The sequence below is a fragment of the Onychomys torridus genome, chromosome 1 (genome assembly GCF_903995425.1).
Source record: "Onychomys torridus chromosome 1, mOncTor1.1, whole genome shotgun sequence".
In the NCBI taxonomy this organism is placed as follows: domain Eukaryota; kingdom Metazoa; phylum Chordata; class Mammalia; order Rodentia; family Cricetidae; genus Onychomys; species Onychomys torridus.
The window spans coordinates 151,111,951-151,256,129 of record NC_050443.1 but is presented as its reverse complement, the minus strand read 5'-3'; the positions used below and the strand labels follow the sequence as shown (position 1 = coordinate 151,256,129).

At 41.2% G+C, this 144,179-nt stretch overlaps 2 protein-coding genes across 7 annotated transcripts in view; one reads left to right on the top strand and one right to left on the bottom strand.

Moving 5' to 3' along the window:
* Positions 1–44,218, top strand: part of Atad1 (ATPase family AAA domain containing 1) — a 48,425-nt gene extending 4,207 nt beyond the window's left edge. For all 6 annotated transcript variants that reach the window (XM_036166535.1, XM_036166493.1, XM_036166510.1 and 3 more), the window contains 9 exons: positions 1,208–1,382; positions 7,759–7,857; positions 11,786–11,906; positions 15,065–15,265; positions 21,975–22,081; positions 28,114–28,203; positions 31,969–32,019; positions 40,163–40,296; positions 42,593–44,218. In XM_036166535.1, coding sequence (XP_036022428.1) covers positions 1,221–1,382; positions 7,759–7,857; positions 11,786–11,906; positions 15,065–15,265; positions 21,975–22,081; positions 28,114–28,203; positions 31,969–32,019; positions 40,163–40,296; positions 42,593–42,713 — 1,086 coding nt within the window. In that variant the 5' untranslated portion in view covers positions 1,208–1,220 and the 3' untranslated portion in view covers positions 42,714–44,218. The remainder of the gene's footprint in view (positions 1–1,207; positions 1,383–7,758; positions 7,858–11,785; positions 11,907–15,064; positions 15,266–21,974; positions 22,082–28,113; positions 28,204–31,968; positions 32,020–40,162; positions 40,297–42,592) is intronic.
* A 5,859-nt stretch (positions 44,219–50,077) lies between these two features.
* On the bottom strand, positions 50,078–127,423 carry Papss2 (3'-phosphoadenosine 5'-phosphosulfate synthase 2). The gene is made up of 12 exons (XM_036168598.1): positions 127,231–127,423; positions 85,172–85,286; positions 81,616–81,851; positions 80,199–80,337; positions 79,564–79,682; positions 79,296–79,409; positions 77,103–77,214; positions 67,145–67,350; positions 56,260–56,395; positions 54,201–54,469; positions 52,631–52,860; positions 50,078–51,867 (listed from the first exon to the last, which is right to left on the bottom strand). The coding sequence occupies exons 1-12, from the start codon at positions 127,255–127,257 to the stop codon at positions 51,726–51,728; spliced, it is 1,845 nt and encodes a 614-aa protein (XP_036024491.1). The 5' UTR covers positions 127,258–127,423; the 3' UTR covers positions 50,078–51,725.
* Positions 127,424–144,179: the final 16,756 nt, after the last annotated feature.

Genomic DNA, 144,179 nt, shown 5'->3' with positions numbered 1-144,179 from the left:
TTTGTTGGCTTGTCACCTCTCTTTAATTCGGTATGTCCGATTCGCTCTGCGTCTCAATGCTGTCTCTCTCTTCCTCCCCCAGTCTTCTCTTTCCTGGAAGTCCTGCCTAGCTCTCCTGCCTAGCTATTGGGATTTTTATTACACGAATTACGGCAATATCTCTTCACAGTGTACAACTATCCCACAACAGTTTGCATTTTTTCCTCCAGCAAATACTGTAACCCCTCCCCTAAGCTGAAGACCAAACTCAGGATCTGGATTTGCTAGGCTAAATCCCCAGACCTCCAGACTCATTTTCTTGGTTCAGAATTTTTGAAAGTTCTCTTGCTTCATATTTACTTTGTTGTTGGAAGCAAAGGGTGGTTCAAAGAATTTAATGTCACTTATCAATTAAGAAACTGCATATTTATTTCTGTGAGGTTGAGGCCAGCCTGGTCTACACAGCTAGTTTGAGGACACCCAAAGGCTACTCAGAGAAACTGTCTCAAGAAACCAAAACCAAAACCAAAAGAAACTAACAAACAAAAAGGTGCATATTTAAATTTGAGCAGGTTTTAAAAACCTTAAACATAAGTATGTGAAACAAATGAGTCAGTTTGTAGTTAGATTTCACTCTCCAAAAAACTACTTGGTATTTGTTATGCACAATAGAATAAATGTATAGTCTTGGATTAGTAAAATTCTTGTTAGCTTCCTTTTCTGCAGTTGGATTAATATTAAAATTATTATTTTCCAGGTTCTCTGAATCGTATCTAAAAGCTAAGAGTAATATAATATCTTCACTATACTTTTTTTTTTTTTTTTGTCCTTGAGACAGGGTTTCTCTGTGTAGTTGTGACTGTCCTGTGACTATAGACCAGACTGGCCTCATACTCACAGAGATTCACCTGCCTCTGCATCCTGAGTGCTAGCTTAAAGGCGGGCGCCACCACACCAAGCTTCCATTATACTTTTTAATAAGTGTTCTTCCTCTAACTAAATCTGTATCTATTATGTTTCAGTTTCTAAGGGAAGCTTTTAATTTGTTTGTTTACTTAACATTTAAAAAGGTAGCTTTCCTTCAAATGAGACATTTTTTGAATGATAAGCTATGTTTTATTTTGACCAGAAGTTAGTTTCTTTTACTTAGTTCAATCCACTTTCTCTCCCAATTTTAGCAAATACTGTTATTTCCTAGTAACTTTTCTCTCTCTTTTTTTTTTTTTAGGTTGACAGTCACGATGGTACATGCTGAAGCCTTTTCTCGTCCATTGAGTCGGAACGAAGTTGTTGGTTTAATTTTCCGTTTAACAATATTTGGTGCAGTAACATACTTCACTATCAAATGGATGGTGGATGCGATTGACCCAACCAGAAAGCAGAAAGTAGAAGCTCAGAAACAGGTATGATTGCAGGGTGTGAAGGTCATGTCTCCTATGCTAGCAAATACTTTTTACCCAAGCTAAGATTATAAATATAAAACGTGCAGAAATTCATTGGTACATCTTCTCAATATCAATCCTAAAAGTCTTTTTTACTCTGTAAATGAACATCAGAAGAAAAATGATGACTGAAAATACAGGTTTTTTGTTGTTGTTTTATTTTTGTCTGATGGCTTTTTTTTCCTTCTCTCCTTTTATTGAAAATAGATTTTTTTTTTCCTCACATAATGTATCCTGATTCCAGTTTCCCCTCTCTCTACTCCCAATTCTTTCCCACCTCCTTTCCTATATGGACCCACTCCTTTTCTTTCTCATTAGAAAACAAACAGGCTTCTAAGGGATAATAATAAAATATAATAATATAAAACAAAAACTTAACACATCAAAATTGGATAAAACAAACAGAGGGAAAAGAGCCTAGGAGAAGACACAAGAATCAAAGACCTACTTGTTCACCCACTCAGGAATTCCATAACATCACTAAACTGGAAGCCATAATATATGTGCAGGACCTGATGCAGACCTCTCCAGGCTTCAGTCTCTGAGTTCATATGAGCTGTGATTGTGTTGATTTGATTGCATTGTAGAGCATGGTTCTCAATCTATGGGTTGTGCCCCACCAAAGGGGTGGGCTGTTGAATGACCCTTTCATAGGGTTGCATATCAGATATCCTGCATAGTAGATATTTACATTACGATTCCTAACTAGCAAAATTGCAGTTGTGAAGTAGCAATGAAAATAATTTGTGGGAGGTCATTACAACCTGAGGAACTTTAGCAGAGAGTCACAGCATGAGGAAAGTTGAGAACCACTGATGGAGAGGGCTTGTTTTCTTGGTGTCCTCCATTCCCTCTGGCTCTTCAGTGCTTTTTGTCTTCTCTTCCACAGGATTCCCTGAGACCTGAGAGGAGGGATTTGATGGAGACCTCCATTTAGGGCTGAGTGTTGCAAGGTCTCTTGCTCTCTGTATAAAGTCTGCCTGTGGGTCTCTGTATTTGTTCCCATCTACTGCAGGAGCAAGCTTCTGTGATGGTTGAGCAAGGCACTGGTCTATGAGTAAAGCAGAGTGTTGTTAGGAGTCATTTTATTGCAAGGTGTTTTTGTTTGTTTGTTTGCTTGTTTGTTTGTTTGTTTCAGAACAGTTAGTATTTATTTTTACCCTAGGTCCCTGGGCTGTCTAGTCTCAAGTTCTTGGTCACCCAAGTCCCAAGCAGTGTCAGGTATGGGTTCCATCTTGTGGAGTGGGCCTTAAGTCAAATTAGATATAAGTTAGTTACGCCCACAAACTTTGTGCCATTATTGCCCTAGCTTTAGTGCTCAGCATATCTTGCACACAAGGTATCATCTTAGATCAGGGTTTGTGGCTGGGTTGGTATTTTATTGTAGCACGAATCTTAAAAGGTCTTATTAATAAACACAAACCTGGAGCCAGGTACTGGGGTCAACGCTGGAAGATCAGAGAAGCAGAACAAGCCACAGCCACCTCACCTTGCCAATTCCTCAGCTGATCCTGTTTCCTCAGACTGGAAGCCTTTTGAGTCCTCATCCAGAATGAATCTCAATTGAACTGTTGCTCAAAAGCCTAAAAGCTTAACCAGCTCTAGTTCCTGGTTTTGACACCTCATATACCTTTCTACTTTCTGCCATCACTTCCTGGGATTAAAGGCACGAGTCACCATGCCTGGCTGTTTCCAGTGTGGCTTTGAACTCACAGAGATCCAGGTGGATCTTTGCCTCTGGAATGCTAGGATTAAAGGCGTGTGTGCCACCATTTTTTGGCTTCTATATCTAGTGGCTGTTCTGTTCTCTGAACCTAGATAAGTTTATTAGGATGCACAATATATTGGGGGTAACAATATATTACCACATTTTATGTACCCCATTTGGTAGCATGCTTATGTACCTTCTTGTACCAGAGATGCTAGAATGTAGAGGTGAAGGCTCCATGTAGTCACCAGCCTGACCTCTCCCTGTTCAATGTGTTGTGTAGATATTGTCTTCAGCAATGGAGCCTTTCTGTCAGTTCATGGAGAACAACCTATAGTCTTGGCAACAGCCTGAGTTGTTTAGGGATTCCCATGGTACCCCTTTGACTAACTACTCTATTAGATGTAACCCAATCCTGGTATTGAAAGCTTCATTTGTAACAAGAGATGAGTAGTTGGCACTCTGTCTCCCTCATTATTTGGTGATTTCATTTAGATCACTTTCATATATGTATATATTTTAGTAAGTTTCTACTGTAATAAGTTTTAATACTATCCCTCAAATGGCCCTTAATTTTAGCTGTCTCTCCCTGTATTTCCTCCCTTTTCCCCCATCTCCACTTGATCCTCCCAGCCCCCTATCCTCCAAGTCCATCCATCACTGTCTAGTCTAGTTCCCCTTTTTAGGGAGATCTGTCTGTTCCACTAGTCCTTTACTCTATTCCTAACCTCTGTGGTTCTGTAGATTGTAGCTTGTTTATCATTGATTTAACAGCTAATATCCACATATAAGTGATACATCGTATTTATCTTTCTGGGTCTGGGATACTTACTTACTAAGGATGATTTTTTTTTCTTTTTTTTCTTTTTTAAAGCTCCATCCATTTCCCTGCAATTTGCATGGTTTCTTTTCTTTCTTTGTTTTAAAACAGCTGAGTAATGCTCCATTGTGTAAATGTACCACATTTTCTTTATTCATTTTCCTACTGAAGGATATCTCAGTTGTTTCTGTTTAGAGTTGAGTTGTGTGCAGGGTGATAAGTATAGATCTGTTTGCATTCTTCTACCTGCAGACATCCAGTTTGACCAGCACCGTTTGTGAAGGGTGCTGTCTTTTTTTCCCAGTGTGTATTTCTGTTTCTGTGTTTTTTGTTTTTTGTTTTTTTTTAAATCAAAAATCAGGTATCCATTTAGGTGTGTGGATTTATGCCTAGGTCTTCAGTTTGATTCCATTGATCAATGTGTCTTTTTTTGTGTCAGTACCATACTATCTTTATTACTAAAGCTTTGTAGTACAACTTGTAATTGGGGATGGTGATGTCTCTGGCAGTTCTTTTATTATTCAGGATAGTTCTGGCTATTCTGGGTTTTTGTGTTTCCATATGGAGCTGAAAATTGTCCTTTGAATATCTGTGGAAAATTATATTGGAATTTTGTTGAAGAGTGCATTGACCTTGCATATTGTTTTTGGTAGGATGGCCATTTTTATTATATTAAACCTACTGGTCCATGAGCATGGGAGATCTTTCTATCTTGGTATCTTCTTCAGTGTCTTAAAGTTTTTTTTTTTATCATACAACAAGCCTTTCACTTGCTTGGTTAGAATTACCCCAAGGTGAAAATACAGATGTTATTATTATTATTTTTTTTAAAAACAATATTCATTTTTGTTTGTTTGTTTGTTTTTCAAGACAGAGTTTCTCTGTGAAACAGTCCTGGCTATCCTGGAACTCACTCTGTAGACCAGGCTGGCCTTGAATAAAATAATATTCTTATTAGAATATTTTCATCAGGAATATGATAGAAATGAATATCAATGAAAATCTTTAGCAGAGCAAACAGAAATAATTATTTTTGGCAATAGTATACATTTTGCTTTGTATGGCATTTAAATTTGTAAACACTTATAAACTATCAGTCTTAGACTTGGTACCTACACTACCCAAAATTCTTAGGAATTAGCTTAAGAATGTTACTTGTTATAATTTGACTGTTTCAGATGCTGTCTCTTATGACCATTTCTTTACTAGGTTGATACGTGTGTTTGATTTCTGTTCATTCTTTGAAAAAAAAGTTTTAAAGAAGTCTTTCAGCTTTTTCTTGCTATTGAGGACAAAATGTTTATACTCATGGCTTCTTAGGTTTATTTTATGAGTTGTGACTGATTCATTTAATGAACATTTATATAAAAAGATGGCGCCGGGCAGTGGTGGCTCACGCCTATAATCCCAGCACTCAGGAGGCAGAGGCTGGTGGATCTCTGTGAGTTCGAGGCCAGCCTGGTCTACAGAGTGAGTTCCAGGACAGCCAAAGGCTATGTAGAGAAACCCTGTCTTTTTTTGTTTGTTTGTTTTTTCAAAAGAGTTATGGTGACTCTTCACAACAATAGAAACTACAGCTAGGACAGCAGGTACTAACTACTTCTTAGGCTTAAAGAGGTTATCTGTTTGCCCAGCACTGGAGGTGCAGATGGTTATGAGCTATGATGGGGGTGTTGGAAGTCAAACCTGGGTCCTCTGGCAGAGGAGTCACTGCTCTTAATGACTGAGCCATCTCTTTAACCCCTCTTTTTACCTTTTCTGTCATTGTTATCAACACAACCTGAAATCACAAATGGAATTGCTATTGTAGGAGAGAGAAGTTGTATTTTCTATCTTTATAAACTATATTTTAACTTAAAAATTTTTGTTGTTGTGTATGTGAGCACATCACACACACACACACACACACACCTGCAGTAGAGATGTGATGGAGATCACAGAACAACCTGTGGGAGTCAGTTCTCTCCCTCCATCATGTGGGTCCTGGGGTCAAATGTAGGTCTTCAGCCCTCACGGCAAGCTCCATTGCCTGCTGAGCCATCTCACTAGCTCGCAGTGTAATTTTTATTTGGGAAGTTCCATGTGTTAGTAAAGGCTGTTATTTATAGTAGACAGTTGTGACATACAATAACATTTTCAAGGCAGCTAGCTAATAAGGAAAAACTTGAGATTTCTCAGTTTCTATACTTTTGACATTTTGGGCCTGATAATTCTTTGGGATGTGGGCAGGGGCTTCTGTGTCTTGCCTTGACTTGACTATCAGTGGTTCTCAACCTTCCTAATGCTGTGATCCAGTTCCTCATGTTGTGACCTCAACCATAAAATTATTTCATTGCTACTTTATAACTATGATTTTGCTACTTTTAGGAATTGTAAATATCATTACATTACAGGATATCTGAGACCCCACATGAAAGGGTCTTTAGACCTCCAAAGAGATCATAACTCACAAGTTGAGAACCATTGGACTAGATGCTGATAACACCATGTTCTCCTCATCCCCAAGTGTGATAGACAAGTATTTTTGACATTGTTAAATGTCCCTTGGGAAATATAATGTCTCTGGTTGAAATCCACTTTTTTTGAGTCTTGCCTGTACAAGGTGTACAGGGAAGAATACATTATTGTCTTAACCAGTGCTAAAATAGATACCTTTAATAGCTGACACAAAAGCTTTATTTATAGATAGTGGAAGAAGAAGGTATGCATGTTCAAGACATTAAGGAGGGGGCTGGAGAGATGGCTCAGTGGTTAAGAGCACACTGCTCTTCCCGAGGTCCTGAGTTCAAATCCCAGCAACCACATGGTGGCTCACAACCATCAGTAGTGGGATCTGATGCCTTCTTCTAGCATAAAGTCATATATATAGATAGAGCACTCATATACATAAAATAAAATTTAAAACTTTAAAAGTACACATGTGGGTTGAGGATTTAGCTCAGTGGTAGAGTGCTTGCCTAGTAAGCACAAGGCCCTGGGTTTGGTCCTCAGCTCTGGAAAATAAAAATTAAAAAAAAAAAAAAAGAAAGAAAAGTACACATGTACAAACAATTCTTGTGGATATCTTATTAAGTTCAAGGAAATTAGATATCTGTTTCAGATACTTTATTAACATAAGGAAAGGAACTCAGTTGTCTCTTGTTTGATATTAATTCATTGGGCTTTTATATTGACAACTCTACCTGTAACTGTCATCATAATCCTACTAGGAAAGAAAATAAACTATCCTGAGGTCATTTGGGAACCAAGGGAGCTTGAACTGATCTCTTCAATCATATGTTCTATTCCCTCCTTCCCTTCCTTTCCCTCCCTCCCTCCCTCTCTCCCTCTCCCTTCTCCCTCTCTCCCTCTCTCTTTCTCTCTCTCTCTCTCTCTCACACACAGACAGACAGACAGACAGACAGACAGACACAGCCCTTTTGAGACTGGTCTCATGTGCCCAAGATGACCTTGAACTTGCTTGGTAGCAGAGGATGACCTTAAGCCCTCTGCCTCAGCCATGGTATTACAGACATTACTGAGCCCCAGCTTTCACTCAATCCTCAGCCTCCCAAGTTCTGAGTTTTTTCCTACTACTATGTGTGCTGAGCTTTCATTTCTCAAAAGCTGGTTAAATTTTCTTGGTTTCAGTAGAGTAGACCCCCAGTTTTTTTTTTTTTTTTAACCCAAAAGTCACAAGGGGCCTAGAGTATCCCTGGAAAAGTATTATGTCTTCTGTTCATTACTGTTCAGAATTCTATTTTATCTGTTTTGAACTGTCAATGTCTAAATATCAAATCAAAGGATGCTTGTTTTTTTTTCCTTTCTAGGCAGAAAAACTGATGAAGCAAATTGGTGTGAAAAATGTGAAGCTTTCAGAATATGAAATGAGTATTGCTGCTCATCTAGTAGACCCTCTTAATATGCATGTTTGTATCTTTAATCTTGTTTTACTTTTACTTTTTGTGGGGGGGAGGTGGGGGGCTGGCAGTCTGTCAAAGATCTGAAAGACCATGCATGACTAATTTCAGAGGGTCTCTAAGAGGAGTCAAGAGGGACTCAGCATGTTGCCAACACATATGTGATTCATTGCATGAGTTAGATACAAGACAGAGCAGCAATAGAAAAAAAGAGTAGATCAGAGCCTGGAGAAAGCCGGGTACTTTCCTAAGAGTGCTTCCCAAGTGCTGTCACAAGACCCTGTCCATTATTGTATCAAGCCAGGACAACATGTACCGTGTCACCACCAGAAAGGTTACTGGAGATATAATCCAGTGTTTTTACTGGGGCCTGTTCATATAGACTCCTTTTCCATATGTGTTTCAAAATTCTGTACTCCTACAGGAAAAGAGATATTCTCCATAAACCATATTGTTAGGCAGTTTGGGGACAGTGAGCTGTTTTTATCAAGGAATGGTAGGAAATTTCTCCAAATCTAAGTTTCCAGATAGTCGCCAAGGACCAGCTTGTTAAAGATACTGTCTGAAGCCTGCTGTGTTCACTCGGCACACAAAGGCTTAGTGAAATTCATGCAGTGTAGGAAACTTATAATCATATGGTCTTTAATTGGAGAGTTTAGTCTAGATTTCCTAATTTTTTTAAAATGGTCAACAACATAGGATCCTGAATACCAGGTTTTCTAAGTATTGAGGGCTGGGTGGTGGTGGCGCATGCCTTTAATCCCAGCACTTGGGAGGCAGAGGCAGGTGGATCTCTGTGAGTTCGAGGCCAGCCGGGCTACAGAGTGAGTTCCAGGAAAGGCGCAAAGCTACACAGAGAAACCCTGTCTCGAAAAACCAAAGAAAGAACTCAGTGCCTCTGCAGGTGATTTCCTGTTTCAGATCCCTCATGTATTATCCTCAAGGATAATATAATAGTATTTGGGTGTTTTTTTTTTTTTTTGGTTTTTTGAGACAGGGTTTCTCTGTGTAGCTTTGCGCCTTTCCTGGAACTCACTTGGTAGTCCAGGCTGGCCTCAAACTCACAGAAATCCACCTGGCTCTGCCTCCCAGAGTGCTGGGATTAAAGGTGTGCGCCACCATCACCCGGCCTTTGTTTTCTTACTTGGTAAAGTTTTTGAAGATCAGAGTAGTATAATTTATAAATTCCAGGTTATTGTATAAATATAGCAACAGATATATAGACTGTACTCAGCTAACACATTGATGCTATTTGGTATAAATTTGTAGAATGAAATTTGATAGTTTCATGTCTAAGTCTAGAAAATAAAAATCTGTGTCTTTATTATATGTATATGCAGAGATATATACATACTCTAGAATTGAGCCCCTGCTTTATTTTTACTTAGAAATTTCCAGTATCGATATTTTGTGAGGAGGAGAGGCAACTGTATTTGTTTGTGAATAAGGATGGACTAATAGACAATATTTTGTTTCGATTACAACTAGCATTCTTTATATTTGGCCACTGGTTTGTTGCCCTGGGCCAAGCTTAAAGAGAGTAAATACATTGTAAAGTATTGCCTCTGACTTGATCATTTACTGTGCAGCTGGAGTGAGGTCTAGGTTCACTTTTCCTTTTTTGTTTGTTTGTGTGTGTGTGTGTGTGTGTGTGTGTGTGTGTGTGTGTGTGTATGTATGTATGTATGTGTGTGTATGTGGTGCTTGGTGCTGGAGATTGAATTTAGAGCCTCACAAATGTTAGTGAGGAGTTTTAACCAAGACCTCCCTATAATTTATTTTATCTTTACATTTTTATGTACTTATTTTTATGTGCATTGGTGTTTTCTTTGCATGTGTTTCTGTGCATCACATGCTTGCCTAGTGCCTGTAGAGGCCAGAAGGCATCAGATCCCCTGGGTCTGGAATTAATAGATGGCAATGAACTGCCATGTGGGTTCTGGGAATCAAACCTGGCTCTTCTGGAAGACAAGTCAGTGCTCAAAACTACTGAGCCATCTATCCAGCATACCACCCCCACCCCTATTTTATTTTTAAAAGTGGAGTGTAGAAGATTTTAAGATTTTTCATTTTTTTTCCCCCTTCAAGACAGAGTTTTCTTTATGTAGAACCTGGCTGACCTAGAACTTACTCTGTAGACCAGGCTAGCTTCAGATTCAGAGATCCACCTGCCTCAGCTTCCCAAGTGCTGGGATTAATGACTTAGAAGATTTTTTAATTCATTCGTTCTTCCTTCCTTCCTTCCTTCCTTCCTTCCTTCCTTCCTTCCTTCCTTCCTTCCTTCCTTCCTTCCTTTCTCTTTTTCTTTCTTTTTCTTTTCTGTTTTTTCGAGACAGGGTTTCTCTGTTGTAGCCCTGACTGTCCTGGGATTTGCTGTGTAGACCAAGCTGGCCTCAAACCCACAGAGTTCTGCCTGCCTCTGCCTCCTGAGTGCTGGGATTAAAGGCATGCACCACCACTGCCCAGCTTTTTCTATACTATTTAAAAATTATATATATATATATATATACCTATTTATGATTTGCTAAGATTGTTTCTATTTTTATTTATTTATTTTTTATACTTATTTATTTATTTTGGTTTTTCTCTTTTTAAAGATTTATTTATTTATTATGTATGCAGTGTTTTGGCATGTATGCTTGCATGCCAGAAGAGGGCACCAAATTGTGATGGTTGTGAGACACCATGTGGATGCTGGGAATTGAATTCAGGGCCTCTGGAAAAGAAGCTAGTGCTCTTAACCTCTGAGCTATCTCTCCAGCCCCTGATTCTTTCTGTTTTTTGACAGTTTTGTTTACTTATTTGTGTGTGTGTGTGTGTGTGTGTGTGTGTGTGTGTGTGTGTATGTATGTATGTATGTATATGGTGTGAATTCGTGTGCATATAAGTCTTTGCATGTGTGTGTGAACATGAATATGAAGTTGTGTATGTGTACATGGATGTGGAGGTCAGAGGTTGATATCAGGTGGCTTTAATCACTTTCTACTTTATTTATTGAGACAAGGGTCCCTTGCTAGATCCAAAGCATATGAGTCTGGCTGAGTCTAGCTAGCCAGCTTCCCCAGAAGCCTCTGCCTCCTAACTGATAGACTGAGCCCCACCTGCCTTTATGTGGATTCTGGAGATCTGAACCCTTTGTTCTCATGCTTATATGGCAAGCAATTGTTCTTGTCATATTCCTGAGCTCAACAGTTGTACTTTTCATGGATAAAAATTGCAAGTTCAATTTGGTGGGTATACATCTTATTTCTAAAACTAATTTCTGTTGTGTCTCACAACGAATGTAATTACATTCACAGTGAATTCTTCCCTGGTAGCCAGTGCTAAGTTATTGGTGTAAGTTTGCTCTTCGGTCTTTTTTTTTTTTTTTTTTTTCCGAGACAAGTTTTCTCTGTATAACTGTCTTGGCTGTCCTGGAACTCACTTTTGTAGACCAGACTGGCCTCAAACTCACAGAGATCCGCCTGGCTCTGCCTCCTAAGTGCTGGGATTAAAGGCGTGCACCACCATCGCCTGACTGTTCTCAGTCTTTTTTTTTAACATCAGAGTGTTTCTTTCTCATGAGTGGAACGAGTTTACCTTATTCACTCTTTACAGGTTTTGCATTTGTGTGCTTTTTGTTTTCCTGTTACTGGAGTTGAACCCTGCAACGGGGCTTTGTATGCTAGGCAAGGTCTCCTACTCCTGAGCAATGCTCCCAGCATAGTGTTTTTCTCAGTAATAAGACATGGTTAAATTCTTTTTCCCCAGTGTCATAGAATTTATTAATTTAGTTACTCCCATGAAAAGTTTATTTTTATTTTATCTACAGCTTTAACCTTTTATTCACATGTAATTATCAAATTATAAAATAGTTTGCTGTTGGGAGAGGTGCCTGTGTGTGCATGCTCACATGTATGTAAGTTGTGAAATTCATATTGACTTTAACTTTTGCCAGGTTACATGGAGTGATATAGCAGGTTTAGATGATGTCATTACAGATCTGAAGGACACAGTCATCTTACCTATCAAAAAGAAGCATTTGTTTGAGAATTCCAGACTTCTGCAGCCTCCAAAAGGTACGGTTAGTGTATGAATTTGCCTAAGCTTTGAGAGACTAGAAAACATGGAGTTTTTTGCCTTTAGGGACTGTTTTCCATGAAATCAGATTCTTAGCAGAATGCTGAGATCCAGTGAATTGTTTATAAAGAATTTTAAAATATTCACTAATTCTTCCTCTTTTGAAACTTTGGTGAATTCTACTTCTTATAAGACAACTGTACAATAATTCCTTTATTTGAAATGCTTGTCTACTCTATGTAAATAAATTTGTCACTACTGAAGATCATCTCAAATTTGGATTTGTTTGTTTATGCATGTGTTATTACTTAACCTAATCTTTTAGTTACTTATAGCACTTAACCATGCAAAGCTTTTATTTAAAAAAAAAAAATCCATCTTAGCTGATAGCATGTAAGTGTAGCTAGATGTGGTGAAACGTGTCTGTAATCCCAGCATCAGAGAGGGAGACTGTCTAGAGGGAAAAGGCACAAAGATTAACCTTTAAAGAGGGTGTGAATTTTTAAGCTTTTATAGAAGAAAACAATTTTTTATTTGTTGGATTTGTGTGGAATTATCAGATTAGTTCAGAAAATCTGAAAAGTTTGCACAGTGTCTCACTAGTTTACAGAACTGTATATTACTCATCATACACGTTAATGCCATGGAGCCCACTTGAGAAAAAGAGAAGAGGTGCTACTTTGAATATCCTTGCTGGATTCATTGCTAGTGTTAGGAGACTATTTGAGTGTTGGAGAAACAGCATCCATACAGGAATGTAATGGGTAATTCCAATGATAGCACTCAAACGCTACTGTAAGACTTAGGATCCTGGTCATAAAATGAGACATTGACATTTCTTCACATGTACTTTGTCATAACTCCATCTACCAAGGATTATGACACTTAAAAGCTTTTATTGCACATTTAATCCTTAGACATTATTAACTGCATAGTTGAGAATACTAATTGTAATTTGTGATGAGAAATAGTTGTAAAACTTTAATCTGCTAAGAATTAATACAGCTACACCATGGGTAAAATATTCAAAGTGATAAATGTATACTTCGAAGCGAGTCAGATTCTTAAGGTACTGTGTATATTTGTAAAGTGATGGTGTAGCTGAAAGTGTATAAAATACAGGAGCTTTTGTATCAGTACTTTGTTTTAAAAACGCTGAGATTTAATTAATAGATATACAAAAGCTCTAACTAGCTCGCTGCTAGTTAGATTTGCATTCCACTTTAAAATGTGATCCTAAATGTATTTTCAGCATTAAATGAAATGACATTACCTTACTATTCTTTATAGTTTTACATGGCTACCCCACAAAACAGTGTCAGTAGATATTTTAAGCACCTAAATGACTTAGTTAAACATTGCAAAGAAGAGCCAGGCATAGTGGCACATGCCTGAAGTCTCCGTACTCTGGAGGGCAAGTGTGAGGCCAGGTTGAGCTGTGTACATATGGAGCAAAACCTTTCAGAAGAAAAGGTTGCTTGAAAATATTGACAATTACTGATGACCTAGCTTAGAGATCTAAATTTAAAAATAGGCTTTTAAAATGATTAAACTTGGGTTGGTGGATATTACAACTTTAGTCTTAAAAAATGGAAACCAGTGGGAAAAAATATGTGTATTCTTAAGGAAAAGTTTGAGCATTATCTTGAAGTTAAAAAAAAAATGGTTGTTTGTAGAAACAAGTTCAATCTATCTATCTATCTATCTATCTATCTATCTATCTGTCTGTCTAGTGTATGTGTGTGTGTGTGTGTGTGTGTGTGTGTGTGTGTGTGTGTGTGATGTGTGTATGTATGTATGTATGTATGTATGTATGTATGTATGTATGTATGTATGTGTATGTGTGTGTTTCAGATAGGGTTTCTGTATAGCCCTGGCCGCCCTGGAACTTGCTGGCATACAAGGTGTACACAACCACCACCCAACCAAAATTTTCATTTAAAAATATTTAAAGTAATTTTTGAAGGGGAAATTCATCAAGTTTTTCGCTGGCTTTGAAATTTTTTTTTCTTTTTCTCTTGGCTGTCCTGGAACTCGATCTGTAGACCAGACAGACTGTCCTTAAACTCACAGAGATCTTTTTGCCTCTGCCTCCCAAGTGCTGAAATAAAAGGTGTGCACCACCACTTTCCAACTTGCTTTGAGTTTTACTTTTGTTATGTTTTGAGACAATATTGGATACTTAATTCTATCATATACCATCTGTAGATGTTGTCATTTCTAAAGTATTGTATGAGAAAAATTGAGCTTTAAATTAAATATTTAAGGCTGGATTAAGACAAGCCTGTCTGTAGATAATTTATAGCTAGGACCATAATTTTACTGATGATTCAGAAAATGCTACTTTTAATTGAGAAACAGTAATGATTGCCAAAAAAAATTTTAGTTGGTTTTCTAAGACAGAGTTTCTCTGTGTAGTTTTGGTGCCTGTCTTAGATCTCACTCTGTAGATCAAGCTGGCCTTGAACTCACAGAGATCCGCCTGCCTCTGCCTCCCAAGTGCTGGGTTTAAAGGTGTGTGCCATCACCGTCTGGCAATTGCCAAAATATTTAAGACCATAAACTGTTAAGGTATCTTAATATGTTAAAACATTAACCACCTTTATTTTGTATTTTGGGACAGATTGCTGTCAGTAAAGACTATAGGGGATTACACAGTTTTATACTTTGGAAATGGCACTGATAATTCCTTTTTAGAGAAAAGGCATGTCCTTTTTGTAGAGACATAAGTCTGTGAGCAATGGCAGAATGTGTTTGACACAGTCTATTTGGAGGCTGCTGTTACCTAGAGGTTATTACCAGGATGCTGTGGTACTCTCTTAGCTTGTAAAGGTGGAAGGCATCGGATGGTTTTATTGGTCAGCCAATGACAAAGAGGTATGAGTTTGTACTTCAAGATAATAGTTTTTACCATCTTGACCTGGACCTTTGCATGTGAGAAAGGACTGTGATGCTGTAATCTCCAAATACCTATCCTTGTTGACATTGAACCTAAATACAGACCATTTTTTAAAATACCTTTTCTAAAAAAATTAATAGAGGAGTTGAATATTGAGAAAATTTTATTGTGTGTGAAATTAGTACTATGTATTATCATGTAAACTAAAGAAACCTCTTATTTTCTTAAGGGTAATAATGAAATGATGTTGATTTTCAGGTGTTCTTCTGTATGGACCTCCAGGCTGTGGGAAAACGTTAATTGCCAAAGCTACAGCCAAAGAAGCAGGCTGTCGATTTATTAACCTTCAGCCTTCAACACTGACTGATAAGTGGTATGGAGAATCTCAGAAACTGGCTGCTGCTGTTTTCTCCCTTGCCATAAAGCTACAGCCTTCCATCATATTTATAGATGAAATAGGTATGCTGTTTTCTATGTGAGCATCTTATTTTAAAGGTGCTGTGTAGAGAACCAGGTTTAATTTTAGTATTTATCTACATCTTTGGTAAATCAAAAGATTTGTTGTTGTTGTTTTTTTTTTAAGATTTATTTATTCACATATTTTATGTATATGAGTGTTCTGTCTTCATACACACCAGAAAAGGGAATCAGATCCCATTATAGATGGTTGTGAGCCATCATGTGGTTATTGGTAATTGAATTCAGGACCTCTGGAAGAGCAGTTAAGCACTCTTAACTGCTGAGCCATTTTCTCGCCCCAAGATTTGTTCTTTTTAAAGAATTTATGGGTTGGGGATTAAGCTCAGCAGTAGAACGCTTGCCTAGCAAGCGCAAGGCCCTGGGTTTGATTCTCAGCTCCAAAAAAAAAAAAAGAATTTGTACGGTTGAGTGTACCATTGTATACATATGGAAGTCAGAAGGCAGCTTGGTTGAGTGGGTCCTCCACATTTACACAGGACTGGAGAGATCAAACTCCTGCCACCAGGCTTATGCACTTACAGCCTTTACCTCTGAGCATCTTGTTAGCCTTAAAGTATCTATTCTAATATGCCATATATAATTTCCATGATGTAAAATGGACCATAAGCTTGTTTACTCCCTTATCTGATTGCTAGATGTCTTTTCTCAACTTCAAATAGTATGTATGTTGTAGATATACACATGTATACATATGATTATTTGTAGTTGAAAGTTTTTTCTGTGTCTCGCCTGGTCCGCAGCAGTTCAGACCCAAGTAAACACACAGAGGCTTATATTATATTATTTTTAAACTATGGCCATGGCAGGCTTCCATCTAGCTAGCTCTTATATCTTAAATTAACCCATTTCTATTAATCTGTGTTTTGCCATGTTTTCTGTGGCTTTACCTGCATCCTATTACATGTTGCTCCTTGAATTCTCCTTTTTTGCTTATCCCACCTATACTTCCTGTCTGGCTACTGGCCAATCAGCATTTTATTTACCAACCAATCAGAGCAACACATCAACATACAGAGCACCATCACCCATCAATTATCTATGGTAAATACCTAGACGCTGAACATCCTTTAACCTAGGGATTACTTGCTCTTGAAAATGCTACACACAGCCGGGCAGTGGTGGCGAACGCCTTTAATCCCAGCACTCGGGAGGCAGAGCCAGGTGGATCTCTGTGAGTTTGAGGCCAGCCTGGGCTACAGAGTGAGTTCCAGGAAAGGCGCAAAGCTACACAGAGAAACCCTGTCTCGAAAAACCAAAAAAAAGAAAAAAAGAAAAAAAGAGAGAGAAAGAAAGAAAAAAGAAAATGTTACACTAATTTGGGAGAGGTGGGGTATATGCCTGCACTCCCAGCACCGGAGAGGCTAATAAAAGAATCAAGAGTTCCAGGCCAATGGTTGGGAATGAAGTTTACTTGGTAGAATGCTTACCTAGCTTGTAATAAAGCTTGGAGTTCAGTCCCAACATCATAAATATAAGTTGGGCCTGTTGACATACACCTGTGATTCTAGCGTTTTAGAGACTTGAGGATTAAAAGTTCAATGTCTTTTGTAGCCACTACATAGTGAGTTCAAGGCCAGTCTGGTCTAAATGAGACAACAAAACCAAACAAAATGGAGGTGGAAAAAAAAAAGAAATTTTTTTTTTCTTTTTTTCTTTTCAATTACATATATTATGAAGTAGGAATTTAATTTTACTCTTGCATTTGGATAGGTAACAAAAAAATTCTACCTTTTATGTCCTGAATTTTAGTTGACTCTAAATTTTTTAGCTCATCTATATTTTTGTTCTTGGTAGAATATATTATTATAAGGGCTGTAGAGATGGCCCACTGGTTAAGAGCACTTGCTACTCCTTAAGAGGACCTGAGTTTGGTTCCTAGTCCCCACCCATGTTAAGTGGCTTACAGATGTGTGTAACTCTAGATACAGGGAATCCAGCACCCTCTTCTGGCCTTTGTAGGTACCCAAACATGTGGCATATACACATATAGATACACAAATTAAAAAAAAAAATACAAGTAAATCTTAAAATTTTTAATTAAAATCACTCCCACCCCCACCCCAGGATTTCTCTGTGTAATAGCCCTTGATATCCTAGAACTCACTTTGTGGCCAGGCTGGCTTCAAACTCACAGAGATCCACCTGCATCTGCCTTCTGAGTGCTGGGATTAGGCGTGTGACACCACCCCCTAAAATGTATTTTTGTATTGTTTAATTATTAGAGTTTTTTACATGTGACTTATTACTGCTAAATTATGCAATTTTATGTAGTTATGATAGGCTAAATAAAACCAGAGAAGTTCAAGGATTTGGTTTAGTGGTTGAGTGCTTACCTAGCATATGCAAAGCTCTATATTCAGTTTCTAGTACTGAAAAACAAAACAAAATTAAAACAAGTTAAAAATAAAAAAGCTGGACAGTTGGCTTAGCTGTTAAGAGTGGTAGCAGGCCAGGTATAGAAGTGTACACCTTTAATCCCAGTACCCAGAAGGCAGAGGCAGTTGGAATACTATGAATTTGAGGCCAACCTGGTGTGCACAGCAAGTTCCAGGACAGCCAGGGCTGTTAACAGAGAAACCCTGTCTCATTTAAAAAAAAAGAGGGGGGGGCCTGGAGAGATGGCTCAGAGGTTAAAAGCGCTGACTGCTCTTCCACAGGTCCTGAGTTCAATTCCCAGCAACCACATGGTGGCTCACAACCATCTGTAATGAGATCTGGCGCCCTCTTCTGGCCTGCAGTCATACATTCTGTATACATAGTAAATAAATAAATTAAATAAAAAAAAAAAAAAAAAGAGTAGTTGCTGCTCTCACAGAGGACGTAGCAGGCACCTTGGATGTAATTTTAATTCCAGAGGGTCTGGTGAACTCTACTGGCATCTGCAGGTACTCCTAGTCTCTCTCTGTCTCTCATTTCCTCTCTGTCCCACACATACTCTTAAGAATAAATCTTTACAAATAAAAAAATGCATGTATAAAGAGAGAAGGTGCCTAATTTTTTATTACTTACTTGCCCTGTGTATTTGTTCATATCAGTTTACTCTTTCAACTCATTTTGAGTTTTTGGTATATATCTTCATTGAATAAAAAAGCTTATAGCTAGATTTTTTTTTTAACTTTATTTATTATGTATACAATGTTCTGCCTGCATGTATGCCTGCAGGCCAGAAGAGGGAGCCAGATCTCATTACAGATGTTTGTGAGCCACCATGTGGTTGCTGGGAATTGAACTCAGGACCTCTGGAAGAACCGCCAGTGAGTGCTCTTAACCTCTGAGCCATCTTTCCAGTCCTTTTTTAAACTTTAAAACACAACTCCTTTTTAGCTTGAAAGTATCTAATTTATATTTATTATGAAACTAATACAATCACATTTATTTCCAATTTGCAATCATTATGAAAGCTGATGTAGTCAACATTTATTTCTGTTACATAATTTTGTCCTTTTTGTTTACCAGTCTGGTGGATAACCTACCCCTTTAAACTCTTCCTTTCCCTTCTATGCATTTGAAGCTATCTATTCTTTTTCTTCTATTGAAACAATTTATATAGCTACTTATCTTAAAAAAGCCTAAAGCTTCCCAGGCATGGTGGCTGACACCAGTAATCCCAGTACTTAAACTGAGACTTGGTTTGTGTAGATTCAAGGCCATCTTGGGCTACAGAATGCAACTCTGCCTTAAAAAAACAAAACAAAACAAACAAACAAACAAAACCCCAAATCTTATTTATGCACATACACACATTCATGCTTAATTATTATCTACAGAACTTCTTGGGTCAAGTGTTCAGATCTTGCCTCCTTTTAAATTAAGTTTGTTAGCTTAGTTTTGGATTTTAAGTACTGGCTTTATGTTTGAATTGAAGTCTGTCAGGTGTGTTTTGCAGATACTTTTCTCAGTCTATAGCTTTTCTTTCTATTCTCTTAACAGTATCCTATTGTAGAGTAAATTTTCTAATTTAATAAATTAAATCTTTTTTTTTAACAAGAGATTATGCTTTTGGATGTTATGTAAAAGTTATCACCAAAATTAATGTCACATGTCGACTTTTCCTGTATTGCTAGTTTTGGGCTTAGGAGTCAGACATCAGCTCTTGAGTATGCTAGGCAAACGTTCTTTTTCTAGACTATAGCCTAGCCTTTGTGTATATTGACATAAGTTGTCCTGTTGTTGAAACATGATTTGTCAGATACACATTAACTTCCTTAAAAAATACTTCATCCAAAGTGAGTGTGGTGGTACATGGACTTGAGAGGTTCAAGGATGTCTTCAGGTACATGCAAGTTTCATGCCAACCTGGGCTTTTGTAAGAGCATACCTTAGAAGCATATGTGTCTTTCTTTTGCTCTCTTCCCATATTCTTCCCTCCCCTTCTTGCTCTTCTGTGATAGGGTCTCTCTGAAACTCAGTCAAATGATCCTCCCGCCTTAGCCTAATAAGTGCTAGGATTACAGGCATGAGCTACCATACCCTGATCATCCAGTGTTTCTGTTAGCATTTACAGTCTTTTTCTATCTTGTTACTATTCCAAATTATTGTTATTTAATTGTGTCTTTTGTAAGCAGCATATAGTTTCTAGTCTATTTATATTGAATGTTAATTACTGATGTAGTTGTGTTTATGAAACATTGTGGGGTTTTCGTAATATTTTGAATAGTTATCTTGCAAGCACTGCTTCTTGATAGTGGAGATAATTAAGAAGGGTTAAATTAGGTGAATTTATAATGTTTATCTTCAAAAAGTAACTGGCTAAACTTTATCCAGTATAGACGTTAGTCTGATACATAGTCCTATAATAGGGACCTTTATATAAAATTAGAACTGTTTGCCAGGCGGTTGTGGCGCATGCCTTTAATCCCAGCACTCGGAAGGCAGAGGCAGGTGGATCTCTGTGAGTTCGAGGCCAGCCTCGGCTACAGAGTGAATTCCAGGACAGGCTCCAAAGCTACACAGAGAAACCCTGTTTCAAAAAACAAACAAACAAACAAAAAATAGAACTGTTTAAGAACAACGTCCAGAATATATATATCTTGTCATAGTGATATGTAGTTTCTGGAATTACTTTTTTTGTTGTTGATTTGGTTTTGAAATGGTCTCAAAGATATGGGAGCCCTGTATCTTAGGCTATCCTGGAACTCACCATAGAGATTCAAGGCTGACCTTGAAAGTTACATTCTGTTGTCTTAGTCTCTCATATGCTGGGCTTAAAGGCATACACTACCATGCCTTGTTCTCTTGGAATTATTTCTTTTTCTTTTAAGCTTGGACTAATATATTGTAACACGATTTTATGTTATTTTCAAACACAGTTGGTAAACTGTGAGCTGTTGATTCAAGGCAGAGAGACCTGATGGTTATTTAGTAATGCCAGCGACTTATTATATGGCTAAACAAAGCACTTGAAATGGGCATTGTGCTAGAAAATACAAGACTTACTTTTACTATTTTATTTTTTCCCCCTTCTTAGGATGTAATACTTTTTGTGTTCAGAAAGAAACTTTTCCATTTATTTATTTTTTTATTTCCATTTATTTATTTACTTTTTCCCCCTTCTAGCTTTTGGAGGTGATTTTACTCTGTATCCCTTGATGGCCCAGAAATCACAGAGGAGCACAGACTGGCCTCCAGCTGTCAGTCCTCTTGTTTTGCCTCTTGAGTGCTAGGATCACATGAGTGAACCACCGTATCCAGTTGTTCTCCTCCTTTGAAGAAAGCGATTTAGCCAAGCATGGTGGCTCACGTTTTTGATCCTAGCACTCAGGAGGCAGAGTCAGGCAGATAGATCTCTAGGAGTCTGTAGCCAGCCTGGGCTACAGAGTGAATTCCAAGACAGCCAGAGCTACACAGAGAAACTGTCTCAAAAACAACCAAAATAAGAAAAAAGAAAAGGAAAAAAAACGAAAGCATTTTATGAAATGGTCTATATTTGAAGGCAGAAGATAATTTTTTTTCCCCCTTTGGTTTTTCGAGACAGGATTTCTCTGTGTAGTTTTAGTGCCTGTCCCGAATCTCGCTCTGTAGACCAGGCTGGTCTCGAACTCACAGAGATCCACCTGGCTCTGCCTCCTGAGTGCTGGGATTAAAGAGAAAATAATTTTAAAGGGAATGTTAAATTGTCTTTAAAGGCAAGCATCTCTGAGAAGCAAAGGCTCTATATCTTGTTTACTTATTGCTTTTTGTCAAGTACACACATACACACGTGCTAGCACATGTGTTTAAACCATTTTCTGTTTTCACTTTTTCTCCCTTAATAGTATTTTAGGCATTTCTTCTTTTGTGTATTACCAAGAGAGTATGGGGAGGGAGGAGTGTATGATAGCGTAATTAAGAACATAAAGGCTTCAGGTAATTAGAAAGGTAGAGCCATATACCTAGGCTCTCTCCCAAGACTCTCTACTTGGTTCCCTGTCTAGCCTCTCACATTAGAACCTTTAAAAAAATCTCTTCTGTATATTGACATGCATATATTTTTGGGATAGAAAAATTATGAATTGAATGTGTTCTAATTTTCTCAAGAATTTACCAGGATTATTTTTTTTTATCAGATAATATCTGAAACAGTATAAATAATCCCCAGCCCTCTTTCTTGTTTTATGAAGTTGACAGCTTTTTAAAAAATTTAAGCTATACCATGGATAAATAAATAATCCGTCATTAGTTACTAAGCTTAAGGACCTTTTTCTTTCAGACTCCTTTCTGCGAAACCGTTCAAGCTCTGACCATGAGGCTACGGCAATGATGAAGGCTCAGTTCATGAGCCTCTGGGACGGGCTGGACACTGACCACAGCTGCCAGGTATCTGAGCAGATTCCTCCCTAAGCATCAGTGGTTTTGTCTTCAGTGGGGACTTGCTGAGGTGTTCATTGCACTTTCATACAGAAGTCTCTTTCATTATTTTTACACTCAGTGTTAAGTAATACGGGTCCAAAAGAACATGATTTTTATGAACTTCACCCATCTATATGATTGCCAGCAGATTTATATAATTAGAGGAGCTCACATGTCCTGTACTGTTGCTACTGTGTGACTGAACCCTAGAGTACATAGAATCAACAATGATTTGTATTTGCCTCTATCAATGTTCCATTAATGGTCATAACCAAAAATAATGCTCTGTGTGTAGAGTAGATTCCTGGAAGAGGAGAACACAAAATTAAAATGAAGAGAAGTGAGACTTCACAAGTAGTCTTAACCCTTTTATATTGCAAATATAAGCCAGGCTTAACTTGGGTAATTTCTGGTAAAGGTGTATGTGAAACAAAATACTGTAATCTTATCCCCTGGAGCCGCCCATGTGTTCAGTCCCAAATGTAGCTATGGACTAAGAATTCCTCCCCACTAATCAAGACAAAACCAGCAGTTCACATTGGCCTCCACCTGTACTTCTAGCTGCACAGGACGCCGAGAGTGAAAGTTTATGGCCAACCAGAGCAACAACACAGTGAGGTCCCATTCCACATAAAACCTGGAGGTTTTGTAACTATAGCCAATCAGATAATTTGTTTTGCTTCCACATTTCTCCCATAAATACTGACTCTGACAGATTCACCATCATAATACTGCATATTTTTAATTTGGTGTTCCTAGTTAATCTTTTTCTTTTTCCATGAAAAAAATCTTAAAAAAAATTTTTTTTTGAAATGATTTATTTTTATTTTATGTGCATTGGTGTTTTGCCTGCATGGGAGGTGTCAGATCCCCTGGGATTGGAGTTATAGTCCATTGTGAACTGCCTTATGAGTGCTGGGAATTGAACCTGGGTCTTTTAGAAGAGAAGGCAGTGCTTGTAACTGCTGAGCCATCTCTCCAGCCACTAATAAACTATTCTTAAAAAGCAAACTGCAACACTGGGGGAGGAGAGATAATTTAGAAAGTTTAGATACTGGCTCTTCTTGTAGAGGACTCAGGTTCAGTTCTCAGCACCCGTGTTATGCCTTACAAACCACACATAACTCCAGTTCAGAGGATTCAGTAGGCATGCAAAGCAGTGCACATAAATTCATGCATATAAAGTAAGTCTAAAATACATATTTTTTTTAAAATGACAGCAATTGATTTAATGATCATTGTTGTCTACATGTAATTCCAGCATTGGGAAGGCGGGAACAGGAGGATTTCAAAAGTCACTGCTAGCCTGGGTTACATGGTGAGATCTTGCCTTTTTTAAAAAAAAAAATGTTGGCTGGTGTAGTCCTACAAGCTTGTGATTCCAATGTTTATGAAACTGAGGAGATAGATCCTCAATTGCAGACCAGCCTATGGTATACAGTGAGGCCTATCTGGAAAATCAAGGACTAGGGATGTAGTTTAGTGTTTACCTAGCAGGCCCTGAGTTCAATCCCCATCATTGCAATGCAAAAATAAAAAGCATGTGAAATCTCACCTACTTTGAGGGCTTTATATGTAATAAAATACTAATAAATTGCCTACATGCTAGATACAAGTGCAGTGGAAGGGAGAAAACTACTGTCAAGTCAGGATGACAAACCGTTTGTCATCTAGGCTGGCTTCGAACTTTAAATCGTCCTGCCTTTGTTTCCCAAGGGCAGGAGTTACAGGCACATGCCACCACATTTTTCTTTCATTACAGACACATTGAGAGATATCCATGTTACTTGGCTGCAAATTATGAAGTCTCAGGAGTTGTGTATTTCTATGTATATGTGTTTTTGTTTTAATTAAAAGATACTTAGTATGAGAAAGGGAGGGTATTCATGCTGCAGCATGCATGTAGAGGTCAGAGAACAATTTTCAGGAGTCGGTTCTTTCTACTGTGTAGGTACCAGGATTCTAACTCAGGCTTGGTCACAAATGTCCTCACCGCTGAACCTTTTCCCTGGCTCTGCACATGTGTTTGCTACCTATGAATCAAGACCTGTTTCTACTGGATGGGTTTCAGACACCAGCATTTTTCTCATGAGCCCTGGCCTTATATATTTATTTCTCATAAATTTCCCTGACTTGATTTGTCTGATGTGCACTTCAGATACATACATACATATATATATATATATATTTTTTGCCATATCACCTAAGAATCTCTTAATTTCACCCTATTATCATAAATTAGAAGTCAGAACCATATCATTCTCAGGAAAATGAAATCACATGCCCTCCTTTTTCATCGCCTCTTTGAAATACAGTTTTATGGTGAGGGGAACAGCCTTTAGTATAATGGTTAGAGAAGAAATAACACCATAAATGTGGGTAATAGTTATGGAAACATTTTCTATTAATAATTGGCTCTAATGAACATATAAAATTGGCCTAGGCCAGTGGTACATGCCTGTAATCTCAGCATTTAGAAGGGTGAAGTAAGAGAATCACTACAGTTTGATGCCTGCCTGATTTACTTCATGAGTTCAGGTCAGTCATATCTCCATAGTAAGACCCTGTCTTAAAAATAAGCTGGGCATGGTGGCACATGCCTTTAACCCCAGTTTTTGGGAGGCTGAGACAGGTGGATCTTTATGAGTTAGAAGCCAAGCCTGTCTATATAGTGAGCTCCAGGTCAGCAAAGGCTACAGAGAGACCCCATCTCAAAAATTAAGTGGAAGATTTATTAATGGAAATACCTTACAAGCTGCCCAAAATTAGTTTTTCTAAATAGTGATGTTTAATGTGTTTGAATGTTGGGTGGTTAGGTCATGTCAGAGATGTGTGAAGATTATACCTTTTCAGAGTTCGGTGTTCAGGTTTCTAGAGCAGAAGACACAGGCAGTGGAGGAGTCTCCAGGGCTGTTTCATCAGAGTTCCTCAGCTTGGGGTGGTTTCTGTGTGGAATTTTAGTTGGTTAGAAAACCACAATTCTCTTTTTACAAGTAGCAGTTGCTGTTTTCATTAAGATGTGTTTGGTTTGAGGAGAGAAATGAAGATGTTGCTTTTTTTCTTTTTTTATCGTATGTTGAAAGGGTTAAATTTATATTTATAATCTTGAATAAGAGTTTTAGATATAGTCTACTTTTTCATGAACCAGTTAGCTTTTCTTTCAGATTACCTTTTCAGTGACTATTGATAGCGCTCAGGCTTTAGGTAGCTTTCTTACAGACTTGGCCACAAAAGAGACGAAAATACTAAATGACCGTTGAAGCCTGTCATCACACCTGGGCACCTTAGCGATGGATGACAGTTTTCCTCTTGGAGAAGTGAGGCATAAAGAATAATGGTGTTTTTAATATCTCCATCAATTAAGATTTGAAGCATAAATCTAGATATTCTCATTTTCAATGTGAAATAATAAAATTATTTCCATACTTTGAGCTTTGTTTTTAATTTAACAACCATTCTTTAGATTTTGTTCTTAAATACTAAAAATTTTCATGTTTCTGAATTTGAATTTTAACTTAATATTTGACTCATAACTTATTTGATACATGTATAAGTGCTCTTAAAAAGCACTCCTTAATATTTTAAACAAACTACAAATAGTTTTAGTTTTTATCATGAATTCCTTATTATACACATTTATTAGGTTATTATCTAGATTAATTTCAATTCCTTGATTTTGTTTCTAGTACTTCACCTTCCATACTGAAATCTTTACTTTGTTTTAGGCTTCTTTGTTTACCTGGAATTTATCTTAAAATATAGCTTCTTTAGCTCACTTTTCAATATTTTGTTTTTGTTTCTTCTTTTTAGAACATTGCCTTAGATACACAAGGTACCTTTTGTGGTTTTTTTTTTTTTTTTTGCAGTTTTTTTTTTTTTTTAAGATTTATTTATTATATATACAGAAGAGTGTGCCAGATCTCATTACAGATGGTTGTGAGCCACCATGTGGTTGCTGGGAATTGAACACAGGACCTCTGGAAGAGCAGTGGGTGCTCTCTTAACCTCTGAGCCATCTCTCCAGCCCTTTTTTTGCAGTTTTCAACAAGCTTTGTTCAATATTAGTTCACATTTCTCCTAACAGCATATCAAAACATCCTTATATATTTTGTTTTAAATGAGGCAGGGTCTCACTGTATAGCCCTGATTGGTCTGGAGCTCACTAGGTAGACCAGCCTGGCCTTGACGTTGGAGATCTTCTTTCCTTTGTCTCCTAAGTGATGGGATCAAAGCTCTTAGGAGACCATAACCAGCACTTTGTGTTTTTTCCTTATTTTGTTATTAGCTCATTAAGTCACTTTTAACTTTTTCTTTTACATTTGGTAAACATTTAAAATTTTTTTCAATCACTTTACTCAAATAAATTGTAGGAAATCAAAGAAAAACTAATATGGGGATTAAGACCACTTGATCTTTACACAGAATTGCATAATGTTGTGGAACTTAAATATGTATTTGTATTTACATGTTCCTCCCTCTAGGTGGCAGACTTGGTTAATTAATAATGATTTTACTCTCTGATTTTGAATATCATTAAATGTAAAGAGAAAAACAGATAAAATTTGATAGATATTTAAAAAACTTGTTCTAGAGTTATTTGAGAAATCTAAAACTGTCAGACAGAAATAAAGTAAGGCTAAGTAAATATACTCCTATATAATAATAACAAATTAATTTTGTTTAGTAGGTCTGTGCTGTCATTAGGTTATTGATATCTTTAAGAAATTTTCACCAGATGTGATGGTATATGATTTTTATACAAGCCCTGGGGAGCAGAGGCAGGCAGATCTCTGTGAGTTGAGGCTAGTCTACATAGTGAGTTCCAGGACAGCCAGAGCTGTATAATGATATCCTGTTTCAAACAAGCAAACAAAAAAAAACAAAACATAAAAAAGAAAGAAAGAAAAGAAAATTTTCTTGATTTGAATATCTTTAATTCTAATTTTAATTCTATTGGTAATTTAAAAATTGTGTTTTTCTTTCTGCATCTTTTATAAGTATACACAGAAGTTAGTAGGTCCACCAGTGTATTTTTCCTTTTGTCTTTAAAATTCAGTCTCCCTCCTCCTTTTCTTCATTTGTCTCCTTCAGGGTTCTAGGGATTGATCATAGAGCCTCACATATGCTAGGCGAGCATTCTACAACTGAGTTACCCCAGAGGCCCCTGCCCAGCAATTTGGTGTTTTCTTCTACATCCAGCTTTTGTTTGAAACTTCAAACAAAAATTCTATACAGTTTTTAAATTTAGCTTAACACTCGCAGAGCCGATAGTACAGTGAGATGATGCTGTGAAACCTAGAAGAAAAAGCAGCTGATATATATGTTACTGCCATCAGGGTCTTCATACTTATGGGGAAATGGGTTTTCATAACATTATGAAAGACTTACGGGGAGCCTTCCACTCATACTCCCAAGATGTAGTCATTTAATAGGGAACCATATTTTATAAAATACAAATCATTTTAACATTTTTATAATACTTGTATATATATGTATAGGTACTCATTGACCATATTTTTATGAAATACAAGCATTTGTAAAAACTACACTTCTTCAATAATGGTTCTTATAACTATATAGAGTAGATGATTTAGTTGCTAGACATCAAGTATGTATGTTTCACTAGTCTTTCCAGATATGCCATTGTTTGATTTTTCTTTTTAAATATATGATTAACTTCAGTTTTACTTATAAACATTTGACTAATGCTGGGTTACAGTGAGATTTCTCTTAAAAAGACTAGTTTAAAAGCCATTTCTAAGTCTTTTTGGTTTTTCGAGACAGGGTTTCTCTGTGTAGCTTTGCGCCTTTCCTGGAACTCGCTCTGTAGCCCAGGCTGGCCTCAAACTCACAGAGATCCTCCTCGCTCTGCCTCCCAAGTGCTGGGATTACAGGCATGGGCCACCACTGCCCGGCATTTCTAAGTCTTAATGATAAGGACCTCAGAGAATATTTATTGTTGGTAGAATTTAATGCCTTGTTTTTCTTTATATGTTTAGGTTATAGTGATGGGAGCTACCAATCGCCCTCAAGACCTTGACTCGGCTATAATGAGAAGAATGCCTACAAGATTTCACATCAACCAGCCTGTAAGTAGTTTTAATTATATTTTTTAAAGGGAAACAATTGCCTTTTAAATAGGTTTTTAAGAAGAATTATTTGCCGGGTGGTGGTGGTGCACACCTGTAATCCCAGCACTCGGGAGGCTGAGGCAGGTGGATCTCTGTGAGTTCGAGGCCAGCCTGGTCTACAGAGTGAGATCTAGGAAAGGTGCAAAGCTACACAGAGAAACCCTGTCTTGGAAAACAACAACAAAAAATTGTTTTGTTTCTTTGGATTTATTTATGAAAAAGAGAGGAATAAGAAACTCCACTAGGCTGTGCCCTTTCTAACTCCTTTTCTTTAAATAAGATCAGTGCATTTGCTCTTTCCCCAAGAATATAATTAACTCAAAATTGCCTGCATACTTTATTTAGTAGTTTACCTTAGGAAAACACAGAAGAAAATAGAATTGAAGTTTTAGATTAACACAATTGAATTTGGGAACTAGAGGTTAAAGGACTGTTGTTTTCTGAATACCTAGCCTGAAGAAGAACAACTGTGATTTTTATTATTAACAATTAGTTGGAGCTTCTCTGACAGCTAATGATTCCGGAAGCACTGTGCTGTGCTCTAGCTAATGAAGGGAAAGTGTGGGTGGCCTTCCACCTTCACTTCTTTGGTTTGGTTTTTGAGACTGGAGTTTATCTCTGTGACTTGAAACTCATGGAAGTCCTCTTGTTACCTCGCTTTCCAAAGTGCTGATGTACAGCAGTGAACTACTGCACCTTTCTTCATTGCTCTCTTCTCCTAGCGTTCTTTTTTGTTAACATGTACCCTCTAGTAGGTTGTTATAACTTTAGTAACACCCTATAGTTTCTGTAGGAAATCATGTAATTGTGACTTTAATCAGCTTTTTTTTTTTTCTTTTTTTCTTTTTTTTTTGGAGGGGGGAGTTTCTGAGACAGGGTTTCCCTGTGTAGTGTTGGTGCCTTTCCTGGATCTCCCTCTGTAGACCAGGCTGGCCTTGAACTCACAGAGATCCGCCTGACTGCCTCTTAAGTGTTGGCGTGTGCCACCACCATCTGGCTTTAGTCAGCTTTTTTATTGAAAACACTAGGTTCTCATGGTAGAAGATGTGTTCCGCATGAGCAGCTTATTATATTTATAGGCACTTAGGGGAATTTAGGTAGTTATTCCTTTCAGATTTTGTAATGAAAATATTCTAACTCCATTCATAATCTTAGAATTTTTCGCCAAACTCCATTATAATCTTTGGCTAGATCATTTGTCCCACTCATATTCTGTAAGTGATCAGATTCAGGTGATCCAGTGAAAATGGGCTCCTAAAAGTTGAAGGCTGTGGGCTTTGTAAAATCCTCTGATAAGACACATGCTATAGCCAGCACATCTGGTTCTTCCGAGGGTATATACAGTCATTCCATTTGAACATTACCCGATAAATCAATGAGGTCTTTTTTAAAGAGATAGAAAACTAATAATTATATATATTTACTGTAACTAATACTTACTGAGTGTTAATATATGTCAGACACTTACTGGGCTCCAGTGATGGAAGACAACTCTTGTCCTTAGAGAACTCTGTGTTGCAGGGGAGGCAGACTCATAAGTAAATAATGTAAAATGTGCTTTCGAGGTATGGATACAGAGCTGTGTGAGTCTGAAATGATAATGAAAGCTAACTCTTCTATGGAGTTAGTGGGGTTTACACAAACTTGTTGGGCCTTAAGGATATAGGAATGTTATAGGTAAATGAGACAAACAAAGCCTTCCTGTCAGTGAGCAAAGGTAAGAAAGTGTGGAAGTAGGTTAGTGGGTGGGTTTTTAGTTCCCTTAGAGCACTGAAGAAAACTGATGGATATAAGTTGGGAAAGGTAGACTGCAGCTGTTTAGGTGGACTTTGTGTACATTCTCTAGTTTTGCAAGCAAGACATTAGACTAATATAAAGAACATTTGTTTATATGATTCTGAATGCCAAGATTAGTTATCTGTATCGGAAATTCAGTTGTAAGACTGACAGGATGGCTCAGTGGTTAAAGGCACTGGCAACCAAACCTGAAGACAGTTTTGGGGACCCGTGTAGTGGAAGGAGAAAACAATACAAAGCTGTCATCTGACCTCCATGTGTACTTCTCCCCAAAATGAATGTGTTTTTAAAAAAAGAGTTAAAAAAAATAAAAAAAATGAAATGTAATTCTAAATAGAGCTAAGGGTTTTGATGTGCCTGTTGTATAAAAATAGGATACAGCTGGGCGGTGGTGGCGCATGCCTGTAATCCCAGCACTTGGGAGGCAGAACCAGGCGGATCTCTGTGAGTTCGAGGCCAGCCTGGGCTACACAGTGAGTTCCAGGAAAGGTGCAAAGCTACACGGGAAAACCCTGTCTTGAAAAACCAAAAAAAAAAAAAAAAAAAAGAAGGATACAATACAGAAGTAGTGGTTATTAAAACTGTCAATGTAATACTGTGTGCATTATCAGAATGAATTACAGTAACCATCTGTTTTTTAGAGATTTGTATACTGTTAATATACTAAAATTCCTCTCCAAACAAAAAACTTATTAATTAAAAGGTAGTTGTCGATGATTATGTAATACAACAAACTAACCTTTCTGTTTGATACACAAGTTATAGCAACAACAGAATTTTATTTTGCTTACCAAATGATTTTATAATGAGTTCAAAATATTTTCTTAACGCTAATGAGAATGAACTTAGCTATAACAAATTTAAAATCCATCTATTTTTATGTAAGGTTTCCCTTCCTTTGTTTATTATGATTTCTATAAGGTATTCCTTATTTCATTTATTGTTGTTTAGATAGGTTCTTATGTAGCCCAGGCTGATCTTGACTTCACAGTGTAGTTGAGGATGATTGGAAGTCTTCATCCTCCTTTCCCTACCTTCCAAGTGCTTGTATTAGAGGTATGCTCCAGCATAACCAGCTTTATGTCATTTTATAAAATGAGTTAAGTGTAGTTTCTGTTCTCTGATGTGAAAATATAATGTATCACTGAAGGAAATCATTAACATTTAAATCCTAATATTAATGAGCACAGAAGTTTTTATTGAAGTGGAGGAACCAAGACAGTATTATCGTGTCTTCCAATTATTAATGAAAAGCACGCATGTATGAAATGCCATGAGACAGTTACTTTGTATGCTGATTTTTTTTTTTTTCCAAGACAGGGTTTCTCTGTGTAGCTTTGTGCCTTTCCTGGATCTCGCTCTGTAGACCAGGCTGGCCTTGAACTCACAAAGATCCGCCTGGCTCTGCCTCCCGAGTGCTGGGATTAAAGGCGTGCACCACCACCACCCATTCTTGTATGCTGATTTTTAAAACAAAGAAAAGCCTTAATTAAAAATTGACTAAAAGGTGTTTGTGATGATGACCTTTCATAAATTTAATAAAGGAAAAAATGCAGACTATAGGACTGTATAGGAAAAGCTGACATGTCATACATGCCTGTAGTCTCAGCATGTGTGGGATAGAGGCAAAAAAATCACCACAGGCTGAGTCCAGCCTGGTCTATATAGTAAGTTCCAGTAAGGCACACTCTGTGTTAGAAAAATGGGAAAGACATTGTATTTTGATATTTTTTTTCTCAATAACTACTAAGTGTATTTGCCAGACATGAATGAGAAACAGACTAACTCAGATGGTTACTGTAGAACATTGTATGATACATTGCTTTAACCTCTATCAGTTATTATCTAAAAATTTACAAAGGAAAAACAAAAATTAGTTGACCAGTAGGTTTTTTAAATGCTAATTGGAAAATTTCTTGGTTTTAGGCTCTAAAACAAAGAGAAGCTATCTTGAAACTCATCTTGAAAAATGAAAATGTAAGTAGAGAATTATGATTTATTCTCATTTAAAAATATGTTTTTGTTTATAAGGTCATTTTAGAAAGAAATGAAAAAGGTACCTGAGAATAATGTAGCTTTAAACTTCACCAAATATTGATAAACTCTGCACTGTTGATGTAACTCAATAAATATGATACATTTGAAGTAGTTTTTTTTTAAAGAGCAGTGTGTTTACAGATTAAAATACTGTGGTATTTTTCACAACATTTTATGCTTATGTAAGAATATGTTTTAAAGAAGTTTTCCATTTTGTTTCTTGTTTTTACTTTATTGTGTATTTTTATTTCTGCTTCCCATTTTGTTTCTTGTTTTTACTTTATTGCTCTTTCTTTTTTTCTCCCTTTCTTTCATTGATTGATTGATTGATTGATTGATTGATTCATTTTTTGAGACAGGGTTTCTCTGTGCAGCAGTCCTGTCTGTCCTGGAACTTACTCTGTAGATCAGGCTAGCTTCGAACTCACAGAGATCCTCCTGCCTCTGCTTTCCAGCTTTGTCTTAAGTTTTAAATCTTTGATATATTTGGAATTTATGTGGATTTTAAACTATAATATTACGCTACCATTTTTCTGAGTGGATGCTTAGCTATCCCAATGCCAGTGACTGAGCTTTGTGGCTTTCCCTTAGTGGAGTCCGTTAAGAAAACCTAGACTGTTTTTATATTCCTGGACCCTTCATTCCCCCCTCAAGTTATAATCAGAATCAAACCTTTGATTCTTTTAGGTCTAAATATAAGCCAGACTATAATCTTGAATGATTTATATAAAATAATAATTTTAAGCCATATAATAACCTTTTTGGTTCTGTATAAAGGAAGTTAAATGTCTTATCTTACTGTAGAATCATTTTAGTTAATCTATCATTTGATAACTCTGGGCCCATTTTCTTGGTATATCAGTGGGCATTATAGTTAGCCAGTTTGACTCCCTTGTGTCAGGGAGTTCTCCTTTGACTTGGCCTATTTATCCTGTTTTGGGAGCAGGGATGATGTATTCTCTTCTATAGCTGCTTCAAGCTGAATCAGGGTGTAGTTAGTCAGGGCCCAGGAAGGCTAAAAAAGGGCTAGTCAAAGGTAAGGAGGGAATTTAGGCAATGGGGCATTTATCAGAAGCATCTGATTTGACCCAGCTGGAGACAAGGAGCATTCAAATTGGCTGGGCTGGTTCACATCAGCTTTTTAGCAAGTCCAAAGCAGTGGAGTCAGCAACTGAAGCTTGGAGTGTCTGCCAGCCAAGTGGAAGCCTGTTGAGACAATTTTAAACTAGGAACAGAAGTTAAAATTTGTGAATTTATTTGGAATCTGTAGGCTTATGTCCTTAGTAATTGGGAATAGCAGGAGTCCCAAGACCAAGAGAGAGAAAAAAAATACCATCTTTAGGAATAAGCTGTACTTATCTGGGGTCCTTCTATGAAGTGGATCCCGGTTTTACGACTCTTTTAATCCTCTGAGGCCTACACAAACTATCTTACAAAAATGACATAAAAGTTTTAGATACATTAGTATTACCAATCTGTACTGAAATCCATATCATAAAATTATAAAGCTTATGAGATGAAAACTGACAGTCATCAGCTCTAAGGGTTAACTGCTAACAATGGCTGTCTGCTTTACAGCCAGCTCTGCTGTCAACAGCCAGGGGTTAACTTTTAATCCCCTTGTCCCTTATAGCAACAACTGCCTGGACCACAGTTAACTTTTATAGTTGTTTCTACATGACTCCTAGCATGCACCCTGTGCCTGATACTATAAAAGGGGGTTAGTAACTGCCTTCACCGCCATAGCCCAGAATTCCAGCATTGGCTGTGGTCTCAGCTAGCTGATAAGCTTTTGTGCCCTGCAGTGTTTTATTTTAATTTTAATTTATTTTTATTTTTCTGGAATAAAGATTGCTTCTGGTTTAATAGGAAAAAAAGAAAGAAAACCTAGACTGTATCAGCTGATTGGTCTGTGTTCAGCCTTTGTAGGGTTTGTTTTTACTTTTATTGATTCTATGTGGACTTCTTCACATCATGCATTCGATCCCACTTATCTCTCTGTCCTACCGAACTACCTTCTGCCCTTGCAACCTCCCTGCAAAACAAAACCAAATTTAAAAGAAAAACTAAACTAAACAAAGAGACATAACAAAGCAAAAAACAACAACACCAAAAAAATCTTGTTGTGGAAGCTGTAGTGTGGCCTGTTGGGACACACAGCTTACTCCTTAGTCTGCTCGCCTTTACTTACATGTGTTCATTGCCATGATTCATTGGGCTGCCTGGAGGCCTCTGGTTTCTGCCACACCACTGACAATGGGCTCTCCCAGGGGCTCTTCTTGGATATCCTGTTGTTATCCTGTGTCGTGGAGAGCCTGCTGTTTTGGATCTGTAGGTTCGTCCCCTTCACATGCTCAACAGTTCATAGACAATGTGGATGTTGGGGTGGCCTACTCATAGCCCTGCTTCTGGGCCTGGGTGGTAGCTGGGCTGGTCAGGTCGCTAGCTTTCCCTCATTGTCACTACATGGATGAGCTCTCCAGCACAGCCCAGGCTAGCTCACCCACTGCCGCCTACAGCAAGGAGCAGGGCCAGTTCTCCTGCTATTAGGCCCTCAGATCCCTTTCCTCTCACTTACATCCCCAGGGCCAGCTGCTGTTTTGCCCAGGCCAGGGCCAGGGCATCTTTAGCGATTGCTGTGGGGATATGGGAGTATCAGCTCTTCTGCTCTCACACGCTCAGGGCTGGCTCAGCTGCAACCAGACAACAGTGTCAACTCTAGTGTGCTGCCCAGGAAGGGTGCAGACCCCGCTCTCCTGTGCCCTGTAGGTGGTGTAGAGCCAGGCTAGTTCTCTCACGATCATGGCCCTGGGGCTAGCTCTCTTACCTGCCAGAGGTAGAAGGGTGTGGAGTGGGGAGGGCATCTTTCCCTCACCCATACCACCACATGACAGATGAGGGAGGGGCAGAGTCAGCTTTGCTGTTTGTTCTCACGCTCTCAGGGCTGGCCTACCTGTGTCCCCAACAACAGGGTCAGGTCTAGTGTGCTGTCCAGACAGGAAGCAGAGGATGCTTTCTCATGCACTATAGCTGGTGAGGGTCGGGGATAGCTCTCCTACTCTTGTGACTCCAGCGCCAGTGCTCTCACCTGCCACAGGTGGTGATGGGTGAGGGCTGTCTGTCTGTTTATGCTAGCTCCACATTGTCTTCACCTGGAGACAGCTTAACACCTTCTATTGTTAGACCTTTCTATCCTGCAGGAGAACTTTATTTTTTCCTATGGGGATTTTAGAATCAAATTGTTTTGCTAAAGAACAAAAAAATTAGTATTTTTGATGGATCGTCATTTATGACAGTGAAGTTCTTTCTGGTTACACCTTTTTGTCTAATTGTTTTCTTTAGAAGCAGTGCTTTAATTAGTTTCTTTTAAAGAAAAAAGGTTTATTATTTTATGTGTGTGGATAGTTTGCCTGTATGATTTAAGTGCACCATGTGTGAGTGCCTGTGGAGGACAGAGGAGACAGTTTGACAAGTCGAACTGGAGTTAGAGTTGGGGGGCCATCATGTCAGTGCTGGAAATGGAGCCCTGGACCTCCGCAAGAGCACTCTGCTTAACCACTGAGCCATCTCTCCAGCACCCCAATTTGTTTCATGTTGGGCCATATTCTGCTGTTGTATCAGAATATAATAGTTCACAATCAGAATATTTAGTTCATAATTCTATTCTGGATGTCGGAAAGTTCAAGTGCATGATGATAGTACATAGTCACGTTCTGATACTTCATGAAAAGCAAAAATAAAAAGTTTAAAATCCTAAACTTGAAATTTGGTACTAAGTCATTGACAGGTAACATTAGTACATCCATGATGGTTCTCTCATGGACCAAATACCTCCCAACATCACTAAAATTTGTCATGTGTCCACTCTAGCAATTCTGTATACTGTATATAGAAGTTGAAGGAACATATCAGTTTAGATCATCAAGATAAAAGCTAGATAGCCTTTCCTAAGAAATCTACATATGGTCATGAAATGTTTTATATAGTTTCAGGAAATACTTTTTTAAAATCTTTTTTTCTTCCTGAGACAGGGTTTCACTGTGTAGCCCAAACTTGCTCTGTAGACCAAGCTGGCCTTAAACTCACAGTGATCCACCTGCTTCTGCCTACTGAGCACTGGGATTAAAGGCATGTGCCATCCACCACCAGGCCAACATTTTTTTTTTTTACTTGTTTGTTGTGACAGGGTCTCACTGCATTGGTTGTTCTGGAACTTGATTAGGCTGGCCTTGAACTCACAGAGACCTGCCTGCCAAGGATGTGCCACCATGCTTGGTAACTTAATGTTTTTGAACAACATATATAGGCTGGTGTAGATGTTTTACATGTAGATGAGTCACATGTAGATGGTGAATATAAATGATGAAATTTAAGGTATTTGTCTCATTCAAACTTAAGAAATGACTCGTGTAATTTAAACCAATTTTAGTGGACTTAAAAATTTTTTTAGACACAATAAGGTCTTTGGAAATTTTTAGAATTATTTTTGTTGTGGGTACAGAGACTTTAGCACTCTGTTTTGTACTCATGAAAGCATACATATTAGTCTTTAATCAGTTTATAATGCAAAATATGAATGTTCCTTGGTTAATTGCTGACTTACAAATGTCTCATTTCTCTTTTACTTGTTTTTATATGATAAGGTATAATACTGCTTCAGTAAAATCTAAAATTCATTCAGTTTTGTTTTTAAAAGTCTCCCATTGATAGCATACATTTAATAAAAGCAGCATTATCATGCTTGCATGTTACTAAGTAGACTCAGACTTCATTTTGTGACCTGTCAGCATATAAGCAAGACATGTTAGTATTGTGGCTTGTTCATTTGCTTCATAGGTATTTTTGCTGCTTATATTCTGAAATGATAGGTGTATGTGCAGGTACAGAAGGATTTTTTTTTTTCTAGTGAACTTTTTCTTGTCATGCAATGACTTATTTCCCTAAATATGCATTAAGAAAAGATTGTACTCTAGTGTACCTAAATCTGATCTAATGCAACTAAAAGAACATCATGCTCATTTCATTTAATATTTGCCTTGCATATTGACTTTAAGCATTTGTTTTCACCTGTGTAGTTTTTCCTTCAAGTGTAACAACAGAGCCTGCCTTCTTTCAGTATATGTGACTGCCTTAATACTCAGCCACATTTTTATTGTATTATAATCTTGCTTTAGTTTAGTTGTTTGCATTTGTTCTTATTATGAGCTTGAGCTGATTTGTTCTTAATTAGTTCTTTCCATGAAATGTGCCTTGTTTTTGCTTTCTACCCCACTGCAGTCTCAGTGCCGCAGTGTATTTACATTTCCTATTTCCTTTCTTCTCTTCCTGTACTGATTTTGGACTTACATACTCTTGGTAGTAACCTTAACATTTTATGACATGCATATGTAAAATCCAACCTCTGCCCTCTTTCCAGCCTAGTTGTACACATTTCCTACATCTAACAGGTTCTTAGCTAGGATTTTGCTTCTGCTTTCTGTATCCTAAAAGATTGTTTTTAGGATAGCCTATCATTCTTTCCCTTTTTTTTTTTTTTTTTTTTTTTTTGGTTTTTCGAGACAGGGTTTCTCTGTGTAGCTTTGCTTTGCACTTTTCCTGGAACTCACTCTGTAGACCAGGCTGGCCTTGAACTCACAGAGATCCGCCTGGTTCTGCCTCCCAAGTGCTGGAATTACAGGCGTGTGCCACCACTGCTGGGCTTTACTTTTTTTTTTTTTTTTTTTAATGATTTATTTTTATTTTATGTGCATTGGTGTTTTGTCTGAATGTGTGTCTGTATGAAGGTGTCAAATCCCCTGGAATTGGAATTACAGACTTTTATATAGATGCTAGAAATTGAGCCTGGGTCCTTTGGAAGAACAGCCAGCGCTCTTAACCACTGAGCCATCTCTCCAACACTTTTTTTGTTTTGTTTTTTGGAGACAGGGTCTCACTATGTAGCTCAGGCTTGCTCTATAGACCAGGCTGGTTTCAAACTCTTACAGACCTGCCTCCCTCTGTCTCCTGAGTGCTGGAATTAAAGGCATATGCCACCACCACCGCCTGGCTCTTATTCTTTCCTTTTAAAAATTTATTTAGTATTTATTTGTGTGTGTGTGTGTGTGTGTGTGTGTGTGTGTGTGTGTGTGTATGTGTTGCTTCTTGCACAGTTCTCTTAGCCTCTAAGTTCAGTTTCCTTTTTATCAAAGATAAATAACTTCTTATCATTTCCATTTCCATTTAAGGAAGATGACACTGTGATTTGAAGGTCATAGCTACATAGCAGGCAGTAAGAAATATACAATTCTAAGTTTCTACATTAATATTAGGTCTCAGATAACCTGATGATGCCTTTAGGGAATTGGAAAAACGAGAAATAATAAAAAAAAAATCTCGATAGCAGTGGACCAAGAGAAATAGCTAAAATCAGGACAGAGATTAATGAAATAGAAGCAAACAAGCAAAATTTAATAACAAAGATCTTAATTAATAAAATTAGAGATGAGGCAGGAGACATTACAACAGATACTGAGGAAATTGAGAAAATCCTGATGGCATAGTTTTAAAACTATTTGCCAAACTAGAAAACCTAATAGAAATAGGTGAATTTTTATATGATATACTAAATTTAAATCAAGATTCAGTAAATAATTTAAACAGCTCTATAACAAACAGGTCACTTGAGGCAGTAATTAAAAATCTTCCGAATAGGGGCTAGAGAGATGGTTCAGTGGTTTAGAATACTTGTCACTCTTTCAGAAGACCCAGGTTCCAGACCCCACATCCACATGATGTCTCACAACCATCCTAACTCCAGTTCCCAGGGATCCAATGTCCTCTTCTGTCTTCCATGGTGACCAGGTACACACATAGTACACAGGCAGAAATTCATGCATGTAAAGTTAAATATAAAAAAATTAAAATCTGCCAACTGAAAAAGCCCAGGGCCAAATAGAATCACCACAGAATTCTTTCAAACCTTCAAAGAACAACTTAAGCCAGTACTTGTCAAATTATTCTATAAAACTGAAAAAAAAAAAGGAAGATCCCATCCAAGTTCTTTTAATGAAATGAATAATATCCTCATGTTTCCTTTTGAGATTTGTTTGTTTGAGAAGGGTACTCATTTTTTTGAGCTTTGGTAGCTCAGGCTAGCCTTCAATTTCCTGAATCTTGCTTGCTGAGGTAATGGAGTAACAGGCATGTGCCCCTGCACCCAGCTTCCTCTGTCTTTTGTCCTTGTTTAGAAATTACTGTTCTTAAGACAAAACACTTCACAATTAGAAATTGAGTAACTAATAAAGATGGCATTTCACCGGAATGAAGAAAATCACGATGGCAGATGTGTATATGGGGAGAAAATAGGGTTGGACGTCTGTTGCCTGTACAGATCCTACTTCTATAACCTGTCTTCCCTTGCCCAGCCTCCAGACTGTTAACAGAATATGAAAATTGCTCAGCTTACTTGCAGGATTAAATGAAAACGATACCCATAAGGCGCTTATGGAAATGAGAGCTCAGATCATAGATAATAATCACAATAGATTATTTCCTTGTTTATTTTCTCTTCTTTGTCTGCACATTAGTGTGTTTTAAATTCCCTCAAACCTATTAATGGGCTTTACTGTAAGCTTAGATGGAAGTACAAAACAAGTACTTAATTAAATTAGTATTGAGGTAGCAGAATTTTTTTTTTTTTTTCGAGACAGGGTATCTGTAGTTTATGCCTTTCCTGGAACTCGCTTTGGAGACCAGGCTGGCCTCGAACTCACAGAGATCCCCCTGCCTCTGCCTCCCGAGTACTGGGATTAAAGGCGTGTGTCACCACCGCCCAGTATGAGATAGCAGAATATTAAAGCATTACACTTCAAAGGAATTTTAAGTATAAAGACACTTAGGCATGTTTCAGTAGTAGTGACAATGAAAATTAGATTTCTTTTTGAAAATTAAAAATTTTAATTTCTAAGTTTTTATGGAACTAGCAATACTTTTCTGTTTCTGTTGGCTGTTATGACAAATTAAACATTAACTCTCAGATGGATATTTAGAAATATTTTGCTTAATTTTATATATTTATTATAAGTGTGTTTCATGTTTATTTAAGGTGGATAGACATGTAGATCTTCTAGAAGTTGCCCAGGAAACTGATGGGTTTTCAGGAAGTGACCTAAAAGAAATGTGTCGAGATGCTGCCCTTCTGTGTGTCAGGGAGTATGTCAATTCTACATCAGAGGAAAGGTAACTATTTAGACTTGATTTCTGGTATTTGTCAAACCCTTTTGATTAGATGATTGTTGTTATTTTCCTCTATACCAGCCTACTTATAGAAAAAGATAATTGAATTAACAACTCATTCCCTCCTTTATTTATTGCTATTTTTTGGTATGTATTTATGTATGTATATGTACACATGTTCATGTGTGTGTATGCAGGTTGGTATTAGGTGTCTCACAATTGCTCTCCACCCTAGTTTTTCAGATGATAGGGGTCTTCTTATTGAACCCAGAGGTCTCTAAATCTGCTAGACTGGTTGGTCAGCAAACTCAGGGGTCCTTCTGTCGCCACCTTCCCAGTTCTGGGATTACAGGCACACACACCCCCCCTTTTTTTTTAACTGTGACATCAAACTCAGGTCCTCATGCATTCATGCAAGCACTTGACCTCTTGAGCCATCTCCTAACCACTGCTGCCATTTTTCTATAAACAGGAGTTCTGCAAATGGAGAAATTACTGTGGGGATGTTCTAGAATTAAGGGGCAAAAATGCTGGATTTCATTTGATAAATAATGGAATGAGTTACAGAAACCCAGGCTTACCCTCTTTGTTAGGAAAATGGCATTCTCTAGAACCTATAGATGGTGTCTGCATCTTTCAACTCAGTTAGTAGAAAGGAGTGTGTTATCTTCAGGAGCCTCACACATAAGGAGTGTGGGGCTGCTGTGGACAGGGCTTCAACTGGACAATAATGCAGCTACTGACATACCGTTTCTTGTGTTAGTAAATTTTACTTGAAATCTATTTAAAGTGTGGTGAGTTTGAGAAATCATTTTTGTCACACTTCAAGCAAAAATAATTTCACCCTCAATTAACTCTTTTGAGAAAGAGTCCCAAAAGGCCTTTCCCCTGAGGCAGTATACTGCGTATCAAAATGTCCACTCTCTGATAAAGAATTTCTTAGTAAAGCGGTGTACCTTTGAGTCATGTTACAGGAGTGTGACTTTCTTACTCTGAAGTTTTCGTACCAGGTAACCCTGACTTGCCTGTGGTGTTCAGCATCTAATGACTGTGTGGTGCCATAGTAAGCTTCCCTCAAAGCTCATGTTTACTTCTGTGTGAAGTCCCTGCCAGACAGTAGCTTGACTCTCACTCACCCTATTGCCCCTCCTGCCCCATGTGAGATGCATCCCAGTCATGTGCTGCCATGTAATTCCAGCTGTTTTCAGCAAGTTGGGAATGTTTTAACATCATCATCCAAAAAAAAAAAAAAAACTACATTCTAAATGTCTTTTTTCTAACAGAAGAAATTAAAAGGAAAAAATAAACCTTGCTTAAGTTAATTACATTAATAATGAAAGGCAAAGCACTTGAAAGCCTTGCAGATGTCAGTGTGAAATCTGGCTGTTAGACCTGAATCATCCAAGTGTCTGTGAACTACCAAGTAACAGACCTACCAGGTTTGTTTGTTTGGCCAAGATTAAAGTAAAGGAGACTTGGATTAGTTGTTCTTTAACTGAGAACATTGAGTTTCATTTCTATCTTGTAAAAAGCTATACATGTACATGATTATATGCCTAGGAATGCTAGGTTTTGCTTCTATTCACAAGAGTAACTTGATTTCTGGTGGTAGGCTTCTGTTTGGATAGCTGCCATTCTTGAATGAAAATGTCCTGTTCTTAAATTCTTGGTATGAAGTAATTGATTTTACACAGCCATTTTGCTTTTGCTAACTGTTTCTACTCAGTGCTTTTTTTTTTTTTTTTTTTTTTTTTTCCTTGAGCTGAGGATCGAACCCAGGGCCTAGCGCTTGGCTAGCAAGCGCTCTACTACTGAGCTAAATAAAGCTTTTTTAAAAAGTATCTTTTAAGGAAGCTGGAGAGATGGCTCAGTGGGTTAGAGCACTGGCTGCTCTTGGAAAAGGGTTAGAGCACCGACATGGTGGCTCACTACTGTCTGTAACTCTAGTTCCGGGGAATCTGGTGCCGCCTTCTAACCTCCAAGGGCACCAGGCACATACATGTCTTACAAATGTACATGCAGGCAGCCACTCATACACATAAAGTAAAAATCGTAAAAGAATGTCTTATGACTTTCATATTCACGTTTATTTGCTCTTGTATTAGATAATTTCTAGAAGAGTGGGTCTAATGTGTTGTCATTCTCTTGGGGATCTTGAATGGGAAAGAAACTATTGGTATACTCATATAATTAAAAACATAATTTTAAACCACCTACATCTTTTTAATCTTTGTAAAATACTTTAGGTAGGTGTACTCTGAAATGATTTGGCAATTTGATGGTTTTGTTTACATTTTAGTCATGATGAAGATGAAATCCGGCCTGTGCAGCAGCAGGACCTGCATCGGGCAATCGAAAAGATGAAGAAATCAAAGGATGCAGCGTTTCAGAATGTTTTGACTCATGTTTGTTTAGATTAGAAGTAAAGATCATTTGTATGGTTCAGTGATCTCGTGTGGGATGCACTCTCATCCTTACATCAGTGAGGGAGATCCTGTCTGTGGTTTTATACTCAGATCCTAAGTTATTACCGTCTGTCATGTCAATGGTATTACTGCTTGTTGAAATCATGAGGAGGAAGTTCAGTCAGCCTGTGTGGGTGCTTGTTTGACCTTTTAGCCATATGCTGTCATAGCCTTATAGAGTCTAAGCTGGTCTTAAAGTAATAAATGATTTGTTCAGTTAGTAGTGAAGAGTGGGATGTGGTTAGGTGCTGCTTTCTAGTCATGTGAGTGTGAATGTGGTGAGTGTGTATGTACGAATGTATATCAAAATGTATATATCTACATTTTTCTTTGATGTTCTGTAGATAGGCTTGAATACAGAAACTTTTTTTTTTTTTTTTAAACCCCAACTATGAAGTCCAAAAGCACCAGGTAGTCTGTAGCAAAACTTGGATTTAAGGCAGGATCTGACAGGTACAGAGATTCGGCCATTCCTAGTTATCACTTCTTTAGGCCACTTTTAAGTTGAAAATGTCCTCTGTAGTTGGTTGAATCAACCACATCTGAATGTGTACATGTGTCTCAATTATAATGATTGTCAGGAGAATCAAATAGCAAACATAATTTTCTCAGTGATCAGCATTAAGTGGTTGATTGTTAGGCAGACTGATCAGCATTGAGTTCACCTCATTCTGCTATAACACCTGAGTAGGCTTTTTTAAGTTTTACATTGATTTACATTAAGATGGGTTGAAAACCTTTCAAAAACAGTGGATTTGAGAAACCTCAGTGCTCATTAATACATGTACATGACTTTCAGTGTAACAGTTCTATAGCTACGTTCCTTAAATGTTGTTTAAAAGTTACATGTTCTTTAATTATGTTCAAATTTCATTTGGTCACCCAAACAACATGATAGTTTATATAAATAGTCATTACTAAGTGTACTAAAAAATACTCATTTTGTAACTTAAATTTAAATTTTTTTCTCAGCATAGTATAAATTGTACAAATATATACATCAGAATTCCTGTGTTGTATCTGTAGTCACTTGATGCTGTGTGAACCACATATAAAGCTCTCTATTTTCAGACCTCAGTAACCAGAATTCTGTTGCGGGCACCTCAGCATACAACAGAGCAGAAGATAATGCCACAGCACAATCTTTAGGTGCCTCTGAATCATCAGACAGATTAAATTATGGCAAAAATGCTTTTGTTTTTATTACTTGTTTTAGTTCTTTGAAATGTAAATCTTCATGGGTTTATTGGCTTATTTTCTGTGGTAATGTGTCTCACAAGACCTACTGGACGCTTTACTCCTGCATCTGTGCTTTGGTGGCTGAAGACTGCAGGGGAGTGTGTAGGCTAACACAGAGCAAGCCATGCAGACTGTGAAGATGGGGTGAGATGAATGCGGAACACAAGACACCAAGAAACATGTGCTTTTTATAATTTACAATAAAAGGCCCTTCCTTTTGATTCTTTTTCCCCTCTTCGTCCTTGATCTTTCTCAGTTGCTTTTAAATCGTGGCTTTTTGTTGTTGTTTATAAACTTTGTGTGTTGGACAAGTTGAGATTTCACACTTTTACAGGAGACATGTTAATACTGAATTACACTGTTTTAATATGAGTTAGTTATTTAATTTTAATGAAATGGCAGGGTCAGGCATAAGTGTTGCATATACTCCGTGTCTTTTCATCTATTAAATTTAGATCATCCATTATAATACTGAATTTGTTATAGTTCTAGTCACCAGATGAAGAGAAGAAATACAGTAATCCCAACAGCCATGAATCATGTAGGGATATTGAGTCATAAAGTAAATGAAACTATTTTCATATGATTTAAGTAATTTTACTGTTTGTAATTTCCATCTTGCTTTAGACAGACATTTTACATATGTAGTTGGGTATTAGGTTTTAAAACATTTGCTTTGGAGCTGGGTATAGTGGCTCATGCTTTTTATCCCAGCACTCAGGAGGCAGAGGCAGGTGGATCTCTGTGAGTTCAAGGCCAGCCTGGTCTACAGAGTAAGTTCCAGAACAGCCAAGACTGTTACACAGAGAAACCCTGTCTCGAAAAACAAAACAAGCCCTTTGATTTGGGTTGTACATACTGGATGTAGAACCAGACTTCCCACTAATGAACTGTACACCCCAAGACTGGCTGCCTTGTTTCCGTTTCTCATCTATGAGGCGCCTGTGGCACCTGCTTGAGGGAGCTGGACAGTGTGGTAGTAGAAAGGCAGGCACTCCTGAGTACCTGGCATAGTTACTGCTCAAATGTTAGCTGTCATACTGATGGTATTCTTTACACACTGATGTGGGTATCTTGTTGGCACAACTGTGTTTCAATCTCTAAGCCATTTCTGTCATCTCTCAAGGGACAAAAATGAAACGGCTGCCTGTGTGGCATTTCTCTGAAATCTTTCTGCTGGATGACGTACAGTAGGTTTTGGTGTCTGCTGTTGTTTCTGTGCCTTTTGAAATTAAGATGATAAACTCAGTGTTTGAGTCAGTTTAGTGTCAAACAGTCTTACTGTTTCTTTCCTGTCAAATTCCACTCCCCACCTGCAGATAGATCCAGAACTCATTAAGAACTGGGTTGGAGTAATCTAAATATTCTGCATGGACCATAATAAACTAGTATTATTTAGCATCTGTAATTCATGGGTTTGATGCAAGAGGATAGTGCCTTGAGGCTCAGTTGCCTGGATAAAAATGATAGCATCTCATTGGTAGGATTTTCTTTTAATGTAATTAGGTTATTTGTGGAGAGTTTTATGGCTTTCTTCTGGATGAAATAAATTGGGTAATGTATACTTACACTTTCTTTAGTCTCTCTTAAAGTCAGGATATTAAAAAGAATTCCAAAAAACTGAGGATATAGCCTACATGAATAAAATTCTAGCATTATTTTGGTGCCTGAAAGCTATAGCATCCTCTATGTACTGGAAAAATTCTGTTCAAAGGTCTGGAGAATTGATATAGTAGTTATGAGCATTTACTGTATGTTCTTGCAGAGGACGTGAGTTTGGTTCCCAGCACCCATTTTGGGCTATTCACGGTAGCCTATTCCATTTTCATGGGAGTCCAATGCCTCTGACTTCTCTGGGCACCTGCATTTACATGTACCTACCTACCTACCTACCTACCTACCTACCTACACACACACACACACACACACACACACACACACACACTTAAAAATAAGATAAATCTTTTTAAATTTTTTTATGCAAGTCAGCATATTCTTGGAGTCATATTCAAGAGAAGGGAACCATATGAAACAATCTCCTAACTGAATTGACTAAAGTGTAGCTAATGCGTATAAGAGTCACTGCATGCAAATGAAATTAAATCAAAATGAAGTCATTTCACATGTGAACTGAAGTTACCCTAGTAAACCTGGTTAAAGGTTGCACTGTTCATATTAATGCCTAGTAAGAGTGTCACTACTAAAATTCTGATGGGGGAGTGTTTTTTGTGAGTGTCTAATACTTAGTTCTAAACCTTTTTTGAGGAGACTGAAAAGATGGCTCAGCAGTTGAGAATGTGCTTGCTACTCTTCCAGAGGATCCAAGTTTGATATCCAGCACCCAGTCCTCCCTCACAGTTTTCTGTTAACTCCCACTTGAGAGAATCCAAGTCCTTTACTGGCTCCTGCAAACACCTGCACTCACATGACACACACATCTTTAAAAAAAAAATCTGCTTTGAGACTTTTTAGTTTTTGTGCTTTGAAGTTCTAGTGAATGTTAGTGCTCTGTGTGGGATGCATCAAGAACAGGTTTGTAAACCATGACAGCTTAGGTGTTTGGTTTTGAGACAGCGTCTTCTGGCCATCCTGAAACTTGAGCGCCTCTTGCCTCAGTTTCCCTGGTGCCGTATGCCCAGTGTGATGGCTGGGTTTTAAACCGAACACCAAAACAAAGTGATAACGGATGTGTTAATTTGTAACCAAGAAATAGTGTAGACCACATTGTTCTCAAGATGCAAAGACTTCAGAATTTATCAGATCAAGTGAGATACTCGGGATTGTGGTATCACATTAATGCCTGTTCACAGGCATGCCTGAGCCATAGTCAGGCTTATAAAGACTGCCTAACCAGCATTCTGTCGGCAGCAGCCAACAGTAGATAATGTAGAAAATAGTTTATTTGAAGTGGGTGGGACTCACGGTAAGAGAGAGGAGCTAAAGAATCAGGCTTCTAAATTTTGAGCTCCCAAATGGGTTTTATTTTTAAGCAAAGATTGCTCAAGGCCTTCTTTTTTTTTCCTCCAGTGGATTGCATGAGCTCTTTAAATAGCCCATTGCTCCAAGAACTCCTTGGGTTATTGAGATGCCTTGGCATCAAGCATAGTCACTAATACTAAGTACAAAGGAGGGTGGTGGCCACTCTAAAAAGTATTATGGGGAGTGCTAGACAAACAGGAGTGGCACACAGCCAGTGGGTTGTGAGATGCCACAGACAAGGTGGTAAGTAAAGGCAGTATAGCAAGTGGGCACGCAGAGAATGAGAGGGCTTCCTGTGGGTAGGCTGGCAAGGACTGCTGCATGGGTTCCTGTGAAGTTCTTTCACTTGGAGTGCTGTGTGCCATGTCTAGCTCTGCCTAGGGGAAATAGCTTAATAGTTAAAAGTTTTTATACTAGTGGGTATAAGAGAGTTGTGGAAAATGAAGTATAATACAGGTTTTTATTTCTGGTGAGTACAAGCCCTTTCCTGTGACGGGGTAAAGGGCAGACCGTTGCCTGTCTGTCCCGTCTAGTTGCACTGGACCTGTGCTGAAGCATCAAGTGAGGGAGTTGATTGGTTTTAGCCAAGTCTCTACTCACCCATACATCAGCTCTCAATCGTGTTTGTTTTGAGCTGGGAGATGTTTGTGGTTCTCATTTTTTTTTTTAATTCTAAAAGGTAGGATACACAAGGTGTCTAGCCCCCTCTCCTGACATGCTCTTGACCAAATCCAAAGGAGGGGGCGTGTAGTCCAGCAGTTTGGTTTTTCAGGTGATGTGTTTCTAGATTCAGTTCATCCCAGCTAGTACACTATTGTCTGAATCTTGTCTGGATTCTGCTTGTTCTTGCATAAGTCGTCTTTTTGGGAAAGTGCACAGCTCTGTACACTATATCCACACTAGTCTACTTCCTGCACTAATACTGCCAAGGTAAGGCCAAGTTTACCTCTGAAGGGCTTACTTTTCTCTAAATGAAGAGTTTGTTTTGTTTTTTAAAATCTACTCTGATTTGCTAGCATTATGATAAAAGATTTTCCCTCTAGAATCTGGCTAAAATGTTCAAAATCTAGCAAGTTACCCATTTGTTCTTGATAGTTTTAGTAATATAGTATAAGCCAAAATTAGTATTTTAGAATGCATATTGTGAATTACTTGAATATTGTCTTCATTTGCCAACTGTGACCCAGGAACAGTATTCCCCAAGTAGCTACATGGATGCTGGGGTTGGGAGAGATCAGTGAGTATTCCTTCAGCATCCTGTAAAGTCAGTTCTCTAACCTTGCCTATTAATAGGCAGTGGAGATTTGAGTCATTCAAAACTTGCTCAGTTCTCATAAACCTTTAGGCATAACAACCAACTTGTCCGATTCACTGATTTTCTGCTTGGAAGGACAGTTATATATGCTTGCTAGACTCAGATGCCTAATAGAAAAGTTGAAAATGATTGAACAAAATTGCAGACTGCTGTTATTGAGGAACCAAGTGTTGTGGAATATTAAAGATGTGTTACATTCTTTTATGCTGTAGAATATTTGTTTAATGAGGCAAAAATGTGTTGCATTCTTTTATGTTGCATTTGTTTAACTTTGTAAAGCTGTGTTACTTTGCCTGTCTAAAACATCTGATTGGTCTAATAAAGAGCTGAATTGCCAATAGGGAAGAAAAATATGTCAGGCTGTCAGGCAGAGAATAAATAGGAGAACAGAGAAGGAGAGGACACCAGGGGCTAGCCACCCAGCAACACAGCCAGCCACAGAGTAAGAAGGAAAGAAAGATATGTAGAAGAAAGAAAGATAGGGTTGGGGACTTAGCTCAGTGGTAGAGCGCTTGCCTAGCAAGCACAAGGCCCTGGCTTCGATCCTCAGCTTAAAAAAAAAGAAAGAAAGATAAAAGCACAGAGGCAAAAGGTAGACAGGATAAGTTAAGAAAAGCTGGTTAGAAACAAGCCAAGCTAAGGCCAGGCATTCATAAGAAAGAATGAGTCTCCATGTATTTATTTGGGAGCTGCATGGCAGGCCGCCAAAGAGCAAAGAGTTTTTTTAAAAAAAAAAAAAAAAAGGAAAACCCAACTACAACCAAGATTTGTTTCTTGGGAAAGAAATACTAGGGCCTGATAAATCTTGATGTAAGGCATGACAGAATGATTTATTTATGCCTTTCCAGGATTTGTTCACATTTCTGAAGAGTGCCATTGACCTCTTGGTACCTCTTACCTATTGATATATGTATGCATAAATTTCTTGGCCTCCTTAGTCCTGCTAATTAATAATAGGAGCTACCAAGTAAGATTTGGGAAGAAAATAAAGAGGAGCTATAATAGTACCATTTATTTGTTTCTTTTGAAATTTTTTGAAGCTGGATCGCTATAGCTCAGTCTGGTCTCAAACTTGCTGTGTAGCCAAGGAAACATTGACCTTCTGATCCTCCTGCCTCTACCTCTCAAATGCTGGGATTACAAGTATGTGTCACTGTCCTTTATTTATGTAATGCTGAGAATGGAACCCAGGCCTTCATGAATGCTAGGCAAGTGGTCTACCAGCAGAGCTACATCTCTAGCACCTAATGATAGCTTTGAGTTGGCTACTACACTAATGTTTGTGGTTAGGATCAGCAGAGAATAAATGCATGACACCATTAGAAATAAATCAAGCCCTCAGGAAGAAGCAGCAGCTGTGTGCCTAAAGGCCATTGAGGGTGTGAGTGGAAATGTACTGCCTTAGGCACACAGAATACCAGCTGCTAAGGTTAGTGCAGTTACTGGGACTGCTGAGGGAGAAATGTATAGGTAATTCTTTTTAAATCTGTTGGTGAAGCTGGGGAGGTTCTGAAAATAAGATCTGTTCTTAGGAGAACAAGGACTTTGGCTTCATCACCTTAGATGTCTTGCAGTGAGATTCTGGACAGAGGGTCATAGCAACTCAGTCACCTCTGAAAAGCAAGTGCCCAGCTAAGGTTATGTATCATTTACACCTGAAATTCAAGTTAGAAAATGACATGAACAAAGGCCATCTGCCTCTTAATAAAGCCCTAAAGAGTTGCTGCTCTCAGTGTCAAGGCACCTCAGCAGCCACTGTGGCCAGCCAGTACTCAGCATTATAAGACAAGAGGACTTTCTTGGTCTTTTAGAGGTTTATTGAAGTAAGAACAAGCATCAGTTGGACACTGAAACAGTTAACTAACTGCAGTACTAGAGCAGAAAGGCAACTTCCTGTGTCTTTAAAAATCACAAGTTTTATTCATTTGGGAAGGCACTACAATGTTATGTTTTCAGTGAATACATAGTTTTAAAGGCAGCAGTGAGTAGCTGTGATAGCAGTGAGCACAGGCACTATGCAGTCAACTCACTTTGCTATGGTCATGGTATGTAACTTACTCTCAAAAGAGCTTTTTTTTTAGCACTTTTTAAAATCTGGCAGTATGAAAAAAAAAATCACAGCTTATCTTTTCAGTTTGTGCTCTTTTCCAGAGAAACCTGTATGTAAAATGCTTTTTTTTCTGTATATTCTTGTTGGTAACAATGAACTACACATAAAATATAAGAATTACCTCTTAGAAAATAAAACCATCAAGAGATATTTTACAACAGGCGCAGTCTGGAAACTTATAATATTAAGAGTTTGGGATACCCTGAACCTTTCTGTCTCCAAGAAGGTCACTTTTTAGTATTCCCCAGGAGAGCTTCGTTAAGTAGCTTCAAGGTATTAGAACAAGCTCCTGTGTTGTCTAATGTAGACAGGGACCTAGCTCAGGAGTGTGATGGACTGGGCACTCTGAGTGTCAGCAGTATTTGGAAATGGCCATTTTGTGTAGTACAGTGTGCAGCAGCTCTCAAAACTTATTTATGTATGGATCATCTCTGTGCACTCGGATGAGGTTTGGATTTTATCTTCTCTTCAGAAACTAACAGTTTTAGCTTGTCATTAATATGTGGGTTAGTTTTGGTTACAGTTGCAATCAAATGGGATCCTCTCCAAGGTAACGATGGCCACAGCAAAGTGTGGGAAATGTAGTTTTCTACAATATTCCCTGATGGAGAATTAGTCCCTGGGAGAAATTCTCATCAAAGCACACTACACTATTGAAAAGTGCCATCTTACTGGAGTTACTACACATAGAAGGCCGTTAGAACTTGGCTTCCTGCTAGACTATCTCATTTTCACAACAGAAGTAAGTTGCGTATTTCTTTTAAGATTCACATCCTCACACATGTATTTCTTCCAGTTGCACCTTCAACTCATACATTGGGCAGTGAGACTGTAGTCATGTGGTAAAAATCCTGATGTGATCCATATTTTCTTCAAGGTGGCAGGTTTTTGGATTTTTTTTGGGGAGGGTTAGTTGTACAGAAGAGGCTGTTCGTATGGTTTGTTACTTCCGGTAAGTGACATTGGGATTCCAGCTTGGTAAAATTAAGCTGAAAGTATGCTTCTGTTTAGGCACGTCAACTAGACACATGGTCACACTTTTTAAGAAATCTGACACATACCTGCTGGGATGAAGTAGAGTACAACTGCTTCAATCTGGAATGTATAACAATATTGTTTTTACCTAAGATTTAGTCTCCAGTGTGACTTTCATATACATAATGAAGTTGGTTTTAAATTATAGGCACAACTTATTACCTCATTACAAAATACTAACTTTAAAATTAATCATTGAGGAGCAATTGGATACAAAACATTTAATCACAGAAACAGAAAAAAAATCGTTAGTCAAAGAGCATTTCAGAGAGATTAAAACCATGGACACTTAGTTGATCTTCTCTAGAGATCTGTAATAATCTGTCAACACTTTCCATGCTTTGGGGGCCATGAAGCCATCTGGTGGGTCTTCTCCTTCCCGGGCGAGCTTCCTCATACGAGTTCCTGAGATGAAGTCAAACTCGTCATGCCTGTCATAGTACAACAACAGAACTCAGTTGAGGTAAGTTACAGCTGACCTAAAAGATCCCTGGGATTAGATTACAGGTGTTCTTGTAAATATCTGCATGCGTTAAAATTGGCAATTCTCTCAGTCTTCAGGTTCTCACAGAACAAAAGAGGAATAAAGGCAGGTGTCTGCTCAGTATTTCTTGCACACCTGCTCTTTCATATTCTGATGCCAGAGATTATCTCATGTGAATTTCGTATGGGTATGAACTTAGCATAAATGCTCACTGAAATCTTTCTGTACTTTATGTCCTTGCACTTAAAATGTGAGGTGCTCACAGTGTATTCAAAAGCCATATGTGTGCAAAGGAACAGTTTTGTTACTGTTTTGGAGTTTCATATAGCCTAGCCTGGCCTAAACCTTGATAGAGCCAAAGATAACCATACAACTTTGATCACTGCCCCTGCTTCCCTTGTGCTGTGATAATAGGCATATGCCACTATTCCAAGTTCAAGAACTTTCTGTGGGTGTGCTGGAGATCAAACCCAGAGCTGTGCCAGGCAAGTGTTCTGTTAGTAAGCTACAAAGAGAGATATTTATGGACCAAGAACTACATGTAGAGGACTCCTACTATGTTGGGACACTGCATGTACAAGAGCAGGTCTTAACTCTCAAGGGAGTATTTTTCCAACTGGGAGCATGTAGACTGGAGACTTCCAGAGGGTCAAAATTTTGCCTCATCATGCCAATTGTCATGTCAATTAAAATTTTCTCTAGAAACTTACCTTGCTGGATCATAAAAGTCCATGGCCTTTTTAGTTTTATTGTAGGCGGCCACTCGGAATGGAATGATTTCCACAGAGGTGAGGCCAGGGGCCATACTCAGGACCTTGCCCCCGTGGGTAGGTTCATATAGGTCTTTCTTGGTCTCAGGGTGGGGCATTCCTGCTGGATCCCTGCCCACGATGTAGAAATTGGCCCCTGCAATCATCCGGCATCTGCAGTGCCACTGGACCTGGAAAATATCACATAGGGAAGGAACGTAATGGTCATGGCCCCAAGTCCACATGTTCCTCTTTATGGCGGTTCCTTAATTTCCTTTCGACGACTCAGGAAGACAGGCCAACTAGAAGCTGCAATGAAGTCCTAAGCCTTGAGCACTTTTTAAGCTGGCTTGTATTGGTGGGGCAGGGGCTTTGAAGTGAAATCTTTTTTTTAATGTGATGAGCTTTTCATCTCCCAGTAAAGCAGGCAGCCCTGGAATACTTAGTGTTGGGACTGTGAGTTATACATTCTAGTCTTCAGACAAACCAAAATTTAAGGGATATTACAGCTTCTAAGCCATCATCTGGCTGCCAGTAATGAACTAATTACCTTTCATATATAAGTGTTGATTCCAGTTCAGCATAACACTTGCCATCTTTAAAGTTCTGACAAAAATACAAAGGTTGGGAGGAGAGCTGTAGAAAAGTGTGGACCTCTGACACAACTGAGGAGAATCCCTTCATTAAACTCAGCATGGGACATTTGAAAGGGCTAGTTACGATCCTTTCAGTCACAGTCCTGGAAATTCCCAAGTCCACTACACAGGAGGTACTGAGGGACCAAGAATCTGTGGTGAACTCACTGTGCTGCTGCTGCTGCTGCTGCTGCTGCTGCTAAGAGATACTTCTCCCTTCTATCACAGAGTACTTAGAAATAATAAATCGTTAGCGTGGTGTGGTGGTTTGAATGAGAAAGGTCCCCCTAGTTTCAGGCATTTGAACACTTGGTCCCAGGTTGGTGCCATTGTTTGGGGAGGTTTAGATGGCACAGCCTTGCTGGACAGCCTAGTGTGTCACTAGGGATGGACTTTGAGTTTAAAAAGCTCCACCTCTTCCAGTTTCTTCTCTGCTTCAACTCATGCTTGTGGTAAAGGATATAAGCTCTCAGCTCCCTGCTCCTGCCCTGGCCTGCCACTTGCTGTCCTGCTTCCCTGCTCTGCTAGACTCATTCCTCTGGAACCACAAGCCCACATAAACTCAAGTTGCCTTAGCTGTGGTATTGTATCGCAGCAACAGAAAGTTAACGTGAGTCCATACTTCTTGCCCTGTGATTCCAGGTGAGCTGTGCTATCTACCTATCTCAGTTACATGCCAACCCCATGTTCTTCAAGCAATGTGTTTATGTGGGACTTGATGCTTCTAGATCCTTACAAATACAAAATTGACAAAGTTAAACCAGGATGGGGGAAAGAGTAACTTGAAGACTGTAGAATCTGCTCATTAAGAGTGGATCCCCAACATTTATTTAATTTTATAAATAAAGTTTTAGGCTGTGTTCATAGTCCCTTGCCCAGCTCAGGGAATTGCTCACCTCTGTGGGGCCAGCATACAACATAGGAGATGGAAAGATGGCAACAACAGTTGATTTAGGGTCCAGGACTCCTTCCTCCAGTACAGCTGCATGTTGTTTCATCCTCCAGTTCAGGGGCACATCGTCATCCTTGGTCCAGCCCCCCAGAGGGTGGAGCAGGAGGACGGGGTGCTTGTAGCCCCTCTCCAGGAGCCTGCGGCGGGTGTCCTGCATCAGCAGAGCATGACCGTTGTGGACGGGATTGCGCAACTGGAAGGCAAACACGGCATCTAGGAAGGAAGAGCCAAGGTTCAAAGTGAGCTATGTTGCTTGTCCATAAGAATAGATGGGGAAAGATGAAGTGGTATATTGTTCAGTTCCCCCAGTCAGTCTGCTAGCTTTTGATAGTTGACAATGTGCCTAAACAGTTAGGGATGTTAATCCAACACTACCAGCAGTGGCCAATTGCTTGGATGGGATGCAGTGGCAGGAAGCCACACAAGAGAAAACAGCACTCAGGGATTAAAACAGGTGCTGTCTACACCCTGAAACTCCAGTCCTCTTGTACCTCTCACCTTCATGAGAGCCTGCATATAGAGCACATAGTAATGCGGGCCAAAGTCTACAGATGAAAACCAACTGCACCTTCACCTTCAAGAAATCTTGAAAACAATTACATTTAGGGATGGATTCATGAAGTATTTTTTTCTAGTTCTAAGATGTAATTAATATATACCCTTTGCAGAAAACTTAGTAATTCCATAAAAGCCTAAAATGAAAATCACTTCTCTCAAAATGAAAAATGAAAAGGTTTCCTTCCTTCCTTCCTTCCTTCCTTCCTTCCTTCCTTCCTTCCTTCCTCCCTCCCTCCCTCCCTCCCTCCCTCCCTCCTTCCCTCCGTCCCTCCCTCCTTCCCTCCCTCCCTCCCTTCTTCCCTTCCTACCGTTCGTTGGTTTTGGTTTTGGTTTTGGTTTTGGTTTTGGTTTTGGTTTTTGAGACAGGGTTTCTCTGTGTAGCTTTGGTGCCTTTCCTGGAACTCACTTGGTAGCCCAGGCTGTCCTCGAACTCACAGAGATCCACCTGCCTCTGCCTCCTGAGTGCTGGGATTAAAGGCGTGCGCCACCACCGCCCAGCAAGGTTTCCTTTCTTGATCCACTGCCACCCCCGAGTCAGGTAGTGTCACTGACAGTCTGGTGGTCCCAGAGTCCTTCATGTCTCTATAGACAGAAGCAGGATAGGCTTGTTTGTTTGTTTTCTTCAACTTTCTTGTTTTCTGAAGTATGCTTATGCTATATATATAGTTCTGCAATTTGCTTTTGTACTTAATGGATGCAGTTTAGGAGTTAGCATCTGCCTATTTTAGGCTGCTGCATAGTGTTCTGTATGTGAATGTAGCACAACTCTGATATGAACAAACCAATAGATGTTATCACACTAAAAAAAAAAAAAAAAAAAAAAAAAAAGAAGCTGGGTGGTGGTTCACGCCTTTAGTCCTAGCACTTGGAAGGCAGAGGCAGGCAGATCTCTGTGAGTTCAAAGCCAGCCTGGTCTACAGAGTGAATTCCAGGACAGCCAAGGCTACATAGAGAAACCCTGTCTCAAAAAACCAAAAACAAACAAAGAAAAACCAAAAATAAAAAATTTAAAAATTTTTTGGGCTGGAAAGATGACTCCAAGTTTAAGAGTATGCATTACTTTTTCAGAGGATTCAAGTTTGATTCCCAGCATCTATGTCAGACAGATCACAAACTGCCTAGAACTCCATCTCCAGGGGAATCTGACCCCTCAGACACCCACACATACATGGCATACATCCCCCCACACACACATACACACCATTAAAAATAAAATAAATCTTTTTTTTTTTTTTTAATGCTGATTCAGCCAGGCATGGTGGCACATGCCTAAAATCCCAGCACTTAGGGCACAGGTAGGATCAAGAGTTCAGGATTACCACTGACTACATAATGAATTTAATGCCAGGCCCTATATAAAAAACAAACAATACTCTTGACACACTTAAATTCTCATCTACAGTGCTAAGGAGTATTGACAGATACACTAGAACCAGGTCACATACCAGCATTCATGTCTTTCCACTTCTGTTTGAGCTCCAGAGGTGTCAGGCGGTATTGGTCCAGCCCGTCATTCCACCTTATTCTCTCCAGCACCTGCAGGTCTCCACCAACCAGCCAGTCCCCACCTTCCATCACCATCTAGAGCAAAAGTCATTGAGGTTAATAGTAACTATACTGATTTTTTAAAATTGTATTTGAAGTGTGTGTATACATATCCGTGAGTACAAGTGCCTGTATGTGTGGAGGCTAGAGGTCATAGTTGGGGGACTTCTTCAATAGCTCGTCACTGAATTTTTTGAGACAGGGTTTCTCACTGAACCTGTAGCTTCAAATTTGGCTAGACTGACTGGCCAGTGAGTGCCCAGAAGCTGCCTGTCTTTGCCCGCTGGCAGTGGAGTCCCGCCTGTCTTTGCCCCCCTGGCAGTGGAGTCCTGCCTGTCTTTGCCCCCTGGCAGTGGAGTCCTGCCTGTCTTTGCCCCCTGGCAGTGGAGTCCTGCCTGTCTTTGCCCCTTGGCAGTGGAGTTCCTGCCTGTCTTTGCCCCCTGGCAGTGGAGTTCTGCCTGTCTTTGCCTGGCTGGCAGTGGAGTTCCTGCCTGTCTTTGCCCGCTGGCCGCTTGGCTGTTTCCCATGGGTTTGGAGGGCATCAAGCTCAGGGCCTCATGCTTGTGCAGCAAGCTCTGTACTGGCTGAGCCTCCTCCCCAGGCTGCCTGTTTTTCTTTTTGGCCCATCTTGAGTTACTGTTCTGCAACATTCCTAACAGTATTTATTTACCAGACTTTTAATCTCTGCACACACTTGTCTTCACCAAAGTTGCTGGGCAGGCTGTAGAGCAGGAGCCTGGATAAGGCCCTAGTGAGTCCCAGCAGCTCATTTCCACAACACACAAGTTGTGGAAGGACCATTCCCCCAAAGCTTCTGTTCATATGGATCACATCTATCAGTTTCCACGTTAGAAATTACAACTGAGACACTTCATCTGAAATAGTAATGAAGCTATTGCATGTTAAGAATAAACTCTTATCCACTCCCTTCCCCCAAATAAGAAGGCCAGCTTTACTTTTGTCCATTTGCTACTCTGCTAAGTATGACCTAACAGAAGACAGCCAGATCTTCAGAGCTGCTGCATTTAATCCGAGCCAGTGAGTCTTGGCTGAGCTGTATAGGAAAACCTAACTGCAGGTACATAGCTGGAAGAAGGAAGGGAGCCACTTATTGTGGCTATTCTTTGATACGAAAACATGTACTGGCTCCCTCCCCCTCTTTTTGGACAGGGTTTTACTGTGCAACCCAGGCCTTCTCCAACTTGGGATCTTCCTGCTAGTGCCTCCTGGATGATCATATTATAGGCATTTGTGGTGGTATTGTGTTCCCCAAAATATTGTGTGTTCCCCGAAATAAACTTATCTGGTGTCAGAGAACAGGACGGCCACAATATTAAACATGGAGATAGGCAGTGGTAGCACACGCCTTTAATCCTAGCATTTCAGAGACAGAAATACCTCTGGATCTCTGAGTTCAAGGCCACATTAGAAAGAGCCAGGCATGGTGACACATGCCTTTAATCCCAGAAATCCAGTCTTTAATCCCAGGGAGTGATGGCAGAAAGCAGAAAGGTATATAAGGCGTGAGGACCAGGAACTAAGTTAGTTAAGCATTTGGCTGGTTAAGCTTTTAGGCTTTGGAGCAGCACAGTTCAGCTGAGAGCCATTGGGATGAGAACACAGAAGCTTCCAGCCTGAGGAAATAAAACCAGCTGAGGAACTGGCGAGGTAAGGAAATTGTGGCTTGTTCTGCTTCTCTGATCTTTCAGCATTCACCCCAATAACTGGCCTCAGGTTTGATTTTATTAATAAGACCTGTTAAGATTCGTACTATAGGCATTTACTACCATGTTCGGCTCTTAAACACTAGTTTCCCTTTGTGTGTGTGTGTGTGTGTATACACCTTCCTGTACCATATGTGTATGGTGTGTGCATGCATGTAAAGTCCAGAGGTCAACATCAGCTGTCTTCCATGAGCTCTATTGGTACTTGTAAAACTTATACAAATTGTGTGTGTGTATGTGTGTGTAAAACTTGCAGGCACCTGTTCCCTCCTACCATGTGGATTTCAGGGATTGAATTCAGGTTGTTAGCCTTGGAGGCAAGTGTCTTTGCTCACTGAGTCATCTTGCCATCTCTACCATATTTTTGAGACAGTCTTTTCATTTAACATGGAACATGCCAATTCAGCTAGAATGGCTGGCCAGCAAGGCCCAGAGATGTTCCTGCCTCCACTTCCCTCAGTCTGGGATTACAGGCAGGTTTGCTGTGTCTGGCTCAAGTAATATGGATGCTGAGGATAGATCAAATTCATGTCTTTTTGCCCAAATAGCAATCACTTTACTAACCATCTCTCCAGCCTCCTGTTGTATTTTCTTAAAGGTAAATTGTAGTATGGAATCTGAAACTTCATGTGTTTTTTCATACTCTGTTTTACTAAAACTCCATTATTTTTTGAATGGTTCTTTTATCCAAGAATTACTGTATTATTATTATTTTATTACTATTATTATTTTTACTGTAACATCCTGGTCAACTAGAAACTGCTGGTTTACTGAGTTTGTAGTCTTCAAAAGCTGACATTGTATTTTAGGATTTTAAACACACACACACACACACACACACACATACACACACACATACACACACATACACACACATACACACACACAAACACACACACACACACACACACACACACACACACACACACACACGTGCGCATTTGTGAGCGTCACTGATAGTCTCAGAAGAAAACCTTCTAAGTATGAACTTGCTGCGACGCTCACAGTGACGAATAAAATATTGTTTGAAACCTCAAAGTTAATCATTGGCAACTAATAAGTATTCTTTCTTGTTTTTCTTGAAGTGACAGGATTTTGTTCATTTGAAAACAAAACAAAACAAAACAAAAAAACCTAAATATCCAAGTCTGAAGACATGCATTTGTAAACCCACCAGGGTTGCGATGGTATTTCAATAGCTGTTTTTTCCCAAACTCAAACAACTTGACAAAATCTTTTTTCTCACACCAGCCATCAAGGATCGGTGTGTATAGTAGAAGTAGCTTGTATACTTCCCTGTTTGGAGTAAGTTAGGAAAATCACACATAGACTCAAAGGTCGTTTTTACAGCATCATAAAGAGCATCCTTCGGGGAAGCTGGCAGTTTCTTAGTACAGGTGTGGTAACTGAGCGAGGCACCAGCAGTTTGTCCACAATTGCTTTGTGCTAGCCATGCCAATAACAACACAGGAAAACAGACTAACACTGTTACACGGTGTGGTGGTGTTGTGTTCCCCAAAATATTGTGTGACCCTAATAAACTTATCTGGGGTCAGAGAACAGAACAGCCACTAGATACAGAGGCTAGACAATGGTGGCACTCACACCTTTAATCTTAGCCTTCTGGAGGCATGGATCTCTGTGAGTTCAAGGCCACACTGGAAACAGCCAGGCATGGTGATTCACACCTTTAATCCCAGGAAGTGATGACAGAAAGCAGAAAGGTATTTGAGGCGTGAGGACGAGGTTAAGCATTCAGGCTTTGGAGCAGCAGTTCAGCTGAGAATGATTTTGGATAAGGACTCACAGGCTCCCAGTCTGAGGAAACAAGATCAGCTGAGGAACTGGAGAGGTGAGGAAGCTGTGGCTTGTTCTGCTTCTCTGATCTTCCATCATTCACCCCAATACCTGGCTTCAAGTTTGTTTTATTAACAAGACCTAACAATTCATGCTACAACACGGCTCTACACTTGTGAGTTCTCCAGCTAGGTCATGAGTACTGCTAGGGTTCAGAGAACCATGCTTTGAGAACCTCTGCTGGCACATCCCTAATGTTGTCTAATGTGTTTTATAGTGTTCTCAATGGACCTCCCAAGTAGATGCCTTGGAGGAAAAGTTGTTGTTGTTTTTTTCTTTCTACCATGTAATTATTTAGCACATTTTCCATGGAAATTACCCACAGATGCAGCAAAGTGTAGCAAAATCCAGGTATATAGTACAAAACTGGCAGTTAGCTAAAACCCAATTTTCTTGAAATGCCTCTGACAAGGATACCAAGACCACTCTCTGGGAAAAAGGACAGCCTGTTGAAAAATATGTGAAGGAAACTAGATACCCACATGCAAAAGGATAAGATGGACCTGTATGCTACGTGCAAAAGTTAAAATGGATTAACAGCATACATGGAAGAAGACCCCAAATTATAAACTGCTAAGAAAATAAAGGGAACAAGGCTTCATAGCATTGGGGTTGGCAGTGATCGCTTGGCTGTAGCACCAAAAGCACAGACTACAAAAGTAAAAATAGAAGCTGGCACTGCCCTGAATTGAAAACTTTTCTCTGAACTAAAGGACAGTCAACAGGGTGAGAAGGGAATCTGTACAGAGAATGACTATTCCAAATCATATGGCATCATAAGGGGCTAGTCGTACAACAACTTGAGTGTAGTGGTACATGCCTGTAACACTGGCTCTCGGGGCTGAGGCAAGGGATTATGAGTTTGAGCACAACCTGGGCTACACAGTATGATCATGTCTCATAAAAAGAACAGAAAACTCCTCCAAAACAATGATAAGTAAAATAACTCACAAGTAAAATGGCAGAGCTAGTGAGACAGCTCTGTGTGTAAAGGACCTACCTTGTAGAAGGAGAGAATGAACTCCCAACAAGTTGTTCTCTGAGGGTCACACCCTCATGCACTACCCCTCGAGAACACAAACAAATATCATTTTTAAAAAGGCTGAACACAAAACTTGAGTAGACATATCTTTAAACATGGTCTGTAAATGGGCAAAGCATGCAAATAGCCCACTACCACCAACAAGTAAGGCAAATGGAATCCAAATGAGAAAAGGTGGCATACCCATTAGGATGGCCATTATTAAACAAACAGACTCAGGAATATGTATTGATGAGGATGGAGAGGAACTGGAAAGAATCCTTATGCATTGAGATCTAAAAAGATGAAGCTACTATGGAAAACAATATGAAGTTTCATTTAAAAATGAAACAAAACTTACAAAACTTATAACTACTTTTTGCTTCAGCAGCCCTACTCCTCGAAGAGAGATTTGCACACCCAAGTCTCCAACTGTTTTCAGAAATCCAAATGTCCACCAATGGATACATGGATATACAAAAGATAAAAACAGCATGGAACACCAGTCAGCCTTTAATGAGAAAGAATTCTTGCCCAGAGCTTTCCATAGATAATCCTCAGAAAGTAGGAGAGTCACAAAAAGACAATCACGACACAGAAACCCTGAGGACAGGGAAAGTGCAGTAAGTCACAGAAAGATTATGTATGGTTTCACCCGTCCAAGGACAAAAATGGATACCTACAGTGTTGATACAGTAGAGGAGGCAAAAATGACTGAGAAGGCTGACTCAAAATACCTAGTAGAAAGAAGAAGCTGGTACAATGGGTGGTCCTGGCTCAGCTTCCCCATGACAGCCAGATACTGAGGTTTACAATGACTGCCTGCATCCCAGAGGGATTCAGAGAATGGAAGGTTAGGCTAGTGTGATTTTGTCACATCTGATATCTCCAGTTAATTTTTTTGTCACAAGTGGGTAGAAAAGGTGTGCTACATCTAGAATCCAGTGCAACCAAAGGGTGCAACTGGCTATCCTGTGTGGCACAGAACAGCCTTCACAACAACAAAAATAACATCTGGTGCAGAGTTTGAGAAACTGGTGGTAATTGTGCAATGGATTTGGGTCTGTTTTCATGGCCTCCTTTCTAAACTCTGTCCTCAGGCAAACCATTGCATACTCATATTTTCGATATTAGTATTATACATGACTTTGTCCTCACCACTTAGAATTTTGAAAGAGTCGATCCAGTCTCCAGGAGTTTCATAACACTTTGAACTCTATGGGTCAGCTCTATGCTGGACTGCTTTGGTGAAGGCAATACTGAAATGACTTTCTTTGCTACCCGGAGCAGAACCAAGTCTGTGAACACAGAATGATGCTGAAACTATACTTTTGGTATTCTGGAGTAAGGGAATGATTCTCCAAAGGTGCTCTGACTATCCCTAGAACTGTGTCCAGTCTCAAGAAGGAAGGTTCAGTACTTACAATGGCTTAGAATTACCCGCTCTCTTCCAAGCCATTTGACAAAGGCTTAAAGGGACTTGAAGATCATGCAAACTTAACATCATAGTTTTCAGTTAAGAAGGCCATTTTACATAAGGAAGTGGCAGAGTCCAAGTGTTTAAAGGTTTATTTATTATGTATACAATATTCTGCCTGCATGTATGCCTGCACTCCAGAAGAGGACGCCAGATATCATTATAGGTGGTTAAGAGCCACCATGTGGTTGCTGGGAATTGAACTCAGGACCTCTGGAAGAACAGCCAGTGCTCTTAACCTCTGAGCCATCTCTCCAGCCCCCAAGCTTTCTTTCCTACCACGTCCACTGGCTGTCATCAGTGGCCCCCAGGCTGATATTTCAGCATCACCCTCAGTTAATGCCTGTTACAGGTGTGGCACAGTCCACATTGTTCTGGGAGGTCACGGAAGGCTGTTGAGTCATACTTCTGAGTCAGGGGAGATAGGACTGACTTCAGAAAGGAGGAAATAAGGTGAAGATGGGGGAGCAGAAGAAATGAGCATGATGTAAAGACCAGCTCTGAAGTGTCTGGAGGAGAAATGTATGGGTGCTAGTGGTACAGGCTAAAAGGTAAACCTTTGCAAAGGGGATCCCAAATAAAGGTTGAACAGTTCACTTTGGCTGAAGAATAGACAATGGATTAGAGGCTTGTAAAGCAGGAAACAGAGAGGATGTGAAATCTGGCCCAAACTGGAACAGGAGTGAATAAACGTATTTGAGTAATGCTTGAAAGGAAGAGCTGTCAGAACTTGTTAATTGAATAGGAAAGGGAAGGAGAAAGAATGGTATGTAGGTTTTGTTTATGGGTTTAGTGCATACATATGGAACTGCCAGGTAGGAGACATGAGGAAGAATGAGTTTGAGGGGAGGTTGATAGAGTTTGAAGCACTTTCAGAACAGATCTAGATAAAGCTCTCAATAGCTGTGTACTGAGTGGTTCTTAACCATCAGAGCATGAGCAAATCATAGGCAGCTTCAAACTCCCAAGGACCAGCCTGGCCCAACACCAGTCCAGCCAGAATCCCTGAGACCTGCTCTGGGTTATTTGAGGCAGGGTCTTGTTGTGTAACCCATGGTGGCCTTAAACTTGGGATCTTTGTGCTGCAGCCTCCCTGGTCCTGGGATTGCAGTGTGAACCATGCATAATCTGTATACATTTTATGGTTTCTCTTGTAATCCCATTGATCTTGCTGTCCATCTGGTCTTTATGTGGATACAAGGGCTACAAAAATCTCTGTACCTGCCTTTAATTGGGAAGACATACTTTGGTCTCTTGATTCCTGCATTTTTAAAATTAGAGTAATAATTTTTACTTACTTTACAAGGGAATTGTGGGAAATTACTGGTTGGTAAGAAAGTGCCATGATAAAAGATGGTACGTTTCCTCCAAGCATTATTTCCACACATTTTAGTTGTTCCTCAAATGACTCTGAGATTATGCCATATTGTTCCATACTTTGTGATTCAAAGAGACTTCTTGAATAGAAGGGTCATGTGGTTGTTTGAATAGGAATGGCCCCTCTAAGTTAATTTATTCGAATGCTTGGTCATTAGGGAGTGGTGCTACTTGACAGGGAGTAGGAGGTGTGGCCTTGTTGGAGTAGGTGTGGCCTTGTTGGAGGAAGTGTGCCACTGGGGAAGGGCTTTACAGTTTCAAAAGTTCAAGCCAGGCCCACTGTCTCTCTGTTCTTGCTGCCTGCAGATCCAAATATAGAACTCTCAAGGATCCAAATAAAGAACTCTCAACTTTTCCAGCACTATATCTGCCTGCATATTGCCATGCTCCCCACCATGACGACAGTGGACTAAACTTCTGAAACCATAGGCAAGCCCCAATTAAATTCTTTCCTTTATAAGAGTTGCTGTGGTCATGGTGTCTCTTCACAGCAATAGAACTCTTAAGACAGTTCAGGAGTACTCATAGGTAAGGAGTTGTGGAACAGAAGCAGGTCATTTCCCTGATGACTGATCATTCTCTGCAAACATTCTCAGTCCCATTTGAAAATGCAAGGGCCACAGTTACTTTTGTGAATAAAACTGTTAGAAGACTATTTTCTAAAAAACAAACAAACAAACAAAAAACCCCAAAAAAACTTGTGTCAAAGTGTTAGTGTGAGTTTCAGGGTGTTAAAAATAAAGAGTTCTTAGCCAGGCAGTGGTGGTGCACGCCTTTAATCCCAACACTCGGGAGGCAGAGCCAGGGAGATCTCTGTGAGTTCATGGTCATCCTGGGCTACAGAGTGAGTTCCAGGACTGGCTCCAAAGCTACACAGAGAAACCTTGTCTCAAAAAAACAAAAACAAAAACAAACAAACAAACAAAAGAGTCCTTTACTCAATAGAATTCACATGTTGTATTTTTGTCAAATATACCTTTAGGAAACTCAAGTGTAATATATATGGGGCGAATGCTTTCTCCATCATTTTATCTAGGACCCATTTCTTACCATTAGTTCCTCTAATGGCCAATAGTGTAGATTCGCTAACAATATTGTCAAAGATACAGGTCACACTGCCACTCTCGCTGGCTTCTAAGAAACCAACTGCAACTGCTGATATATTGCAAGATGAGATGAACAGAAATAGTCACTCAGGTTTCCCTAGGCATAATCAGAGGTTAGTTTTATGTCTTTAGTGTAAGTCATGTGGATGTTAAGATGCTAGACCTAAAGAGGAGAAATCTTTGAGCAGCGATAATGATAGGCCGTTATTCTTTGGGTCACTGAAGAAAGATAAGGTCCCAAACCTCTGTGATTACAATCATAAAAGAAATGGTCAGAGACATAATTGAAGGCCAGAATGTAGTATTCCTGGAGCAGCTATCTCAAAGACCTTCTGCCAGACTCAGGGGTGTGGTGGGGAGGGAAAAGGAAAACTGCCCAGATGACTTTGACCTACCTATGCATAAAGGCAAGAGATGTTTCTCTTGAAGGCTGATGGTTGTGTCCAGTAAGTAGAAAAGCTGCTTCCCTTGCTCCCTGAGCTCTTCCGTTCAGATTAAGAAGGCTCCAAAGGCCACTAACTGGGCCTTGAGAATGTCTTTCCTATCTTGTAGCATTTCACAATGGAAATATTTTTCTGCAAGGTCATAGGTCTGGAAAAGCTGTTCATCATACTTTGGCCTCATCTTTTTGTCAAAAGAGAAATGAAGGACAGTCTACTTGGTCTGTCACGAGGTCCCTGAAGGCCTCTTGGGTTTGGTGGCTCATGGTATTTCCTGTGAGCTTGAAAGTTAACCAAGCTGGGAAACTGAAGAAGTCAAGTTAGATTAGTAGTGTCTCTCTTCACTTCTGCCCGTATGCCTGTGTCTTGGGTAAAGAATGGATTTGCATTCAGATTCACAGAATTTTGTAGGAAATGGACTATATCCAGTGACTCTCCTTAATACCTCCTCACTCCCACTTCATAACCAACTACAGTTAGAAGTGGCTGAGGAATCTGATTTCCCTCCAGGGAGGAGAGAACTAAATGACCCTAGTCAGATGAACAGCTGCTGATGAGAATGTAGTATCTTTCTTCTCAGAATTTAGCCACTGTGTGTACTGATTTTTGTTTATAGAAAGATGCCATTGACCCCTCACTGGCCACAGAACATGAACTCTGAGTTGTTTTCAGGAGTTGGTTGGGTCCATTACATGTGTTCCTTATGCACTTTGAACATGAACAGGGCTGCAAGCTCTAGTTATGGTTTTGTGCATAGTTTCAGCTATGAATTTGATTCTTTACTCATGGTCTAAGACTATGATTTGCCTCGTCCTATTTAGCTAAGGATGCTTCAGTCACAGGATACAATAACTTAGGAGCTCAAGACCAGCTTTCAAAAAAACAAAAAAAAATTTTTTGAGGGAGTCTTCTGTAACCAAGCCTCGCCTCAAACTAGCTATTTAACGGAGGCTAACCTCTGATCTTGCCTCTCCCTCCCTAGTGTTGGGATTCATAGGCTTGACCCATCATACCAGACTTCAGAAAAATATTTCTTTACTCAACTATGAATTTGGGGAGATGGCACAGGCAGTAAAGGTCTTGCTGAATAAATGTGAGGAAGGACTTGAGTTTGGATCCCTAGTACCCGTGTTAAAAATTGGGTACAACAGCACATCCTTGTAATCCTAGCCCTAGGAGACAGAGTCAGGCAGATCCTGGAGTTTGCAGGCCAGCTAGCTTAACCAAACTGGTGAGCTCCAGGTTCAGTGAGAGACACTATCCTATGTCAATCTATGGCCTCCACATGCATGTACACTCTCATGCATATAGGCACACACATGAACATATATACCACATGTGCACACATTCCAAAAATAAAAATAAGAATTTCCATTAGGCGAAATGGTTCAGCAAGTAAAATGCTTGCCTCATAAATGTGAGGACCTGAATTCTGCCTCCCAGAACCCAGATAAAAAGCCAGGTGCAGTGGCATGTACCTATAGTCTCAGTGATGACGAGATGAAAGACAGTGACAGGAAGACTGTGAAAAGTTCGCTGGCAAGCTAGTCTAGCCTGCCTGGCAAAGTCCAAGAGACCCGTCTCAAACACAGTGTTGAAGGCTTGCACCCTGGGAAATGACACCCAAGGTTGTCCTCTGATTTCTGACATGTACAATTGTACACATACACACACAAGTGTACCACCACAAACCTACACACACACACACACACACACACACACACACACACACACACACACACACATCCCTTTTCAAAAGTCCTCCTAAAGACTTTGTACTTACTTTGATATGGGGGTGCTTTGCAGTGGCTGTTCCCCACACACGGGAACAACGCTCTTCTTTCCTATGCTCATAGAATTCAGGATCTTGTAGTACAGCCACCCTCTGACCTTCATACATCAGGGCAAACTTGCTATGCCCTTCAAGCCGTGCCTTGTCATCCGTAGAAACAGGCAGCACAATTGGAACACTCATGTTGATGACTCCATCTGTGGAAAGACCCATGTGATGCATGAGTGCCAGATCCAGGGTGAACGTCCTTCAGGGATGGCTAAAATGTGCACAGTCCTCCTTCCAAAGCCTCTGCTGGGGCATCAGGACCCAAATCCAGCACAGACATGCTGCTTCTCTGGTTTCTCTAAGACTGTGAGGGGCACTCCTTGCCCGATTCCTGAGGTAGGTTGCCTCAGTAAGTGATCTAGCTTTGGGGGCAGGATGGAGATATCTCATCTGGCTTGCCTTTTTGAAACCTTGTTCCTGACCCTAGTGCACTATGAAGAGTAAAGTCTTGGTTGTTTTAAAAGCTTATTAATTAATTAATTAATTAATTAATTAATTAATAGCGAGCATATGGGTACAATAAGAGACTAGAAGAGGGTTTTCAGATCCTCTGGAGCTAGAGTTTTATGCAGTTGTGAGCCCCCTAACATGGATGCTTGGAACTGAACTTGGGTCCTCTGCAAGAGCAGCAAATAGTCTTATACCACTGAGCCATCTCTCCAGCCTAATGTTTCAGTCTTTAAAAACCCAATAAAAATTGGACAAACTGAAAACTCTTCTTTTTCTTGTAAATGAACCCGTGTCAATGTTGGGCATTACCAACATAAAGGTTAACAACAACAAGAACAACATCATCAACAAGTCACCGCATTCACACCCCAGACAAGCAAGTCTTTGATAGTCACTCTGGTCCAGATGCAACTCTGTCTTCAAATGTTTTAAGAGACTGTTAATCTCACTTACCTGGGATCACAGTCTTGCTGGCTCAGCTACAATTAAAACCAATCCCCAAACACATGGGCATAGGGCCTGTAGAGATGCACCATGGTTAAGAGCACTTGCTGTTCTTGCACAGGAAATGGATTTGGTTCCCAGCACCCAACAATAGCTGCCAACCAGTTGTAAATCCAGTTCCAGAGGACCAGATGCCCTCTTTTGGCATCCATAGGCATTGCATGCATGTGGTGTACAGACATACATTTAGTCAAAACACCCATACATATGTAATAAAAATAAATAAATCTTTAAAAAGAACATGGGAGCCGGGTGGTGGTGGCATATGCCTTTAATCCCAGCACTTGGGAGGCAGAGCCAGGTGGATCTCTGCGAGTTTAAGGCCAGCCTGGGCTACAGAGTGAGTTTCAGGAAAGGCACAAAACTGCACAGAGAAACCCTGTCTCAAAAAACAAAAACAAAAAACAAACAAAACAACAACAACAAAAAAAAGGGAGTAAAAAAATGGCACGAAGCCACTTACTAAACTTTACTAAACTTGTGCACTTTCTCTAGAGAGTAAAACCATCTCACCATCTCACCATCTCACCTCTGCTGAGATGGTAAAAGAAATTTAAAGGAAGTTGGCCGTTCTGATTCCTCTGTATGTGACACAGAGGATATGAGATTGGCTGTTCAAAGAAGCTGCATCCTCGTAACAGGTCAACAGCTTGACCAAAGAAGAGAAAGGAAAACTTGTGAACACCAGATACAGGAACTGGCAGCTAACTTTATGTCTCTATGTGGCTGGACCACAGTACCCATACATTTGAGCAAATAGTCTCAGTGTTTCTGTGAATTTTACTATTAGATAAGGCTGACATTTAAATTAGTGGGTCCTGGATAAAGAGAATCATCCTCCATATGGTGAGTGGGCTTCATGTGATCAAGGAAAGGCCTGTGGAAAGGAGACCATTTCCCTAGAAGAGGCAATTCGGAGTCTCCAGCCTGCAGGCTGACCTTTGGATTTCCAACCTGCTAGGCTCCACAATCACATGAGCCAGTTAAAAACAACACATACACACACACACACACACACACACACACACACACACTATTGGTTCTGTTTCTCTGGAGAACACAGATAAGTAGACATATTTTTAAAAATGTAGGATGCTGCAGAGATGCCTCAGCAATTGAGAACACCTGCTCTTGCAGAAGACCCTTGTTAGGCAGTTCACAACCACTTATAACTCCAGCTCCAGGGTGACCAGATGCCTCTGGCCTCTGTGGGTACCTGTACTTGTGTGCATATACTCATACACAGGCAAAGAATTTGAAACAAGCTTATAAAAATACAAATTCATAGAAGTATGTCACTATGGAGATAAAAGCTCCCATAGGTATCTCACAAGTTTCCTGATAAGGGGTGTATGTGTGTATGTGTGCTTCGGTGAAATTAGAGACTTAACACAAGGCCTTTCACATGCTAGGCAAGCAGGTACCTCTGGGGTACATCTCCAACGGTTTCTGTATGTGTGTGAGTGAATAGAGCCTTAAACACTGTGAGGCTTATGTTGTTGTTGTTAGTCTGTTTCTGAGATAGAGTCTCTTGTAGCCCAGGCTGTCCCAGAACTAACGGACAAGGACAAGGATGACCTTGCACTACTGAGAGATCTCCCCAAGTCCTGAGACCACAGGCCGGGACCATCAGGCCCAGCTAAGGCTTTGTTGTTATTTAATGTGAACGTAACCAGGTGTAGTCACCATGCCTGTAATCCCAGAATTTGGAAGGTAGAATAGGATAGCAGAACTTCAAGGGAATCCTGGACTATAATAGTGAGTTTGAGGCTAGCCTGGGCTATCTGAGACTGTCTCAAACCCACCACCCACCACCTCCCAAACATAAGTATGAACATTTTGAAGAATTTTTAGATAAAATGGTTAAAAGGATGTAGTTGCTTTCCAATTTGAAGCTTAAAAGTTTAAAAACAGACTCTCATTTCTTAATGGTGCCAGATAGTGTGGAAAAAAATCTAAGGCTGTGTGTGACCCCTTTCACTTCCCTTTTGTAAGCACGCTCAATGTTCTAATTAGTCTGTCTTTTTCAGCTGTACTTCCAGTTATAAACGAGGGCTGGTTCACTTAACACCAAAGACCCAGCATTAGGTCGCGGTTTGGAGTGAACAGAGGACGATCGAAGAGGAAAGCCTCAGGGGCAGGGACTACTCTTGCTTTATTTGTGGGTATGAGAAAATGTACGTTAACGCAGTCCTGAAATGTCAAGTCCACTAAGAATGTAGAGATCTGAGTCCTATACTGTGGGACATAAAACTCCCTAACGGCTGTGAACCCTGTTGCAGGCATATCACTTTGTCCTCTTTAACTCTCTCAAGTTAGTCATCCCTAAAAGAATGTCACAGGCCAGACAGCAACTGCCATCAATAAAGACATCCAGTCTGCCATAAAAGCCTTCAGTGTACAGTAGATGCCTTTAAAGACTGTAAAGTAGATGCCATGCAGGAAGATTTTGTTGTTAAACTAACTCCTGTTTTAAAGTTCACTAGAAGCCGGAGCACCCAACCCCTTTGCAGAGAGAACACCAAACTCAAAGTGAGGAGTTCTTGAAAGATGAGTTAGCAGTGTGCACCTCCCCAGGTTTTGGGGGTAACACACTCTAAAGTATGGTATTAACAGAAGTCTGTGACAAACCACAACTAAACAAACCTACCAAGAAAGGGGAGGTTAACCATGAGCAACACATTCAGGAATGCTCCAGTTCTAAAGAGAAACCATGCTGTCTGGTGCATCCTGACCACTCCACTGAGAGAGAGGCCACGATACTCTCTTTTGCTTTCAGAGACTTGAATAAACCCAAGTAAAGCAGACTGCAAAGTGGAGGTCAAGGGAGTGTTAGGAAGCCTAGCCCTGCCTGCAGCATGCTGGTAGCACTCACATCCCAAGGGCTGACCTGTGGGGCCACATGGACAAGAGTCCTACTGACTAATAAAACCACTGCTCCCATATGCCTGGGACTGCAACTCTATATGGGCATGGGGATGTTTAATTATCTTTCTCTATCTACTCTTGGGTTTTTGTTTGTTTGGGCAGTAGTGGGGATTGAACTCAGGGCTTCAGGCATGGGAAGCAAGTGCTCTACCACTTAACTTCAGTCCCAGCCCTTTTCTCTACTTTGCTTTAGAAGATTTATTTTTGTTTTTAAATTATATGTATCTGTGTGTTGGTATGGGCAGGTGAGTGCAAGTGTCCATGGTAGCAAGAGGCACTGGACCCCCTGGAGCTAGAGTTACTGATGGTTGTGAGCTACCCAACATGGGTGCTGGGAATCAAGCTCCCATCCTCTGCAAGAGCAGCACATGCTCTTAACCTGAGTTATATTGACAGCCCCTTCTCTACAATAAAGGGGAAAAAAGAAAAAGATCTATTTATTCATTCATTCACTCATTTATGTGCATAGGTGCTTTGCCTGCATATGTATCTGTGTACCATGTACATGCAGTGCCCAAGGAGGCTAGATGAGAATGCCAGGTTCTCTGGAACTGCAGTTACAATTGGTTAGCTCTTATATGGAATGCTGGGATCCAAACCTGGGTCCTCTGCAAGAGCAATAAGTGCTCTTAACACTGAACCTCTAGTCCCTCTAGTTTTTGATACATGAACATATCCAACAGTTGAACTGTGTTGAGCATCCTTTGTGGCCTCAAATATTCCTTGAGCTTTTGGCCTTTCCCTTCATGTGTTTCAGCTCTGTGGAGAGTTGCCCTATTACATTATGCTTTATCTCATTTTGGAAGAGTATTGTTGTTTTTAACCATAGCACATCCAACAGAGAATTTCCTGTCTAACTGAATAATTCTTCTTTTGCTTTAAACAATTATAGTCCTTTTCTCTTTAGCATTGTAGATCTGTTTATTGGTTGCACAGACTTTTTCTTTCCAAAAAGTGAAACTAACCTTATTACATAATTAGGCTTTTTAAAGGGAAAAAAAGAAAAAATAATATCAGAGATAAATGATATGTTTGCAATTTTACATCATTCTGGTACAATGTAGAAATTTATAGTCCCGGTAAGTGTATATTTATTTTCACTTCTCTAACTATCAATTATGATAGCTTGCAATTAAGTCCATGCACAATCATACATTGCAAACAAACAAGGAATGATCATACACAGTCCAACCAGATATATTTACTTTGAACTGAATCTAAAATGAATTTCTTCAATGACTAAAAATGTTTTGTGTGAAAGAAAAATTTAATTTCAAATTTCTGAGACTAAAAGAGGACCAAAAGCCATTAGATGATCATAAATTTAAGAGAACTCGGGAACAAAATGTGCAATGATAATTTAGGAACAAAGTTTGCTTATGTTAGCCAAACTCAACATTACAAATAACAGTTTCATCTGATCCAGAAATTTCCTGTCATTTGTACTTGAATAAACAGAACAGTGTGGTTTGATTTTACTATAACTGGTTGGATTATGAACTGAACAATTCCAACTAGTTAATTTGGATTTTTAAAAAATTATATCCTTAAAAATTTTTAAAATTAATGTAACATATTTAATTACAATAATTTAACTACTTGGAAGGTGAAGTACATACCACGGAGGGCCACGCCTAGAGAAATACAAACATAAAAACATGTTTTCAGGTCTCCACCATGCAAATCTTGAAGTAACAATATCAAGGAACAAATTCCTATTATGGCGCTTTACATATTCAACATGCAAATATTCTCAGCTCCTTCTTGTGCTATTTTAAAAAACAGGCACAGGACACATGGTAATACCATTTTTTGTGGGATATTGTTCAATGCACTCTAAAAACATTGTTCAAAGGATTATCTATTTGAAATAATTATAAGACATGTTAGTCTCTATTTTAATTTCAACAAGACTGCCAAATGGTTTCCAAACCAGACTTTGGGAGAGTCTAGACACAAACAGTCTTAGAATGTAGAAGCCCAGATGCTTAAAGGACCTGATGGTGTACCTAGGAAAATAAACACAGTGTTGGAATCATCAGAACCTAGATTTGAATGCAAATTCAAGTGAGATTTCTGCCCTTTTAACACTTACCACCTCATGAAGATAAAAAATGTTCATGCAGGCTAAATGGGGTAACCTACATCAAATATATGTGGGGACCCTCATCCCTGCCTGGAAGGTTCTCAACGAAGATTTCAAATGATGGAGTTGTCTTCATCCCATTCAGCAGCTGCAGGGCAACGGCTGTGACGTTTATGCTAGGGGGTCTGTGACAACCCTGAAACTACATTTTCAGTGAGAGATGGAGAGACAGAAGACACTGATGGGAAAGTGGTAACTCATAGACAACGTAAACACGAACAAATGGTCGCTCGGGGGATTGTTCAGTTTGGTTTTGTACTAAATAGACTGATTACATTTTTAAACTCAGGGTAAAATGTGAACCTTTCAGGAAATTAAAGCTAACAAAATGCTTTATAGGAGATGGGATGAGAGTGAAATCTGTTGCTTGTAGGCTGTAAGTAACCAAGAGATTTATAGTTTGATGGTAAAAAGGTATGTGGCTATGGTTATGCAAAACATTTCAGTGTCAATGGTGGTGACTCAAACCTTTATGAACTGTCTAACATGAAGTAATATCTGTATGAATGATATATTGCTACACCTTCTGATATGTACTTATAATATATACTATATGCATATTTATAACATATAAAGCTAATATATATATAGATGTCCTGGAGCTTAGCTGTCTTCTTGGTGCATCACACCAGGCAGGTACTACAAGGAGACTATGGCATGGGAGATGTAAGGGCTCAAGTGGCCTCCCCCAGATGCCGCAGCCTGGGAAATTCAAAGTGCTCTGGCTTAAAGCGATGTGGTAAGAAGACATTTCTGCTGTTGGCCTCAGAGAAGCTGTCCTGTCTGCCCTACAAGCTCACTCTTTCTTCAGGATCTCTCTGTTCACAGCAGTTAGAGGAAGCCCAGTATGTGAGCACTCAGTAGGGAGCTGTTGCTAGCTAATAACTGTATCTGGGCTGACTCAGGCTGATATGACTTCAGATAAGCCCCTTCAGGTTTCCAATCTCTTTTTCCTGTCACTCGTAGGGGTTCGTTTGTGTCACTAGCTAACGTGTATGGGACTTGACTGTTGGATGAGGCCTTTTTCTTTGACTTTCAATATCCCAGGGAGGTAGGCACTGTAATTATCATCTCCATCATGCAGATGAGGGGTCTAAGCCAGAGGACTTGAGGTAATTTGGCAGATTCATAGCTAATCACTGCAGATAAATCCATCCAGGTTGTCTTCACAGCCCACACTTTACCCACTACTATATTCTACCTCTAGTTATGCCCAAACAAAAAAGGGACACAGAGTCTGATATCTGTGATGTCTTTGTTCAGTAGTAGGAATTGAACCCAGAGCCTCACCCATGCTAGGAAAGTGTGCTACCACAGAGCTATGTCCCTGTCCCTGTTTTCCCTTTTTTATTTTGAGGTAGAGCCTCACTAACTTGTCTAGGCTGTTCTTGAACTTGTGGTACTCCTGCCTCATCCTCCAAAATAGCTTGAATTTCAGGCCTGTGTACTCTATTTTTTAATTTAAAATTTAAAAAATTTTACTTTATGTGTATGAGTGCTTTGCCTGCAAGCATGTGCACCACATGTGTGCAGTGCCCCTGCAAGCCTGAAGAGGGCATCACATTTCCTGACACTGGAGTTACAGATAGTTTTGAGCTGCCATGTAGGTGCCGGGAAATGGGTCATTTGGAAGAGCAGTCAGTGCTCTTACTGCTGAGCCCTCAGTGCTCTGTTTTTACCAGTTAATTTACATAAGAGCTGAGGAGACTCCGAAGGCCATGTAGATCTTTGAGTCCTGAGCTATGTAAGTGTGTCCAGTGGACTCTAGCTGTAGGGTGTAGCTGTAGAGTCTCAGCCAACAGATAACTCCTGCAAGAATGGAAGGAGTGGCCTGCATGGGGTTATGGAAATTACGCAAACATCCAGTCTTGAACCCTTACTAATAGCCACACTGGAGCCTGGGATAAAGCAATCCATGTGGATTACAAGAGGATTTATGCAAGGCATAAATAACCTCCTAGGGAGTCAGCATCTGAAGTTACCACAGAGGGAGTGAATGTTCTCCTGCTCACAAACACTGGTGCTAAGAACTTTGGTGGTGAATGACTATGAGTGCAGAGATCCACACAGCAAGTAGCATGTAGTTGTGGAATCGATGTGAGGACATGGGAAATACACCCCAGGGATTCCTACAAGTGCTTGGGTTTAGGTTTTGGAAAGAAGTGGGGTTGCACAAGCAGGCAGGGGCTTGGAGTTAGGGGACTAAGTAGTAATGGGAAAGTGATCAGGCTGGGGGCTTAAGAGAAACAGAAATGAAATGAAATGAAATGGAAACAACGCGAAACAAAGCAGAGAGCTATTTTCTAAATCATCCAGACTGATTATCTGTATCTGGAATTCATCTTTAGAGTCACAGACTTTCTTAAGGATCTAGCAAAAGTCACAAACTCAGTGCAGGAACATTTCCTTTCACCCCTTTCTCAAAATAAGACTTTTGCTCCCCTACCCTCCAGTCCTGGGTCTCAGGCTAAGGACTCTTTACCTCCATTGATATTGACCCCAGGAACCCTATCTACCATTCAGACATCCCTCTTTATGGAGATATTCTTGTACTCTTTGGAATGAGCCCTCCTCTTTCAATGTGGTCCCTTTGTCCCGTGGTCACATCTCCAGCCTGGATGCTCACTGGTAGCCATCCTCTTGGGTATGGCTGGCTGCTGAGTCCAACAACATGCCTTTGATGCAGCTGTGTTCAGCACATGTCCAAATTAAGATAGCAAGATCAATGTCTTATTTCCAAGCTTAGGCATCCTGACCTTCTGGAGTTCATTGGAAAGGCCACCAGGAGAGCAGGCTGGTCTAAAAGGGGGAGCAGACTCTGGTCTTGGGCCTTACTTCTAAGCAGTGTGAATGTGAGCAAGTCATTTTTTTTCTGAGCTCAGTTTCCTCATCTGAGAAGTGGAATATTTCTAGGAATTTTATAGAACAGATGAATTAGGACCTGTTACAGCAAGCTGAACTTCAACAAAGTGTGCTTTTGGGTTGTTACTTAATTTGAGAAACAAAGGCATCAGGTGGTAGGGCATGTTCAGTTACAGCAGAGGAATGAAGGTGCATTCTGGGAAATTCTGCTTCTAGGCCATTCCCTAGGCAGCAGCATAGAGACTGAATAACTGATTTGGTCCTTTCTTCCTAATGGGCCTGAGGCTTTGTCCAGGGTTATATAAGCAGTGTGATTTTACCAGCACCTCTTCCCCACCTGGCACCATTTCCCCATGGTCTTGAAATAGAGAACCCATGCCTGAGGACCTCAGGGACTCCAGGAAGGAAATTCTTAGAAACAGCCTGGAAGTTTTCCGGGTAGCACTTGCTTCCAACCTGGACCAGATTAGTTTTTCAAAAGCCATTAGCCTGTGGCCAGAAAGTTACCATCACATTCCCTTGTCAGGGTCCAGAGGATGAAACCATTTTCATGTATGTCATGTGAGGAGTTGAGTGCTGACAGTTCCGCAGCCATCAAGGAAGGCAGGCAGTGTGACACCATAGGACGAGAGCAACATGGAAGGACGGTCCCTGTGAGTCAGTGAACTGTGATGGGCGGGCTGCTTCTGGATGCTCCTGAATGGAGCTTCTAACTGACAGACCCAACAAAGAACATGGGAGGGAGGAACTCAAGAGTTGAACCTCTCCTTGGCTTTGCACACAAGTAAAGCCTTCATTTCTCAGCAACTTGGTTCTAAATAATAAATCCTTTGAGAAGGAAAAAAAATTCCTAAAAATGAAAACAGACATAGTAGAAGGAGCACACCATAAACAATCTAAATATTATCGCAATAGGATCTGCAAACCATGGGTAAACAGTCCTTTCCACAGGCAGACTTGTAAGACAGGTGTTTTTCTTTAATAAGCAGAAAGAGACAATGTGAAACATACCGTCCAGCAGAGTGTCGAAGTGTATAATTTGCAGGTACTCCTTCTCCCGCATAAAACCTTTGAGAGGAGTGGCCCAGCCTTCACTCAGAACCTGCACCCACTGCAGATCCAGCTGGAAAACACAGGGAACAAGAGAATGTGTCCATCACTTCTTCTCAGGCCCAGGGTACGTCTCCCTATTCAACTGGCAGGATGATAAGGGAAGAACCTTCTGTGTTTTAAGTGTTCCCACTTAAAACTCTATGGACTTCTGATTCAAGGGCCAGCTATGTGTAAGTCTAGAACATTCCTATAGAAGGATGATTACAGGATTCCAAACAAGATTATTTAAATACTTTCAGCTGTAACATTCCTGTAATGTGCAACAGAATTAAAAATTCACTGTTGCCCCCCCCCCCCCACACACACACACAAAATGAAGGTTTGATTGTGCTTTTTCATAAGGTGTACTTAACTGGCCATTTGACTAAATTGAGCAAGCCATTAACTCTACGGTAAAGGACAAAGTTGTTATCATGGTATGAAAACCTTTTAAGCTCTGGCTCCTGGGACTCATGGGGGGGACTTCCATCTCCTTTCCTCTCCCAGTTAGGATCAATATACCAACACCACAAGGCAATGTGTAGTCGGAACCCACAGGCACTTTCAGTTGACTGGAGGATGCGGGCTATGTTCCAGCCATCTTGGCTACCTGCAAAGCTCTATTGATCTTTAAAACTCAACACATAGCTCCATGCTCTGAAACCTTTCCTTTCATCTCTGTGACCTGAGGAGTCAGGTTCTGAAGTTCTCTGCCCTACAGACAGTTTTGTTGTTGGAACTATCACCCTGTGTTGCTTTGACATGCTTACTTGTCTGACTACAATACTGGGGTGCGTGAGTTCATTTTGCAAAACCAAGGAACTCTGTTTATAAATCATTTGAGGGGTCCTAATTAGCTGAAGCAAGTACCCTATTAACCTGTCTCATAAACTCTCCAAATTTCTAATGAATAATAAAAAGATAGCAAGAGAGACTTGATCATCTTGTATGCACAAGTAAAACTGATCCATAAAAATGCTACAAGCAGGCTGTGGCTGGGGTTGCATATGACCCCTTCCAGCTAATGAAATCAATGCAGGTGAAGCTGCCACCCCCTTTCCTCAGGCTTCCTGATGTGGAAAGGACACGGTCTGCAAAGGAAGCTTCTGGAAGAACTTGTTCTTGGTTATCTTGTATCTTATATTCTCCACACTTGACCCTGGTCTCCCATATGGCTGTGCATTTAATATCTGGAGGTCTGAGGAGATACTTGTTGGTGACAGTTTTATCTAAGGTATATGCACAGAATACCCTGCGGGCATGAGCTGATTGTGAGTTATATACTTTCCCAAAAGACTTATCTTTGACTTGTTGGCTATTTTATTCTTGCATGTGGTGGCTGTCATTTTGCAGAGGTGGCAGTCAGTTCTAGCCACAAGAGCGTATTCTTCCTGGTGTTAAGAATGTCTATGACTAGAGTAGCATCCAGCTAGGGCTAGTACCACTTTCCCAGGTATCATGGGCTTGCACATATCAACAGAACCAGCATACACACAGCAGAAAAGCTCATAGTGTTCAGGGTTGCTTTTTGTGGGGTTCCCCCACACACACCAAGCCCCACCACATTCTTCACAATCGCCCAAGAAACATTCACATTCTGGATAAACTTTTCAGCCATTTCTAACAAACCATCCCTGGCATCCTGCCTCTATTTCAGCATATAGAGGTGTGGGTGAGCCATGCAAATTGTCCTATGCAAATATGGCTGCTGCTTTCTCAGCCAGCTTCTGGACCTGGCCTTTGTGAGAGGTTTGCTCAGAGAGGAGATGAGAGGATGAGGAATGTCTTCATAGACTCACTTTTAGTGGATATTTCTTATGGTCAAAAGAAATTGTGGGGCCTGCAAGATGACTCAGTGGGTAAAAGTGCTTGCCACCAAGCTTGGTAACTTGAGTTCAATCCCCGAACATGGTGGAAGGAAGGAGAAACTGACTCTTCCCCTGCATGTTGTCCTCCGACCTCACTCATGCAGCTTGTCACACATGCACACACGGTGGGGGGGGGGCATATACAAAACACATGAATAAATGTTGTTTTAAAGAGGAGTTGTATAATAGTTTATAGTGTCAGCTACTAACCCTGAGCCTCTCTGGCCAGTCTGTACTCTCTTACCTTGGTAATTGATAATGACGGGAGAGTCTCAGCCTCAGCTCGGATCTGATCAATTTTGTTTTCTGGCACAAAGAGTTCGTGGATGCCCTTGATGGTGGTGTGGGGTACAATATTCTGCAATGAAATGGAGTTGGCAATAGTTAGAACTGAGAATGGAAGGGGAGGGTTTTAATAAAGAAACTCAGGTTATCTTTCAACACACACACACACACACACACACACACACACACACACACACACACGCACACACACACACACACATTCCTACCTGCTCTTGCAGAAGCTCCACCACCTGCTGCACGCAGTCACTTACTGAAGACAAGTTGGTCTTCAGCACACATTCTGGAGTTTCGGGTTTCTCATAATCAGAATCGATGCCTGTAAACCCTGCAGGGCATAAGATCTAAATCATATCTGTGCCCGTGGAAGAATGTTATCAATCAATAAGACATTTTACACACTGTAATAATACGTTAAACTGAAAATGTGATTTATGACTGAAAAGTTCAAACCACCATTCTTGACCTCTTGCTATAGAAAAGAAAGTACATGGCTGTATTTTCAATATGGAGAGCCTCAAGTTAGCCATGATATCTGGCAGAAACTAAGCGTTCCACTGCTGATGGAATCCAAAAGGAAAGTAAGGAGGAAATTCATGAGACCCATTGCTAAATCCAGTCTGTGTTCTTTCTCTGAACTTCACTCCTTCTGCCTGAGGTGACGGTTCCTCAAAGATAACTCCCATATTTAGTAAGGCCATGGACACTCTGAACACACTGAGCTTTCGTAAGTGTGTGCTTTCTGCACCTGGGACACAGGGCACGTAGCTACAGACAGATTTCTAAGGACAGAATCAGAAGCCAGGCAGAGTAAGTAACTGAGTGCTGGAGCCACTTTTCACACCTTTAATCTCTCCAGCTCGAGCCCGTTTGTAAAGTCCTTTCACATCTCGGCTTTCACAGATGTTCAGAGGCGCATCTACAAAGATCTCAAAGAACGGGAGTCCTGCTAACTCGTGGATTTTGCGAGCATTCTCACGATCCTGAAAAACAGCGTGTTTCAAACAGTAAAAAGCGAGCCAAGCATGGAGGGGCACGCCCGTAATGCCAGCACTAGGGGAATTGAGGCAGAGGGATCGAGAGGTTCAAGAATAGACTTGGATGCAAAGTGAGTTCAAGGCCAAGCCTGGGCTACAAGAGACCCCCATGCCCCCTAAAAATGTTTGGTACAATGTGAATGCATGACCCAAACCTCATGTGTTGGAAATTGAATCCTCAAACTCACATATTGAGAGTTCTTGGAGGCGGAGGCTTCAGGAGGAAATTGAGACTAGACTCAGGCATTTGAGAGGGATTTTGGCTATAAGAAGAAAAGCAAGCGGTGGGGTGGGGTGGGACACAGGCACAGCTTTAATCCAGCCCTTGGGGAGTTGAGGCCAGAGCATGAGGAATGAGGCTGGCCTGAGGATATACATAGCCAAATAGCTGGGGTATGGGGCTGAATTGGCCTAACCCTTGCTCTTTCCTGTGTGAAATACAGTATGAGGCCCTTCATCAGATGCCAGCAGGTACTGGCACCGTGCTCTTGGGTTCCAAAGTCTCCAAAGTCGTGAGCCAAATAAACCTTTAGTCTTTCTTAATTCATCAGGTCTGATATTTTGTTATATGAGAGAAAATAGATTAGGACAAAGTTTCCTCAAGAGATTGTTCGTGGCAAGACACAGTGTACTCTTGGACTTGATAATCTCGAGGTAACATGAGATGTGTGCCGGGCAGGGTCCTTTCGGAAAGCCCAGAGATGTCACTCTGGTAAACACACTGAAGAACTTCCAGAGGAAGCGACAGAACACAGCTCCCCGCTTAGCAGGGCTGCCCTCTCAACGCAGGAAGGCTTTGCTAGAAACTTCCTGCTTTAGACCAGAGCAGGGCACTCGGGTCAGGGTTGTCTCCACTAGGCCAGCAGAAGCCGGTGCTTTGAACTGGCTGCTCTGTTTGGGCCAGCCAAACATTCTCGGTCCAGACAACTGCAGTGACAGGCTGCGGAGGTCTTGCTCAACTCTTTCAACTCTGACCACATGTCTCTGATGACTGTCACCTGTAAAGGCTTCATGTTAACGGAGGCACTGGCTTCTGGCAATGAGGCAACTCTCTCTACCTAACCAATAGCAAATAGAAGGACTGGGGGGGGGGGGGCACGTGAGGAGAGGGAGAGGGAGCGGCCAAGTGAAAGTCTGATCCTCCAGCTGTGCTGGCTGAGGCCACAACCCAGGGATTGAGGACGGGCAGGTGTGCCGCCTCCTGCCCTGCATCGAATCTTTTACCTTCGTGAATGGGGAAATGAAGCTGGTAATGCACACCAGGCCGGCGTCGGCGAAGAGCTTGGCCACCTCTGCAATCCGGCGGATGTTTTCTTCTCGGTCCCCAGCAGAGAATCCTAGGTTCTTGTTGAGGCCATGACGAACATTGTCCCCATCCAGGGAGTAACAAGGGATGGCGTGGGAGACAAGGTACTCCTCCAAAGCGAAACTTATGGTTGTTTTTCCAGCACCAGAGAGACCTGTTCAGAACAGGCAAGGCCGACTTAAGATGAAAAAACGATCAGCTCGGGAAGAGAGGCAACTGCCTGTAATCCTTTGCTTGCTAGGTGGACGCGGGAGAATCAGGAGTTCAAGGCTAGCCTCTGCTCTAGGAAACCCGTCTCAATAAACCAATGCCCCTCAAAAGATGAAAGACTGTGAGATAATCTGGCACCTTTATACATAACTAAACTGTTAACAATACTCCAGCCTTGAACAAAAACCATTAAAATCTGGAAAGAGCACAAAACACGAGTACTTCCATTTATTTTGAATTTTGGAAGTTTTTCAGAGCACTGAGTGGAGAGGGGGACCCAGAAGATGGGTAAGCCCACCTCCCTGTGGATTCTACCGGATAGTTACCAGGCATTAGAACTCATAGTTTTAAAAAAACGACTGTCAAAACACAGAGGTGTTGTTCATGCTGGCCAAGGCTGGAGAGTTCCTGAGCTCTTAGGCACATGCACACTCTGCTCTAAAGACACTTTATGTCTTTAGATGCAAACAGAGTCAAGATGCACCAGCGACCATAGTATAGGCGTGGTTGGATAAGGAGAACACGGTGGAGGCACAAAGGATCTAAATACTCAGGGTCTGACCCACCCTGGAAAGCTTGTTCCCCCACAGTTCACTTGTCCTAAAGATCTTTGAGCCTGAAGAGCATTCCAAAACACAAGGCTGCCACTGCACAGAACTCAACGTGGAAACGGAAAAACTGGGAGAGAAGGAGAAAAAAAGGCAAAAAGCCCATAAAAGCACAGAGAAGACACAGGGCGGGGGTGGCGGGAGAGGGTGCAGAAAATGTAAGAGCCAAGTGGGGAAAAGCTCCGAGGAAATGAGATATGATGGGGCAGGGGGGGATCTGCAAGAGGTCAATAAACAGCCCCCAAGGCTTGCAGTTCCATTTTCAAGGCATACTCTTGACTGTAACAGGAAGAGTAGGAAAAACGGCCAACAGAGGTTCTGGGACCCTACTGAATTACTACGGTTTCTTTTGAATAGATCTCAGTGATAGGTTCCCCTTAGAATTTATGTCAGCTTGTAGGTAACAAAAAAATAGGAACCCTGACTTGCTGGTATGTTCTCTTGCATCAGAATAATGAAATTAAGTTTCCTTCCATTTGCCTCAGCTTTTGGAGAGCAAAGGCCTCGCCTCAATCACGGCTGGCATGTGACCAGGCCATTGGGCATGTACTATAACACCTTAGAGTGGTGCAGCCCTAGGGCGGGCACTGGTCTGAGCGTATGGATACTTTATTTTATTTAGCTCTACCTATAGCAGCTATGTATTAGCACTTACAAACAAGGATATTGGGGCTCAGAGATACAGCTGAACGTTTCTCTGGTCCTGCCCAGCCCTGCGGTCCCACAGCAACTTATAAAATAATCACTCAGAGGCTTAATATTATTTGCAAACTGTATGGCCTATGGCGGGCCTCTTGCTAGCTAGCTCTTTTATCTTAAATTAACCCATTTCTATTCGTCTGTGTTTTGCCATCTATGTGTTCCATGGCTTTTACCAGTCTGCTGGCATGTTGCTCCTTGGGCAGCAGGCTGGTGTTTCTCCAGACCCTGCCTTTCTCTTTCTTGTCTCTCTCCTTGGATTTCCCACCTGCCTCTAAGCTGCCTTACCATAGGCCAAAGCAGCTTATTTATGAACCAATGGGAACAATGTATGTTCACAGTGTACAGAAAGACATCCCTCAGCAGGGAGAGGATAAATGACTTGTGTAGTCACAACTGATGTGGATGCTCTCAAATCCAAGCCTCTGGAGTAACTGGTTTCTTTTGGTCTACATGGCCAATCTTGAACCTCTGAATCACAGAGAGGAGAAGTCAGAGGGAATAAACCCTTTCCAGTTCCACCTATCCTACCTGCCAGTTCTTCTTCTTCCTTTTTTTTTTCTTTTTCAAAGGGGTGCACGTTAGAGTACATGAACTTAATGTGTCTGTCTCAATACAGAAGTGAACTTCCCTAGTAAACAGCTGGGAAAGGCAAGCAGGCGGCAGGTGAGGAGCCTTGGGACCACAGATGTAGCTTGCTATTACAAACTGCATCTTCCCACAGGTGGAACAGTAGGCAAGTCCATCTTATTGGCACTTGGGGCTCCATACCCATTGTCACCTTCGAAGATGGGATGAAGTTGTTTTGATGCAAATCCCAGCTGTGAAGGAAACCAGGAAACCAGGGGCACCAGGAAGAATTCAAGAATAGCAAGGAAAGAAAACAAACCAAACCTGGGTGTGTACCACAACCCTGTAACTCCACACTGAAAGGCTAAAGCAGGGAATTGTGGATTCTGGGACAGCTTGGGCTTCACAGTGAGACCCTGTCTCATAGGCCAAAAACAGTGCAAGCAAACTGTGACAAATAGAAATTCAGGCAGGCCCTCTAGCTAGCTCCACATTCTCCCGAGCTGCTCTCAGGTTAGATCTTTGCCTGTGTGAGCAGAAAATAGTACACGCTCCTCTCTCACAGCCCAAGTAAACATGCTGTTGCTTCTGGGCAATTCCAGTTTGGGAAAGTCCTGTCTACAAAGTGTACCTGGGTTTCCCTTTCTGAAGCCTGGCTATATCATCTATCTATCTCAAGTAAGAACTCAGACATGGGACAGCAGAGGTCTTAAAGCCTAATTGCAAGTCTGTCACTAACCTTCAGCTTTGGAACATGTGGATGGAAAAGACAAGAAAAGGGACATTCACCGAGTCACCTCAAGGACAGCAAGTTGTTTCTACAGGCAGAAGACAACCCTTGGCCAAGGTGAGACTTTTTGCGATCCTTTTTACATAGATTCTGTTTGTTCATGGAAATGGCCCCCAGAACATCAAGACATCAGAAAACTAGCTCTAAACATCTGTAACCTGACAGGCTGCCAAATACTCACTGCCAAATTAGGAGATGCATCTAGGGGTGAATATGAGCAGCTGCTTAGAGCTGAACAAAGGTGCTGTGGTCCACTTGTCTCATCTTGTGCTGCCAAAGAATGGTACCTGATAGCTAGTAACCTCCCTCAGCCCACCAGACTCTAGTTCACATGGATAGAAGAGTGATAACCGACAGCTAGGCATCTACACAGCTCTGCCTCATTTCCTTTAAGTCTCAAATAAACACCTACTAGGTATAATATGTCACACTGAGTTCCTTAAAATCATGCCACATATCAATTTTCTATCTTAAAAAAGGTACCTGGAAAATGTGTGTGTGTGTGTGTGTGTGTGTGTGTGTGTGTGTGTGTGTGTGTGAGAGAGAGAGAGAGAGAGAGAGAGAGAGAGAGAGAGAGAGAGAGAGAGAGAGAGATACCTGTGAGCCACACGGTACATCCTCGGAATCCTCCCCTGGTTCCCACCACCTGGCCTCTCTTATTCCTGCTCACATGATGAGCCTGGTAGACCACATTGGTGGATTTTTGCTGGTCCTACAAAAAAAGAAAAGATTGAGCATAATACTTGATTAATAAGATGCATATGCTTTACATGGAGCATATACACTCATTTTAACTTTAAATTGAAGAGTTGAGGTATACAACAGTTTCTATGAAACATATTTTAAGAAGTCCCACCCTCACCCCCCAGTGTGTGAACTTTTTTCATCCCACTCATTCATCTACACATAAGCCAGGAGCATTTTCGTTTCCACAAAATAATTAATTTTGAAGTACTGTGTAGTATTGCATTGATTCATAGAATATAACCTGCTACATAACTAATAGAATTATGTCTTTGGCCTTTCCCAGCTAGAACTGGCAAATAGAGTACAAGCCATAATTTTACTAGTTTAGAGACAAACTTCATCTTTAGAACGACCTCTGTGCTCTTTCAGACTTTTCAAGTTAGACTGTTCTGATTCTGTCATAGCTCTGATTCCATGGCAGTTAAAATTGGGCACCTTCTCTAGGAGGTGGAGGGAAATGTCTGCTTCTATAAATGCATGTTCTCCCCACATCCTGTAGACTTAAACACATAACAACCAAATACTCCAGCAGCAAGGGGAATTCTAGTGAAGGCTGTTTGATCCATCCTGTCCCTATGGAGACAGGTGACATAATAAAGTCTTAGCAAAGCCAAAGCCAGATGTGGCAGCTCACATCTATTATCCCAGAACTTGGGAAGCTGAGGCAGGAGGGTTGCCTGGAATTTAAGGCCAGCCTGGGCTACATAATGAGTTTTAGATCACACTGTGCTACAGTGTGAAATGTATCAAAAAGAAAAGAAAGCAAGACAAATACAGCTCTTCTCTACCTAGCCAGCAGTGAGTTGGTAAGAATTTAATCTTTAAGCACAGTGGTCATTGCCTCAAAAGAACTAAACTCCATTTCTTTTACTTTCCCAGTGTCAAGGTATGAACATTGTGACCTTTCAAATCCCCAACAGAAATTAAAATGTACCAGTCATGAGGCATGGAGGCCAATTCGCACACTACAGATCTGCATCTGTGTTATAGTAACATCATCCCAGTTAGGTAACAGACTATATGATCTTCATGTAAATTTTAATTGGAAGGTAAAATGTCTAATGTGTAGTAAAAGGTTAAATGATTTAGCAAGCACAGTTTGGGGTGGACGTTTATACAATATAGTCTGTTATTCAGGAAAGAAACTACAGGTAAATCAACAAATTTAGGAATACTCATATATGTCTGTGATGTAATTTTTTGAATTGTAAAAATCTATTCTCTCTGTCTCTGTCTCTTTCTCTCTGTGAGTCTCTCTCTCTCTCTCTCTCTCTCTCTCTCTCTCTCTCTCTCTCTGTGTGTCTCTGTGTCTGTCTCTCTCTATCTCTCTGTCTGTATTCCTGTCTCTCCCTCTGTCTTCTCCCCCACCCCGGTGTGTGTGTGTGTGCGTGTGCGTGTGTGTGCATGTGCGTGTGTGGTGTGCATGTGTGTGCGCGCGCGCGTATGTGTGTGTGTGTGTGTGTGTGTGTGTGTGTGTGTGTGTGCGTATGTGTGTGTGGTGTGCATGGGTGAGAGCCAGAGATCAATGCTCAGTGTCTTCCTGCATCACTCTTCTAGTTTTTGAGATAAGGTCTTCCACTGAGCCTGGAGCTCAGGAGGCAGAATTAACTGAATTTTCCTGTCTTAGTTTCTCTAGCCCTGGGATTACAGATATATGTACCCAACCTTTTATTTTTATTCTTTTATTTACTCTTTTAGAAGTCATACATGTATACAATTAAATATCATATTCACCCCATTTCCCTCCTTCAAACCCCTCAGTTCCCCCAAACACACCTCTCTCCCAGATTCATGCCCTTCTTCTCTCTTTCTTTCTTCCTTCCTTCCTCTTTCTTTCTTTCTTTCTTTCTTTCTTTCTTTCTTTCTTTCTTTCTTTCTTTCTAAATAGTACTTTATATTCAGTTAGTGCTGCCCATATGTACATGGGTATAGGGCCATCCACTGGAGTATGGTCAAGTGTCCACAGTCCCAACAAAGAATGCTTCTTGCTGTGGAACAATGTTTTTGTACACTGTGGGTATTTCTTGCTCTCATTGGTCTAATAAATGGCTAAATGGCCAAGAGCTAGGCAAGTAGAGGTTAGTCAGGACTTGCAGACAAAAAGAGAGTACTGGGAAGGGGGAGTCACAAGAAGTCACCAGGAGATGCAGAGAGCATCAAGATGAACATGCAGTGCTGAAAAAAGTTACTGCCACATGGCAGAGTGTAGATAAGAAGTATGGGTTAATTTAAGTTGTAAGAGCTAGTTAGTAACAAGCCTAAGCTATCAGCCAAGCATTTATAATCAACAATAAGTCTCTGTGTGATTATTTGGGAGCCAGGAGTTATGATGAAAAACTCTGTCTACAAATGACACCCCAATGTCTGGCAACATATATCCATATAAAACCTGAGAAAGCTTAAGAAAAGGTTCAAAACACACAAAAATGGAGCCCATTATGGCTTCTTAGTCTCTCAGTCTCATGCCAGCCACAGTAGAGAGACACATCTCCCAGCAGCTGCCTGCAGTTGGAACCAGCCACTAGCCACCATGCGCTAGCACCAGGCACTAAACTGAGCCACTGACACAGCAATTTAAGATTCATCTCATGTGATCAGGGTAAGAGAGGGTATCAGTTAGGTTAACTACCTAAATCTTCAAAAGTGGATATTCTGTTGTCCCATCAGGCAAATCTAATTAGAACCCAGAGGTGGTAGACCCTTGCAGCACACTAGACAGGGTTGCACTAGAGGGCACATCAGTCACTTTATAGTTCAAGGAGAGCATTCACATCTCCTCAGTCCATCTTTGCTGTGTCATGAAACCAAGATTGCTGTCCAAATTATCAAGACTAGAAGTTGGTTGGTTCTTCTGCTCCTTCACTGATTCTCTCAGTAAGTTTTCTCAGCTCCTATTCTGTGCTAGGACAGTCCTAGGCACCAAGCCAGCAGAATCCTTGGGATCATTTTGGGTTGAAAGATGGGTAAGAAAATGAAGTATCTCCACTGCCCTGAGGAGAGAAGAGAGTGCACACAAAGACATGCACTACCCCACCCCCAGCATGCATATGTATAATGTACACTATTATAAAGGTATATGAAGAGTACCTGCAAGTTGATAATAAAAAGAACCCAGTTTTTACAAAGATACCAGTGGTCTGAAGAGTCAATTACAGGTTCACCATGAAGTGCACAAATTCATCAGTTACCAAAGAAATGCAAAATAAAATCAAAACAGGGTACCAATAGCATCTAATGGCAGCTAAGGAATGTCTCTTATATTGATGGTGTGTGTGTGTGTGTGTGTGTGTGTGTGTGTGTGTGTGTGTGTGTGTAAGGAACAACTGTTTTACAAAATTAAATGTTTACCTCCACTATGGTCATTTATTCAAGAGAAATGAAGACGTGTGTCCTCGAAAAGACTTGTACAAGGATGTTCTTTTTTTTTAAATATTTATTTATTTAATATGTATTCAGAAGAGGGCACCAGATCTCATTACAGATGGTTGTGAGCCACCATGTGGTTGCTGGGAATTGAACTCAGGACCTCTGGAAGAGCAGTTGGTGCTCTTAACCTCTGAGCCATCTCTCCAGCCCACAAGAGTGTTCTTAACAACTTTATTTGACTAAAAACTGGAAATAATTGTCATCAATTAAAAAACAAAGGAAAAGGTATGTATCCCTGAAATAAAAACCTAGCTTAAAATAGTAGAAGGAATACAAAATGGAACACTATTCAGAAGCCAAAATGAATGGATGGCTGATAGGTGAAACATGGATGAAATGCATGGAAGGCCTTACGCCAACTCTGGGAAGTCTTATGGGAAACTATGTATGTGTGATTCCATTTATAGGAAGTCCCAAAGTAGGGGGAACAAACCAACCATGTTAGAACAGCAGCCACCTGTAGGGGGCTGCAGTGTCTCTGTACTGAGAAAGTCTTGATAGAGGCTTATACTTCCTTCACTGAAGGCACACCGCGATAGGTGAGATCTACTAGATGCATGCTTTCAAAGGTAAGGAAACAAGAAACACTTAAGACTGCAGACAGGGCAAGCAGCTTGCTCCATGCTGATGTGTTTCTGGAAGAGGACTCAGCTTGTAATTACAGGACATTAGACTATGGTATTCTACCCGCCTGTGCACGAGTCCAAAGTTTACTTTGTCTTTTTTTGGCCATGTTTCCTCTGCACATGAGCAGAAATCCAGAATAAACTCAGGCTCTGTAAATCTTTTGTGAGTACTTGGACACCATACCGATGTCATCCCCAAAAGTTTTTCATTTAAAACCAGTTCAACAATCTGCAAGCAGAACCTGCTCTAGGGTGTCATTGTAGTTACTTATTTACTGTTTTTGTTTATTTATTTAACTAACAGTGATGGCACTTGAAAACCAGGGCCTCATACATGCTGGCTAAGAACCCTGCAGTTCAGCTGATATTTCCAGTCCTTTGGAAAGTTTGAAGCTTGCTGTGCAGTCTGAGATGGCTTAGAACTTGTTATTCGTCCCCCATGTAGCTGCAATTACTGGCATGTGCCACCACCACACACCTGGCTTTTAAAAGTCACATCCTTAAAAAAAAAAAAATTCTCCTTTATCTGTATGTGTGCCTACTTCTCTATATTGGCTCCACATGCATGCAGTGCCCTAGGAGGCCAGAAGAGGGCGTTGTATCCCCTGGAACTGGAATTAGAGGTTTCGAGCCCTCCAATGTAGATGTTGAGAGCTAAATCCAGATCCTCTGCAAGAACAGCAAATGCTCTTAACTGCAGGGGCCATCTCTCAGCTCCTATAGTTGTGTATTAATCTATCTATCTATCTATCTATCTATCTATCTATCTATCTATCTATATATATATATATATTCACTACAGCAAGTTTAAACAAAAATATTTTCAGCTGGCCAGGTCCTGAGTTCTTTTGGCTCAGCAAAATATTTTACTTATTTGTTTTCAAAAATCAATGTTCATGTTTTTCAAAGGCAAATAAATAAAATAGATTTTTGAATGTTATTTGGACAGCAGATGGCTGGGGCAGCCAAAGGGCTTCTTCCCACTGGACGAGCATGTGGTGTTCCAAGCGTTGGCAAGAAAATGCTGGCAGCAAAGGGGTTTCCCTGCAGTTCTGTAAAGCACACAGGAAGAGAGCAACTGCCCGCCTCCCTGGGTCTACAGGAAGGTCTAGTCCATCCTCAGTGCCCTTCTAACAGAGCCACCTGGCCGGAACCTCAAAGTCAGTGACATACTTTTATTTTGGGTCTCAAAGAAAAACCTTTCAAAAGTTCCTGTTCCCTTTAGATCTCCAGGCCAAGAAAATTTCCCTTCAGCAAGCACACAAATGTTGTAAGTATGCAATTTGGAGCCAGGCAAACCTGGATCAGAAGCTGCTTCATCATCGCCTGTGCTTTGACACACAAGTTCCTCTGAAAAGTAGGATGCTTCCCCCCTGTGGTTGATGACATGTTTAACTAAGATAATTATTTAAATAAAGGAGCAAAGAAAATCCCAGACACAGGGTAGGCTGTGGAATTTAATGAGAACCAGGTGGAGAACAGACCAGAGTTGGAGGAGGTTCTGGGCATGTGCCTTCTCTCTGGGGCAGGTCTGGCACGGTGCGGCTCTTGGTCACGTCAGACAGGAGAAAGGACAGCATCTTCTATGGGATCATGCGTTTCAATGACAACCGGAATGTCGCTGCTCTTGCAGGCCTGGTTATTCACCCAGGAAGCACCCCGACCAGACTCATCGCAGTTAAAGGCACCTCATTTTATCCAATGTACTACCCTATTTTGGCTCTCTTGGAGTGGCACTTTGTTATCGGTGGAGAGGAAGGCCTTTGCCCAGGTCAGCTTCATGAGCTCTTCAGAATCCACGTCATCTCAAACAACCTCGGTGTAGTCTCCCTCTGATGACACTCCCCTTCCTGCTATTGGAGGTGCAGAAAGGGGAGAGCCAGAGAAACTTCTGGAACTTAGGGTGAGGTGCCCTAGGTCATGGCAGAAAGCCTCAGCCTTGACATTGTGTGGCCAGAAGAGAATAATAACCTAAGGGGAAAACTTCAGCATGTTCTCGGTGGGGTGGGGCAGACCCAGAGCCAAAGCCAGTGCCGAGCTAGTTACAGTGAGGAGTGTCACAAAGAGGAGAGCCTGGAAGGAATGAGGAATCCAGAAATTACAAGTCAGGGTTAGTTTCCTCACATACAGAAGCTGGTTGTCAGGAGTGCAGAATTGTTAAAAAAAAAAAAAAAAAAAAAAAAAGTGCATTTGAGTTCTCTCTGCACGGTGCAGACAAACTGCAGTGTCCCTAAGAACAACTCACTAGCCTTTGAACTTAACCCTCAGAGGTGTTTCACCATACCCTGTTGCTCTCTTGCTGGAAAGAGTTCCATGGGTGGAAGTAAAGCTATGCACTCTGACTTTTCTCTGCCCTACTCTAGCTTTAAAAGAATCCTTATAATCATAAGTCAGGGAATGCAATACTTATTCAAAACTATTCATAGCAATGGTATTGAAAAATCTTTAAACGAGAAGCCATAGACATGCTTGTGAGTTAAGGAGAGTGTAGCATCTCCTCATGATATTTGTGCATTCCCACCTGAAAATGGGTCATGCCATAGGCTCAAATGAGAAAGTTTGCAGAGTAAATTAGCTTTAATTTCATCCTTTTAGATTTGTTTTTATTTACTTGTGTCTATGTGTGTCTATGCACATGTGTGTGAGTGTCCTTGAAGGCCATAGGAGGGTGCTGGGTCCCCTGGACCTGGAATTACAGGAGGTTGTAAGAACCTGACATGGGTACTGAGAACTGAACTTGTGTCCTCTGCAAAAGCTCTTAAAAAAGCAAGCATTCTTAACCATTGGGCTATCTCTCCAGCCCCTTTAAACTTACATTTTAAACATTTGTGTTTATTTGCATAAGGCTATAGAGAACAAAAAGTCTGGAAAATCAGCAACAGAAATACTAACCGCAATCACCCTGTGTTTAGGAAATATTAGATCATTGTTTTCCATCTTGCTTCTATATTCTGATTTTTCAGCATTAAATTAGGAAATGATATGTGTTTTAGATATAAAGATTTTGTAACCAGAAAATAGGCTGCTTTCAGGGATTCCAGTATGCAGGGAAAAGCAAATTCCTAGGTAAATTACAGTCCACAGGACAATAGGCAACACAAAGCAATCATTAAGCAAACCCACAAGAGACAGCCCTGACACCTAAGGGTCAGCCCCTGCACACAGAGTCCCTCTAACATGCACAGTGAAGTGCTGCAAGGTCTTTTAACCACACTGGCTACTGGACCTACTCTTTAATGCCTTCATTCAGAGAAAAAAGGAAGTCCTCAACACAGGCCTGGCAGCTTTTGACCAACTAGCCCAGATGGGAACCTCTTTTCCACAAATTCTCCTTAGTACCTCATTTATCTTCACTTCAGAGTCTGTGTCCACTGTGGTCACCCTTGGGAATGTCCCCAAAGCATGCTCCCTACATAGTAGAGTCTGGTAGCCACGGAACACAAAGGTCACTTTTCTCTGCCTTGGTGCAGTTACCACCCACCGGATATTCATCACTCAGTTTCAATCTTGCAGTTATTGGAGGACAGGCAAGTTTTAAGTGAAGAAGAGTGTGGTAATTTGAATATAATTGGCCCCCATAATCTCATAGGAAGTGGTGCTATTAGGTGGCGTGGCTTTGTTGGAGTGGACATGGCCTTGTTGGAAGAAGTGTGTCACTGGGGGGTGGGGCGGGGTTAGAGGACACGGGCTTTGAGGTTTCCTATGCTCAGGATACTGCTGAGGATCTCAGTCAACTTCTTGTAGCCTGCAAGGTAGGATAGGACTCTCAGCTCCAGCATGACATCTGCCTGCATGTTGCCACTCTCCCCTCCATGATGATAATGGACTGAACCTCTGAAACTCTAAGAGAGCCACCTCAATTAAGTGATTTCTTTTATAGGAGTTGCTGTGGTCACGGTGTCTCTTCACAGCAATAAAACTTGAACTAAGACAAAGAGTGACTAGTTTTTAAAATAGTGTGTGTTTAATGAGTTTATGCAGAGGAAAAGATGGCTCTAATGGATTGTGTGTAAGGAGACCAAACACAAAGGACGTTGACAAATGACCATGTTCAGTCCGAGCTCATGGACACTGAAGGGAACAGGCAAAAGCACCTTGGCCCGAGTACTGCCATTTTGACTTTAGACTCCATTTTACCTGCAGGGTGAAATAAAGTTCAGGTTCCCAAGCTCTAGAGGAGTTGAGAACTTTTCAATGGCTGATCAACCTCCTGTGTAAACTATAGAAATAGTCATTATACATCTTTAGTTCTCTAGAAACATTATGGCTGTTCGTAACAACAGAAAGAACAAATGAATCTGATGGGTTGGACTGAAAAGCTTGCATTGTATATTGGTTGACAACGGTGGAACATTCAAGGAAGCCCCTGATCTCTAAATCCTGATTGGTGAAAATTATAGCTGTAACTTGGCAACAAATATTTATGAATTTTATGCTTACAAACCCCGCTCCTGCCCCTGCTTGGGGCTGTCACAAGAATAAGGCTCCTGAGTCTTTGACCTGCAGGCCTCATAGATCAGTGACCCACTTACGTGGTGACTTAATAAAATCTTTGGAACCTGTAAGTATTGTCTCTCTCTTTCCTCAAGGTGCATCATGGGCTAGGTGTAACAGATACAGTATTCACAATAAAGTGTATTTACCGATTATGTCCCTCAGCTTTCTATAATGAGACAGATATACTAATTTCTGTCAAATAATAATTATCCTGAGATAATGACTTATTAGGAAGGAAGGTTTACTTGGGATCAGAGCTTTAGAGTTTATAGTCATGTTGTGGAATATTATTTTAAGATGTATTACATTTGTTTATGCTGTGGGATATTTGTTTAGTGATGCAAAGATGTGTTGCATTTTTTATGTTGCATTTGTTTAACTCTGTGAAGTTGTGTGACTGTGCCTGTGTAATAGGTCTTTATTGGTCTAATAAAGAGCTGAATGGCCAATAGCGTGGCAGGAGGAAGGATAGGTGGGGCTGACAGGCAGAGAGAATAAATAGGAGGAGAGATCTGGGAGGAGAAGATCAAGGAGTGAGAAAAGGAGGAGAGGAGGATGCCAGGGGCCAACCACCCAGCTACAGGGCAAACCATGGAGTAAGAAGGAAAGAAAGGTATATAGAATGGAGAAAGATAAAAACCCAGAGAGAAAGGTAGATGAGGTAATTTAAGTTAAGAACAGCTGTTAGAAATAAGCCAAGCTAAGGCTGGGCATTCATAAGAAAGAATTAGACTCCATGTGATTATCTGGGAGCTGGGTGGTGGGCCCCTCAAATAGCAAAGGGTAAACAGTTAAAAAATCAACTACAGAAGTCTGTGGTTGCAGTATCAGAATGTGTCATATAAAACATAGCAAGTAGGCTTGTTAACTTTATGAAGGCCAGGAAGCAGAGAGAAGGGACCAAGATCCCAGGACCCCCTTGGGCGCACCTCTTAGTGACCTAGTTCCTTCCAACCAAGGTCTCTACCTTCCCATAGAGTTGCATGCCAGAGAACAAACATTTAACACCTGAGTCTTCAGGGGACACTTCAGAGCCAGCCAAACCACGGCATTATTTATCATGCTAAGCAGACTTCCCTAAAACATGTATAAATACTCTCGAAATGTGAAAAACCAAGCCACATTAGGTGTCTAGGGACAAAATATCAGTGGTGATAACTGAGACAAAAGAGCTGACGAGTTGCCACAAGAACAGTTATTGCACAATATAGAAATGGTACCAATCTAGGGTTTATTAAATAAAAATGGTGATCAAATGAAGGTTCAGGATAAATTAAAGTTTCCTTAAGGCCAAATGGATACTGCTCACCAATTCCTATCATTGAGAGCCTTGTTGAATAGGTTACACTGAAAGCAGGATAATGATTTAAAGAGGAAATACCTTGACAGCTGAGATGAGTGGACTTTTGGAAGCCATCAAAAAGAAAGCATAGACTGACATCAGGAAGATGATAATTTGAATACTTTAAGTAAAAAAAAAATGACAACACAAATATGTTTTAAGTGGAGCATTTTTAAAACATATCTGGGGCTGGAGAGATGGCTCAGTAGTTAAGAGCATTGGCTTCTCTTCCAGAGCACCTGAGTTCAATTCCTAGCGCTCACAATTGTCTGCAACTACAGTTCCAGAGGATCTGACATCTTCACGCCAATGCACACAAAATAAATTTAAAAAAAGCAATAAAAAGAAAAAAACATAAGATCTGAAGAAATTGTATGTGACTTTCGATAGTATTTAACCCCCCCCCCCCCAAGCTCTGGAAAAACATGACTGGAAAATCTTGAATGGCAAATTCAGTAAGCAAGCATTATTCACATGCTGTGGGGAAAACGTGAGCACTCCTCTCCTCTCTGGGGTGTGTGTGCTGTTGGAGGTCTTCTGAAGTCTGTATGAGAGGTCTGTGCAGCAGAGACAAACCTGGCACCAGCTGAAAGAGACAGGACTATGGGACTGTCACTAGATGGGGGATTGCTCAGTTCTGCAGGAAGGGTCAGGCTCACCACCCTGGGGCACTTTGCTTCTGTTTTGAGCCACAGCTATACTCTACTTTCAGTCTTGGTTGGTTCTGTTCCTATGTTCTGGAGTCTGCCCAGTTCTCGGAATGCATCTCATTGTTGAACTTGCTTGAAGACCCACCACTTCTGGCTCCAGTCTCCAGCTATAGAATTTGGAACCTACTGTGATACATCCTGCCTACTGCCCACTCCTGGGAAAAGGCATATCACTATTCCTAGATGTCCCTGCCAGTCAGGAGTTCCTGCCTGGCGGGGCTGAAATCTTCCCTTAAAGGGTGCTTGGCACCAGTTATGCTGTGTGACTTTTCCTAGGGAGACATGAAAAATGTCTATTAAGCTCAGATAGGACACTAATGACAGATTGAAGAAATGATTCTATCCAAGTCTATCTTGATGAAGCATGAGATTATTGGGTCACACGTAGAGGAATGGGTAGACCCAAAGGCAGCTGCATCACCAGAAAGACACCACAGCGTGGGTGATGGCTCAGGAAACTGTATCCTGGGGCACCCTGCCCAACTGGCAGGCAACTCCTAGGGTGTTGTTGCTGCCACTGGGCCACACATCACTTTTTCCCCAACCCCATGGGCTCAGTGCTGAGCTACGTTGATCTGTCTGGCCTGCCAAAGGCACAGACTTTGCTGGGGCTGGTTCCCCTCTCTGACAGGCTCCTGGCTGGAACTGTGATCCTTGCCTTTCCATTGGTCACACCCGGGTGCTGAAAGGGCCCTGAACGAACAATCTTCACAGTTGGTATACTTTCTTCCAGGGAGAAATGAACACATCATATTGGGGTGGGGATAATTACCTACCCTAGAACATCTTAATCTTCTTTTGTATGAATGTCTCATTAGGTCTTCTCTGCTTGGGTTTAAACATTCCTAAAAGCTGGCTAGCACTGCAACCAGTCTTTGGCTATTTTTTCCTCTTGAACCCTGGCTCAACATAAACCCTGCTATATCTGTGATAGAGTAAACATAGACAGACATCTTCCTCTGTTTTGACCTTCAGTCTTCTTCTCTTGGTTGTTTTGGTACCGTACAAACCCAATTTATATCCCAGTCCAAATCAGCCAGATCTATCAAAACCTTTCCTACCTTGTAAAGATCACATCTCACCATGGGACATAGCAGAGCCCCTCAAGTCCCCCAGCAGTCCCAAGACCCCTGCTGAATCAACTTCACTTTCAACTATAGTGTGCACATGATGCTATTGGACTCAGTGAACTGGGCAACAGACATGAAATCACTTATGCTTACTCCCCCAGTGATGCCTGTCCTTTGTCTATTGTGGTGGTTCTCAACCTGTGGGTTACAACTCCTTTGGCAAACCCCTATCTCCAAAAATATTTACATTATGATTCATAACAGTAGCAAAATTATAGTTATGAGTAGCAATGAAAATAATTTGATGGTGGAGGGTCACCACAACATGAGGAACTGTATTAAAGGATTGCAGCATTAGGAAGGTTGAGAACCACTGAGACAATAGAATCTTTTGTTTTCCAGGCCCTGATATTTGTGGGAACCTCATATGGTGATAACCAAGTGTTCCCAATGGTTCACCTGAGTCAGTCCATCAGGGGCTGATCTCCCTCCCTGTACCTCCAGTTATACAGCCTTTGTCTCAAGGAGATATGGGTAGTTAGTTACATGACTCAGTTTCTATTTTCACAGTGCATGGATCCCATCTGCCATGTTACAGTTCCACAAGTCAGGCAGTGAGAGACTCTGCTCCTATTCCAGGATTTCAGATGCAGGGTTTCTCCTGAGCACTTCAGCTTCCTGAACTGGGCCATTATGAAAACCTCCAGCTGTGTACTGAATCATGGATTTTCCCTTCCTCTGAATTAAAGGTCAGACCTGAGAGGCGCCTACTATCATTTCTACTTGTCTCTTCCTCCTCTGTGTCATTTCTACATGTCTCTTCCTCCTCTGTATCTAATTCTTCCCATGGGTTCCAAGTTTCAGGATCCCAGAAAAGGCTCTTTAGCACAGATACAATTTGATTTCTGTTGTTTATAAGCCACCCAACCTTGTCTTTACATCAGGGCTCTCTCCATCCTGCTTTCTACAGAACTTCCAAAGGACATTCAACAATCTCATCCATTGCCAAGATTTTGCCTACCACCAGGATGCTAGAAATCCCAAATCTGGGGCTGGAGAGATGGCTCAGAGGTTAAGAGCACCAATTGCTCTTCCAGAGGTCCTGAGTTCAATTCTCAGCACCCACATGGTGGCTCACAACCATCTGTAATGAGATCTGGAGCCCTCTTCTGTATACATAATAAATAAATAAATCTTTAAAAAAAAAAAGAAAGAAATCCCAAATTTGTATCTTTTTTTTTGAGCTGAGGACTGAACCCAGGCCTTGCGCTTGCTAGGCAAGCGCTCTACCATTGAGCTAAATCCCCAACCCCCAAATCTGTATCTTTAGATACCCAAATGCCTAGTGTTGATGGTCCTCTCCAACCACTGAAACAGCACAATCCTGACAGAATTGACCCTCTTGTCTTAGCCCCTCCCCCACTTCCTCTCCCCTTGGCACTAACTCATACTGCTACTTGTCATCCGAGAAGTCATCCACACAGGCTCCACTCTCCTTTCAAAAGGTACCAACTTATCTCTAAATCTTCTCACCAAATTCAGCCAATTATTCTCAACCCATCCAGCTCCTTAGCCGGGAGCCTTCCCGACACCTTTCAAAGTGGATTCTGTGTCTCTCTGGCCCTTCAGTCCCTTTACTGCCAAAGTTCCCTTGCTTCAGATCTTACAGTAGACCACGTGGCTTTCAGGGTAATGCCCGGACTTCATGTGGGAACACAAGCTACGGCTGTCAGCCTCTCCGATTGCTCCCTTCTGTTTGTTTTAGTAAGCTTCCCAAGCTTACTTCAAACTGGTACTAATCCTGTTTCAGCCTCCCAGTACAGGATTATGGGTACATGGCACCATGCTAGGCCCTTCTTTTGATAGTCACTTGAACCCCATTCTTCTTTCTAGAACAGGATATTCCCTTGATGCTTCTAAACCTTGGCCAGAGTTCTCCTTGCTTAGAATGTCCTTGCTCCTTGTTCATTTGTTTATCCATTTACTAAGTAAACATGTGGCTTACAGGTTACAGCCAGACCTCAGTCACCCTTCCCACCCACAGACTCACTGCACAACTTCCTCTTCTTACCCCACGGGATCCTGATTGGCCTCATAGCTGATTTCTCCACCTTACCTAGTTTTTCCTTGTGGAAAATAAAGATTCCTGGGGCCCCAGCTAAGAAACTCTAATTCAGCTGGAGTGGTAATATTTTATTTGTGCTGAAATGTGATATCTTATTTGTATGTTAATAAATAAAGTTTGCCGGGAGATCAGAGGTCATAGTCAGCCATAAACAGAAGTCAGGCGGTGGTAGCACACACCCTTAATCCGATCACATGGCAGGCAGAGTCTCCGTGTGGTCAAGAACATAGCCAAGCATGGTGACTCATGCCTTTAATCCCAGTAGCAACCATAGAGACCTGGAGGTCTGGATAGACAGGCAGTGACGAGGAAGTGATGTGGCTGGGCTTAAATCCAATGAGGAAGGTAATAAAGGTGCAGGTTAGACAGGAAGAGGCTCTCTTGGGAAGCTATAATGAGGTGGTGAGCTAAGGTTAGTTGGTGGCTATTGCTCTGATCTCTATGGTTTGCACTTCTGTATTTGGCTCTGCATTCCTTATTTAATAAGACTGCTTAGAAATTTGTCTACAAGCTGGTGAGAAGTAGAATCTAAGGACTGTAGGAGGGTTTTATTGTTTAAATGACAACACAGTATCTCAGACAATTTCAGTGCTCAGGCAGGTCTAAGAAAGACTAGCCAATATGTCCAAACATAGGTCACAGTTGTTTTCAGGGTTTCTCTGCTCACACCTGCCTTTGAATTCATGTGCCTGGAATACTACTGGACTCCAAATTTAGCAGAGAGCTAGAGAGATGTCTCAGCAGTTAAAAGCACTTGCTTTACAATCATGAGGCCTAGAGGTCAGACCCTGACACCTTCTAACAAGGCAGGCATCCTGCAAACACATATAACTGTGGCTCCAGGGAATCCACTACCACTGCTACTCTCCACAAATGCACAGACATGCACCATCTGCTCATACATACATGACCATACTCACAATCAAATGAAATAAAATCTGTAAGTCAGGAGTGGGTATGTTGGAGGAATATGGGAGGAGTTGGAAGGGGAAGTGAGGAGTATATATATGATCTTATTTCATTGTATTCACATATAAAATTCTGAGAAATAAACACATTATTTTTGAAGTTGTATTTATTTTTATTTTATGTGTATGAGTATTTTGTCTTCATGTATGTATGTGCACCATGTAGATGCCTGGTGCCTGTGGAGGCCAGAAGAGGGCACCAGATCCCCTGGAACTAAAGTTACAGACAGTTGTAAGCTGACATGTGGGTGCTGGGGACAGAACCCAGGTCTGGATCACCGAGACATCTCTCCAGCCAAAGAAATGTTTTTAAAGTATAGGTAGTTATATATTTGAATACAGTTTATGACTAAAAATCTGACAAAGATTTGTATGTGCCCAAACTCAGAAAGGGAATACATCAAATACGGAAATATTTATATAGTAACTACACTTCAATTAAGCTGCTGCTAGTGTATTGTATCAAATAAATAATAGTAAGCCAATCTTAAACTTAAGAAAATAATATATTAAATTCTGATGAGACTATTACTTTTTAATCACTACTTAATTCTGGCCAGTCACCACTTCTTACTGAAGTGGAAGTGACTTGTTTAGCGATTGAATTCTTCACTTACATGATCTAGTTTATTAAGAAAGTTGACCAGTTACAACCCTAAATAATGTACTGTTAGTTACATTATCCTTTCATATATGTGATCTTGTGTTTACACTTTGGTTATATGAATCTAACTTTTTTAAAAGCTACTTTATTCCTTTCAAGTTAAAATTTTTTTATTAAGCGCCAGTGATTTGCCAAGAGCTGTGGGTTGGAGCTTCAGAAAGTAGCCCAGACACATGCCGCTAAAACCACCTCTGAACTTTTTCTTTATACGGTAGTACATACTCAGCAAACACTGTTGAGACTGAGTGATTAAAAACACCAAGTCCCTACTTAAAGTCGCCAGGCTAAAAAAACAATATATGTTCCCTGTGCTATTTGGACTTACTTGACACTAACGAAACTGTTAATTTATCTGAAACTCAAATTTATCTAGACATTCCTGTGTCTTAGATAGCATCCCAGTAAGGGTTAACCTTGCAGAAAATAAGGCCTGGTCTTGCCCTGTATTACAGACACACACCATCTGAGCACTGTAGATGTTTCCCTCTCTTCCTTATTCACCTGTGTTTTTATATCACTGATAAAATTCTCCCGTTAGGAAATGATTTCACAGGAATGTCTTTCTCCTATGATGTAATTTGTTCTTGGTTTCAATCTTTTCAGTGCTAAAAACAAAACAAAACAAAAAACAAACAACAACAACAACAACAAACAAACAAACAAAAAACCCGAAAATAAAAACAGCAGCATTGGGGAGAACGATCTCTCTGGTCTTTGGAGCTTACTTTTCCATAGTTCATTTTGAAATTGCAGACAAAATAGTCTTTTGAAGTTTAGCTAACTTCCTCCAAGACCTGATAGCTGATGTTGAGTATATTGAGTTTCTACACATGGCCTTGAAATTGGTTGCAAACTGGCTTGTTGGCCAGGAGGTAAATGAACGGGTTATGGGGTCTGCGAAGGTGTGTGAGTTGGGTGTGAATGGGACTGAAGGGCAGAGAATGCAGCCTCACACTCCAGAACCACCGAATTCAGACTTTCTACTGAGCAGCCTCCCCCTCCATCAACCAATGAGTAAAGATCCCCCACCCCCATCCTGGTCTTGGAAATCTGCCATTCTCCTTCTGGCTGGCACAACTCACAGATTCTAGAGTGGGAAGGAGCGTGTGAAAGGAAAGGACAATGTTCTACAGAGGGCAGGCTGCACGTTTTTAATAAGCCGCTCAGAGAAAAACAATCTGTACATATATACTTCATTACCTGTGCCATTCACTGTTTTTCCCCAACTATACTGGAAGGTCTCAAAAATTGCTCCTTATTTTCCAGATGAGGAAGCGAGGAACATGCTGCCCTCTGGGCTAGCAAGCATGTAGGAGGAGGTGTGGGCTTCTGAAGGAGGAGGCACTGGGTGCCTCACACACTCTTGTCACTACACAGGCAGTGGGGCACTGGCAGGACTAGCAAACTTCTGGTTTGTTTTGAAATGTTCTGAAATGCCCAGGGAACGAGGCAAGAGCAGAGTGCCTCGTATCATACAGGGAATGCAATTGGAGATGATGACGTACTCACACCCCTTCATTTCTATCCCAGAGACTTCTCTGGACACTCTCTCCTCCTTCTGTCTCTGGATGTGTCTCTGGAGGAAACAGCAGGAGACACACTTTTGTGAAGACGGTATAGAGAGAGCAGAGTGAAACAAAATGGAGGTAGCTTTGCATTTCTTTTCCTGTGAACATTGAAAAGAAAGTGCTACATGGGTCAAGGGGATTCCTCAGTCAAGAAAACGAAAGTGAAACAAAGATGTCCTCAGGGCTCTTCATTCTCCATGTTGTAAAAATGGAACCAAAATGGAGGGAGCCAAAGATACCCCAGCCAGAGGACATGTCAAGCTCCTGTCAGTAGCCAATTCAACTTTTAGATATAGGGGAAGCCTTGCCTGAGTCTGTGAAGGATTTCTTGGGATTCAGACGTATCAGATGCTAAACATATGGAGCCACTTGGGAGCCCTCCCCTAAAAAGAAGACTTGACTCTGGGACAAAGCTTTAGTGCCCAGGCTAGAGATGAGTCCTTGGAAGCTGAGTTTATCTCCCAGCTTCCCAAATCCTTACACTTGGATCCTTTCCACAGAGCAAAGAGAGAAAGTTGGGCATGGTGGCTCATGCCTGTAATCTTTTTTCCTTTTTATTAACTTTATTTATTTATTTATATATGGGTGTTTTATTTGTATATATGTCTGTGTATCTGTATCATCTGCATTCCTGGTACCCAAGGAGGCCAGAGGGCATCAGATGCCCTGGGGCTGGAGTTAACAATAGTTGTAAGCCTCCATGTGGGTGCTGGAACTTGAACCCATGCTCTTAATCGCTGAGCCATCTCTTCAGCCTCCTTTTTTTTTTTTTTTTTTTTTTTTTTTTTGAGACAGGGTCTCCCCCCTCCTAGGTGAGCCTCCCACTTTGTGTGGTTGAGGATGACCTTGAACCAGGTCTTCCCACCTCTACTTCCCAAGTGCTGGAATTACAGGCTTGTGCCACTACACCTGGCTTTGAAATCCTTTTTCTGTGTCATTGATTTGGAAACCAGGGCAAGTGTCTGGCCTGAGGCACTGTCATGCCTGTAATCTTAACACCCAGCTGAGACAGAAGGGTGGCGGTGAGTTTGAGGTTAATTTGGTCTACAGAGTGAGACATGGTGAAGGATCCAAAGTGAACCACCCCATCAAAACAAAGAAACAGAAAAAAAGGATGGACTAGCAGCAAGAAGCCCAGTGTCAATCAACAGGAAGCCGAGGAAATAAATCATGACGTCCATACAATGGGCTACTTCACAACAATGACAACAAACAAGGGACATAACTGTTAAGGACAGATGTTACAGATGTGTCACTACAAAAGGATACTCACAGAACATGCACTCTAAGATTCCATTTATCTACACCTCATAAACAGCCTAAGCAAATAATCCATAGAGCTCAAACCATGGCTGACATCCTCAGCATCGGACTACAGTGAACAAATCATACATGAATGGGACAGTTGGTCCCTGGGGACTCTGAAGCAGTCTTAGGAGGAGGCTAGATTCCTACCTGAAAAATATGGCTTTCCTCTGAGACTACAACTGAAATGATAGCATGGTCTGCTGTCTAACAGGATTTAAACCACACATTCTATGACTGTGTTCATACCCACAAATGAGAGAAAACTTTCTAACAATAGTTAGATCTGTCCAGACAGATCTAGCTCCTGAGAGTGAAGAATAGGAACTAACAGCAATAGCATCAACAACACATTCAAACAGGATTAACCCAGTGCTCTGCCTTCAGTCTTCATTGATCACAAAATTAAATCATAGAGCAAGTCTATTTTGCTGCATTTTGTTGACATGTCCTGATGCAATACAGTTGTAAATAGACCAAAAAGGCTGTGCGGGCTACAGGTCAACTTTATTCTTCTCTGCTAGTACCTGGTAGACAAAAGCTATTGCATCTTAATAAATGGAAGAAGCTTGAAATAGCTTGTAATGATACCCTGGGTTTAAACCTTCACAAATCCACACATATCAAAGACAAAACATTTTCATTCACAATCCTGCAGGCACATGGAGCAGCCACCTTGCTCTCTACTACAAATTCACACTGCTGTACTCCAGTCTGTTGGGGAATATTACTTTAAGGTGTGTTACTTTTGTTTGTGTTGCATTTGTTTAACTCTGTGAAGCTGTGTTACTGTGCCTGTGTAAAACACCTGATGGTCTACTAAAGATCTGAACAGCCAATAGCAAGGCAGGAGAAAGAATAGGCGGGGTTGGCAGGCAGAGAGAATACATAGGAGGAGAGATCTGGGAGGAGAGATTGAAGAGCAGGAGCAAGAGAAAGAGGAGGACTCTGGGGGCCAGCCACCAGCTACACAGCAAGCCATGGAGTAAGAAACCAAGAAAGGTATATAGGAATAGAAAAGGAAAAGCCCAGAGGCAAAAGATAGATGGGTTAAACTTAAGAAAAGCTGGCAAAAAACAAGCCAAGCTAAGGCCAGGCATTTATAAGTTAGAATAAGTCTCCATGTGTGATTTATTTGGGAGGTGAGTGGCAGGCCCCCACAAAGACCAAAAACAACCAACACCACTGGTCTGGTGGCAGAAGCCTGGTGAGCCAAGACATAGTCCCTTGCACTTACCGTGAGACCACAGTATCAGAAAACATACTTGTAGGCTCCTGTGGGTCTGGGCCTAGATCACATATGAACAGCTACACACCTTGAAACACTCAGCCCTATCCTCAGAACCCACAGGGCAAGCACAAATGATAGCTATGAGCTTTGAGCCCTCTGCTTTCAACCCTGAATGGAGGGGAGAGGCCTCCAGACAGTTTAGCTTTAGGGGCTTAGCTCTACTTCAGAACTTCTCAAACTGCCCGTGATTTCCTCCACACTTTTTCCTCTCATGGTTCCTGCCAGTCACCACACCACCCAGGGAGGATAAAGAGAAGCATTCTCACCAGCCCCACCTCTAAAATCCACACTGTGTACAATTTCACTAGAGCCTGATGGCTTGACACCAGAGGTGGGAACTTTCTTCACTTTTTTTGTGCTTGTTTGTAGGAGCATTTTCTTTATTTTTTGGGGGGGAAACATTTTTGAATACCATATTTCATATCTTTATGTCTAATAAAATGATTTTAAGGACTTAATCCTAAAATTCCAATAATTCTCATGGATTTGAGGTGGAAAATCTTCCCAGAATGAACTTTTATTTTTCTTAAAAAAATGTTACCTCTTCACCAGTGCTAGTAAAACAGGTGTGTGACCCCAGACTGTGGAAAGAGGAGAGAGTGTACCACCCTTTGTTCTTCTGTAGACTGAGGCTCGGGCTATCCCAGCCAACCTGAAGTACAGATCTTTTCTTGGACAAATGTCAAAGTGGAAAGCAGATATGGCAAGCCATATTTTTATTTCCCTCCCATCTCCCTCCTCCCTCTTTCTTATCTTTGTTCTGTAATGACTAAGGCATTTATTGATAGAAATATAAACCTGAGTTCCACTGAGTGGACAAGATAAAAATATCACTTAAAAACAATGAGACATTTATACTATCCCCCGTTATTTACATAGATGTCCAGTTTTTCTGAATGCTTGATCGAATATGCATGTCATGAAGACAACAGATAGTGACCTAAACTGGATAACCCAGACCTGAAGGATAAAACTTCATGCCAATTCTTTTAGGTGCAGCAGTATAGTTGTTTACTGACTGGTATGAAATAAAACTTTATTAACAGCCAGAAGCTTTAGAGCCAGCCCTCTATAGAAAACATCACCCCTATAGAAAACAGGAGAGTTTTGGGATGGTCATGAAGGACCACTTTCATTTTAAACTAAAATATGATGGTTCAGATTACTAAGGTTTCAATCCATAATCTAAATGAAAACTCGCCACAAATGAGAAAGATGAATTGCATCAACACTTTACATATCACTTTCTTCCGCCTTCTCCCTGTGATGTTCCTGGGTTTTCTCAGTGGGGAAATGAGGATAAGACATGGACCAAATAAGCTGGTGTTGTCAGCCATTTAACCATACCCCAGGAAGCTTGGTGTACTTCCCTCACAACAGCTCCATATTGGAAACAACCCAAATGTCTACCAACCTGTAAATGGACACCCCCCCACCCCAAGTCTGTCTATACAAAGGGATCCTGCTCCACCATAAAAAGGAATGAGGTGCTGGCGCCTGACTGTGTGTTGAGCCTTGGAAACGTGCCAAGACAGACACAGAAGACCACATAGTCTATCATTCCACTAACGGGAAAGGAAACTATCTGGAAATGAAAACCCCGGCAGTCCCTCGGGTCTTTGGAAGGAATGGGGACAACTGCACACGAGTCTGGGGACTTGGGGTGTGGTAGATGGGTTCTGAAATCCAGACAGCAGCTGTGCAACTTGGCAACTTTTGTAGGGATCTTTGGATTTTCTAGTTAAAATGGTGTGAAAATTAGGCCTCGGTGAAGCTGTCTTTAGGAAAATTCCTGCCTGGTGTTGGGGAGAGAACTCCACTGGTAAATCAGTTGCTGCAAAAGTGCAAGGACCTGAGTTCGGATCCCCAGCACCTTCATTAAATGTCAGCTGTGGCGATGCCTGTAACCCCTGGCTAGGAGGTGGAGGCCGCAGCACTGGCTGCTTGCTGGCTGGTCAGTGGAGTTCAGTGGGTGAACTTCAGGTTCAGTAATAGACTCTGTCTCAAACACTCAGTGGAGAACAACCTCGGAAGACACTAGATGCTGACCTCTTTGGCTTTTACATGCACATGAGCATCTACACAAATACATGGTACACACAAGTGGAGACTGCCATCTTAGGGGACTGGAGAAACGTCTCAGTAGCTAAAGTTCTTGCTCTGCAAGTGTGAAGAGCCAAGGTTATTTCTCAGTACTCCTGTAAAAAAGTCAGGCATAGTGGCACATGCCTGTCAGCCCACTGCTGGGGAGGCAGAGGCAGGAGGATCTCCAGGGCTTGCTGGCCTGCCAGTCTAGCCAAGTCAGCATTCTCCAGGTTCAGCGAGAGAGCCTGTCTCATTTCTAGCCTCCATATGCACATACACACATGTATAGACACACAAACATGGACACACCACACACACTGTCACATGCATGTGGGCGTGAGAGGCCACCATACACAACAATTCACTTTCACTCCAACACTTACTCTCACTGGAAACCTTCTGTCTTGATGCAGGGATCTCATATGACCCATGTTAGCCTCAGTCTGGCAATAGTCCGGCCTCTGCCTCCCAAGTGCTGGGATTACAGTTGTGCACCACCATGCCTGGTAATCTAATTTCTGTGTAAGCATTGAGTTCAAGAATTTCAAAGCCACATCTAGATTTCTCAGTGTTCATGAGTATACGTTAGGCTCTAGGAAATACACAGGGAAGTAAGTAGAATAATACTCTCATGATGGAAGACGTCACTGCCTTGTGTCTCCATCTCAGCACTGGTTGTGTATGTCCTTGACCATTCTTGCTTGTGTTTTAGGATGGTTAGAAGCAACCTCTTCCCTAGCCCCTTTGTGAAGATTATAAGGTCCAAACATTAGCATCTCCCTCAACGTGGGGCAAAATCAGTCCAGCTGCGAACCAGTGATTGGAACAGACAGATCCTGACTACCCACAAGCAATATGTGTAACACAGCTGCATAGGTATAACAGGAGGCAAAAGGAGACATCCACAGAAGAGCATGCAAAGTTGAATTCTGTTCAAAATGGTCACACTGATCAGCAGGAAGGCACCAGGGACCTAGGAAGTGCCGTGCTTCCTCACATGGGTGCTGGTTATACATGCATGCTCACTTCACAAAAATTTAGTGAGCAGTATATTTAATGTTCACAGATTTTACTCATGTATATTATCTTTAAATAAAAAGTCATAAAATATGGGTCATTGGTGCTACAAAAACAAAGCATTTCAAGGTGACCCAGGAGGGCCTTAACACCTTCTTAACAGGGTGTCAATTCATCCCTTAGTAGACCCACCATGGCTCCCACTGGCCCACCCCAAACTGTGAAACAGAAACCCACTGTATTCCATCGATGAATGAAAGCTTGTTCCTGCCACACACTTCATTAGCCAGGTGCCAGAGCCAAGACTGAACATCCAATCCCAGTTTTCAGTTCAGACTCAACAGAGCACAGGCTTCAAATGGATCTCAGTGAGACACTGAGCTAGACCGGGAACAAACGTGGAGACGCACTCCAGTGAGAAAGGACACCATGGTGTGTGCCACTTCCCAAGTCTGGGAGCCGCCCCACAGCGGATTGTTAGTAGTCAGAGGGCATTGTGCTGACTCATTCCTGTTCTTAATCTCAGTAGGCCAAAAGCTTGCCCTTACAATAGTGGGCCAGATAGGAAAATGGAATTTGTGACCATAGTGACCTTTGATCCCATCTGGGTTAGAGATGCAAGATCCAGGGCTAGCCATCTAATCAATAACAAATAGATACACACCCCATGCAACTTGGCTGAGAGCCTTAAAGCACCGAGTTACTTTTAGCTTCTAAGCTTTACCTACATTTGCGGATGTCTGCATGTGAATGTACTTATTTACAAATAGGAGATGGACAATGATTCTCACAAGCATGTTGTGTCTCTGCACATAGTGTGAGTGGGGCTAACTGCCACTTATTATGTCTTTTCAGAGTTCAGGTTCAGGCTGAGGTTGGATTTAGGATTTCTCTCCTGAAATGAGTTCACTGTTTATGCAGGCATGTGAATGTTATGTTCATGTTACCTCTAGGGAGGCTGTAGACAAAGAAAGGACACATGTGTGGGTGGTCATCATGCTTGCCAGGCCACGAGCAAGAAAGTCTAATGTTCCTGACCCAGAAACCTCATGTTTTCTGCTAGCATCCACCAGACTATGACAAGTTAACTGGAAGAAGGGTAAAAATCTCAGCTCCCTGCCTTGTCTTTGCTAAACGAATTGCTATCTATAGACTTAGGGGAAGGGGGAATCTGTGCCTTCAGTTATATACCCACTGGTGACCCAGTCAGTTTCCAATGGATAGTCCCAATCCAGTGATCTCAGAAATGGCCCTGGTTGGTTACACTAAATGGATCACAAAACCAAACCAAAAGCCATAAATCTGGGAAAGGGACAGGTAGGCAGTCGGGATTGCTAGAGGTGGGAGGAAGACAGATGGTGAGGAAGAGCCTAACTAGACATGTCCAAAACTGTCAAATAAAACCCAGAGACTGCTCAACCTGGCTGCATACATAATCTTTGTCTTGGTTTCTCCAATTTCTCTATAAATATATTATACATAAAAGTCATTTACATGTATAAGTTTCTTTCTTTCTTTCTTTCTTTCTTTCTCTCTTTCTCTCTCTCTCTCTCTCTCTCTCTCTCTCTCTCTCTCTCTCTCTTGCTTTCTTGCTTTTTTTAAGACAGTGTTTCTCTGTGTAGCCCTGGCTGTCTTGGAACTCACTCAGTAGACCAGGCGGCCTTCAAACTCACAGAGACCCTCCCACCTGCCTCTATCTCTCATGTGCTGGGATTAAATGTGTGCACCACCACCACTCGGCATAAGTTTCTTTCCTCTACATATTTTTTATTTTCTTTGAAGAGTAAGTCTACACATACCACTCTCTTTGATGGGAGTAATAATACAATTGATTTAATCCATATCAATCTAGAGACGTTATATGGATTTATAAATATATTTTCTTTTTTTGTCCAAAATGTTAAATTGACTGTAAATATTGTTTTACACCTTAGTAAATAAAGTGCTTGGAGAGCCAACAGCACTGGTATGTTATCCCAGTGAATCATTTTTAATCATTTTAAATCAACCCACACCATGCATATATTATCACAGTGGCACAGTATATACTACAACATTTCTATTCACTGAAGTTTACTTTGCTTCCAACATCTTGTCATTATATGATGTCAAAGATGTCCTTGCACATATATCATCAGTGACAACCATAGGACAATTTACATGTAAGATCTTTATTGAAAAATGAGCACTAGAACTTGAGTTACTAGCTTAAAGAACACATACATAATAACCTAAATTTTGACAGGCTTTGGCACATCTTTGTGGAAGCTGTACTGATATACTTCTCTGCTTGGGTGTGTCCCATGCTCCCTTCAGACCCTCTCCTTGGCCTTTGCCCATTGAGAAACAAGAAGCAAATCTCTTCCTTCTAGCTGCATTTCATATACTACACGAGACTGGGTATTTTTCATACATTTGGAGACACTTTCACTTTCTTTTCTAAAGCTCTTATTTTCCTTAATTTAAAAATGTATACATCATTATTTATTTACTTTTGAGATGAGGTTTTTGCAGTGTGGCCCAGGCTCACCACAAATTTGCAGTGACCTGTCCTTCTTGAGCCTCCTGAGTGGGGGCGTGGCGCCACACTCTGTTATTTCCATCTTCCCACGCTTTAGTTTGCATAGTTTAGAAAGCATTGGCTTGAAGGGCTTTTGATATTTTTTTGGAAAATAACCCATGTCTTCTATGAGCTGCATATTACTTGCCAAGGTAGTTATCTTTTGGTTTGGTTTTGAAATTTTAATATTAAAAACTTTTTCATTGCACTCATCTGTTTTTAAGCGTGTTAGAGCACAGTGTGAAGGAGCTGGTTCTCTCCTCCCAAAACGTGTGTCCCAGGGGTAAAACTCAGGTTGTCGGGTGTGGCAGCAAGTTCCCTTACTCTGAGCCATCTCACTGGCTTCTAAAATATTTTCATATTAAAAATATGTTGTCACCACTCGAAGACTATAGGCATATTTTCTCATTGCAGTACTGTGTTATTTTAGTGCTTTTTTTTCCTCTAGCAGACTTTGTTATTAAATCAATTCTGAAAATGCTTATCTTTATTTACAAGGCTAAGCATATCTTTAAAACCAGATAATTTTCTCAGCTCCATGGATGTGTTTTTTAACTTTCATCTTTTGATTGTTATTGACCTTCGGCCTTAGAGATTGCATAGCTCAAAATCTGATCCACAAGTATACGCTCAGGATTAACCTCTTGTAGTGAATGTTGTTAACCTATGGAGACAACAGATAATCCTCCTGGGTAACCTTATTTTTCTTGTGGTTCCTGAAGACTGAACCTAGGGCTCATGATAAGTGACGGCCTCTGCTGTCTCCCCAGCTTTCCAGTAAAAACTCTAAAAAGAACTTTTACCATACAAAAAAAAAATGTGAAATTATATTGCTTACAACAAGGAATATGATGCAGACAAGACAGAGCTTCCCTGGGGAGGCAATTTACTTAGTTATTTGTGTTGGTTCTACACAGGGCCATGAAGAGGCTTGCAAAGAATTGCTTTTCTTTTATACACCAAAGCCATTTCATCTCTCATTTCCAGTCCCAGGTATCCTGATACTTACTTTCCATTCAGAGAGTTACACAGGAAAACGAAAGAGAAAGCACAAATCTTAAATTTAATGTACACATTTGTTTTTCAAACTAGTATAACTAATTTCGCTTCAAAATAATATGAAAGGGAAAAGAAAGTAAAAGAAGGTTGCTGTCCACCCTCCAATGCAAACGACCATACAGGGCAGAAAACCCACCAGTACGACCTGACATGAGGGGCTGGAAAGATGGTGCAGTGGTTACAAGTGCTTGCTGTTCTTCCTGAGGACCTGAGTTTAATTCCTGACTCCAACTTTCGGCCACAGCTCACAATCTGCAACTCCAGCTCTAAGGTATGAAGCCTCTTCAGGCCTCTATTGTCTCTCTTACACACACACACACACACACACACAAACACACACACACACACACGAAAATAAATATTTAAAAATTTTTGTTCTAAGCTTGAATTATCTAATCTGAGTAAGCCTGCATAGCCACACCACATGCCTGCCTTTTGGTTTATTCATGCACTGAGAGTTAGTAACTTTTATGAGGATTACAGTTATATAAGGTAACATTTTAACTTTTAAACCTCATGGGATAATTTAACAACCGTGATCTGTTAAAACAATGCCAGGTATCTACTAGTTTGGATGAAAAGTTACAAAGATTATAAATTAATTTTATTCACTGTATCTAATTTTAGATGATAGGTATTGGACATAAAGTAAGTAATATTTCTGCCCTTGAGGTACTTACATATTTTTTTCCTTAGGCATGCCAAAATTAAACTAACTCATAGAGGAAAGACATGCTTGCCTCTGGAAGATTCTTCTAGTGTAGTCATTAACATTCAAGTCTGCTGGCTGTGCAAAGAGAATTCTTCTCAATTTATTCCCACCCTAACATTTAAGGGTCAATAGTGAGATCTTGCACACTACATTATAAATAGTCACAGCTACTCACTTAAGCCACTTTTAATTGTCACAGAAGCATAGAGGAGTTTACAGAGAAAGGCTCTAGGACAGCTGATGAGCAAGGATGCCTTCGGTCATGGTAAGACAGGATGGGAAGGGCCAGCTTGGGAAAGCGCCAGCTGGGTGTTTAGTTTGACATTTTCTGTGAGGAATGTGGTGACTGCAGAGGCCTGCATCAGCTGGCTAATGGCCTGAGAGATTTGGGGAGGGAAAAGAGGAATTCTGAGGCGGAGAGAGGCCATTGGCTGCTTACTGCCTAGCTGGGCCCTGGACTGTCATGGAGCATCCCTTTTCTGTGAGGAATCAAGCCAGGCCAGACTGAGGAACTCCCTCATCAGCTTTTAAAGACTGTCACTTTGCTCCAACACAGGTGAGTTCTGTCAGATGCCCTGGGAATGGGATCCAGACTTGGTAGGACTGAGAAAGACAGGATATAACCTCTGCTCCCATCCAGATCTCAGTAAAGTAAGAGACGTATCCAGATGACCAGCACAATGAATAGTCACAGGAAAGCACAGAACCCATCAGGTAGATGTACTTTCTAATAACCTATGTCCACAAAACATAATGATGAGCAGACAATTATATTCCCAGATAAACCTTGGCTTCTTTGTACATGAGTAATGAATATACTTGACTAAATACTGTCACAGAATGACATGAAAGGCATTAGTGTGCTACTTAATGATCTGCACTACCATTCATACTTCTTATCAATTCCAAATCTAAGAAATACATGCATGGCATATTTTGAAAATCCAAAACAGAAATACTTTTAATACAAAATATAATTCAGTGTGAAATGATAGGTGTCTACCCGGAAAGTATTGAGGGGATGGCGCTAAAGGGGAGAAAGAGGTAATACGAAATAATTGCTACCAATGGCTATGAATGAGGGCAATATAAGTCAACTCCTATAAGGAAATCATGTGAATGAGGCCTTCAAAAGGAATTAAGGGCCTGGAGAGTGGTTAAGAGCTCAGTGGTTAAGAGCACTGACTGCTCTTCCAGAGGACGTAGGTTTGATTTCCAGCCCCCACATGATGTCTCACAACCATTTGTAACATGAGGTCTAGGGGCTCTAGTGCCCTCTTCTGGATTCCATAGGCACTGCAGTCATGTGGTGCACAGCATATATGCAGGCAACACACCTATACACATACAATAAAGTCTTTTTTAAAAAGTGAATGAAGCTCTCTCTCATATGACTTACCATGAAGTTTAGTGAGTAGAACAAGGGGTTTTTAAAATGCAGACCCAAGATGCTGGCCTTAGCAGGGCTTCTGTGAACCCCTGAAACCGTGTATAAAGCTTGCGCATGCCCACACGTTTGAGTGCGCCTTTACACAAACATTTCCATTTTCTGAATCAGGAATTCCTTGGGAGTTGGGAGTGGTGGTGTGTGTCTGTAATCTAGCATTAGGAGGTGGGGACTGACGCAGGTGTGTCTCATTGGTTTGAAGCTAGCCTGGGAGATAAAATAATACTCTCTCAAATAAAATTGAAAAAATGAAAAATAAATCTGTTAGCCTAGGACTCCTCCTTAGAAAAATAAAAGTGTCTAAGGGCATAAAGCACAAAGGATTGCAACAAACAAAAAACTGAATTACAATTATCAAAGTATTTTAAGTTCTAGCCCAGTAATAAATATACTTATTTATCAGCATTCAATGATGAGATCTAGCTGTCTATAGAGAGCTATAGCAACAATCTTAACTCTGTAGTGATAAAGAGCTCAGATATGCTGGACTATTTGCAACAGCATAGAGTGATGTGATGTGCAAACATCTATGGTTTCTATTGGCAATACGGTTATAAATACTATCAACATTGCTGTAGTTTGTTGTCTCTGCTTACAATGTGTTGAATTTCAATTAAAAGTATAAAATAGCCAGTTCCCCTTTTAAATTTGAAACTCTGGACTCTCCAGAGTCTAGTGAGGAACCTCTAACCTATGTCATGAACCCTCTTGAAAAGCCTCCAAGAGGGTGGGGGACTCAGCCAGGGAGCCGTCAGCGCTCAGTAACTCCCTGTACTGGTCTCTGACCCTGCAGATGGCTACAGAACCCTGGGTAGGTCCAAATGAAACCCAGAAAGCAAAGGGCTCTTGGACCTAGGACAGCAATGGAAGGCTCGGAGCAGCCCTGTAACTGGAATTCAAAGGCATTTATTATTCATTTTGTACACTTCTGGTGTTCTGCAGAATTCCTTAAAAATGCACAGCTAAGTTCATAAATCAGAGAGGAAGAAAAGAAAAGAAAATCAAGCCAGGGACATAAAATGAAGTGTCACTAAAGTTCACAAACACAAAAAAAATGAAGTAAGCCATAGTTCTGGGCAGCAGTCGGGCATGCATCTAGAAGTCACAGAATTCAGTAGAACAAACCCCATCCCCACAGATCTTTATAGAAATAGTGCTTTATAAAATGGGCTGGCAAGATGGCTCAGTGGGCAAATGTGCCCCTCACCAAGCCTAACGACTTGAGTTCGAGTCCCAGGACAGACACAGTGGAAGGAGTGAACTACCACAAGTTGTCCTTTGACCCCCACATATGGCAAAGAACTTCATGCCCCCCATAAGCAAATGACAATTAAATAAAATAAATGTACTAAAAAAAAGACAACCCCACAGATGTATACAAAGAGAATATCGAAATTAATGAACCTCAACAATACTAGTAGGAAACAGGAAAAATTTCCACAAAAATTTTGAAGCAGCTTATATCTTTTTAAAAAACAAAACAGCAATGGCAATATAGCAAGCTCTTCTGCATGGCTGATAAAGCACATCTCTGCCCTCAGCTCTCCAAAGGCAGATGCCTCCAGCTGAGCACTAATGGCCTGTAGGCCTCATCATCAGAACTGAACACAGAACCCCCAGCAGCCCGCAGCAGGAGGTGGCAAACTTTTCTCGAGGTCTCCAATAGCATATTTCCTGAGCTTTGCAGGAATCACAGACTCGGTGACCAACTGCTTCAAGAGCAGCTGTGACCATCATAAAATGAGCATCCTGTGCACCGACGAGGTTTATTTATAGACATGGACATTTTAATTTCTTACTTGTTTCATATGCCGTGAATCGTGTAGGAAGTCCCTCTTTGATTTTAACTTAAACCTTCTAAAAACAAAAAAACAATGCTTAGGTTACCAAAGGAAGCAAGGAACTGGATTTGATCCACATAAAAACACACATAATGAGGTGAATTGATTCACGTGTTTATAACAGTTTACAAACACTGGGTGTTCTAAAGGAAGCAAGGCCATTTCGTGGTTCACTTCACAATGAACTTAAGTCCTGGTAAGAGGGCCCTTCATTTGAAATGCCATTCAGATATCTATCTCCAGCTTCTCTCTGTCTGACAGGAAGTGTAGGCTTGAAGTTTCCTCCACCATCTGTCGACTTGACTATTTGCTTTATCTTTTTTATTTTAGTGTCCTCATCTATGACAAGTGATCTCGCAGTGAACCCTTTACAGAGAGCTGCTGGGGTAACTAATACACTGCAGGAACAAAGCCTTGACAAGCATGATGAAATAAGAATCATAAGATACCCACAGGAACCCCGCTCTAATACAAGGCGACAGTTACCCTTGTGGAAACACAATACATGTCTAATTGAGGCTTCTGAAATGTGTGACTCCCTCTGCACAGAGGACACAATGGGGGTCACAGTGGCCCCCAACACTCGCCCTGCTGCTCTTCTGCTGCAGGCTATGCTGTGTTACCTCTGGGTATTTTCTTAAGTTTTTTTTTTTTTTTTTCAATTGGTTCTGTTAATCAGGCTGTGTACACGTCACGGGCTCCTTGAACTACACAAGATTAAAATTCTCTGCTGAGACAGGGAAATGCCAGTGTAACCCTTAGTACATCCCAGAGCAGGCCCAGAGCGTGTTGGCCTTTGGGACCTTGTGACTCATGAATGCTCAACTGTGAAGCACTTATATAATGAACAAGGCAAGGTCTAGAGTTACATTAAGTTGCAGCAGTTATTTCTAAGTACACTTACTCTTGAGTACATGCATTCACTCCCTGGAACAATAAAGCCTTGTACTAGTGAGGTGAAAGTTGGGTTTGAGTCCAAGGACTACTGTTTCTAAACCTAGCCACAGGGCTGTATCCAAGCTAACATTTATTGCCTATTAATGACATTTGCTAAAATTCACATCTTCAAAAGTTTATACAGCTTTCCAAACAGTCCCCCGGGAACATAATTTTCAATGTGACCCCATCTTTTAAATTTCTTCACTTCATTAATGTGCATCCACAAAGACAAAATTAAAACATGTGTTTAAATAACCAAATAGTCTCCATTCTCACAATTATAATATCTTTTACATCTATCCTATTAACTGGGAGGGTTGGGCTTGTTGAAAACAGGGCAAATGAATCTAAGAATGCCAAGTACTTCACAGATTACCGTGAGGAAGAGCTGGGACACTTTATGGAAAGGCCCTGTTACTTCTCTTCTCTCACTTAGTGAACCACATCAGATTTACAGTGTGCCATTCTGAATCCCCAGGGAGTTTACATTATCAATGAGAATTAATAACACAAGAGATGCTTACAGCAGTTTGTTTCAATACTGAGAAAAAATGAAAGAATAGAGGTGTGTACGGGGACCCATGTTTCCTCATTCATTTAATGTGGCTATACCACGATGATGCATCCTTCCGGAAGACTTTCATGTTCCACTGTGAAGTCATGGGCAGTGAAAGTCAATGTTTACACAGTGACCACTATCCCTTTTGTTTAAATAGTACAATTCTTCTCCAGCAAAAACTCCAGTTTTACTCCCTGCAATATACTCAGCCTCTTCTCTCCTCCACAACAAACATGGACTCCAGGCTCTGACACAGCAGGCTTCCAGGGGTAGGAGCCCAGACCTTCTTAGCACCCAGCCCTGATACCGATTCAGCATTGACAAAACACTTAACTTCCCTGTACTATGGTAGAAGCAAACGATTCCCCCAAATTTCTCTTGCAAACATTACATTGGATGCCTTTTATAACCCCCATGACTTCAAGTAACTCTTCAGCGTTTCCCAGTGAGACAGAGCTGGATCTGGTGCCCAAGCTCTCAAGCCTTGCATTCCAGTGAGCCAAATTTTTATTGTAAAAAATCCACTGGTGGTCTAGTTTCTAGTTTCCTTTATTGTCTATAAATTATGCTTGGCTATTGCCAGCTTTTATGGAAACAAACCATTCTGTCCATATTCACCGAATACTAGCCAAGTAGTAAGGCTAAGCCATAAAAGTTACCGCCCTTAAAGGAAAATGTATTCACTCTGTCACCCTGAGAAAGGAGATGTGTCTGATTGTGGGAACAGAATCTATCCACTCATTTACACCATTTACTCTTTTTAAAAAAAAAGTGCTGAGGAATGCCTCCAATTTGAATTTATTATTATTGTCTTGAGATATTAGTGGTAGAGAGCTGCCAAAACACTGTTCAAATGAAATGGTAACATATCATGAGTTATCTGAGCCAACTAGGCTTGCTACTTGGCATTAAGCCTCACTCCCTCTGTGACATCAACAACTTAATTAGGGAGAAGCCAGCAAGCTTTTAGCTGCTTCTGTGAGTGACTCTTAATGTCTCACTTCAGCTGAGTAAGCTCCCTCCGGACTGCTGGTCATACACTTGCTGGTGACTTGGTAAGGACCGAACAAGCTAATGTGTAGGATACCCCAGTATTCATGCCAGGCAAATAAATACTCAGTAAACACTGGTTTTAAAAAAATAGATCACAGCAGAGGAGAATTTTGTATTGTAACAAGACATGTTCTAAAAGGCGAAACTCCAGATAAACATGCAGATTCCATGGTTTTATTTACCAGGACTTTACCAGCCAGGTTTTATTTGCATAGCTCATTTAAACCCAGGGATGAATATGAATGTTTTTCTTATTTTTTAGTAACCACTCAAAACACTGTGGTAATAGGTACCCAATGGACTGAGAGCTGTAATTACTGGTATAAATGAGGGGGAAAATACTCTGTGGGGATTCAGTGAGCTAAGCAGATGTGCTCAGGGGCCTTGTGACCACTGTCATCAACGTCATGGACTTGGGAAACAACAGCAGTGGATGGATGAACAGATAACACTCATCTGAGGTTTGAGCGTGTAACTGAACCCAGTTCAGCTTTTGCCTCGTATGATTTTATCTGTATTGCCCAGGAGGCAATTCTCTCTCCCTCCACCCGTCCCCCTCCTTCCATCTCTGACAGGGTCCCCAGTATCCCAGGCTGGCCTCATGCTGAGGGAGACCTTGAGCTTTCCATCCTCCTGCCTCCACTCCTGAGAGCTGTGATTACAAGTTTCTTAGCACCAAGCCCCGTTTTACAGCAGTGACTGGGGCCTAAAGGAGGGTTTCCAAATGCTTAGCAAGCACTCCAGCAACTGAGTTTCACCACCAGCCCCGATATCATTTGTTTTGAGATTAAAAAGGAAAAAAAAAAAGCAATTCAATGGCTTGATGGGGTTCAAGGAAGAGTGAAAACACCTTTCTAAAGACAAACTGGCTGGGATATTTTGAAATTGCCAAACTACATCTTTCAAAAACTGCTCTTGGGTCTGTGTTTCTATGTCCAGAAGATTAGAATGAAGTGCTAAGCTTGGGCTGGGACTGTGGTGTGACTGACTCACTGACTGATAAACCTACTGGGAGGTAATAGTTATAAAATTTTTTTTTTTGGTGAATAGAAGTCAAGTTGCAGGGAAAGGGTAGGGCATACAATAAAAAGGATATACGATAAAAAGAAAAGTGCTATCTCACAGGGGTGTCACCAAGATGGCTCCAGGACCTAACAAAGCTTTCCATTGCTGTTTATCAGCTGTAGTACAAGGCATTAGATTTCCTGCAATTACTATTCCTTGAAATGCGTGCGCGTACACACACACACACACACACACACACACACACACACACGCACGCACGCACGCACACACAGAGTAGAGATAGCTTAGGATTTCTTTTAGAGGCACAGTCTGAGCAGATTAGCGAGCTTCTGTCTCACAAAATGAGAAAGGAGAGTTGGTGATAAAGCTCGGTGGTGGGATCTTTGTTTCCTTACCCTGCACAAGGCAGTGGAATCAACCCTCAGTGTGACACACGATGAAGTTAACTTAGTAGAAGAAAAGGTTAAATATATAAAGAACGTCAGTTGGAAGTTTTATTGCTTTTGGTTCAAGGCCACCGCAAGACTCATGAGGCAGAAGGCTTATAGGACATAAAGATTGTGGGTGGGTAGGGTACAGGCACCTCATTGAGAAAAAAAAGGAAATGCTGTGTTTAAAGTAGCCTTAAGCTGTTTGAGTAGACTAAAATCTATAAATAAGGAATGTAGAGCCTCAGTAGCCAGACTCAACTGTGGCAAGTGGAGTGCCTGGCTTAGTCATTCAATACGTATTTGCTTAGTCAGCAGACAAATACATAAATGAGGACCTTGACAGGAACTTAAAAGGACAGGGTATAGACCTTGGGAGAAGAGGGGGATTCGTATACAGAGGACCCTTCAGCAGGGAACTTGAAAGGCTATTCAGGTTTTCAAAAGCTAGATACAATATGAAAATAAATAAAATCACTGTTTTTCTCTCTTTCTAAAAACTATTATTTTGATGTGTGTGTGTGTGTGTGTGTGTGTGTGTGTGTGTGTGTGTGTGACATGATCATAGTGGTCCATGGAGCTGAAGTTACAGGCTGTTGTGAGGCACCTGACATGGGTGCTGGGAACTGACATTGGGTCTTCTGGAAGAGCAGCTGAGCCACCACATCTCCAGGCCCACCACTAACATCTTAAGTTGTTAGTTGGAAACTGTGAAGGCATAAACTGTCCATACATTAACACTGATTGATAAATGAGACAGGTGGGGCATAATTTAAAAAGAATATATTAGATACAGATTAAAGAAAAGTAACTGTAGTGTTATTATGCTGTATATAGTTGCTTGGTTGATAAGAACTTTTTTTTTTCTTTTTGGTGACAGGGTCTTACTGTGTAGCCCTGGCTGGGTTGGAACTAACTACGTAGATCAAGCTGGCCTTAAACTCACAGCAATCCACCTGCCTCTGCCTCCAAAGTGCTGGGATTAAAAGTGTGCACCAACATGGCCAGCAAAATCAAAATATTAATAATGAAATATATAAATCAGATATTAACTAGTTAGTTAAAGCTAGTGTTAATCCTGCATAAAATTAACATTTTCGACAAAGCAGCATTTTTGTAGAAGACATTTAGATAACTGTTTTAGGAATGTTTTATAGCAGACCACAGGCTATATATTTTTATTACCAACATTAATATTTGTACTAGACAGATTGAGTTTGTTATGTTTCGACAATAGTTGCACTTTCACAATGCTGATTATTGGAAACCAACTTCGGCAGTAAACTTACAAACACAGGAAGAGTTGCCACAGCCACCAGGACACACTACATATACCAGGCATCATCAGGGGCTAGTTATATATCTTTCACTTTTGCAGGGAAAGAGAAGGAACTTTTGTATTTGGTACCTGTTTATCCTAAATTGGGGAAAATAGTGATTATGAAGCAAGAGCAAATTTGTAACAAAACCCAGGCTTATGACAAACCAAGCAGTCTTCTGGGGAGGTTTTGCTTAATCATTATTAGGAGAGAGGCAAGGGGCGCTTGAGGACGGAGTGCCTCAGGAAGGGAGTGGAGCTGGGCTCCTCTGCCAGGCTAAGCGGAGAGGGAGACCATGGAGCTTCACGGATGCTGAAGGGTTAGGGCATTGCTGTGTTTCTGATCTCACAGGAAAGAGTCCTAGATGAACCTCAGCAGTCCCTAGTGCTCCTCAAAGTCCCAGCATGGCCACAGTGGAGCAGAAACTGCCACCTGTACTCCTGAGCATAGTGTGGAAATGTCAAGGAACTTACTACCCAGCTCCACCTGTTTTTCTCCAGAGTCCCAGGGCTGCACCAGAACCAGACAACCATGTTATAGGCTCGGAGAGGAGAGGTGTTGATGCTGAAGGGGCTTTTCTCAGATGAGAAACAGATCAGCACAGAGGGCATGTCAGGGAATCCTCATCTCTAAGGATAAAGACCATCAAGACTAGGTGGGCAGCCCCTACCTCCAGCTTTGTAGAGGAAAGAGAATTCAATTTCCTATTTCTGACTACGTAGCTGACTCAAGTTCTCTTGGTCATGGAGCACTCCCTTTTAAGAATGACACAGGGGTGCTGGGAAGATGACTCATTGGTTAAGAGTACTTGCTGCTCTTGCAGAGGACCAGAGGTTGGTTCCCAACACTCACATCATGAAGCTCACCATGGCCTGTAACTCCAGTTCCAGGGACTCTGACATTCTTTTCTGGACTGCACATCCATGTGGCATATGCTTACACAGGGACACTCATATACACAGAAATAAAAGTGAAATCAACCTTTTGTTTGTTTTAAGACTGACACAGGTATGGTCAGATTCATGCAGGTCATGAAATGTTAGTGATAATAGGAGTTGAGAAGAGGCAGGGGCTTGGGTCTCCAGCAGGGGTGAGTTAGCGTTAGGTTTCAAACCCTGCCACAAATGGCTGAGGTGCCTATTCAACATGTCCAAGTGGATGCTGACTAGCCAGGTTCTTCCTGCATCCCTCAGTGCCTGCCTGTTACAGGGCCCTCCTGGCGGGCACCCGGCTCCCCAACTCTCCAGCCGAGGGGCTGCTCTTCCCTACGTAACCCAACCATTTTGGTTACCCACTCTATTTGTACCTTTGGGCCTCCTGGCTGCCCTGGTTCACCTCTCTCTCCCCCCTCCCCACTCCTCATATGGCCCAGTTCAGTCTGGTCATGTTCTGGACTCTCCCAAATGTCCCTGCCTCTGACTACATTCTCCCATATATCTACAATTCTCCTCCATCATGCCTAGGAGCAGCCATGTTCCTTTCATGTTCCCTTTTCTTTGTAACTTTTTCATTCATTAGCCTTCTACAGATAATAACTAATAGCACTTGTCATAGTGTGAAACACTCTAATTAAAAACAGCATATAGCTATGGAATGGAAAGAAACTATCAGGCCAAAATTTGGAACAAAATGGGAACCCAAAGAGCAAGTGTGGGGGCACTTTTTTCCCTATGGGGCATATTTGCTGACAGGAACAGATTTGCACTAAATGCAGCAGCCTCATTAGTAGAAAGAGAACAGAAATCAAAGTGTAGAACACACTCACGAGACCCTTTTCCTATTGTGCAGGGCTTCTACTTGAAAACAAGGGTAAGCCAGAACAAGGCCACCTTCTAGCCTTCTGAGGACAGTGATCCTGGTGTATGAAGGGCGTGTGAGGGTGGAACTTCCTGCAAAGGCTGCATCCACACGGTACGTTTTAGGGACAAACTCAAATTCCTACCACTTGGGTGGTATTTAATACAGAGTGAGGTTATGTCCTAAGGAGCACAAACCTGGAGTGAAGCCAGGATGAAAATCAAGGCCTTCCTGAAAAAGGCCACTCATCCTCAAAGTATCCCAGTAAATAATTCTTAGGGGGCAATAATGACAAACTCTTAGTCAAAAATAAGCAAACACACGAGAACTAAGAGGGTCAAGTACGGAATCTACTAAAAACGCACATTTTAAGTTGAGGCACTGATGAACTCTGTAGCTGTGAGTCCCAATCATTCATTCTACAGGTCTTGGGCACTTCCTCTGGGCCAGGCAGTGCTGCAGGTGCTGAACACACATGCTGTTTCAGCTGTCACCTGAACAAATGGCCTGAGCACTCGGTGTCTGCTGCCCTGCCATCCCATTGAAGCTTATTTACCTTTCCTTTCTGGGGTCTCTAAAGAGTTCCAATCACAGTCTAATGAGTGCCCTTACTGTTTAATAGCAGATTTTGAAATATGCAGCAGTCTCTCAGGACTGAAGTTGACATCACTGACTCTTTTCTCCGAATCTCATTCCCGGAAGTTTCCATGGTTGAGCTAAGCCTAATTATTCCTGAAGAAAACCATGGAGCCATGCATATTATCAGGAAGGTGATAAAAGACAAAGCTAGCTATCTCAGAGACATAAACCTCAAGGGTAAATATCTCTAAGTTTGTGAAGGCCCAAACAGGTGACCTATTATGGGGAGTCATAGCATGAACTGGAAAACATTGATTTTTAAGGTACATCTGGAAATAGTCAAGGCATAGGAAGGGTGGAGGAAAGTTAGACCAATATTTAATTATACATGGATTGCTTGTCTTCACCAATGTGCTAGCAAAAGTATCAGTAGTACCAATTTGGATTACTGAGGTGTGTTTGTCTACCCAGTTTTTCACGGAGAGTATTCAAACTGTCGCCTCTGTAATTCTGCATTTGTTTTCTCTTATTAAACATTCTAGCAGTTGTCATTTACTCAGCCTCCTGTAACCCATGCTTTCTTAGTTATGCCAAATGACAACAGTACAGTCTAATAATAATAAAGATAGGAGTCAGTCACGAAGGTGGCACAGGCCTATAATCTCAGCATCCAAGAAGTGGAGCTGAGAGGATTGTGAGTTTGAGACCAGCCTGGGCTACACAATAAGATGGAGTCTCAAATGGTAAGTGTAATTAAGTCGCTCTTATCCCATTTTACACACGAGAAGACAATAATCGAGAAGGTCACTTCCCCAAGCAGGTGCAGAGGAGTGTTGAGTATTAGTTTTACCGGTTCAACAGACCTGAAGTTAAACTGTGTTCTGCCCACATTTCTCCTCTCTTGAGGATGAGGCTCAGTAACTTTCCAAGGTGAGGGGTGCTGTGGGGATCAGAGGAAGCCTAGTGCATTGGAGCACACAGCTCTAGCAAGACCCAGCTCTTCCCTCCACCCAGAGATGCTTCTTCTACAATTCATGTCTTGACTTAGGCAATGTCTTCAACTGGTTTTAAAAGTAGCTGCTTCCAAGAAAATAAAGCACCACTTTTAGCATAATGAAAATGTGATCATTGCTAGAGCCACCGAGAGCCCTCAGGGTTTTAGTGTCCTTTCCAAGCATTCCCAACACCAACTTGTTTCACCCTTTAGAAAACATCGTAATAGCTCAGTCGTAATTGTTAGTTGTCTGTGTCTGGAACACCGTAACGTATTCTCTGGGCCTTGAAAAATGCCAACTCAGGAAATAGTGCAAGAAAAGAGACCCAGGTTTGCTTTCCCTTCCTTGTTGGCCTCTCAGACGGCCTGCCTTTCCTTCCTCAGGTATCTGTGTATATAGGGGATAGAGCTGGAGGTTAGCCATGACTAGAGTTAGGTCAAGCGTAGAAGAGAGATGTAACTGACCGCTGTTTCTTGGTTCTCCAGGGTAAAGATGGCTAACACAGAAGGGATGTACTACTTTTCTTTATTAAAAGAACATTTATTGCTTTTCTATAACTTATGAATCATCTTCATGCAATCTTTCATTGAGTCTTTACTATTTACTGGTCTTAGAATGGTGTAGTAAAAGTTAGTAAATAAGTAGAAACCTGAGGAAAAGAAATTCTGCTGTTGACAAAAATGAGCTAATGCAATATTCAGGTTATGTTGTTACAGCCTTACTGGTCATCAGCCCATGTCTCTCACCCAGGTTTCCACACTTACCACCATCAGGCACACAGAAGATGCCCCACAAGCATCTGAAGTTATTGGGGTGGTTGCTCTATGAATCGACTGTGCTCTACTGACCAGGCGGAAGGCAACATAAAGGTCTCTTCAATTCCAAGAAGGAAAGCCCTTGCCTAGGCTGCCTTCTGGGACTCTTGAGGTCACGTGTGTGGATAAGTTTGTTTTGTTCTGTAAGGTGTCAAAACCCATTTTGAGTTAGGACTGACAGTTTGAATGATTTTACATGCACTCACAGCCAGCCTGTTACAGGACTAACAATAAGTCCCCAGCCCTTTGGGAACTTGGAATGGTTGTTGGAAAATAATTGTTAGGCTAAGGAAAAGTTGGGAAGTTCTGCTCTTAAGGTATTAAATGATCACTGCCCCAGAATGAAGAAGGAAGAAGGAGGAAGAGGAGGAGGAGGAGGAGGAGGAGGAGGAGGAGGAGGAGGAGGAGGAGGAGAAGAAGAAGAAGAAGAAGAAGAAGAAGAAGAAGAAGAAGAAGAAGAAGAAGAAGAAGAAACAGCAGAAAATAAACTAAAAGTTTCAAATTTTGTAAACACAAAAACCAAACGCTGGTTCTTAGATTCCTCACTGGTAACTGGAGCCTCTGGGATGGACCTTTAAGGCCCTGCCCTCAGCCCTGTACTTCACAGACTCCCTCTAACCGGAGGCACCAAAAGGAGAATTCACTTTCTGACTGATGCTTGACAAAGTTCCTCCTAGGAACTGGAAGTTCTTGATGCAAGTGAAGAGGTGAGACTGAAATGCTACCAACACTAAAGCAAGTGGTGGTTACAGCAGAAAACACCACCTAACACCTAACAGAACAGATCAAATGATTCAGGAGTCCAAGTGATAGCCACAGAACTCATTACATACGTTACTGAGGGTCCCATCAGAGGCAGCTGGAATCCAAGTGTTGTCCCATCACATAGCGACACCACCTTCCTCCTGGACACTCCTGCTGATCAAGAGTGACCACCCTCCCCGGGACACAGGGTACCCATATTTTCCGATTGTCACATCTCCAGTTCCAGGACGACTTCTCCACTCTTTCCATGTGGCTTCTCCAGCCTTCAGCCACACTGTATTCCTCAAAGTACACTAATAAATAGCATATGATAACAAACATTTATTGAACACCTACTATGTGCCAAGAATATGTTTAATTATTTGAGAGGACTTCCCGTGTACTCAGCGCCACAATCATTTGAGGCACGCAATGGTGGTCAGAGGCCAGTGTTCAGCAGTCGCTTAGCCGGGTGGGATTTTATTTAAGGCTTGTAGACCACATCTGAGGTGACCCAAATACTGTCTGGGAGCTTCCTTCTAACGCAGAGCCTATGATTACTACTGTTTTCCCTCCACTTTTATTGGGATATAGTGTCATTTTTAAGAATGCAAATTTTATAAGAGCCAGAGTTGTTATGGGGAAAGAAACTTAAACATATGTTCATCTTTCCCATTGAAAGGGGGACTGCCCAGACTCGCTGTGGAGAAAACTGCAGCCTCTGGAAACCCTCCTCTTATCTTTACTTATCAAACGGAGCTCCCCCACCCCCACCGCGTGCCATTAGGGAGAGAATCACGCTGGAGGGCTAAAGCCTGCCGGTATGAAATCCTCCAATTAGCCCGGATAATTGCAGTTCTGTGAAACTCTATCATTAAAGTCCACTCCAGGAAGGGTCCCAAGATTAGAAGAACCCCGGTGGCTGTCGCTGACGTGTGGCCAGCGATCAGACCCCGCAGACGCTCAGCCCACCACCCACTGCGCTCGCCCGAGTGGGTCCTGTGGAAGACGGGGCGGGTGGCCCGAGACTGGAGGAAGAAGGGACTTTCCTATCCGGTCCTGTTTTCTAGTTGGGACCCTCTTCGTCAGCTCAGGAGAGCTCTGGCCCGCAGGACCCCCAGGGATCGGAGACCTCCCAAGAGGTACCGGGCAGCGAGGGGCTCCCCGAGCGTGGCCCGGGGAGGGGAACGCGGACTTAGCCCCATGTCCCTGCGTGTCACCGGGCACCCGTGTCTTCCCTCCCGGGCACCGAGTCCCGCGCCAGAGCCTCCCGGGGAGGGCGGGACCCACTGCGGGTCGGCGGGGCGGGAGGGGACGGCCAGGCAGGCGGCTGGCAGCCTACCGTCTTCTGCTTCTTGACCCCCGACATGCTGCGGCTGTGGCGGAGCCCGGGTCCAGGGCGCAGAGACGCGGATGGCGGCGGTGGCTGCCGGGCTCCAGGGAAGGAGGTATAAAAAGGCTCCTCAGACACGTCGCACTTCCCTTGACCGGCCCCCTTCTCCTACTCCTCCTCCTCCCGCCGCGCTCCTCTCCGCCCCGTCGGCTCCGCCAGCAGCGCCCAGCCCCGGGGACCCGGCAGCCGCCAGGGCGGGTTCCCCGTTGGCGTCCCGCCAGCTCAGGTCTAGTCTCGGACAAGCTGTGGACCCCGGGAGCATCCTTCACAGCTCACCCCATCTCGCATCCCACAAGAATCTCCGAGACCCTGGAGTGTACTGAGTTAAGGGCGAGCACATTTGAGGCCACCAGGCTCGCTGATGGGGATGGACCTCAGAGCACCTAGAGCCTAGGCTGTGTTTAAACCCGTGGATGCTTACTCTGCACTCCCGTGAACCCCGCCTCATTCCTCGTGTGCTACCACCGTGGCCTGGCCTTTCTCTCCGTTTGGCAAATGGGGGCGTTGAGATTTTTAGGGTTTCCTTCAGATTATATTATAAGAGAGGGGATTCAAACCTGGCCTGTTAGTGCACAGTGTGACCCTCCAGCATCATTACAGCAAAAAGAACAGAAAACCCGAAGTTTGTGAATTTAACTGCACTTTGCGCCTGGCATCGTGGTCAGGGCACAGACGGATTAGAGGACTTACGTGTTACTAAAAAGTCAAATCTGCAGTGTCAGACCCGGAGGCTCTGGGAGACCTGACACGTTGCTGTTCATTCCAGACATTTCCCTACAGAAGCGCTTCTGTCGGTGGGATGGGCCCAGAGGAGGAAGTCATACCAGCTGAGGAGGATTGTGGCTTTTACTTGGTGAGATGCCACTCTTTGGAAGGACCCAGGTGTCAGGGACCAGTAGAGTAATTCGGAGAGAGGCTATCTTGATCGGCGCTTTCGGGATCAGGCCCTGAGTTTCTTGTACCCTGACTCCCTGCCTGAGGACACAAAAAGACCTATAGAACAGCTCCCCCAGAGGAACCAAGAAGGCCCCTAGGTCCATGCTTCTCCAATCCCTCCTTCTGTGAAAGGGCTGGAGAAGTTTTCTCCACAGGTGAGGGATGGAATTTTTCTTTCATATCTAATTTACTTCTAAAAAGATGTTCAGTTTTCTTTATGTCTGGAGAGTTATTTACTGGTGTCCCTTCTCCACGGGGAAAATGGCAAAGAACAAGAGACCAAGGGTCATACTTGAAAAGGCAGCCTGCGTGTCCGTAGTCTGGAGGGGTCGGTCTACTCATTTTTTTTATTCATTTTGAGGAAATTGCAAACACCCTTCATGGCACAGTGACAGACACTGGGCTTGAGTTCCTGTTCTATACACAAGGTAGCAGATATTGATTTGTTATATATGAGGTTTAAACAGCAATGTCCTGCTGGTATTTCATCGGGAAAATCCTGTTATATCAGATTCAACTGTATCTTGCTTGGATCTTGTTAGTCTTGCCCTAAGAGAAGGTAAATAAAGTGCAGCCTGAGAAATCATGCAATTTGTGTGACAGTTGTGTGTGTGTGTGTGTTTCCTATTTCATTAAAAAAAAAAAATTTCTAACTGAATTCTTCAAACAAAGATGGAAGTTGAGCATAAATCCTTAAGACTACTTCCTGGAAAAGAAATCTTCATTGTCCTAGAAGTACAAAATCATTTACCTATTTTTTTTTAAAAAAAATATTTATTTTTTATTTCTAGCAGTGTATATCTGAGGCTCAGAAAAAGGAAATAACTGGACTGTGATCCCTAGTTAGGAGCAGGGTTGGGACTCAAATCCAGGACTCCCCAAATGATCTGACACCTAAATCACTAAGATGGCTAGGGCAACCATTTTGACAGCACATGATAACCTAAGTTTTCCCCTGAAGAGTCAATTAATTTTCAAGTACTGCGCTTGAACATACATTTTGTTAATCTTCAGAAGATGTAGTATTGGAGGTCTCAGCTCCCTTGGATTCAAGCCAGTTGGGTATGAATCTTTAAGGTCATAGATTACTGGTTTAGTCCAAATTTACTGTGGCAATTTACTTAAAAAAAAAAAAAAGAAAGAAAGAAAAAGGAAGAAAGGAAGAAAGGAAGAAAGAAACTTACTTTCCAAAGTCTGTCTTTAAGGCAAGGCTTTGGATTCCTTTTCATCTCACTCCATTTTTACTCCTATAAGACAACAGTTCTGTTGAAAAAACAAGGGTAGCCAGAGCTTAAGTTACTGTAAAGGTTCTGCCTCCAAGGGGACTGGAGAGACTCTCTGTGGGCAGTGGGAAGTTTGTATCCGATTATCTGGCAGATGAGCACATTTTCACAGCTCCTGTGCTAACATCCTCTCCAAGTCTGTGTTCATCACCGTGGGCCAGGTGGTACTGATGTACAGTTCTTGACATCACCCACAACATTCTCCCACTGGGGGGCCCCAGTTTGCCCATTTTCTTTTCTTTCTAGAAACTGGTGAGGCTTGAGTTACCTAAAAAGATGGGGCTGTCTAGCTGATCCTTTTACTGTTTAGAAACGTTGGAATCAGTCAACTCCTGCAAACCACCACGGGGAACACAAAGAATTCCAGTTGGTAAGTATTTGTGTCACAGGCTCCTCAACATATTTTAGGGGTACTCAACATATTTTAGCTGAGGATCTAACAAGGAGGCGCCACCCAAGCATGGTCATGACAAAGGAATTCAACCATGTTGCCCCCTAGTGGCTGTAATGCATTAGTGTTTGAGGAAAAACTGAATTGTTGAAACTCCTCACACAAACATGGTTAACATTCCATTCATAAAGTAGTCCTGTCCTGTGGCTTCTGAACAGGCTTCCCAGAAACAGGCGACAGCCGGGCAAGATGCTTACAATCCATTGAAAGAAAGGGATCCTCTCTGATCACTTCAACTAACACATACATGTTTGGAACAGGTTAAAAATGATAAAGGCATGCCTTTTCTGTTGTTCTTTGACTTAAAGCACAGACTTGTCAAAAATACTTTGGAAGACTATGGGCTTCTATCATGGTGTGGGGTCTACCAATGGGCATTTACATTCCACCCCCAATTAGATATTTACAATAATTTTCAATTTGGAGTTTTGTAAATTGGAGCTTCTAATTAAGATCATTTGTTCCTGAAAACATGGATCTGCAGGTGACTCCAGGGGATCTCATGTTCTCCTGTCACCTCATTGAGCAGCCCCCACCACATATACACAAGTGAAATAATACTAGTAATGTTAATAATAATGCTAATAAAAGTCCTTTTAAAAAAATAAGAGCATTTGAAAATCCATCTGAGAGACAGTCTTGTTCCCTTCAAGAGATAGCAACATTTCTTCACCCTGTCTGGTCTGCTGTCTGGTCTACAGCTGGTCCTGTGGGAACACAAGGGAAGAATAGTAGAGATGGATTGCCAAGGTTTCCTTGGGGAAATCCCAAGGAAAAAGGCCCTGGGACTTTAAGAACTGGAAGGGCTGTGTGAGCCCTCCCTTCTTCAAAGTGGGTGGTATGAAAATTTTAAAAATTAGAGGCAGAGAGATGCATGAAATCATATGGTACGTTCAGCAGATTACAAAGCTCTGCACTGCTGATTTTAGAAGATGAAACAGAAGAGAGAAGACCGGACTAGAGAACACGCTGTTCCAATCAGGCAGCAACATGAGCTTGTGTGTTTCCCCATCGTGCCCAGCAGAGTGTGTTAGCTGTGTGGCAGGTCTTCTGTGGAATTGTGGGACACTTCTGAGGTGCAATGGTGAGAATTTACTGTCCTAAGGTATCAGAAGTCTGGTGAGGGAAGGTGTGTGTGTGTGTGTGTGTGTGTGTGTGTGTGTGTGTGTGTCTCCAAGGAAATGTCTTTTTTCTTCTTCTCAAGATATGTGGATATGTGCATGTGGTGTGCATGCATGTTTCATGTGTGCACACATGCATGCAGAGGCTCAAGGTTAATACAGAGAATCCTTCTCAATTGCTCTTCCACCTTATTCTTTAATTAGAGTTTCTCAACCAGATGCAGAACTCACCAATTCAGCTAGCCTTGATAGCCAGCTTGCTCTGGGAATCCATTCCTGCACACCAAAATTGGAATTACAGGTAGACCACCATCCCCACCCATTATTACCCTGGGTCTCAGGGGAGTCTGAACTCTGGGCTACTTACACTTTAACTGCTAGCCATCTCTCCAGCGCCTAGAAAAATGTCTTAAGAACTGGTCTAGTTGGGTCTGGTGCCACAGGCTTGTATTTGCAGCTATTTGAGAGACTGAAGCAGGAGGATGGAAAGTTTAAGGCCTCCCTGGGCCACAGAGATGAGAATAATGGATATTTGGAGGAACATAGGAAGTGCAAGAGCAAAAACCTAGAAACCAGGGCAATGGCTGCAGACTTTGAAAACATTCATATTTGATCTGAGTTTCCAAGGGTACAAGGAGGCTGTAATGGGGTGACATGCCACCTACTGACTGGCAGCTGAGGCTGCCTTGGGCTGTACCATATGTTCATTTCCTGTCTTCATGTTCCTGGGTCTCCTTTCTGAAGAAACCCAGCCTGTTACTACAGGTACTCAGCAGAGTCTACAAAGGAAAACTAGACGTGGTCTGCATCAACAACAGACCCGGCCACTCAACAGCTGCCTCAAGGGAAAGTAGTATATATAACCCAGGCAAAAGGAATGTTCTCCCATTTCTCAGGTGGGATCCAGTCCAAAGGTATTGGGTAGTCTTTGTATTAATTTCTAGAGATGGCTGAGTGGGTAAAGGCAATTGATGCAAAGCAAGCCACAGTTCGATCCCCAGAGCCCATATGGTGGAGGCTAGAATCAACTACTCCAAGTTGTCCTTTGGTCTTTACATCTATACAGTGTCGAGTGCGTACACACACACACACACACACACACACACACACACACACACACAACGTAAAACAAAACAAAACAAGTACACTTTTTTTTAGTATGATCACATGCTACATAAAATACAAACAGGTCATTGTAGAAATTTCAAGTTTCAGGAAAGTTCAATGAAAAGGACAGCTGCGTTTGTCTAATGTCAGGTAAACCAATGACTTCAGCTCATTCAATGACCTAACTTCTCAGTTTTAAACAGATTCTTTGAAAAGATGTTTAGCAAAGTGGCATGACACTTAATTCATGATACTTAGAAATCTAAATGATAGGAAAAACATCCAACTCAACTTGTTACTAAATCATTCAACTATTGGTTTATTTAAATAATGTATTAAATGTAAATTTTTAGTAACCATGGTTTAAAGAAGGGAAGAAAGAAGAAGGAGAAAGAGTGAAAGAAGTACCATTAGACTAAAGTTGAGCAGCAGGTCAAAGCATGGCTTTTGAAGAAATTGAAGTGTAAAAAAAGAAATTTGCTTGCATGATGGAAGGACAGAATGTCTTTTGAGACGTTTGAGGTGTAGCTCAGGCTGGCCTCAAACACACTGTGAGCCAAAGCTGGCCTTAAACTCCCAATCTTCTTGCCTACATCTCACAAGTGCTAAGTCTGTAGGCTTTCACCAACATGACAAGCACTATCTTACTTTGATACACAAATAAAATTCATAATGATATCTTATAGGCTTTCAGACTCCTGAAAGCATTATAAAAGTTATATAAGTCCTACACATTTTCTGAAAAAAATATAGTTCTACAGATGCACCAATATTATTTAAATGCTTTTAGGTGCTATAGAAGAACAGCTCATAGTCACTTAAAATGTTATCAAATTCATTTCTTAATCTTCACGAAATATTTCTATCACTGAATATTAAAAAGACAACAACTATAGTCATAGAGATATCCTTGCTCTCTTAAAGATTGGATACTATTGCCTGAAATCCTAGCACTTGAAAGGCAGGAGAATCTTGAGTTTGAGAACAGTCTGGGTATACAACAAGACCATTTCATAACCAAAAAAATGCCTAATAGAGACATAAATCGTGGTCAAAACCGGTATCAGTGCCACTAAACATAAATTTGCATAAACCTTAAAATCCAACTAGTTACAGAATCCTGTGTTGTCTTCATCAGACCACACATACTTTCTCTATGTGCCTTTAGTTTAGAGACAGACAAATTTGCCCTGGATTGGGGAAGTTCTTTGAAGACCCATGCGCTCTCAAATTTTGTGTGTAATTTTGTGTATACTATGATCATCTTGGGCAGTGGTTCTCAACCTGTGGATTATGACCACTTTAGGGGTCATAGATCAGACATCCTGCTTATCGGATAATTACATTATGATTCACAATGGTAGCAAAATACAGATATGAAGTAGCAACAAAGTAATTGTATGGTTGGTGGTGACCACAACATGAGGAACTGCATTAAAGGGTCACAGCATTAGGAAGGTTGAGAACCACTAATCTAGAGAACAGTGCACCTAATTAATTAAAAAAAGATGGAGTATCAGCACTTTAAAATTTTTCTTTTAGAGAACTATTGGCTCTCAGGAGTTACTCTGGGTCCCCACAAGTAGGACTTGGTAAACTGTGGGTCCCTGTTCCTCCCCAACCACTGACTGCCCAGGGTTCTCATCTAGCAGGTGGAGAGGAGAATGGATCTACATTTCCAGCAAGTTCCCAAATTACACAAGTGAGGCTGACCAAGGACTACACTCGGAAGACCTCTGCCCTCCCTGTAGCTCCTCCACACCCTGTTTTTATAGTACATCCAGAAGTACAGGAGAAAGAGAACACTATGTGTGTGGGAGGCAACACTGAATACTATTCTAGTAATTTACTTCTCCAGCTTTTTTCTTTTTCTTTTTCTTTTTCTTTTCTTTTTTTTTTTAAAGACAGGGTTTCTTTGTGTAGCTTTGGCTGTCCTGGAACTAGCTGTGTAGACCAGGCTGGCCTTGAACTCATAAAGATCCTCCTGCATCTGCCTCCGAGTGCTGGGACTAAAGGTGTGCGCCATGACATGAACACAGAATGGCCATTAGGAAAGGAGAAGACCAACGAAGGGGATATGGATCGGGGAATATGAGCAAGGTGGACACTGGTGAGGTTAATTCTGAGGAATACAGTGTGCTGGTTATTGTGATTGCCCGAGGAGCTTTAAACAAACAAGCAAAAGAACCCAAACAACCCTGCTGCCTAGACTTTGCTTTCCCCCAGACGCACAGCTGCCCGGGGTGGATAAGGCACACCCTGGGATGGTTCTTCAGTACAGCCAGCTGGGAACCGCAAAGGTAGCCCCTGGCTCTCCAACCTTAGTGCATGCAGAAATCCCCTAGAGTGCTTACAAATGCACGCATTCCTGACTCTCACCCTGGCATTCCTCTGCAAGGTCATTTAGCTCTAATTATCATGGAGGACTTTTTTTAGGCTGGGTTCTCTTTCTCCAAATGTTTTGTTTAGTCTGCATCCTCAGAGTTTTTAAATTTATAACACCATCACAAGTTGATGCTGCTCTCTCTGTTTACCATTCTGAGACCAGAATGTTCTTGCTTGAATGGTGGTGAGTATAGGGAAAACGGAACCGTGACAAACTCCATTGATGTTGTTAAAACAGTGTCATTATATGCTTTCAGAATTTTTTAAATTAAGTTTTAGTCAACACACAAAATAATAGATTTCATTAAGATGTTTCACATGTTTATCATTATACACCTAAAAATAAATGCAACCAAGGAAGTGAAAGATCCCTATAATGAGAAGCTAAACCGGTGAAGGAAAAATCTGAAGCCACTAGATGATGGAAAGGGCTCCCATACTCATGGATAGGGAGAACGAATATTGTGAGAACGGCTACACTGCCTATGTACACCTAGTTCGTATCCCCCATGTTCCCTCTGCTCTCAAATGGTCCCTCTTTTAATTTCAATATATATAATTAAAACATATAATACTTTAAAATATAGATTAGCATATGAGAAAAAGATGTGATGCTAGTTTATCTAGTTCTGACTTATTTTGCTTAAAATTATGATCTCCAGTTCCATTCATTTTTCTTCAAGTGGCATAAATTCTTCCTTATATCTAAATAAAATTCCATTGTCTATACACACCAATTTTCTTTATCCATTCAACTTTTGCCCGATTAATGGGCACCTAGTCAGGTTCTGTATCTTGGCTATTGTGAATAACGTAGCAATAAGCAAATATCTCTGTAGGGGGCTTGCTTATAGTCCATCAGGTAAGGATGTAGGTGTGGTATATCTGGATAATATAGTAGGCCCACCTTTAGTTTATGGAGGACCCTTCTCACCAAGTTCACAGTGGTTGACCAGTTTATTCTCATCAGCAGTCATGAGGGCCCCCTCCTCACACCCTCACCAGCTTTTGCTGTCACTGGCTTACGTGATGACACCCCTTCAACTGGGGTGGGATGGAGTTTGCATTTTCCCAATGGCTAAAGATGTTGAACACCACCCTGACCCCAACCCCACAAAGTATTTACTGGACACTTGTATTTCTTCTTGTGAGAACTGTCTGCTCAATTCACTGGCCCATTTGTTAGTGAGTGCTTTTTATATTTAACTTTTTGAGTTCTTTATAGAGTCTAGATATTAATTCTCAGTAGATGTTGCATTGGCAATGATTGCTTACCATTCTCTAGGTGGCCTCTTCTTTGCTGTTTAGAAGTCTTTCAATTCCATGTGATTGCACTTGTCAGTTCTTGGAGTTATTTCCTGAGGCTTGAGAGTCCTTTTCAGAAAGTCTTTGCCCATGCTTGAATCTTCAAGTGTTCTTCCTGTTTCCCTGTGACAACTTCAGGGATTGGGTCTTAAGACCATTGACCTGTTTTGAGTGGGCTTCTGTGAGACAGGAATTTTGAAGTATATGGTGATATATTGTGTCCCCCAATTTATTGTGTACCCTAACAAAGCTTATCTGTAGGTTGATATTTTTTCCCAGTTCTGTTTCATTGGCCCATGTGTCGTCTTTATGCTGGTGACATTTCTATAGTTCTGTGGCATCGTTTGAGAGTGGTATTTATTATACTTCCAACATTCTCTGCTTTTTCTGCTTGGTGTTTTCTGAGATCCCATGTGAATTTTGAGAACTCTTTTTCTAGTTCTGTGAAGATTACTATTGAAAGTTTAATGAAGATTGCATTAAATTAATATGTCATTTTTTGGTAATATAGACATTTTCACAATATTAATTTTGCCAATCCATGAACATGGAGAACTTTTCATGTTCTAGTCTCTTCTCAATTTCTTTCTTCATAGTTTTTTTGTTATTGAAGAAGTCTGAATCTTACATTTATTTATTTTGATTTTTTGAGATAGTCTCTTTACATAGTCCTGGATATCCTGGAACTTCCCATGTAGATCAAGCTGAGGCAGGTAACTAACTTACAGAAACCTGCCTCTGCCTCCAGAGTGTTGAGATCAAAGACATGTGTGACCACGCCTGGATCTTCACAGTTTCAAATTTTCATTGTAGAAATATTTTACCTCCTTGGTTAGTTATGTCTATTTCTAAGAATTTTTTTACAAGGATTTTTATTTCCTATATAGTCTTTATTATGTTGAGGTATGTTCTATTCCTGATTTCTTCAAGGCTTTTATAATGAAAGAATATTGATGTTCGTCAAAAGCCTTTTCTGCATCTATTGAAATGATCATGTAATTGCTATTCTTAGTGTATTTATATTCTGTCTTACACTGATTTGTTAAAGATTTGTTTTTTTATGTATATGTGTGTTTTGTCTGTATATGTGTATGTCTCCCATGTGTGTGCCTGGTACCTGTGGAACAAGAAGAGAGCATTTTCATTTTCTTTATTAAGAAATTATTTTTCATTCATTTTACACACCAATCAAAGATCCGCCTCTTCCCTCCTCCTACCCCCCAGCCTCCCCTTCCCAACCCACTCCCCACTCCCCTCCACAAGAAGGCAAGGCCTCCCATGGGGTGGCACATCCAGTAAAAGCAAGTCCAAGCCCTTCCTCCTGCCTCTAGGCTGTAAGAGGTGTCCCACCATAGGTAGTGGGCTCCAAAAAGCCCACTCATGTACCAGGGATGGATTCTGATTCTACTGCCAGGGGCACCCCCAAGCAAATCAAGCTACACAACTGTCTTACCATGCAGAGGGCCTAGTCCAGTCCCAGGGCATTTTCATTTTTATTTGATTCTGTGACCTTCCCCCCAACCTCTCAATTTCTTCAATGGCCTACTGGTCATTCAAGAGTATGTTGTTCAGTCTTTAAGTGTTTGTATGTTTCTGTGGTATCTCTTGTTATTGATTTCTACTTTTATCCTCTGTTATCCATATCTGTTTTTCTAATGTTTATTTAATAATCCATTCTTCTATGTGGCTTGTGCTGCTTTCCCCCATGATACACAGTTCTAGCTGGCAGGGCTATTTTTAGCAGCTACTGAGTTGATACCAAGTCTTTGTCACAAATATGTAGCTAGGGTTATCTCCTGGTCCTGCCTGGCCCATAGTCAGGACAAATCTCTTTCACTTGCCAATCCCTCAGCTGCTCAGACCCAAATAAACACACAGATGATTATATTATTTATAAACTATATGGCTGTGTGGCTTAGGCTTCTTGCTATCTAGTTATTATATCTTAAAGTAACCTATTTCTATTAATCGATACCTTGCCATGTGGCTTGTGGCTTACTGGTACTTTACAACCTGATCCTTGTGGTGGTGGCTGGCATCATCTCCTGCCTCTGCCTTCCACTCCCCAGAACTTACCTCTCTCCTTATCCCGCCTATACTATCCTTCCTGCCTGGCTACTGGTCAATCAGTGTTTTATTTATCAATCAATTAGAGCAACACATTCATAGCATCCTTAGCACAAACCACCATAGGGCCTGTGAGAGAAGCAGCTGGGTTTCATAATGTGCAACTCTTTTGAGTTCTTCCCATTCTTGACTAATTAGGTGATTATTTTATCTGGCTTTCTGCCATGCCTCCTCAAGTTGTAAAGCACATCTGGTTGAAAATATTAGTAATTATAATAGTATAGTAAATTGCACATGCATCTAAGAAGAGCAAGTTTTCTTTGTCACATGTCTATTCAAGTTTCTTATACTCACATAGTAGCAATTCTATGGAATCACAAATATTCCACACTGCTACTATCATTCTTGCTTTCGAAGGATGCTACAGATTTTGAGGAGCACTCTATATGTTTACTAAACTTCACCAGTTTGCAAAATAAAAAGGCTTTTCCTCCCCTTACAAACAAAGCTGTCATGATACCCTGAGAAACAATGAGGCGAAAATGATATTAGAGACCAGTGGGGTGGTTTGCTTCCATGAGTGGTTGCCTGGACATGGCTCTTCTATGAGAGATGATACCAAGGTAGGCTAGATCCTGTAAAAGGTTATATATGGCCATACCAAAAGAACTGTAGGCTTGGAAGCAGATGACCTACATTTATAAATTTTTCTTCCCTTCTCTGTTCCCTAGCAGGAACCACAGCCCCAGGAGGACCTAGGGCCAGGTAAAAATCATCTTAAGGTCTAGAATATATATGGCTTGAACCTTCCTTAAAATTTGAAGACCCTCTATGATAGAGAAGTTTTCAGGACATCAAGCAAGTAGCTTTAAGCTGGTCTTGTATGAAATCTCAGCTCTCTCTCCCTTGCCGCTACAAGCAGTGACTACATTGCCTTTTGCACAGGTAACACATTTTCACTTGTGAAAGTGTCCCTTACCTCTCTTGTGCACCAAGGAAATAAGGGCACCCCAACACTAATGATGCAAAATTGGCACCAAAATAAATCTGCACAAGTAAGCCTTACTAAAGTGGCCTTCAATTAGTTTCCCCCTCAATTTAATACAACAAAAAAGTTCTCCTGCCTAATGGCTACTGGGGAAGTCCTATTGGTGAAATTATTAAGGCCACTCCATTATTTTCTAGGAAGACCTTCTCCCTACATTCATGTGAGACAAACCTCTGAACTATAATTCTGTCTCTAGCTAGTTTGACTCCAAGATCCACCCTTTAAACCTAACACTAGACAAAAATATTTTGTTTTGTTGTGTTTTCCTTCCCTAATACTAGAAAGTTCCCCCTACATCTGCACTGTCAAATCCTCAGGACTTCACCATGTCCAAAGTTCCCCACAACTATCATTGCCTCAAGCTCTCTGCCATATCCAGTCAAGCATGGACTCAGTGGGGTGAACTGACATGCGTGTAGTCATTTACAAATTCTGTCAGATACTTACATTATTGTAAATGCAACATAGCCAGTTGATATGTTTTCCCTAATTTCCGGCAATTTCTTGAATCCATAGCCAGCTGAGAGGTGTAATTCAAACATGATTTAACAAATGGGAATGTGCCCTGGTCCATTCCTGCTCACTCACAATAATTTATTATCAGCAAGTCAATGGAACTATTTCCCACTCTTATACAAATTGTCCTCACTAAAGTGAACCTTGGTCCACCTTTTGCTCTGTTAGAGTCTCACACGTTCATCAATGTCACAGACAACTTCTTTCCTGAGTGTTAGCTTTGTGGACTGGAGGGATAGGCCAGTGCTGGCTCAGCATAGGCAAACCCTGGCTTCTGCATGCCCCTCCTCTGCAAGAACAGTACATGTCCTTAACTGCTAAGCTGTCTCTCTAGCCCTTCTCTGATTTTTCTCCTGTCTTAGATTTTACTTTGCATGTGTCTGGGACACACACACACACACACACACACACACACACACACACACACCCACATGCATGTGGAGGTCAGAGGACCATTTGCAGAAGTTGATCCTCTCCTACCATGCAAGTTCCTGGGATTGCATTTAGATTGTTAGTTTTGGCCTTTGTCCACTAAGACATCTCACTGCCCAACAAAACATTTCCTGAAACAGCAAAAACTCTAGCAGTGAGTTAAGTTTCTGACTTAACATATCAAGCAAAGAACAGTTCAAGAATGATACATTATAGGCCATAGTCAGCTGTCTTTAATTTTTGAGAGGAGGCAATTGCTGCCAGGAACTTTTAACTCTGAGAGCTCCTTTCTGGGGTTGGTGCCAGAGATGAGGAAGGATACAAAGTTGTGGATATGGGGGACAGCCCCTGAGGTAACTCATATTGTTCACATTTCCTGTTGTCGCACCTTGGGAATGGGCTAGATTGATGACTGACTTTTGAAGGATGGTAATGTGGCAAGATTAGGTCACAAAAAGACAGGCTTCCTATTGCCCTGTCGTCACTCTTCTAGCTGCCTCTCCACCTCTCAGCACCTTGTTCTTTGGCTGCTGTGTTCTGAGCTGCCCTAAAATGAGGTCTACTTTGGAAGGAAATGTACGCCTGTACTTATAACAAGTTATGCCTGAGGCCGGTCAATAGCCACACACCTAAGCTTGGAAATAATCTTCCTATAGTCAGTCCCTGAGATGAAGAGTCACATGCCACCAGGTCATTAAAGTGAAATATCTGTCCCCTGAGCGAGACATCTATAGCTTTGAGGCATAGGGGCCCAGCTAAGTCATGACCTATATAAACAGAGATTCTAAATGTTGTTTTAGACTACTCTTTCTAATATAGATAGGTATCTGATACATATTGGAAATAAATAGGATGCTAATTGGTCCCCTTGGTGGACAATCCTAAGAGCTCTAAGTGGTCAACTTCCCCAAGTTTGCTCTGCCCAGGTACAAAGGGCTCAGCTAGGACTCTGGGAGGCCTTTGCCCTCACCTTCGCTCCAGCTGCCACAGCTGAGTGGCCCTTCTGCTTCCCTTGGGACATTCTGGTAATGACGAGCAGTCCACCAAATCTTCATGAGATCAAGTACAGCCTCCACTCCATTAAAGGCTCAACCAATAACTTGCTTCTGCTTCTTGTGCAAGCTGTTAATCTCCACTCTGCTATACCTGCACTGCTTACAGTTCTGTTCTCATGGTCCCTGAGGAGACCCAGGTATTCAAGGCTTAGAATGAGAACACAGACTTTTCCTTTTTCTTCTGGGAGAGTCACCATTCACAGTTTGCTGGGTTATGAACCAAAGCTATTGCTGTGTTTTAAAAAATAACCTTTTATTAATTCATTGAGAATTTCATACAAGGTATCTCGATCATATTCATCCCATCTTCTCTGTCCCCTCCCAGATCCACTTCTACCTTCATATCCTGTGTTGAAAAAAAAAGTACTAACTTGTGCTGCTCAAATACTCTTGGGTTTGAGGTCTACCATGGAGCTTGGTTGACTTTACCAGGTCACAACTTTAAAGAAAACTGACTCTCTCCTAGGAGCTAGCAATTGCCAGTAGCTCCCCAGTTAGAAGCAGGGCTTCATGACCATTTTGCTTCTGCATCCTGGGATTGCCTCTGGCTTGAGCTCTCACGGGTCTTGTGCATGCTGTTCTAACCACTGTGAGCTCATATGAGCAACTTCTGCATTGTGGCTTGAAAACACCATTTCCTTGTGGTCATATACTGCCTGTGGGTCTTATCACCCCCTTTTCTGTGAAAATCCCTGAGCCTTGCACAGAGGAATGTGATATGGACATCCCATTTGGGGATGAGCACCCTGAAGACTCTTATACTCTGCCCATTGACCAGTTACTCATCATCTACTACAAGAAGAAGCTTCTCTAATGAAGTTGAGAGATACACTAAGCTATAGGTATGGCTAAAATATGTCATTAGGAGTCACTTTAATGCTATATCCATATAGCAGAATAATAATAATAGGCTGTCTCCTAGTACTGTCTAGCCAAAGGTTCTTGGTCCCAAGAACAGTGCTAGGTATAGCTTCCATCATGTAGAGGAGGTCTTAAGTCCAATCAGAAAAGGTTTGGTCATGTCCATGACATTTGTGCCACAAACTTCTAACATAATCCACTGTCTTAAGCAATGTTTAATGAGAATAAACTTTATAGATTGAAGGGAAGTGGGGGTATCTATAGCAGTCATTCTTTTCTGAGGTGTTATTGCACCATAAAATGTTGAAAGAGCCCCAGAAGGAACTTGCCAAGGCTCCAGCACTCCTGTTCTTTTACTGATACAAATTCCCCAGGTAGTGTATATTAGTGACAGGGAGTTGTTAGTGTTTGCTGGTTTAGGCCTAATGCAGAGTCGGCAATCCAGACAGTGGAGCTCATGGCCAGAACACTGGGCGCTATTGAAAGTGCTTTGTGGTTTGAAAGAAAATGGCCCCCAAAGAGAGTGTCACTATTAGGAGGTGTGGCTTTGTTGGAGTTTGTGTGGCCTTGTTGGAGGAAATGTGCCACTGTGGAGGTGGGCTTTGAGGTCTTCTTTGCTCAAGCTATGCTCAGTGTGACTCACAGTTGCTTCTGCTGCCTGGGGATCAAGATGTAGAATTCTCAGCTCCTTCTCCAGCACCATGTCTGTTTGCATGCCTCCAGCCATGATGATAATAGATCAAACCTCTGAGACTATAAACCAGCTCCAATGAAATGTTCTCCTTTGTAAGAGTTGCTGTGGTCATGGTGTCTCTTCATAGCAATAGAAATCTTAACTAAGGTAGTGCTTTGTATTTGTTAGGGGATGTAAAGCACTCTACAGGTGATGTTGCTTTTCCACTTCATGAAGGAGGGAATGAGGTAAGAAAAGGTTAAGGGACTAAGTAAAATACACACCAAGATTCAAACTCTGAGTCAGGCTCCTCAATCAACACTCATCATTGCTCGGCAAGCCACCTGTCCTGTCTCTGTGCAGGCAGCATGTGGGAAATATTTTAAGTGGAACAGAATGATCATTAACTTGCATATATTTATAGAAAAGTAATTCTGTATAAGTGAAGGAGGAATTTAGGTGTTTATAGAAAACACACTCATTTTTAAGTCTTTGATGATTTAAAAGAAATTGTTTTATGATTTTTATTTTTATATACCTCTAACAACAGGAGTTTCCTCTCAGACCTGAACTATGTTTCCTGATAGACAGCCTGCTGGAGGAGCATAATGTCTGTGTTTAACCATTTCAGAGACTGCCAGACTGTTTCTCAAGGTGATTGAACCAGAATCCCATCAGCCAGTGCAGGAGGGTTCCAGTTTCACCGTGGCCTTATTCATCACTGTCTACCTTAAAACAAAGTGTACTTCCAATGAATATAAAGTGGTCTCTTGTGTTTTTTTCTTCCCTCCCTCCCCAATTATTGATGTTAAATGTCTTTGTATGTGTGGTTTTTTTGGCTATTTGTATTGCTTCTTTGGAGAGCTTTCTATCACTTCATTTCTTTCCTGATTCAATTGCTCCTCTTGTGGGAAAAGCTACCGCAACTCAATCCATCACTGGTTTCACTTACATCATTGTAGTTCATAATCTCCAGGAAATGGTAAACCGAGTTTGTGAAGCATGTGACCTTTGCACTATTAACAACTTAGTTTTCAGAGTTCATAACTTCAATAAAGACTTTGAGGACTCAAAGTTCATTGCAGGTGGACTGGTCTTATATCTAAGAGGATTTATGTATCCAAGATACCATTGAACATTTGCGGCTTTATTCTGGGGCTGTAACTCAGGATGAGGACCAGTCAACAAAATATCAGATGAAGGATCTAGAATAAAAAAAAAAAAATCAAAATAGTGGAGCTCAGGGCCTTTCAAAACCCCCAAAGGTTAACCAATCAACATGGGTTGCCTTGATCTGTCCTGGTTTTCTCTGATAGTTCTGAGAAATACCAGAGTCCTGGTAAAAGAAGTCCGCCAGGCACCCAGCCCCATCTCATGCTCCCAGGTATGAGGTGACAGATCTGTGAATAGGAAGCCATGAAGTGCATTGGCGAAATCTCAGGCTGTGCCGAACTCCTGGCTTTGAACTCATTACTGGCTATTTATTTTCAGTTTATGAATCTTGGCATTCACTTTACCTCTGTGAATCTTAGGCAAGCTCAGGTGAGATACAGAAGGGCTCAGGTCTAATGTGGATCATGATAAAAGTGGGCGTCTAAGGGTGGAATTCGTATCTTGTCAACAGTAACCTTGAAAATTCTTCAAATTCAAAAGCAAGT

Coding starts and splice junctions, on each gene's coding strand:
- Papss2 (XM_036168598.1), bottom strand. CDS start 127,257: ATGTCGGGGGTCAAGAAGCAGAAGACG. Junction 54,470..56,259: donor GTGGAAAGACATGAATGCTG/GTATGTGACCTG, acceptor CTTCCTTCCTAG/ATGCCGTGTTTGCCTTCCAG. Junction 51,868..52,630: donor GACTTTTATGATCCAGCAAG/GTAAGTTTCTAG, acceptor GTACTATGACAG/GCATGACGAGTTTGACTTCA.